This window comes from Arachis stenosperma, chromosome 1 (assembly GCF_014773155.1).
Source record: "Arachis stenosperma cultivar V10309 chromosome 1, arast.V10309.gnm1.PFL2, whole genome shotgun sequence".
NCBI classification, from domain to species: domain Eukaryota; kingdom Viridiplantae; phylum Streptophyta; class Magnoliopsida; order Fabales; family Fabaceae; genus Arachis; species Arachis stenosperma.
In genome coordinates, this window is record NC_080377.1 from 64575353 (window position 1) to 64719531 (window position 144179).

Below are 144179 nucleotides of genomic sequence, written 5' to 3' on the forward strand. Positions count from 1 at the left end.
TTAGGGGAAGGTGTTTCTAATGAACGTACAAGCTCCACTCCCTTGTGCTCTTCTTTGACATCTTCCACCTCTTGGCAATCTTCTTCAATATCAACCTCTTCCTCTTGGTGGATTTCTTCCAATTCAATCTTTTCTTCAGTGTTTACCAAGGGCAAGGGAGGTTGTGCTTCTTCTTCTGTAATCTCCATGTCAAGTCCAATGGGAGAGGATTCAAATGTAGATAAGAATTCATTAATGATTGAATCCATCTCTTGATCGTCTCCTTCAAAGTCTTCAACCATGATATACTTTGGAGGTTGTACACCCTCCTCAACATCAGCTTCAAACGTCTTTGAAGGATGCTATATAACTTGACTTTCCCATGGAGGTTCAGCATCTCCTAAGTCTTCAACCACTGCCTCCTCTTCTTCTTCAATAATTCCGGCTTCCTCCATTTGTTCCAATATCAAATTGTGCTGCTCACTATCCACCGGAGTGCCCAATTTCTCCTTCCTGCTACATTCTTCAGTAGATTTCCCACATGAAACCATTGGGGTTCTTTGAATGTCCGAACGTTGGAAAGGTAATCGATTTCTTTCTTGATCTAAGTATTTAAGTACGCAATCGTATTCGTCCTCAATGATTTTCCTTCCAACTATTTCTTTACCTTTAAGCACAAAATCCTCCTTGTTGTCTTCTTTCACTAGTTCTTCAACCGTGCTGTCAACTTCAAGGGTGTCTACTACCTTCACCTTTAGTGCCTCCTCTAGCTCCTTATGAAGTATAGATTCGCGAAGACGATCCTCTCTCTCTTGTTCCATGTCAATTGTATCAGTGGGATCATGTTGCTCTTGGATTGATGGATGTGGGTGCTCTTCCATGGATGGTGGTGATAGGATGGATAGATCATTCTGTGGTTGAAAAGAAAGTGCACTAGAGCTTGAGGGTTGATTGTTGAAGGGATTTGGTAATCTGATTTGGTCGGCGAGAGCTTGTATAGTAGAGTTTAGATCGGCCAATGCTTTCTCCATGGAGGTTTGGGGTGGATAGGGGGGTTCATTTGTTAGGAAAAAGGGATCATGGTAGGAAGCTGGTTCATCTTGATAATGATAAGGAGATGGTGTATATTGAGGTGGTGGTTCTGTGTATGGTTCATTTGGCTCATAAGGTGGTTAGTATGGTGGATACGGGTTAGGGTCATATGGAGGTGAATGGTGAAAGGAAGCTTGTGAGTGTGGTGGTTCAAAATTATGTCGAGAGGATGGTCTCTGAGCACAGGGTGGGGCTTGTTGGTAGTTACAAGGTTGTTCACCATATCTTTCAGCTGGGTATGTGGTGGACGAAATTGTATCTCTTTATGGAATATGATAATAGAGCTTGGTCCAAGATCAACTTCGTTCAACTAACCAGCAAGTGCACTGGGTCGTCCAAGTAATACCTTACGTGAGTAAGGGTCGATCCCACAGAAATTATTGGCTTGAAGCAATCAATGTTATTTTATTAATCTTAGTCAGGAGGCTAAGGAAGTTATTTGGATTTATTTGTAAAAAGCCAAACTACAAACTACTTAAAGTTGTAAGTTAAAATAATAGAGAATAACAGCGTTACTTGTTGTGCAGTAATGGGAAATATGTTGGAGTTTTGGAGATGCTTTGTCCTTTGACTTCAACTCTTCCTTGAAATCCTCTTCTCACACGCAGATTCCTTCCATGGCAAGCTCTATGTAGGGTGTCACCATTGTCAGTGGCTACTTCCCATCCTCTCAGTGAAAACGTTCCTATGCTCTGTCACAGCACGGCTAATCATCTATCGGTTCTCAATCAGGTTGGAATAGAATCCATTGATTCTTTTGCGTCTGTCACTAACGCCCAGCCCTCAGGAGTTTGAAGCACGTCACAGTCATTCAATCCCAGAATCCTACTCGGAATACCACAGACAAGGTTTAGACTTTCCGGATTCTCATGAATGCCGCCATCAATCCGGCCTATACCACGAAGATTCTGTTGGGGAATCTAAGAGATATTCATTCAGTCTGATGTAGAACGGAGGTGGTTGTCAGGCACACGTTCATAGATTGAGGAAGGTGATGAGTGTCACGGATCATCACCTTCTTCACAATTAAGCGCGAATAAACATCTTAGATAAGAACAAGCGTGTTTGAATGGAAAACAAAGGAATTGTATTAAATCATCGAGACGCTGCAGAGCTCCTCACCCCCAACAATGGAGTTTAGAGACTCATGCCGTCACAGAGTATGTAATTCAGATCTGAAAAATGTCATGAGGTACAAGAAATGTCTGTAAAAGTTGTTTAAATAGTAAACTAGTAACCTAGGTTTACAGAAAATGAATAAACTAAGATAATTGGTGGAGAAATCCACTTCTGGGGCCCACTTGGTGTGTGCTGGGGCTGAGATAAAAGCTATCCACGAGTAGAGGCCTTTATTGGCGTTAAACTCCAGGTTATGACGTGTTTTGGGCGTTCAACTCCGGATCATGACGTTTTTCTGGCGTTTAACTCCAGATAGCAGCATGAACTTGGCGTTCAACGCCAAGTTACGTCGTCTATCCTTGTGCAAAGTATGAACTATTATATATTGCTGGAAAGCCCTGGATGTCTACTTTCCAATGCCGTTGAGAGCGCGCCAATGGGACTCCTGTAGCTCCAGAAAATCCATTTCGAGTGCAGGGAGGTCAGGATCCAACAGCATCAGCAGTCCTTTTTCAGCCTAAGTTAGATTTTTGCTCAGCTCCCTCAATTTCAGCCAGAAAATACCTGAAATTACAGAAAAATACACACACTCATAGTAAAGTCCAGAAATATGATTTTTGCTTAAAAACTAATAAAATTCTATTAAAAACTAATTAAAACATACTAAAATCTACATGAAATTACCCCCAAAAAGCGTATAAAATATCCGCTCATCACAACACCAAACTTAAACTGTTGCTTGTCCTCAAGCAACTAGATAAATAAAATAGGATTTAGCAGAAATTAAGAAGTAATAATATTTTAGAGTTTTAAATGAAGCTCATATTCTTATTAGATGAGCGGGGCTTGTAGCTTTTTGTTTCTGAATAGTTTTGGCATCCCCCTGTATCTTTAAATTTTCAGGATAATTGGCATCCTTAGGAACTCAGAATTCAGATAGTATTATTGACTCTCCTAGTGTAGTATGTTGATTCTTGAACACAGTTATTTTATGAGTCTTGGCTGTGGCCCTAAGCACTTTGTTTTCCAGTATTACCACCAGATACATAAATGCCACAGACACATAACTGGGTGAACCTTTTCAGATTGTGACTTAGCTTCGCTAAAGTCCCCAGTTAGTGGTGTCCAGAGCTCTTAAGCATACTCTTTTGCTTTGGATCACGACTTTAACCACTCAGTCTCAAGCTTATAACTTGGACCTGCATGCCACAAGCATATGGTTAGGGACAGCTTGGTTTAGCCGCTTAGGCCTGGATTTTATTTCCTTGGGCCCTCCTATCCATTGATGCTCAAAGCCTTGGATCCCTTTTTTACTCTTGGCTAGTGCTCATGGCTTGTTTTTTTTTTTTTTTTGAACTGCTTTTTCTTGCTTCAAGAATCAATTTCATGATTTTTCAGATCATCAATAATATTTTTCGTGTTCCTCATCCTTTCAGGGGCCAATATTCATCAAATTCAAAGTACAATTTATGCACTGTTCAAGCATTCATTCAGAGAACAAAAAGTATTGCCACCACATATAATTAATTATAGTCTTTATTACTAAGAACTCATAAATATAGATTACTTCTTTATTCTAAAAAAATTCTACTACTTTATTCATGCCTGATGATGATGAGAAAAATAAATTATAGCTTTAATTGGAAATAAAATCAAAATAGACAAACTAAATATCTCCTAAGGTAAAATCCTATAATAATACTATCACAGAGTTAAAGCTGGAATTAGAACTTAACAACCTGTATTTTGGGAAGTGGATGTTCCTCTAGTCTGTGGGGTGCCTTCAAGAATAAATTTCTGACGCTTCAGCTCCCTTAAGTTCACATCCTTGCTCTTCCTGTTCTCTTAGGTGCCATGATCTTAATGAGTTTTAGCTCAGTGATCATGGTAAATCACACCAAACTTAGAGGTTTGCTTGTCCTCAAGCAAAAGAAAGGAAAGGAGAGGAGTAGAAGGAAAGGCATTTTCACATAAAGATAAGATGAGTTGAAAAAGATATGAGAAGAAATTAAAAATATTTGAAAAAGAATTGGATTGGAAAAAGATTTGTGTTTATGAATTAAGATACATTTGATATTTTTGAAAGAGGGATTTTAGAAATTAGGGTTCTTAGAAAACCAATTTGATTTTGAAGGATGACATTTTGAAACATGTTTATGCAAGAAATCATGAATTGAAACTTAAAAATTTAGAAAATTTGTAAAGAAAAACGAATTTTTACCTCCTCCCACCATCCTGGCGTTGAACGCCCACATGGTGCATGTTTTGGGCGTTCAACGCCCACATGATGCTTCTCCTGGGCGTTCAACGCCCATCTGGTGCTTCTTTCTGGCGTTGAACGCCAGAAAGTCCTTCGTCACTGGGCATTTTTCTGAACGCCCAGGATGCTAGCAGACTGGCGTTAAACGCCCAGAAGGTGCATCTTTCTGGCGTTTAACGCCCAGAAGATGCTCCTTTCTGGCGTTTAACACCCAGATGGCTACCCTTACTGGCGTTAAACGCCCAGTGGGAGCTTCTTTTGGGCGTTTAACGCCCAAAGTATTTCTTACTGGCTTTTTCACGCCAGTGAGCTTCCAAACTTCCCTGTAACTCTGTGACTTCAACCATTTGCTATTTCACCTTGAAGATACCTTGACATATACCTGTAAAAAATTTAATACGAATAAAATTAAATTTTGTGATTGGCTGGGTTGCCTCCCAGCAAGCGCTTCTTTAATGTCATTAGCTGGACTATTACTGAGTTTTAATCAAGTCTCAGTTTTGAGCATTCTTGCTCAAAATTTCCTTCAAGATAATGTTTGACTCTTTGTCCATTAACAATGAACTTTTTGTTAGAGTCATTATCCTGAAGCTCTATGTATCCATATGGTGATACGTTTGTAATGACATATGGACCTCTCCACCGGGATTTTAATTTCCCGGGGAATAATTTGAGCCTAGAATTAAATAGCAGAACTTTCTGCCCCGCCTCGAAGACTCTGGATGACAATTTCTTATCATGCCATCTTTTCGCTTTCTCTTTATAAATCTTTGCATTCTCGAAAGCATTGAGTCTAAATTCCTCTAGCTCATTTAACTGAAGCAATCGTTTTTCTCCAGCTAATTTGGCATCAAGGTTCAGGAATCTGGTTGCCCAGTAGGCCTTATGTTCCAGTTCCACTGGCAAGTGACACGCCTTTCCATACACAAGCTGGTATGGAGAGGTCCCTATAGGGGTCTTGAATGCTGTTCTGTATGCCCACAGAGCATCATCCAAGCTTCTTGCCCAATCCTTTCTACGGTTAATTACAGTCCGTTCCAGGATTCTTTTGAGTTCTCTATTTGAGACTTCAGCTTGCCCGTTAGTCTGTGGATGATATGGAGTAGCCACCCTGTGGCTAACTCCATAACGAACCAGAGCAGCATAAAGCTGTTTATTGCAGAAATGAGTGCCCCCATCACTAATTAACACTCTAGGGACACCAAATCTACTAAAGATGTGTTTCTGGAGGAATTTCAACACTGTTTTAGTATCATTGGTGGGTGTTGCAATAGCCTCCACCCATTTGGATACATAATCCACTGCCACCAGAATATAAGTGTTTGAGTATGATGGTGGGAAGGGTCCCATGAAGTCAATGCCCCATACATCAAACAACTCAATCTCCAAGATCCCTTGCTGAGGCATGGCATAACTGTGAGGTAGGTTGCCTGATCTTTGGCAACTGTCATAATTAAGCACAAATGCTCGGGAGTCTTTATAGAGAGTAGGCCAGTAGAAGCCACTTTGGAGGACTATTGTGGTTGTTCGCTCACTTCCAAAATGTCCTCCATACTGTGATCCATGGCAATGCCAAAGGATCTTCTGTGCTTCCTCTTTAGGTACACATCTACGGATTACTCCGTCTGCACATCTCTTGAAGAGATATGGTTCATCCCAAAGATAATACTTTGCATCTGTGATTAATTTCTTTGATTGCACCCTACTGTACTCTTTGGGTATGAATCTCACTGCCTTGTAGTTTGCAATGTCTGCAAACCATGGCACTTCCTGGATGGCGAACAGTTGCTCATCCGGAAAGGTTTCAGAGATCTCAGTGAGAGGGAGGGACGCCCCTTCTACTGGTTCTATTCGAGACAGGTGATCTGCTACTTGATTTTCTGTCCCTTTTCTGTCTCTTATTTCTATATCAAACTCTTGCAGAAGCAACACCCATCTGATGAGTCTGGGTTTTGAATCCTGCTTTGTGAGTAGATATTTAAGAGCAGCATGATCAGTGTACACGATCACTTTTGATCCTACTAAGTAGGATCTGAATTTATCAATGGCGTAAACCACTGCAAGTAGCTCTTTTTCTGTGGTTGTGTAATTTTTCTGTGCATCATTTAGAACACGGCTAGCATAGTAAATGACGTGCAGAAGCTTGTCATGCCTTTGTCCCAATACTGCACCAATGGCATGGTCACTGGCATCACACATTAATTCAAATGGTAATGTCAGTCTGGTGCAGAGATGATTGGTGCTGAGACCAATTTAGCTTTCAGGGTCTCAAATGCCTGCAAACACTCTTTATCAAAGATAAATGGCGTGTCAGCAGCTAGCAGGTTGCTCAGAGGTTTGGCAATTTTTGAAAAATCCTTTATAAACCTCCTATAGAATCCTGCATGCCCCAGAAAGCTTCTGATTGCCTTAACATTAGCAGGTGGTGGCAATTTTTCAATTACTTCTACCTTAGCTTGGTCCACCTCTATTCCCTTGTTCGAAATTTTGTGCCCAAGGACAATTCCTTCAGTCACCATAAAGTGACATTTTTCCCAGTTTAAAACCAGGTTAGTCTCTTGGCATCTTTTCAGAACAAGTGCTAAATGGTTAAGGCAGGAGCTAAATGAGTCTCCAAATACTGAAAAGTCGTCCATGAAGACTTCCAGGAATTTTTCCACCATATCAGAGAAAATGGAGAGCATGCACCTCTGAAAGGTTGCAGGTGCATTGCACAGGCCAAATGGCATCCTTCTGTATGCAAATACTCCAGATGGGCATGTGAACGCCGTTTTCTCCTGATCCTGGGGATCTACTACAATTTAATTATAACCTGAATATCCATCCAGGAAGCAGTAGTATTCATGACCTGCTAGTCTTTCTAGCATCTGGTCTATGAATGGTAAAGGAAAATGATCCTTTCTGGTGGCTGTATTGAGCCTTCTATAATCAATGCACATACGCCACCCTGTAACTGTTCTTGTAGGAACCAGTTCATTTTTTTTATTATGAACCACTGTCATGCCTCCTTTCTTTGGGACAACTTGGACAGGGCTCACCCAGGGGCTGTCAGAAATAGGATAAATAATCCCAGCCTCTAGTAATTTAGTGACCTCTTTCTGCACCACTTCTTTCATAGCTGGATTCAGCCGCCTTTGTGGTTGAACCACTGGCTTGGCGTCATCCTCCAGCAAGATTTTGTGCATGCATCTGGCTGGGCTAATGCCCTTAAGATCACTAATGGACCACCCAAGAGCTGTCTTGTGCGTCCTTAGCACTTGAATTAGTGCTTCCTCTTCCTGTGGCTCTAAGGTAGAGCTTATAATTACAGGAAAGGTATCACCTTCTCCCAGAAATGCATATTTTAGGGATGGTGGTAATGGTTTGAGTTCGGGTTTTGGAGGTTTCTCCTCTTCTTGAGGGATTTTCAGAGGTTCTATTATCTTCTCTGACTCCTCCAAATCAGGCTGAACATCTTTAAAGATGTCCTCTAGCTCTGATTCTAAATTCTCAGCCATATTGACCTCTCTTACCAGAGAATCAATAATATCAACACTCATGCAGTCATTTGGGGTGTCTGGATGTTGCATTGCTTTGACAACATTTAACTTGAACTCCTCCTCATTGACTCTCAAGGTTACTTCCCCTTTTTGGACATCAATGAGGGTTCGGCCAGTTGCTAGGAAAGGTCTTCCTAGAATGAGAGTTGCACTCTTGTGCTCCTCCATTTCCAGCACCACAAAGTCAGTAGGAAAGGCAAATGGCCCAACCTTGACAATCATGTCTTCAATCACGCCTGATGGGTATTTAATGGAGCCATCAGCAAGTTGAAGACATATCCTGGTTGGTTTAATTTCTTCAGTTAAACCAAGCTTTCTGATAGTAGATGCAGGTATTAGGTTGATACTTGCCCCAAGATCACATAAAGCTTGCTTGGTACAATTACCCTCTAATGTGCATGGTATCATAAAGCTCCCAGGATCTTTAAGCTTCTCAGGTAAGCTTTTTAGAATGACTGCACTGCATTCTTCAGTGAGGTAGACTTTTTCAGTTTCCCTCCAATCCTTCTTATGACTTAAGATTTCTTTCATGAACTTAGCATAAGAGGGTATTTGCTCAAGTGCTTCTGCAAACGGAATCTTTATTTCAAGAGTCCTGAGATAGTCTGCAAAGCGAGCAAATTGCTTATCCTGTTCCGCTTGGCGGAGTTTTTGAGGATAAGGCATTTTGGCTTTGTATTCCTCAACCTTAGTTGCTGCAGGTTTATTACCTACAGAAGTGGGTTGGGAAGCCTTTTTAGAAGGGTTGTTATCAGTACTTGTATGTAACTGATTCCCCACTGGCAATTGAACGCCAGTGGTGGGAGCTGGAGTGGCGTTAGACGCCACTTCCTTGTTTGTTACTGGCGTTTGAACGCCAGAACCATGCTCCCTTTGGCCGTTCAACGCCGGATTCATGCTTGTTTCTGGCGTTGAACGCCAGGAATGAGCATGGTCTGGGCGTTCAGCGCCAGCTCTGTTCCTTTCTGGGCTCTGATTGTCCTCAGAGGGATTTTGAGTATCCTCTTGTTCATTTCTTGGTTTCCTGCTGCTTTGAAGTGAGGTATTTAATGTTTTCCCACTTCTTAATTGAACTGCTTGGCATTCTTCTGTTATTTGTTTTGACAGTTGCTTTTCTGTCTGCTTTAATTGCACTTCCATGTTCCTGTTAGCCATTCTTGTTTCCTGTAATATTTCCTTGAATTCGGCTAGTTGCTGAGTTAGAAAATCTAATTGCTGATTGAATTCATTAGCCTGATCCACTGGACTGAGTTCTGCAGTTACTGTTTTAGCTTCTTCTTTCATAGAGGATTCATTGCTTAGGTACAGATGCTGATTTCTGGCAACTGTATCAATAAGCTCTTGAGCTTCTTCAATTGTTTTTCTCATATGTATAGATCCACCTGCTGAGTGGTCTAGAGAAATCTGAGCTTTTTCTGTAAGCCCATAGTAGAAGATGTCTAATTGCACCCATTCTGAAAACATTTCAGAGGGGCATTTTCTTAGCATCTCTCTGTATCTCTCCCAAGCATCATAAAGGGATTCATTATCTCCTTGTTTGAAGCCTTGGATGTTTAGCCTTAGCTGTGTCATCCGTTTGGGAGGGAAATAGTGATTCAGGAATTTTTCTGACAGCTGTTTCCATGTTTTTATGCTGCTCTTAGGCTGGTTATTTAACCACCTCTTAGCTTGATCTTTTACAGCAAATGGAAACAGTAATAATCTGTAGACATCCTGATCTACTTCCTTATCATGTACTGTATCAGCAATTTGCAGAAATTGTGCCAGGAACTCTGTAGGTTCTTCATGTGGAAGACCGGAATACTGGCAGTTTTGCTGCACCATGATAATGAGCTGAGGATTCAGCTCAAAGCTACTAACTCCAATGGAGGGTATACAAATACTACTCCCATATGAAGCAGTAGTGGGGTTAGCATATGACCCCAGGGTCCTCTTGGACTGTTCATTCCCACTTGCTTCCATATTGAACAATAGAGTTATTTGTTTATAAAGGATTATGGAATATGTTGGTATTATTTATTTTATAAAAATTAAAATTTTTATAAAATAAAAACGAAATAAATAAATGAAAGTGAAAATATTTTGAAATTGAAAATTGAATTTTTAATATAAAATTTTCAAAAAAAAAAAGTAGTTCAAAATTAGTTAGAAAAATAAAATATTTTTTTTTGAATTTTGAATTTTATGATGAAAGAGAAAAACACACAAAAGACACAAGACTTAAAATTTTTAGATCCAATGCTCCTTATTTTCGAAAATTTTTGGAGGGAAAACACCAAGGAACACCAAACTTAAAAATTTTAAGATCAAGACACAAGAAAAACTCAAGAACACCTTGAAGATTCACAAGAACACCAAGAACAAAAGAAAGAACACCAAACTTAAAATTTTTAGAAAATCAAAACAAATTTTCGAAAATTAAAGAAAACTTAACAAGAAAACACCAAACTTAGAGTTTGGTACAAGATTCAATCCAAGAAAAATTATTTTTTTGAAAAAGGTTCCAAAGGGTATAACCAATTATCAAGAACAACTTGAAAATCAAGGAAGAACCAAGAAAACTCAACACGAGAATTTTAGAGAAAATATAAAATATGCAATTAACACCAAACTTAGAACAAGACACTAAACTCACGAAAATTAGCAATTAATTAAAAGAACAATAATAAATTTTGAAAAGAAAAATTTTTGAAAAGAAACTATCCTATCAAGATTTAATGACTCTATAACAATAAAAATAAAAATAAATTATTCCTAATCTAAGAAATAAAATAAGCCTTCAATTGTCCAAACTCAATAATCCCCGGCAACGGCGCCAAAAACTTGGTGGACGAAATTGTATCTCTTTATGGAATATGATAATAGAGCTTGGTCCAAGATCAACTTCGTTCAACTAACCAGCAAGTGCACTGGGTCGTCCAAGTAATACCTTACGTGAGTAAGGGTCGATCCCACAGAGATTATTGGCTTGAAGCAATCAATGTTATTTTATTAATCTTAGTCAGGAGGCTAAGGAAGTTATTTGGATTTATTTGTAAAAAGCCAAACTACAAACTACTTAAAGTTGTAAGTTAAAATAATAGAGAATAACAGCGTTACTTGTTGTGCAGTAATGGGAAATATGTTGGAGTTTTGGAGATGCTTTGTCCTTTGACTTCAACTCTTCCTTGAAATCCTCTTCTCACACGCAGATTCCTTCCATGGCAAGCTCTATGTAGGGTGTCACCGTTGTCAGTGGCTACTTCCCATCCTCTCAGTGAAAACGTTCCTATGCTCTGTCACAGCACGGCTAATCATCTGTCGGTTCTCAATCAGGTTGGAATAGAATCCATTGATTCTTTTGCGTCTGTCACTAACGCCCAGCCCTCAGGAGTTTGAAGCACGTCACAGTCATTCAATCCCAGAATCCTACTCGGAATACCACAGACAAGGTTTAGACTTTCCGGATTCTCATGAATGCCGCCATCAATCCGGCCTATACCACGAAGATTCTGTTGGGGAATCTAAGAGATATTCATTCAGTCTGATGTAGAACGGAGGTGGTTGTCAGGCACACGTTCATAGATTGAGGAAGGTGATGAGTGTCACGGATCATCACCTTCTTCACAATTAAGCGCGAATAAACATCTTAGATAAGAACAAGCGTGTTTGAATGGAAAACAAAGGAATTGTATTAAATCATCGAGACGCTGCAGAGCTCCTCACCCCCAACAATAGAGTTTAGAGACTCATGCCGTCACAGAGTATGTAATTCAGATCTGAAAAATGTCATGAGGTACAAGAAATGTCTGTAAAAGTTGTTTAAATAGTAAACTAGTAACCTAGGTTTACAGAAAATGAATAAACTAAGATAATTGGTGGAGAAATCCACTTCTGGGGCCCACTTGGTGTGTGCTGGGGCTGAGATAAAAGCTATCCACGAGTAGAGGCCTTTATTGGCATTAAACTCCAGGTTATGACGTGTTTTGGGCGTTCAACTCCGGATCATGACGTTTTTCTGGCATTTAACTCCAGACAGCAGCATGAACTTGGCGTTCAACGCCAAGTTACGTCGTCTATCCTTGCGCAAAGTATGGACTATTATATATTGCTGGAAAGCCCTGGATGTCTACTTTCCAATGCCGTTGAGAGCGCGCCAATTGGACCCCTGTAGCTCCAGAAAATCCATTTCGAGTGCAGGGAGGTCAGGATCCAACAGCATCAGCAGTCCTTTTTCAGCCTAAGTTAGATTTTTGCTCAGCTCCCTCAATTTCAGCAAGAAAATACCTGAAATTATAGAAAAATACACACACTCATAGTAAAGTCCAGAAATATGATTTTTGCTTAAAAACTAATAAAATTCTATTAAAAACTAATTAAAACATACTAAAATCTACATGAAATTACCCCCAAAAAGCGTATAAAATATCCGCTCATCAGTATGCATTGTAGAATGGTCGTTGTCCATGATATCTTGGAGGGTGTTGTTGCCTAAAGGGTTGATTAGATCCTCTTGGCTCCATCCATCCTTGATTGGTCTAACCTTGATGCATATTTCTGGTGTGGTTTCAATTTCTTTCAACAAAGTTAGAACCAAACTCAAAGCGAGAGAGGTGAGAATTCATAGTAGATATCAAAAATAAGAGGGAAGAGGGAAAACAAATAAACAAGTAAAAGAAAAAAAATTTGAAAAATATTTACAATAACCAATAATAAGGCACACGTTTGCAATTCCCCGGCAACGGCGCCATTTTGACGTTAGGATTTTTGCTTGTAAAGAATTTTATAAAAATAGTCGCGTTGTAGATATAGTTTCTAAACCAACAAAAATCCCTTCGTGCAAACGTTTTGGTTGTCACAAGTGACAAACCCCTTTAAAATTGATAACCGAGTATTTAAACCTCGGGTCGTCTTCTCAAGGAATTGCAGGGAGGTATGTTCTTATTATTGGCTATGAAAAAGGTAAAATTGGGGTTTTTGGAATTTGGACAATGGGCACAGGTATATTTTCAAAGCAATAAAAATAAATAAATAACTGTAAAATAAACTCTTGGCAAGGTATAAGAACTGGAAGTCCTATCCTTATCAATCGTGATGAGAATTGGATTTTAATCCCACTTAGTTAACCTTTACTAAACAAAGGAAGGTCAAGTGGACTAATTAATTTGATACCTAAAGTCCTAGTCTTTCCTTTGGAAAGGCTAGAGTTATTGGAAATCAAATTAATTAGCAACTCCCAATTTCAACCACTGCTTTATTTGACAGCTCAAGAGTCACCAATTACTCAACCAAAGCCAAAAGGGTAAATATCTAAATTAAATTAAAAGCATTCATGTAAATAAAGCAATCAAACTACGTTTAAACATAAATTCAAATTCAACATAAAAGAGTTCATAAATTAAATTGAGAAAATAAGTAAAGGAAATATTAAACCTGGAATTCAGAAGAAAATTGTAAGTTGGAATAATAATAAATCCTAAATCCTTTAAGAGGAATCCTAATCCTAATCCTAAGAGAGAGGAGAGAACCTCTCTCTCTAAAAACTACATCTAAAATAATAAAAAGTGAATTATGAATAGCATCCCCTGAATCTCTGCAAGTTCCCTGACTTTAATATGTGTTTTTGGGCCGAAAACTGGGTTGAAATGCGGCCCAGAATCTCTGCCAACGACTTTTGTAATTCTGCAGATTGCGCATGTCACGCGATCGCGTCATCCATGCGGACGCGTCATTCGCGTTTTTCCCTGCCACACATTCGCGTCGTCCACGCTTCCGCGTCACTTGTGCTTTTCCAATCCGCGCGGTCGCGTGAGCCATGCGATCGCGTCACTCTGATTTCTTCTATTTCACGCGGTCGCGTGAGCCATGTGACCGCATGACTTTTCGCTGGTCATCTACTCAATTCCTTGTATTCCTTCCATCTTTGCACACTTCTTCTTCATTCTCTAAGCCATTCCTGCCCTATGAAGCCTGAAACACTTAACACACAGATCAAGGCATCGAATAGTAATAAGAGAGGATTAAGATTAGCTAAATTAAGACCAAAGAAGCATGTTTTCAATCATGTAATAATTTTAGGAAGGAAATATAAATGCTTGCTAATTATATGAATAAGTGGGTAAAGATCATGATAAAACCACACAATTAAACACATTATAAACCATAAAATAGTGGTTTATCAACCCTTCCTTAAGACCTCTAAATTCAAATTAAATGCCTTCACCGGCACATATTCCTTTGAGGTTAGGGACAAGACTATCAAGTTCAATTTGGAAGAAGCCATGAAGCATCCTCCCGAGGAGCATTCTGTTCTCCGATGTGATGTAATCGATGAAGTGGTAGCGAAAGTGCGAGAAGAAGACCGCAACAAGTTATGCTACCCTATTGTTGAAGAGACGGATGACCAAGAAGATGAACAAGAGGAAGTTGTTGAAAATAAACTCCGTGGGCTGGATGAAAAGGAACCTCATCTTGAAGCAAATAGTGAATTGAAGCCTCTTCCATCTCATTTGAAGTACGCTTTCTTAGAGGACAACCAAAAGTTTCCGGTCATTATTGCTAGTGAGCTTTCTAGTGAAGAAGAAGAAAAGCTCCTAGATGTTCTCAGAAAGTACAAGAAGGTAATTGGTTGGAGCCTAGCCGATATTGTGGGGATTGACCCTCGTAAGTGCATGCATCATATATTTCTCCAAGAGGGAGCTAGGCCGGTTAGGCAACTGCAAAGGAGGCTCAACCCGACCATTCTTGATGTGGTAAAGAAGGATGTCACTAGGCTACTTGATGCGGGTATCATATACCCAATTTCTGACAGTGAGTCGGTGAGCCTGGTCCAGGTTGTTCCCAAGAAATCGGGCATCACTACGGTTAAAAAGGATGATGGTAAAGTGGTAACCAAGAGAGTACAAAATGCATGGCGAGTGTGCATCAATTATAGAAGGTTGAATACCGCTACAAGGAAGGACCACTACCCTTTGCCCTTTATCGATCAGATGTTGGACCGTTTGGCGGGTAAATCCCATTATTGCTTTCTTGATGGATTCATTGGTTACTTCCAGATTCACATTGCTCCTAAAGATCAAGAAAAGACCACATTTACTTGCCCTTTTGGCACCTTTGCCTACAAAAGGATGCCATTTGGACTATGTAATGCACCTACTACTCTTCAGCGGTGTATGACCAGTGTCTTTTCCGATCTAATGGAGAATTGTCTTGAAGTCTTTATGGATGACTTCAGTGTTTATGGAACTTCATTTGATTATTGCTTAGAGAACTTGGCCAAGGTCTTAGCTAGATGTGTTGACACTAATCTTGTCTTGAATTTTGAGAAATGTCACTTTATGGTAAGACAAGGTATAGTGTTAGGACATGTAGTATCTAGTGATGGTATTTCTGTAGACCCGACCAAGGTCGATGTTATTACCACTTTACCTCACCCTTCATCTGTGAGGGAGGTCCGCTCATTTTTGGGACTTGCAGGATTCTATAGGCGCTTTATTAAAGATTTTAGCAAGATTGCTTTGCCATTGTCGCGCTTACTCCAAAAAGATGTGGATTTTGAGTTTGACAGTGCATGTGTGAAAGCGTTTGAAGAGTTAAGGAGAGTACTTACCATGGCACCGATTGTGCGAGGCCCCAACTAGACGCTGCCATTCGAGATGATGTGCGATGCGTCGAACCATACTGTAGGTGCCGCGCTTGCACAGCGCGATGGTAAACTCCCTTATGTCATTGCTTACTCTTCTAAAACATTGGATGCAGCACAATCCAACTATACCACTACGGAAAAGGAACTCTTAGCTATTGTTCATGCTTTAGATAAATTCAGATCTTATTTGCTACGGTCTAAGATAGTGGTATACACGGATCATGCAGCTTTAAAGTACTTATTGACAAAGAAGGAGTCAAAACCTAGACTCATACGTTAGATCTTGCTTTTGCAAGAATTCAACATTGAGATTAGGGATCGGAGTGGATCTCAAAACTTAGTTGCGGATCATTTAAGCCGCCTTGAGAATTTGAAATTTGACCCATTCCCGATCAATGACTCATTCCCATTGGATAGCTTGCATGCTGTGTCGGATAGCTTTCCTTGGTTTGCTCCAATGGCAAACTACTTGGTTGCGAAAATATTCCCTTCCAACTTTTCTAAAACCCAAAGGGACAAGTTGAGGAGTGACTCCAAATACTACATTTGGGATGACCCTCACTTGTGGAAGAGGGGAGTGGACCAAGTAATTCAAAGATGTGTGCCGGAATCTGAAATTCAACCTATTCTTGAAGCTTGCCATTCGTCTGAATATGGTGGCCACTTTGGCCCACAAAGGACAGCTAAAAAGGTGTTGGATTGTGGATTCTGGTGGTCAACCTTATTCAAGGATGCTAACCGATTCTGTATGTCTTGTCATTAGTGTCAGAAGTCGGGAAACACGTCCCAAAGGGATGAGATGCCTCAGCAACCTATGTTGTTCTGTGGGATATTTGATGTATGGGGCATTGACTTTATGGGACTATTTCCCAACTCAAGTGGATATCTATATATTCTGTTAGCGGTTGACTACGTGTCAAAGTGGGTAGAAGCAATACCTACCCGCCTTGACGACGCCAATACCGTCATTTCTTTTATTAGAAATCACATTGTATGCCGTTATGGGTCGCCACGAGCAATCGTGAGCGACCAAGGATCCCACTTTTGTAACAGGAAAGTAGAGGCACTGCTCAAGCGCTATGGGGTATTGCATAAGGTCGCCACTGCTTATCACCCACAAACCAACGGGCAAGCGGAAGTGTCCAACCGGGAGATTAAGAGAATCTTGGAGAAAGTGGTAAATTCACAAAGGAATGATTGGAGCTTCCGGTTAGGGATGAGTCCCTTCTGGATCGTCTATGGTAAGGCATGTCACCTTCCGGTGGAAATTAAGTATAGAGCCTATTGGGCGGTAAAGCAGTGTAACATGGATTTCACAAAGGCGGGTGTGGCCAGGAAATTACAACTAGAGGAGTGATGAGCGGATAATTTGTATACTTTTTGGCATTGTTTTTAGTATGTTTTTGGTAGTTTTAGTTGAGTTTTTATTATGTTTTTATTAGTTTTTAGTTAAAATTCACTTTTCTGGACTTTACTATGAGTTTGTGTGTTTTTCTGTGATTTCAGGTATTTTCTGGCTGAAATTGAGGGATCTGAGCAAAAATCTGATCCAGAGACTCAAAAGGACTGCAGATGCTGTTGGATTCTGACCTCCCTGCACTCGAAGTGGATTTTCTGAAGCTACAGAAGCCCAATTGGCGTGCTCTCAACGGCGTTGGAAAGTAGACATCCTGGGCTTTCCAGCAATATATAATAGTCCATACTTTGCCCAAGATTTGATGGCCCAAACCGGCGTTCAAAGTCACCTCAAGAAATTCCAGCGTTAAACGCCGGAACTGGCACCTAATTGGGAGTTAAACGCCCAAACTGGCACTAAAGCTGGCGTTTAACTCCAAGGAGAGTCTCTACACGAAAATGCTTCATTGCTCAGCCCAAGCACACACCAAGTGGGCCCGGAAGTGGATTTTTATGTCATTTACTCATCTTTGTACACCTTAGGCTACTAGTTATCTATAAGTAGGACCTTTTACTATTGTATTAAGAGACTTTGGTAGCTATCTTCGTTTTATGCTATCTTAGATCATTGGGAGGCTGGCCATTCGGCCATGCCTAGACCTTATGCTTATGTATTTTCAACGGTGGAGTTTCTACACACCATAGATTAAGGTGTGGAGCTCTGCTGTACCTCGAGTATTAATGCAATTACTATTGTTCTTCTATTCAATTCCGCTTGTTCTTTGTCCAAGATATCACTTGTTCTTCAACTTGATGAAGGTGATGATTGACGCCCATCATCCTTCTCACCCATGAACAAGGTGACTGACAACCATTCTTGTTCTACAAGCATCTGAGGCTTAGTGAATATCTCTTGGATTCCTGATAACACGATGCATGGTTGATCGCCTGACAACCGAGTGCTCGCCTGACAAACGAGCCAGCCATTCCGTGAGATCAGAGTCTTCGTGGTATAGGCAAGAACTAATGGCAGCATTCAAGAGAATCCGGAAGGTCTAACCTTGTCTGTGGTATTCTGAGTAGGATTCAATGATTGAATGACTGTGATGTGCTTCAAACTCTAACTTGCTGGGCGTTAGTGACAGACGCAAAAGAGGGATTCTATTCCAGTAGGAGCGGGAACCGAATCGGTGATTGGCCGTACTGTGACAGAGTGCGTGAGCATTAGCTTTCACTGCGAGGATGGGAGGTAGCCACTGACAACGGTGAAACCCTATACGAGCTTGCCATGGAAAGGAGTAAGAAGGATTGGATGAAGGCAGTAGGAAAGCAGAGAGACGGAAGGGAAGGCATCTTCATGCGCTTATCTGAAGTTCCTACCAATGAATTACATAAGTATCACTATCTTTATCTTTTGTGTTATTTTCGTTCATCACCATCATACATTTGAGTTTGCCTGACTAAGATTTACAAGATGACCATAGCTTGCTTCAATGCTAACAATCTCCGTGGGATCGACCCTTACTCACGTAAGGTATTACTTGGACGACCCAGTGCACTTGCTGGTTAGTTGTGCGAAGTTGTGTAATGCCATGGAATTGAACCACCAAGCCTTTTGGAGTTCATGACCAGGGATTATGAGAGTTGTGAAAAGTATTGTTCACAATTTCGCGCACCAAGGAGCTCGAGTGCTTGAGGATAGAAGCATATGAAAATGCCCGGATATACAAGGAGAAGACTAAAGCCTTTCACGATCACCACATCTAAAGGAAGGATTTTCAAGAAGGTGATGAGATTCTCCTCTACAACTCGAGGCTATGATTTATGCCTAGCAAGCTCCATTCTAGATGGGAAGGACCCTTCAAGGTGAAAGAGATAAAGTCCTATGGAGTGGTAGAATTGTTTGACCCTCAAAGTGACACAACTTTTAAAGTGAATGGACATAGAGTGAAGAAGTACCATGGCTACAAGTCACCAAGAGAAGTGGAAGTGCTCCTACTTGAGGATGCACCAAAAGGAGAGCAAGCTTAAGCGAAGGACTGTCCAACTTAAGGACGTTAAAGAAAAGTGCTTGGTGGGAGGCACCCCACCGTGGTAAGATCTTCCTTGTGTATACCTTCTTGCTTTTAGCTTTAGATTCTTGTGAATTTTGTGACTTCTTGATGTTGTTGATTACTTAGGAATGCTAGTTTTATTGTTTTTGTTGAATAATTAGGATATTTAGGTAGATTTCATCATTTTGGTATGGATAAATTGTTGAAGTAGAGACAAAGCTATGTTTTGAATAGTGCATGAATTTGTGAAGTGTTTTCTTGACTAGTAGCTTAAACATCTGCCAAGAATGTGTTAGAATAGCCCTCTCTATGTTGTATAAAAAAAGGGAGGGGGAAGGAAAAAAGGGCATGCGCACGCGAGCGCACTGTGCGTGCGCACGCCGGTGGTACATTTCTTACTCCTGGGCCAAAAACCCGAGAGTCATGCCCACCTTGTGCCCACTTCGTGTCAGGAACCCACGCGCCAGCGTGCATGCCGCCTGCGTGTCCCTTGCAACTTGGCCATCGACGCACAAGCGCACTGTGCGCGCGCACACCGATGATGCAATATGAACTCTCTGGTACAAAAACCAGAGAGTTGTGCCTTACTTGTGCCTAGTCTGTGCCCGCACTGACGCGTCCGCGCACTGCGCCCGTCCGCGCCGGTAGCCAACCCCATCAGGCACGCGTCCGTGTACTGTACGTGTCCGCGTGCCTGTGCTGTATCCCAGCTCTGGTACAAATGACCCGAGAGTTAGGCTTACTCTGTGCTAACTCTGTGCCAGGAGCCCAACTGATTTCACGCGTGCGCGCCCTTGATGCATACGTGTCCCTCGCTCAACTCTCACCGATGTGCCAGCACACCGTACGCACGCGCGTCGGTTGCGCGAACTAGTTTTAAAGCTGCGCTCCCTGCTTCTATCCTTCTCTCACCCTCTTTCTTATTTCTTTCTTCTTCTTTCTCCATCACTTCTCTTTTCTTCTCTTTTCTTCTTCTTCCATACTTCACCACCGTCTCCGGCCACTCACCGGCGACCACCACCACCTCCGGTGGCATTACATCTCTTCTAACTCTTTCTCATCCTCACAACAAGAAAATTCTACCTTGATTCTTTTACACTTCTCAAGGTTTTACTTCTTCTATATCTCTTCTCTCACTTTCTTTGCATATCCTCCTTTTCTAATTAGATTTTTCTTGTTGATTCACTTATTTTCTCTTTTAGTTGCATGTTTATGCTACTCACTTTTTGTTTGTTTACTTTTTCCTTTTTCTTACTTTTCCATGGATGTTGAAATTGAGTTTTCAATTGCTTTAATAGATCTTCTTGATTGTTTTTCATTATCTTTGTTAGTGGATGATGTTGTGTGATGATTGATATTTCATTTTGGGCTTCTAATTGGTTGAGTATCTTATAATTGTTCATTGCTTGTTAACTGCACACCAAGTGTTTGAGGAAATGCACATATGCCATCTAGGTTTATTCTAGTCATATATCTTCAATTTGGTGCTTCCTCCTCATTCACTTGCTCTCTTCTAAGTGCATTGAACTCATTTCGCTTATTACTTACTAATTAGATACTCATTGAACATGACTTGCTCTTTGTTTTGGATGTTTGAGATTATTCCTCTCATGCCATATTGCATGCTTTACTACCTCTTGAATCCCATGCCAAGTGTTGTGACTCATGCCTCTATAACTACTTTGTTGCACTATTTCTTTTGGGCACTGATGACATGTCACCATGTCATGTTTTTCTATGCTTTTTCACTAGTTTTTTTACTTGGTTTTCATGCATTCTTATGCAATAAGTAAGCCATTTGGGTGGAATTTCATGTTTCCCTGGATTCAATCAACCATGGATAAATTGATGCATTTTCATGAGTTTTTGTACCATAATCACTTGAATTTCAAGAAGAAGAAGAACTCTCATGATTATAGCATAGCTTTGATGTATTTGGTTGATTGATGATAGGTGAAAAGAGCTTTGAAGAAGGTTAGAGAAAGAAGAAAGGGCAAGGAACAAGAGAGAACAAAAAGCTTGAGCAAAAGCTTGCCTCAAACTTTAGCTCAAACTTTTGGAAGAGTTGAATTCACCATGGATGAGGCAAAAGCTTGCGCCAACATTTGCCTCAAGCTTTTTGGCAAACGTTGGCACCACACACCAACACCCAGGAGGCCAAAAAGCTTGCGCCAACGTTTGCCTCAAACTTTAGGTCAAACGTTGGCTTGCAGCCTGAAAGGGTATACTTCCAACAAGAATAACTTGAGCTATAGAGCTCCAAATGAGGTGATTCAAAAAGCAATAGAAAGTAGAAATTGAGAGCTTTCCAAGCATATATGGCACTGCATGGTGGACACTAAAATTGAGGGAGAAAACTGCCCCGAAATGTGCATAAACGAACATGGTGGCAACCTGCAGTGAGGCCAGCTGACCTCTGCACCTTCGACGGAGCATAACTTGAGCTGTGGAGCTCCAAATGATGCGCTTCCAAAGGCATTGGAAAGTAGACATTCAAGGCTTTCCAACAATATATAATAGTATGGGATGGACAATGCGTTTGAGCCTCCAGAACTGGCGTTTTCGACCACGTTTGAGGCAAACTTCACCTCAAACGTTGGGCACCAAAGCCAGCGACCCTGTCCTCTTCAAAGGAGCATAACTTGAGTTGTAGATGTCCAATTGAGGTGATTCCAATTGGGTTAGAAATCTGACATTCAGAGCTTACCAACCATATATAATAGTCTATAGTGGGCATAAAATTGGCAACGTTGACAAGAGGACAAAGTAGCACCCCAAGGCTTGATATGCAACAAGAGGGATCCACGTTTGGCTCAAAGTTTGACCTCAAACTTTGGCTCAAATGTGGATGACAGCAAAGAGAGGCTAGCTGATATGAAAAGCTTGTGCCAAAGTTTGCCTCAAACTTTGACTCAAGCTTTAATGGTTCATGGCCCGGTTCACAAGTGGGTTTCTTTCCAACACTAAGAGCAATCAACAGAGGCCATCTTCAACCCAAATCCAAAGCAAGCAAAGCCCATTATCATCACTCAAAGGCACAAGAGATAGATAAAATAGGAATTTCATTTAATTATAATTTGTCTTTAATTTCACTTGCATTTTCATTTTCATTTGGTAAAAAGCCTATATAAAGGCATCACTCTCATTTCAAAAAAGGAAGCTGAATTAGGGAGGTTAGCTCCAATAGAGAGCATAGAAGGCCGGCTCCACTAGGGAGCATTAGGATTAGAGAGCTTTCCCTCTTCTAGTTTTTCTTTCTCTGAATTTGAATATTGGATTGAGGGGAGAAGGAATTTTGTTTCCCTCTTGGTCTAAGATTTCTCTTGTTCTTCTTCTGCAATTCACTTTTCCATTTTCATTTTGCAATTAAGCACAAGTCATTCTCTGTCTTTAATCCTTCAAGCAATTTTTTTTCACTCTCTATTTCACTTCAATTTCCTTTCCAGCATTCTGCACTTTCACATTTCTGTTCACGCTTGATTTAATTTCCTGCACATTTACATTTTCTGCAATTTAAATTTCCAGTTGCTTGATCTATTGCTTTCTTTAATTTTCAGCACCCACTCCCCTTTACATTTAATACAATTTATATTTCTTGTCATTTAAGATTCTTGCAATTTATATTTCTTTCTCTTTAAGTTACTTGCCAATTTACATTCTGCAACTTTAAATTCATTGTCATTTACTTTCTGTTGGCTACAATTTCACAATTCACTAAATGTTGGCTTGACTAAACTAATCACCCACTAAAGTTGCTTGATCCATCAATCCCTGTGGGATCGACCTCACTCTAAGTGAGTTTTACTACTTGATGCGACCCGGTATACTTGCCGGTTAGATCTATGTGTTTGGAAATTCGTTTTTCCACAAAAACACCATCAAGTTTTTGGCGCCGTTGCCGGGGATTGATTTTGATCAACAATGATTAAGTGGGTGAGAAGTCTAGATTAAGCATTTTTTTATTTTTGTTCTCTGCTTTAAAGTGAAACCAAGGTGTTTGAGTTATTGCCTCACTAAGAAATTCTTTCTCTGTGACATGAATTTCAAATTTCATTGATGTTTACAAAATACAAATGGAGTTCAACTCATCTTATAGTCAAACAAAATTTTATGGGATATCATCCACCATCACCAATATCTAATGATGGCTGGGAATATCACCAAGAGAATACACATTCTGAGCACTCCAACTCATGGAGATTTGCTTCAGAGACACAAGATGAGCAAGAGAATCATATGGGATACTTTCCACCACCACAAAATGATTCAAGTCATTACTCTAATGGTAGCTGGGAGTATCACCAAGGAATGAAAGAGCATCCACCCTCACGTCCCAATTTCTCATTTGAAAGTTCTTCATCACTTGATTATACCTCAACACAAAGTTTCCTCCAAAATCCATACAAGTCATCCCATCAATCACACAACTCATTCCACACCTCTCAACACAACTTTACCACAACACATCCACATCACCAAAATTACTCTCAACCTTCATCTCTTGAACCAGCAGATGAGGATTACCTTCAAGCCATTGAAATACATAGAAAACTCGTGGAAAGATACACACAACCCCAATCCTGGAAAGAAACCATCCTCAAGAAGATGAATGGGACCTTAGAGCAAACAAGGAGGAGCTTAGAACCACTGAGCAAGGAAAATGAAGGCCAATTGATGGATGTGAAGGAGAAAGTGGAAGAGCAAGATAAAGAGGCCCCTATATCAAGCAAACCTTCAATGAAGAATGAGGTGGTGGTGGTATTTGAACCTGAAACTGCACTTGAGATGACAAGAGCACATGACAACTCACAACTCTCACAAACTTTCCTGGACTAAAACGTCTCAACACTTGAATCCATGATTGAAAGGTATGAAGAGGAGATGAAGAAAGCTTGGGAAGATCAACAAACCTCCTCCATGAAAGAGCTATTAAAGCAAATGTTGAGTGTAAAAGAGGAAGTGGAAGAACAAGCTAGTGAGGAGGACAATCAAGAACGTCCAAACTCAAGGGAAACAGAGAGGCACATGAAGGACAAGCCCATTGAACCACCAATTCAAAAGGCTCTGGATGAAGATCAAACTCCAAAAATCACACAGCAACCAATTCATGAATCCAAAGAAGTAAAGGCAACTAACAAGAGCACCAATCATGTCCCTGGTCCAGCAAGCAAGCTCAATCAAGCCAAATTCAAAAGGAAGCTTGCTGAGGAAAGGCCAAGACAAGGGACAGTAGCTGAATCTTCTCCCCCCTTGAGGTCATTCCTCTTAACAAACTGGAAGAAGAGGAAGAAAGTGAATAACAACATGTCAAGCTAATGACACTAAAAGAGCGCTTGTTGGGAGGCAACCCAACCTTGGGTAACATTTTATTTCTTTGTCTAGTTCATTTTCTCTATTTGTTTAGTTTAAATTTCAATAAATTGACATATGGTTGCATTCTAAGTTTGGTGTTGCTATGCAACAAAAATTTGCTTCCAATATTTACTGGACACTTGCATCAATTCCAAGAGAAAGTGTCACACTAAGTTTGGTGTGCCACTTATATTTTTATGCAATGTATCATGCACACCAACTTATATTTGCAATCACAATGTCTCTGTCTCTTGTGCCTTGATTTTTATCTTAAATTTTACTTGCTCAAAACACATGTACTGCTAACATTTCATTGTGTAAGACATTCATGATCCATCTTAGCCCTATAGCCATTGTTCTAATTGATGCTTGAGGATGAGCAAGCATTCTGAGTTTGGCAAGGGAAAGAAGAAGAATAGAGGAAAAAGGACAACAATAATGAAGATGAACTACAAGGTTGTAGAGCTCCTTTTCTCCTCATTTGTTTCCAGCACTTAAATTTCATGATTGTCTTTATCTTCTCTGTTTACATGTGTGTATGAATAAAGCATAGCTTGAATCTTGATTTGTAACATGTTGCTGTGGCATTATAATTACCAACTTGAATTCTGTGAATTCAAAAGCAATAAAGTATCATGATCATAAACAAACAAGGAATTAAAGAAGAATTTAGCATGTGCATAAAAGTATTGGAAAGCTAGTATGTTTGATTGTTGCTTAATTGCATTGGATTTTATTTAATTGAAGTTTTCATCTAGGACATTTTGTGAAATCTTTTGAAATCATGAAAACCTTGAAAAAAAAGTAAATGCAAAAAAAGGGCAAGAAAAGAAAAAGGGAAAGAATGGGAAAGCTGAAGGCTCTGAGTACCAATGGCAATTTATTTTCTAAGTGCTTGTGGTGTTTATGTATCAAGCCAAATGCTTGAAAATATAACACTTAGAAGTCAAGGCTAGGCTCAAGTGCAAAAGCACTCCCTCAAAGCTCAAGGCTCTGAGCATCAATGATTAGAGAGTCAAGAAAAGAAAAGAAAAATGAGCTTAATGAAGTCCTCTAATTAAATGCTTGTGGTGCTTATGTATCAAGTGGTAATACTTGAAAACAAAGAATTTAGAGTCGTAGCTTTGTTATCAACTCATGGGGCAAAGCACCCAAAAGGAGAAGCTAATAAGAAAATTAAAAGTTTGCTTCAAGGAAGAAATATAAGAAAAAGATTTCATAAATTGAGCTAGATGGAAGCATCAATCATTTACATTTCTTCTGTGATTATAGCATGCATTGAAAACTAGCTTACCATGAACATTGAGTTGCTATTCTTCTTACCTTGAATTGTCAATCTTTATTGCATGATTCTTTTCTTGCTTGAGGACAAGCAAGGTTTAAGTTTGGTGTTGTGATGACATGTCACCATGTCATGTTTTCCTATGCTTTTTCACTAGTTTTTTTACTTGGTTTTCATGCATTCTTATGCAATAAGTAAGCCATTTGGGTGGAATTTCATGTTTCCCTGGATTCAATCAACCATGGATAAATTGATGCATTTTCATGAGTTTTTGTACCATAATCACTTGAATTTCAAGAAGAAGAAAAACTCTCATGATTATAGCATAGCTTTGATGTATTTGGTTGATTGATGATAGGTGAAAAGAGCTTTGAAGAAGGTTAGAGAAAGAAGAAAGGGCAAGGAGCAAGAGAGAACAAAAAGCTTGAGCAAAAGCTTGCCTCAAACTTTAGCTCAAACTTTTGGAAGAGTTGAATTCACCATGGATGAGGCAAAAGCTTGCGCCAACGTTTGCCTCAAGCTTTTTGGCAAACGTTGGCACCACACACCAACACCCAGGAGGCCAAAAAGCTTGTGCCAACGTTTGCCTCAAACTTTAGGTCAAACGTTGGCTTGCAGCCTGAAGGGGTATACTTCCAACAAGAATAACTTGAGCTACAGAGCTCCAAATGAGGTGATTCAAAAAGCAATGGAAAGTAGAAATTGAGAGCTTTCCAAGCATATATGGCACTGCATGGTGGACACTAAAATTGAGGGAGAAAACTGCCCCGAAATGTGCATAAACGAACATGGTGGCAACCTGCAGTGAGGCCAACTGACCTCTGCACCTTCGACGGAGTATAACTTGAGCTGTGGAGCTCCAAATGATGCGCTTTTAAAGGCATTGGAAAGTAGACATTCAAGGCTTTCCAACAATATATAATAGTATGGGGTGGACAATGCGTTTGAGCTTCCAGAACTGGCGTTTTCGACCACGTTTGAGGCAAACTTCACCTCAAACGTTGGGCACCAAAGCCAGCGACCCTGTCCTCTTCAAAGGAGCATAACTTGAGTTGTAGATGTCCAATTGACATGATTCTAATTGGGTTAGAAAGCTAACATTCAGAGCTTTCCAACCATATATAATAGTCTATAGTGGGCATTAAATTGGCAACGTTGACAAGAGGACAAAGTAGCACCCCAAGGCTTGATATGCAACAAGAGGGATCCACGTTTGGCTCAAAGTTTGACCTCAAACTTTGGCTCAAACGTGGATGACAGCAAAGAGAGGCTAGCTGATATGAAAAGCTTGAGCCAAAGTTTGCCTCAAACTTTGACTCAAGCTTTAATGGTTCATGGCCCGGTTCACAAGTGGGTTTCTTTCCAACACCAAGAGCAATCAACAGAGGTCATCTTCAACCCAAATCCAAAGCAAGCAAAGCCCATTATCATCACTCAAAGGCACAAGAGATAGATAAAATAGGAATTTCATTTAATTATAATTTGTCTTTAATTTCACTTGCATTTTCATTTTCATTTGGTAAAAAGCCTATATAAAGGCATCACTCTCATTTCAAAAAAGGAAGCTGAATTAGGGAGGTTAGCTCCAATAGAGAGCATAGAAGGCCGGCTCCACTAGGGAGCATTAGGATTAGAGAGCTTTCCCTCTTCTAGTTTTTCTTTCTCTGAATTTGAATCTTGGATTGAGGGGAGAAGGAATTCTGTTTCCCTCTTGGTCTAAGATTTCTCTTGTTCTTCTTCTGCAATTCACTTTTCCATTTTCATTTTGCAATTAAGCACAAGTCATTCTCTGTCTTTAATCCTTCAAGCAATTTTTTTTCACTCTCTGTTTCACTTCAATTTCCTTTCCAGCATTCTGCACTTTCACATTTCTGTTCATGCCTGATTTAATTTCCTGCACATTTACATTTTCTGCAATTTAAATTTCCAGTTGCTTGATCTATTGCTTTCTTTAATTTTCAGCACCCACTCCCCTTTACATTTAATACAATTTATATTTCTTGTCATTTAAGATTCTTGCAATTTACATTTCTTTCTCTTTAAGTTACTTGCCAATTTACATTCTGCAACTTTAAATTCATTGTCATTTACTTTCTGTTGGCTACAATTTCACACAATTCACTAAATGTTGGCTTGACTAAACTAATCACCCACTAAAGTTGCTTGATCCATCAATCCCTGTGGGATCGACCTCACTCTAAGTGAGTTTTACTACTTGATGCGACCCGGTATACTTGCCGGTTAGATCTATGTGTTTGGAAATTCGTTTTTCCACAAAAACACCATCAGGCACTACCTCTCACTTGCATGTTTTGTTGAGTTGATCCTTTGGGTTTAATGCTTTCCTTCTTTCCCTTTCTTTTTCAGGATGGCCACCAAGAAAGGCAAGGAGAAAGCTTCAAGGAAACCAGCCATAAAGAGGGCACCCCCAAAGTCAAACTCTAAGGTGCACTCTTCATTAGGAGCCAAATCCCTATCTAAGAAGGTGAAGGCACCCGCTCCTATTGATGACAATGAGAAGAGCAAATCGGCAAAGGATTCTTCAAGATTCCCCAACTGCTTCTGTGAACTTGTGTTTCCCGCCATGGTTGAGAGGAACTATCATGCTGAGCATCTACTCTCTCTGCTGGACAAAGTTGCTCCTTGTATTCTACCCCACATTGAACAGCGAGGATGGGAGTTTCTTCTGAGAAAACCACAAGAGGTCAACCTCTCATGGGTGGTAGAATTCTACACTAACTACTATCTTCCCTCTCTTCAATCGGTATACATGCGCCGGAAGCAAGTCTCAGTGTCAGAAGAGGCTATTCAGCAAGTGCTTAATGTCTTACCAGTACCAAGTGACATGGATGGCTACCAAGAGGTCTTACATCAGCGAGAAAAGTTTGGATTTAACTGGGACTCGGTCCTCCGAGTCATTGCTGAACCAGAGGCATTTTGGATCCATGGTCGACTCCGGATGAGGCCCAAGTGCATTGACGCACGTTTTCTCACTGTAGAAGCTAGAGCTTGGGCCCATATCCTATCCTACTATGTGCTACCTAGCACCCACAAGTCGTCCTTCACGGCGGATCTCGCTTTGCTTTTTTGGTGTGTTCTCACGGAGAGACCAGTAAACATTCCGCTTCTTGTCAACCAAGCGATGGGTCAAGTCTATGCCCGGGGCGATTTGCCATTTCTAGCATTGGTATCTGATTTAGTTGCTGCTGCAGGTGTTCCTTGGGAAGCCATGGACATGAAGGCTATAATTTCAACTAAGGGCGATGTGGTCCCAAGCGGAAAATACTTACATCTTCCCATGAACAACCCAAGCCTTGACATAGCCCTTCCATCTATTAGGTAGCGTTTGTTTTCGGAGACAGGACACGGAGACATGGATAGCACATTCTTAAAAAGCGTTTGGAAGTAAAGACATGGACACTGAACATATTGTCTCCGGGACAGTTTTTTATACTTTTGTGTCCACTCTTTTACGAAGGACAATGATGGACACGGAATTTGGAAGAGGGACACGGACTGTTTTTATGAATTTTTTTTCTTTTTTGTCCATGGTGCTCTTTTTTATTATTCCACTGTTACCCCTTCTTATTTTTCCTATTTTGCGTTGTTCTCAGAAAGTACTTTTTTTACTCCATGCTCTTTTTCTATCTCTACGTTCTTTTTCTTTCTCTTTTTTTCTCAGGTACTCTCTCCTTTTTATAAAAATTTTTATTGGACTGGATAATTTCTTTTTTCTTATCATTCTTACTTCAACATCATTTTAACCTTATATTATATTATTTGATTTGTAATAAAAATAATAACAAAAATAATTAGTCTTGAGACTTTTAAAAGATAAATATTATAAAGGTAAAATTGATATTTTAAAATGCTAAAAAATAATTTATAAATTGTAATTGATTTTATATAATTTAAAGAAAAATTAATTTTTTGAAAAGAAAAATAAAATTTTAGATAAAAAAAATTAATTTTCTAAATAAAAATAGATTTTTATGTGCAAAAATTAATTTTTTTCCATTTAAAAATGGATTCTTTTTTTAAAACTGATTTTGTATTTAAAATTAATTTGGCTTATTAACCTAAATGAAATTTTTTATTAATCAAACTCATTTTTTTTGTTAATATTAACCATATGTATTCCTACATATTAATAATAAATTTAAAAAAAATAATTATATTTATTAATGTTATTTTAATATAAATACTATTATATAATTTTTTATTAAAATTTTTTACTGCTTCAAATATTTTTTTCAAGTTTCCACTGTCTGTACTCCTACGTACTCTCATTATTTATTAAATTAGTTTATACTAAAAAATTTGGAATCACATGGCTATTTTAGTCATTTTATATAATATTTTAGTCTTGTCCATGTGTATCCAAACATAATACTGGACATTACATTAGTGTCCTATCCATCGTATTCAAACATGATACACAAAACATAATTTTTAATGTCTCTGTCCTATTGTCTTTGTCTCAGTGTCCTGTTCTGTCGTGTCTCTACAAACAAACGCTACCTTATTCCTTCCACCTCATCGTCACCACCACGGCAAAGATCCACCCATCAAAGGATAGAAGATCTTCACCAGAAGATTGTTAGATATGAGCGGCGCAACCAACGCCAATACACTTACATCAAGAAGTTTCTACGTTGTGTTACCCCTAGCATAGAGGAACCCGAAATATTCACATCCACCTCAAACCCAAGTGATGGGAGCTCTGATGAAGGGGATAGTGAAGGTTCCGGTCCCGACCGTCCTTTGCGCATTGTTGGTAGCACGGAGGACCGTGCTAAATTCTATGTGTGGGGAGGTCGTTCGACCGATCTCCATGGGTAATAATCTCTTCCCTTCAACACCCATGGATTTATCTTTTGCTTAGTAGTTAGTACATTGCATGTGTAGTTAGTCTTGCTTGTAAATACCCTTTGCATGATAGTTAGTCTCTATAGAGTTGCTTGGTCAAATAATAACTTCTTCTCCAAGAAATTGTGTTTTGGGGTACCCTACCAATTTTGAAAAATTTTTTGCAGAAAACTTGCTTCAAGAATGTATTTTGGAACATAGTGATTGAGCTAAGAACACAAGCATGTAAGTTTTGATCCTATTGTGTGGTTATGTCTTCGAACCACTATTTCCCATTCTTGTGTGCATTATTCTCTCTCTATTATTGTAATCCTTGCTTTGTCTGATTCTATATGTCCATTACTTTATGTATGAATGCATTTACATGATTGAGGCCATCAATTCAATAGTCACTTTTCCCAAATGGCCTTAACCCTTTTATCTACCATTGCTAACCAATTTTGAGCCCATGATAAACTCTCTTTGTTCTTAATTAGAGTACATCAACAACCCTGAGTGAAAAATAATGAATGTCCCTAGATTTAAATCCTTGATTAGCTTAGGTAAGTGGAGGTGTGTATCATTCAAAAGGAAGGGTATGCTTGGGAACTTGGGTAGATGTAAAGAGGTGTATTGTAATTGTAATTGGAAATTTTGGGAAGTGGGAACATACTCATGTATTGAATGATTAAGCCATATACATTGGAACTTTTATACATTAAACCCCAAGAAAAAATGGGACCAAAAAGAAAGAAAATTTTATGTGTGTATATGAGAATGTAAGAAAAAGAAATAGAAAAAAATAAATATAGAAAAAACAAAAATATAAAAAAAATGCCCCAAGACAAAGTAATAATAACAATGGATATGGGATGTGAATTGAAAAGAATGCATGAGTATGCGAAAAAGTGAAACGCAAGGGCAGCTAGGTATTGTATTATAGTTGTATGGGTTATTCTATGTGTCTAGTGGGATCTTAGGTTAATCAAGAATTCAAATTTTAAGCTCGCTTGACCATATGCATCCCTACCTTCACCCTAGCCCCATTACAACCCATGAATAAGACCTCATGATACTTGTATGCATGCATTAAGTAATTGTTGATTGTTAGATGAAAGACAAATCTTGGAAAGTATGATTAGGAGAGGATTGATTGATGAACCCTATACACTCGAGCGAATAGAGCAGATACACTTCCGGTGAGGGTTCGATGCTCAACTCCTTGTTCCCGGCTTTCACAAGCGTTCATCTAGCAAGTTATATGCACTTTATAGTAATGTTCAATTTGGTAGAATTTATGAATTACATATCACTTTCACCCCGTATGCTCATATGTGTTCTTGGAGGATAGATTTTCCCTTGACCAAGTAGATAGATGATTTTACATTAGTTGCATGCATTCACTTAGAAAATTTGCATTTCATAAACCCTTTCTTACCATGATCTTTGGTCTTTTTATTTTTAGCATGAGGACATAATTCGTTTAAGTATGGAGAGATTTGATAAACTCTAATTTTGTGGTTTATATTATGTAGAATTTGGGGGGTTTTGTCAATATTTTTCACACTTATCCACAAGAATTGCATGATTTTGTGTTCCCTTCCTAATATTGCTCCATGATGGAAAATATGCTTCTTTTGCCTTAAAACTACTATATTTTGATCCTCTTTTATTACCATTCGATGCCGTGACGTGTTTGTTGAGTGATTTCAGAATTTATAGGGCAATAATGGCCTAGAAGAGAGAAAGAAAGCATGCACAAGAGGAAGGAACATGAAGATTTGGATTTTGAGAATTTCAGCATGGGCAAGCACGTGCACCTTGCACTTGCGCGTGGATGTGGACAGCTGGAAGCGGCGCGCAAGGATGGACGCATCCGCGCAGATTAGGAAAATCCACACCGGCGTGCACGCGTACGTGGCGCGCACGCGTGGATCACAAAAGCAATCGGCGCGTACGCGCGACAAGCTGCATGTGATCTCATTAAAGGAAATTGTGCCTGGCGATTTCTGACGCTGAAGAGGCCTAAATTCAAGCTGGTTCTGCATGGAAAAGACGCAAGGATGCTAGGGAAAAAGGAGGGATCAGTCATTTTACGCTTAGACACAATTTTTTAGCTAGTTTTTTGTTCTTGTTCTTCTAGAGAGAGAAATCCTTGTTCTTCTCTAGATCTAGCTTTGATTTGATCTTCTCTTATTGAATTCTGAATTGGATCTTGTTAATTACTAGTTTTGATTACTTCATTTAAATTTCTTAGCATAATTTTGTTTAGATCTTGTGTTAGATTTATGTTTTCTTGTCAATTGTCATCTTATACCCATCTCATGAATCTTGTGAATCTTGAATTGCAAATGTTATATTGATGATTCTCATGGTTAATTGTATTGTTTGAGTGATTGTATGTTGATAATTGTTAGTGGGTACTTGCTAATTTCTATTTAATTGCATTTTGAATAGGTCTTTTAGTAATGCTTACCATGTGTTTGATGAAATGTTTCCTTTGATTATGGAGTAGTTTTCTTTACTCATGGCATAAGCTAAAAGAATTGAGTGACCTTGAGTCATTGAGTCTCATTGAATTGGTGATTTGAGAATCCTAGGTGATCAATTTGATACCCATTGACACCAACCCACTACTAATCTAGTTAGTAGGTAGGTTAGGACTTATGGGTTGATGTGATCAAACCTATTTAACGTACTTCAAGCCTAGCAGTAGGAAATACGTACTTAAGGCTTTTGAGAAGTAGACTTAATGGGTTGGTACCTCATAATGATCAATATTCGATATGTAGACAAAGATGGCAATCTCAATTCCCATGCTTAGCCAAGAGTTGCTTTTATCATTCATATTTGAAAACCCAAAAATCCTAATTGCTTTGTCTTAATTATAGTTATTTTTTTAGTTTTAGAGTAAAATTCTATTGGATGTTATCTTACTAGTTTGGAATTGCTCACTTATTGCTTAGTTATTTGAATTAGTTTCTTGCATTTCAAGATTACTTGCGTATTAAGATTCTGAGTTTAATTTCTTGTTCATGAATTGCAACCCGGAATTCTAACCAATGTGGATGCATATGTTTGCCCATTCCTTGTGAGACGACCCGAGGTTTGAATACTTCGGTTACTTTATTGGGGTTGAATTTGTGACAACCAATTCCTTTTAAATTTTATTCGCGGATTATTTGTCGGTTGAGGACTATACTTGCAACGCGGAAAATCTTGTGAAATTCCTTATCGACGGTATCCGTGCCCATCAAATTCCCAGGTCGTCTTCCAACAAGTTGCTAAGAGAGTGTTATTTATTGGTCAAGAGTTTTTCAAGAAATTTGGAGTTTGAAGAATGGGAAAATAAATGATTATAAATTAAAGAAGTGGAAATTAAAAAGGGATTTTATATAATTAAAATAAAAGCCTTAACCAGGAGAAGATTAATCGGAAGTTCTATCCTTGTTGGATTTTTCCCAAGAGTAATAGTAACAAGTTATTGTTTTTTACTTAGTTAACCCTTACCTAATAAGGGAAAGTCAAGTAATTGAGCCAACTCTTATTCACAAGTCCTAATCCTCTCCCTTTGGAAGAATTAGCGTTAGTGACTAGAGAGCCAGCCAACAATTTCCAATTACCAGTTAACTCTTGAGTATTCCAGCTTAAGGGTCTCCTATTAATCAACTCCAAAGTCAAGTTGAGAACCTACTCTATTGACATGGATGCCATTTTTGCATGCATATAAAGGGAGTAGGAGGAAGACATGATAATTAAACTTAATTAAAAATAATCAACAAATAATGAAATTAAATAGAAAAGTATCCTTGCATTAATTAATTCCAAAATCGAAGGTATCCATATAACTCTAAACAAAGTAAGTGGGAAATAAAAAAAGAGTAAAGGAATAGGAAACAAACTAGAATGATAAAAAATTCACAGAGGTAGTGACTCTTCTCAATATCCAACTCAAAAGCATAAAACTAGAAATCTTTAAATGTGAAGAACCTTGGAGGAAGTAGTAATTTCTCTCCCAGATTCCTCAAAACTAAAACTAAAACTAAAAACTTGAGAATGTGTGTATGTCTGTTGAGTCTCTGCTGTCTCCTGGCTCTAGCCTGCATCTCTAGGCCAAAAACTGGGTCCAAACTCAGCCCAAAATTCCCCCCATCATTTTCTGTGAATTCTGCACGTGGCACATATCACGCGTACGCGTCAAGTACGCGTACGCGTCGATAATCTTCTGCGCGTGGCACGCGTATGCGTGAAGTATGCGTCCACGTCGATATGGAATGCGCCAAATTGTGCGTGCGCATGATGCATGCGTGCGCGTCGATTCTTGCTGGTCAGTTCCTTAGTTTCTTGTGTTCCTTCCATTTTTGTAAGCTTCCCTTCCATCCCTTAAGTCATTCCTGCCCTATAAAACCTGAAAACACTTAACACACGGATCATGGCATCGAATGGTATAAAAGGGGGTTAAAAATACACAATTTGAGGGCTTAGAAAGCAAGTTTTCAACCATAGAACAAAATTGGAAAGGACTTGTAAAACCATGCAAATTGTATGAATAGGTGTGCAAAGAATTGATAAAGACCACTCAACTAAGAACATGATAAACCATAAAATAGTAGTTTATCAAGGATCTAAGGTCATTATTTATACCGACCATGCTACTCTAAACTATCTACTCACTAAGCAGGATTCTAAACCCAGACTTATAACATGGGTATTACTTCTACAAGAGTTTGATATAGAAATTAGAGACGGAAAAGGGACAGAAAACCAGGTGGCTGATTACTTGTCCTGGATTGAGCCAGTAGCAGGGACTTCTTCTCCCTCCACTGACATATTCGAATCCTTTCCATATGAGCAACTATATGCCATCCGGACAGTACCTTGGTTTGCAGACATTGCAAACTACAAGGCTATACGGTTCATTCCCAAGGAGTTTACTAGGCAGGAAGCCCAGAAACTCATGCATGATGCAAAATATTACCTATGGGATGAGCCATATCTCTTTAAGAGATGCTTGGATGGAATAATCCGATGCTGTGTGTCTAAAGAAGAGGCATGGAGAATTCTATTGCATTTCCATGGCTCTAACTATGGAGGATACTTTGGAAGTGAGTGGACAGCCACTAAGGTACTCCAAAGTTGCTTTTACTGGCCTACTCTCTTTAAGGATTCTAGAGAGTTCGTCCGTAACTGTGATAGTTACCAGAGGGCTGGCAATCTTCCTGATGGTCACAGCATGCCTCAGCAAGGAATCTTAGAGATTGAGTTGTTTAATGTATGTGGCATAGATTTCATGGGACCATTCCCGCCTTCATACTCAAATATCTACATCCTTGTGGCAGTAGATTATGTGTCTAAATGGGTTGAAGCAATAGCAACACCCACCAATGACACAAGAGTAGTAATGAAGTTCCTCCAAAAGAATATCTTCAGTAAATTTGGTGTCCCTAGGACACTAATCAGTGATGGAGGAACTCATTTCTACAACAGACAGCTGGATTCTATCTTATTCCGTTATGGAGTTTGCCATAAAGTAGAAACACCGTATCATCCCCAAACAAATGGGCAAGCTGAAGTCTCAAATAAAGAACTAAAGCGAATCCTAGAGAGAACAATAAGTGCCTCTAGAAAGGATTGGGCTAGAAAGCTTGATGATGCTCTGTGGGCATACAGAACAGCTTTCAAAACCCACATTGAAACTTCACCATATCAGTTGGTATATGGGAAGTCCTGTCATTTGCCAGTGGAACTAGAACATAAAGCCTATTGGGCTACTAGATTCCTCAACCTTAATGCTAAAGCAGCAGGGGAGAAGTGGCTGCTCCAACTAAATGAGTTGGACGAATTCTGCCTAAATGCATTTGAAAATGCAAAAATCTATAAAAAAAAAAGGCAAAAAGGTGGCATGACAGGAAGTTATCTTCCAGAGCCTTTGAACCATGACAAAAAGTCCTACTCTTCAACTCAAGACTCAAAGTGTTCCTTGGGAAACTCAAATCCCGTTGGACAGGACCGTTTGTTATTACTAATGTATCACCTTACGGGCACATAGAGCTTCAAGGTAAAGAAAGAAGGTTCACTGTCAATGGACAGAGAATTAAGCATTACCTTGAAGGAAATATAGTTCCAGAAGGCTCAACACTGCTACTAAGTTAAGTACGGTGAAGTCCAGCTAAAGACATTAAAGAAACGCTTGTTGAGAGGCAACCCAATAATCACTCATACTTTATTGATTTTCTAGTTGTTTCTGTTTTAATTAATTTTCTTTTTAATTAGTTTTTTATTATATTTAAGTTAATTTTAATGTTAGTGATCATGTACAGTGCTTAAACAGAGACAGAATGATGCAAAATAGCAAGCAGAATAGGGTGGCAATTGGGCGTTCAAACGCGCTGAAGGGAGCATCATCCTGGCATTAAACGCTAGCCAGGAGGCCCTGGCTAGGCATTTAACGCCCATAAGGGAGTATATGCCTGGCGTTTAATGCCCAAGAAGGAGCTCTACTCTGGTGTTAAATGACAGAATGCTAGCATTCTGGGCGTTTAAACGCTAGCCTGACAGCATGGAGGTAACCTCAATTTTTCAATCTCATCTTGGTTCAACTCATCTTCATCCAATTTAATTTAAAAAATTCTTTGATTTTTAAATCAAATTTTGTTCAAATAATTTAATTTCAATCTAATTTCAAAATTAAAACATTTTTTTCAAAATTGTTTCAAATCCATTTTAAAATTTAATATCTTTTCCAACATGTTTTCAAAATCTTTCAAAATCTTATCTTATCTTTTTCATATCTTTTATTAACCTTTTAAATCCTTTTCATACTCCATATCTTTTCTTTAATGCATTTTCTATCCTCTTTAAATCTTTTCTTATCTTTTAAATTTAACAACTTTTCTTTTTTTTCTTTTTTTCAAAAATCTTTATCTTTTATTCATGATTATTTTCAAAAATCCCTCCCCCCTTTCCCTATTTATATGTGTGTCATGCCTCTCTCCCTCATTCACCACCTCTCATTCAAATTCTCCCCTCTCTTTCCCACTTCTATTCTCTTTTCTACTTCTTTTCTGACTTTTTGCTCGAAGACGAGCAAATTTTTAAGTTTGGTGTGACAGGAGTCCTGTTTTCTCATCAAGAATTCAATCCCATGGCTCTAAGAAGTGACAAGACCGCCCCAAAGAACAAAAAAGAAGACAACTCAACAGTTGTTTTCAAACCTGTTCGATTCTTCACCAAGCAACATGAGGAACATTATCATAAGATAATGAGCATAAAGCCAGTAATCCCTGAAGTGGGATTCAACCTTGGAGAACAAGAATACCCAGAGATCCAAGAGCAGATTCGAAGGAGAGACTGGGAGATTCTAAGTAATTTCGAATTAAATGTTGGATACAACATGATCAGGGAATTCTATGCAAATCTGTGGATGACAGATAAGCAAAAGAAGGATGGAATAGCCATCCATACCTTTTGCACCATGGTCAAAGGGAAGATCATGTACTTTCACCTGGACAGGGTGAGAGAGGTCTTCAAACTACCTCTACAAAGGGATGACCGTGAGTCATACAATAGAAGGGTTGTAGCCAACCAAAAGCTAGATCAAGTCCTAGAGGACATATATCTGCCTGGAACCCAATGGATTGAAAACACCAAAGGGGAGCCATGCCAACTGAAAAGAGCGAACCTTAAGTCTGTTGCTAGAGAATGGCTAGACTTTATTGGGCGTTCTATACTCCCCACAAGTAACCGCTTTGAAGTCAATATTGAAAGAGCAGTAATGATTCACTGCATCATTATGGTAAATGAGGTGGAAGTCCACCAAATAATCCCCTATGAGATTTACAAGCTATCAAATAGAGATTCCACTCCGGCCATGCTAGCTTATCCAAATCTCATCTTTCACATATGCCAAGAGGCTAAGGTTCTGATCCAAGTAAATAACTTTATTCCAGTGGAAAAACCAATCACCAAGCAGGTGATGAAGAGTTCCAAGATAGAAGATGATAACCTAAAGAGGAAGGAACCCGAACATTCCCAAGAGATCCTTCCAATGGAATACTGGGAACAGCTGAAGGCGTCATTAATTCACTTATAGAGCACGTTGGATCAGCTCAGAGAAGAGCAGAAAGATCAGACTAGCATGATTTTCAAACTGATCAAGGAGCAAGAGAAGCAGGGGCGTGAAATTGAGGAGTTGAAGCGCCAGAAGCTCTCCCCTAAAAAGCACAGTGCACCTCAAGTTAAAGAGCCATGCGTCCCACAGCCTGAAGAAAACATCCCCCAAACTGAAGGTTGTTGAGTTTCAACTCTGTGGCTATTCTAATTCCTATTATTCTGTCTCACGTGTTTCCATCCTAGTTTAGAGTTGCATGATCACTAGTAGTAATTAAGTTTTTTATTTTTTATTTTATTATGTCTTTAGTTTTTTTTTCAGGATTACATAAATATTAGTAGTAATTAATTAATTTTTATTTTTCTAATTAGCTATAAATTATTTCTCTTATCATCACTAAACATGAATAAAATAGTAGATTTATTAGAAAAAATAAAAATGCATAAATTTTCGATTTTTCCAATAAAGAATAGTTAAATTATTTTGATGTGGTGGCATTGCTTTAGTTTCTAAATGCATGAATAAATAGTGCATATTTGAAGTTGAATTTTATGATGCTGGCTCTTGAAAGAATGAAGAAAAAGAAAAAATATTATTGATGATCTGAAAAATCCAAAATTTGATTCTTGAAGCAAGAAAAACTAGCAAAAAGAAAAATCTTGCATGAAAAAAAAGTGACGAAAAAATAGAAAGAAAAAGAAAAAGCAAGCAGAAAAAGCCAATTGCTCTTTAAACTAAAAGGCAAGAGCAAAAAGCCAATAACCCTTTAAACCAAAAGGCAAAGGTATAAAAGGTTCTCAAGTCTTTGAGCATCAGTGGATAGAAGGGCCTAAAGGAATAAAATCCTAGCCTAAGCAGCTCAACCAAGCTGTCGCTAACCATGTGCTTGGGCGTGAAGGCGTCAAGTGAAAAGCTTGAGACTGAGCGGTTAAAGTCATGATTCAAAACAAAAAGAGTGTGCTTAAGAACTTTGGACACCTCTATTTGGGGACTCCAGCAAAGCTGAGTCACAATTTGAAAAGGTTCACCCAGTTAAAGTGTCTGTGGCATTATCGTATCCGGTGGTAATACTGGAAAACAAGGTGCTTAAGATAACGGCCAAGACTCTGAAAGATGTGTTCAAGAATAAAAAACAACTTAAATACGAGAGTCAATAATATCATCTGGATTCTAAGTTCCTAAATATGCTAGTCATTCTGATTTTCAACAGATAGTGAGATGCCAAGACTATTCAGAAGCAAAAAGCTACTAAGTCCCGCTCATCTAATTGAAACTGAGCTTTACTGGAAACTCAAAGATTTATTGCATCCTAATCTTCTTTTTATTCTATTTTATTTTTAGTTGCTTGAGGACAAGCAACAGTTTAAGTTTGGTGTTGTGATGAGTGATGCGTGAGCATCTTTCCTATCTTTTCCTAGTGAATTTGCATCTAATTTGTTGAGTTTGATCAAGAATTAATTATATTTTAGCCACTATGGATGCTATTTTGAGTTTTGTGCAATACTATTTATTTTAGGTAGCATTCGGCTAGATTTGATAGAGTTTCTGCAGAACAAGAATCAAAGGAGATGGCAACGAGGAGTGACACGCACGCGTGTCTGACGCGTGCGCGTGATTTGGAGGAATCCATGGCGACACGTACGCGTGACTGACGCGTACGCGTGATTTGGAGCTTTCCACGACAATGCGTGCGCGTGACTGACGCAGACGCGTGATTTGAAGAATTGCTTAGCGACGCGTGCGCATGACTGACGCGTACGCGTGACTGATGCGTATGCATGACATGCGCCACATGTAGAAAATGCAGAAAAATGCTGGAGGCGATTTCTAGGCTATTTTGACCCAGTTTTCAGCCCATAAAACACAGATTAGAAGCTGCAGAATGGACAAAACAAGTGGTCCCCACCCATCAACTGAAGACTTGTTAATTAATTCAAATTTAAATTCAAATCTTATTTTTAGGAAAAGATATTATTATTTTTAATTTTAATTTTTGAAATTAGATTTTAAAATTTTTAGGATTAGATATAAAAGGGAGAACATTTCCTTCCCTAGAGTACATTATTCCATTCCAATTTACAATCCTAGTTTTCTTCTCTGAACCATGAGCAACTAATCCTTCATTGTTAAGGTTAGGAGCTCTATCTATTTGTATAGATTGATTTTATTGCTTTTTCTATTTTAATTTATCTATGGATTTATAATTTAAGAATTGATTTCGCTCTTTATCTTATGAATTTGGGTGAAACGGAAGTATGACACTCTTTCTATTTGAGTTCTTGTAAAACTTGGAAAAGCTCTTTACTTGAACAACAGCTTGAAAACAATTTCTCCTAAATTTTAATTATTTGGATTTAACAGGATACGTGACATATAATCCTCTTATTTTTGGGTAATTTGAATTTTTGTGGCATATAAACTAGAATTTGAACTCACCCTCTAATTGGAATTAATTGACCAAGGCATTGGCAGTCGATGAATTTTAGAGGAGACTAGGAAGGTCTAAGGAATTAAGGTCTAGTCACATATAGTTTGCCATAAATTAAATCCAACAAAATTAAAATAGTTAGTAACAAAGTTATTCCGAAAAAATAGATAACTCTGAAACCTTAACTGCTTTCTCCATATTTCATTTCCAACTCAATTACTTTACTATTTTAATTTCTGCACAATTATTTAATACTCTTTGAATACTCAACATACTATTCTCTTTATCTAACTGAGTAATTTAATCAACCATTGTTGCTTGATCTATCAATCCTTGTGGGATTGACCCTCACTCACCTGAGGTATTACTTGGTACGACCCGGTGCACTTGCCGATTAGTTTGTGGATTGTAAAATACCGCAACAAGTTTTTCGCGCCGATGCCGGAGATTGATTGTGATTGACAACTACTCGTTGTTTGATTTCTTAGATTAGATAATTTTTCTTTTAATTAGTTTTAACATAGTATTATTAATTTTTATTTTCATTTTTTTCCTTTATATTTTTTTTCTCTCCCCGTGCTTTTCGTTTTGTTTCCCCTGTTCTCCTGTCCCCGTTTTCTTTATTTTTTTACTTCCTTTTAAAAAAAAAATTATTTATTTAAATCTTGTCATTTTTTTATTTTATTTTATTTTTCTTTTCATTTTCATTTTTTTCTTTTTTTTCTCTCTCCGTTTTACGTTGTTTCTTTTTTGTTTTTTTTTACTTTTTATATTCTATTAGTTTTATTTTATTTTTGTATTTAAAAAAAATTAAAAAATTTTAATAGCACTAATATTTTTAGTAATTTCTGAAATTAAGTTTGGAGTTTCTTAGTTCAGGTTACCTCACCGAGAATTCTCTGCACTCTGACGTAGAGAGTTCCAATTTTTTCTTGTCTTTTGTTTGTTTATGCGAAGGAACAGAGACAAAAAACATCTCTTAGACTTTGATCCTGAACCAGAAAGGACTTTCAGGCTGCGTTTACAACAAGCTAGACTTTGTAAGGGTGCAGAATCCACTATAGATCCTAATGATGCTAATAATGCGAATGTGGCCAATCCGAATGGGAATGAGCGACAAAGGAGAGTACTTGGCTCTTACTCTGCCCCTACTGCAGATCTTTATGGAAAAAGCATTGTGGTGCCTCCTATAGCTGCGAACAACTTTGAGTTAAAACCACAACTGGTCACCTTGGTGCAACAAAACTGCCAGTATCATGGTCTTCCCCACGAAGACCCAAATCAATTTATTTCTAGTTTCCTGCAAATCTGTGATACTGTTAAGACAAATGGAGTAAACCCAGAGGTGTACAAACTTATGCTCTTCCCGTTTGCTCTGAAGGATGGAGCAAAGCTATGGCTAGAAGCTCTCCCCTAGAGAGCATAGTGTACCTCAAGTTAAATAGCCATGCGTCCCATAGCCTGAAGAAAACATCCCCCAAACTGAAGGTTGTTGAGTTTCAACTCTGTGGCTATTCTAATTCCTATTCTTTTGTCTCACGTGTTTCCATCCTAATTTAGAGTTGCATGATCACTAGTAGTAATTAAGTTTTTTATTTTTTATTTTATTATGTCTTTAGTTTTTTTTTCAGGATTACATAAATATTAGTAGTAATTAATTAATTTTTATTTTTCTAATTAGCTATAAATTATTTCTCTTATCATCACTAAACATGAATAAAATAGTAGATTTATTAGAAAAAATAAAGATGCATAAATTTTCAATTTTTCCAATAAAAAATAGTTAAATTATTTTGATGTGGTGGCATTGCTTTAGTTTCTGAATGCATGAATAAATAGTGCATATTTGAATTTTATGATGCTGGCTCTTGAAAGAATGAAGAAAAAGGAAAAATATTATTGATGATCTGAAAAATCCAAAATTTGATTCTTGAAGCAAGAAAAACTAGCAAAAAGAAAAATCTTGCATGAAAAAAAAAAGTGACGAAAAAAATAGAAAGAAAAAGAAAAAGCAAGCAGAAAAAGCCAATTGCTCTTTAAACCAAAAGGCAAGAGCAAAAAGCCAATAACCCTTTAAACCAAAAGGCAAAGGTATAAAAGGTTCTCAAGTCTTTGAGCATCAGTGGATAGAAGGGCCTAAAGGAATAAAATTCGAGCCTAAGCAGCTCAACCAAGCTGTCGCTAACCATGTGCTTGTGGCATGAAGGTGTCAAGTGAAAAGCTTGAGACTGAGCGGTTAAAGTCATGATCCAAAACAAAAAGAGTGTGCTTAAGAACTTTGGACACCTCTATTTGGGGACTCTAGCAAAGCTGAGTCACAATCTGAAAAGGTTCACCCAGTTAAAGTGTCTGTGGCATTATTGTATCTGGTGGTAATACTGGAAAACAAGGTGCTTAAGATAACGGCCAAGACTCTGAAAGCTGTGTTCAAGAATAAAAAAGAACTTAAATACGAGAGTCAATAATATCATCTGGATTCTAAGTTTCTAAATATGCTAGCCATTCTGATTTTCAATAGATAGTGAGATGCCAAGACTATTCAGAAGCAAAAAGCTACTAAGTCCCGCTCATCTAATTGAAACTGAGCTTTACTGGAAACTCAGAGATTTATTGCATCATAATCTTCTTTTCATTCTATTTTATTTTTAGTTGCTTGAGGACAAGCAACAGTTTAAGTTTGGTGTTGTGATGAGTGATGCGTGAGCATCTTTCCCATCTTTTCCTAGTGAATTTGCATCTAATTTGTTGAGTTTGATCAAGAATTAATTATATTTTAGCCACTATGGATGCTATTTTGAGTTTTGTGCAATACTGTTTATTTTAGGTAGCATTCGGCTGGATTTGATAGAGTTTCTGCAGCACAAGAATCAAAGGATATGGCAACGAGGAGTGATGCGCACGCATGCCTGACGCTTGCGTGTGATTTGGAGGTACCCATGGCGACGCGTACGCATGACTGACGCGTACGCGTGATTTGGAGCTTTCCACGGCGACGCGTGTGCGTGACTGACGCAGACGCGTGATTTGAAGAATTGCTCAGCGACGCGTGCGCATGACTGACGCGTACGCGTGACTTGCGAAAAAGACCATCGACGCGAACGCGTGACTGATGCGTACGCATGACATGCGCCACGTGTAGAAAATGCAGAAAAACGCTGGGGTGATTTCTAGGCTATTTTGACCCAGTTTTCAGCCCAGAAAACACAAATTAGAAGCTGCAGAATGGACAAAACAAGTGGTCCCCACCCATCAACTGAAGACTTGTTAATTAGTTCAAATTTAAATTCAAATCTTATTTTTAGGAAAAGATATTATTATTTTTAATTTTAATTTTTGAAATTAGATTTTAAAATTTTTAGGATTAGATATAAAAGGGAGAAACTTTCCTTCCCTAGAGAACATTATTCCATTCCAATTTACAATCCTAGTTTTCTTCTCTGAACCATGAGCAACTAATCCTTCATTGTTAAGGTTAAGAGCTTTGTCTATTTGTATGGATTGATTTTATTGCTTTTTCTATTTTAATTTATGTATGGATTTATAATTTAATAATTGATTTCGCTCTTTATCTTATGAATTTGGGTGAAACGGAAGTATGACCCTCTTTTTATTTGAGTTCTTGTAAAACTTGGAAAAGCTCTTTACTTGAACAACAGCTTGAAAACAATTTCTCCTAAATTTTAATTATTTGGATTTAACAGGATACGTGACACATAATCCTCTTATTTTTGGGTAATTTGAATTTTTGTGGCATATAAACTGGAATTTGAACTCACCCTCTAATTGGAATTAATTGACCAAGGCATTGGCAGTCGATGAATTTTAGAGGAGACTAGGAAGGTCTAAGGAATTAGGGTCTAGTCACATATAGTTTGCCATAAATTAAATCGTACAAGATTAAAATAGTTAGTATCAAAAGTTAATCCAGAAAAATAGATAACTCTGAAACCTTAACTGCTTTCTCCATATTTCGTTCCCAACTCAATTACTTTACTATTTTAATTTCTGCACAATTATTTAATGCTCTTTGAACACTCAACATACTATTCTCTTTATCTAATTGAGTAATTTAATCAACCATTGTTGCTTGATCCATCAATCCTTATGGGTTCGACCCTCACTCACCTGAGGTATTACTTGGTACGACCCGGTGCACTTGCCGGTTAGTTTGTGGATTGTAAAATACCGCACCAAGTTTTTCGCACCGATGCTGGGGATTGATTGTGATTGACAACTGCTCATTATTTGATTTCTTAGATTAGATAATTTTTCTTTTAATTAGTTTTAACTTAGTATTATTAATTTTTATTTTCATTTTTTTCCTTTATATTATTTTCTCTCCCCGTGCTTTTCGTTTTGTTTCCCGTGTTCTCCTGTCCCCGTTTTCTTTATTTTTTTACTTCCTTTTAAAAAATTTTTTTTATTTATTTAAATCTTGTCATTTTTTATTTTATTTTATTTTTCTTTTCATTTTCATTTTTTTTCTTTTTTTCTCTCTCCGTTTTACTTTGTTCCTTTTTTGTTATTTTTTTTACTTTTTATATTCTATTAGTTTTATTTTATTTTTGTATTTAAAAAAAAGAGAAAAAAATTAAAAATTTTTAATAGCACTAATATTTTTAGTAATTTCTAAAATTAAGTTTGGAGTTTCTTAGTTCAGGTTACCTCACCGAAAATTCTCTGCACTCTGACGTAGAGAGTTCCAATTTTTTCTTGTCTTTTGTTTGTTTATACGCAGGAACAAAGACAAAGAACATCTCTTAGACTTTGATCCTGACCCGGAAAGGACTTTCAGGCGGCGTATACAACAAGCTAGACTTTGTAAGGGTGCAGAATCCACTATGGATTCTAATGATGCTGATAATGCCAATGTGGCCAATCCGAATGGGAATGAGCAACAAAGGAGAGTACTTGGCTCTTACTCTGCCCTTACTGCAGATCTTTATGGAAAAAGCATTGTGGTGCCTCCTATAGCTGCAAACAACTTTGAGTTAAAACCACAACTGGTCATCCTGGTGCAACAAAACTGCCAGTATCATGGTCGTCCCCACGAAGACCCAAATCAATTTATTTCTAGTTTCATACAAATCTGTGATACTGTGATGACAAATAGAGTAAACCCAAAGGTGTACAAATTCATGCTCTTCCCGTTTTCTATGAGGAATGGAGTAAAGCTATGGCTAGTGATGAGCGGATAATTTGTACGCTTTTTGGCATTGTTTTTAGTATGTTTTTGATATGATATAGTTAGTTTTTAGTATATTTTTATTAGTTTTTAGTTAAAATTCACTTTTCTGGACTTTACTATGAGTTTGTGTGTTTTTCTGTGATTTCAGGTATTTTCTGGCTGAAATTGAAGGTTCTGAGCAAAAATCTGATCCAGAGACTGAAAAGGACTGCAGATGCTGTTGGATTCTGACCTCCCTGCACTCGAAGTGGATTTTATGGAGCTACAGAAGCCCAATTGGCGCGCTCTCAACGGCGTTGGAAAGTAGACATCCTGGGCTTTCCAGCAATATATGATAGTCCATACTTTGCCCAAGATTTGATGGCCCAAACCGGCGTTCAAAGTCACCTCAAGAAATCCCAGCGTTAAACGCTGGAACTGGCACCCAAATGGGAGTTAAACGCCCAAACTGGCATAAAAGCTGGCGTTTAACTCCAAGAAGAGTCTCTACACGAAATTACTTCATTGCTCAGCCCAAGCACACACCAAGTGGGCCCGGAAGTGGATTTTTATGTCATTTACTCATTTCTGTAAACCTTAGGCTACTAGTTATCTATAAGTAGGACCTTTTACTATTGTATTAGAAGACTTTGGTAGCTATCTTCGTTTTATGCTATCTTAGATCATTGGGAGGCTGGCCATTCGGCCATGCCTAGACCTTATGCTTATGTATTTTCAACGGTGGAGTTTCTACACACCATAGATTAAGGTGTGGAGCTCTGCTGTACCTCGAGTATTAATGCAATTACTATTGTTCTTCCATTCAATTCCGCTTGTTCTTTGTCCAAGATATCACTTGTTCTTCAACTTGATGAATGTGATGATTGTCACGGATCATCACCATTCTCACTCATGAACAAAGTGACTGACAACCACTCTTGTTCTACAAGCATTTGAGGCTTAGTGAATATCTCTTGGATTCCTGATAACATGATGCATGGTTGATTGCCTGACAACCAAGTGCTCGCCTGACAAACGAGCCAGCCATTCCGTGAGATCAGAGTCTTCGTGGTATAGGCGAGAACTGATGGCGGCATTCAAGAGAATCCGGAAGGTCTAACCTTGTCTGTGGTATTCTGAGTAGGATTCAATGATTGAATGACTGTGACGTGCTTCAAACTCCTGAGGGCGGGGCGTTAGTGACAGACGCAAAAGAATCACTGGATTCTATTCCGGCCTGATTGAGAACCGACAGATGGATAGCCGTGCCGTGACAGGGTGCGTTGAACATTTCCAATGAGAGGATTGGAGGTAGCCACTGACAATGGTGAAACCCTTGCATAAGCTTGCCATGGAAAGGAGTAAGAAGGATTGGATGAAGACTGTAGGAAAGCAGAGAGACGGAAGGGAAGGCATCTTCATACGCTTATCTGAAGCTCTCACCAATGATATACATAAGTATCTCTATCTTTATCTTTATGTTATTTTCGTTTATCACTATACCCATTTGAGTCTGCCTGACTAAGATTTGCAAGATGACCATAGCTTGCTTCATACTAACAATCTCCGTGGGATCGACCCTTACTCACGTAAGGTATTACTTGGACGACCCAGTGCACTTGCTGGTTAGTTGTGCGAAGTTGTGTAATGCCATGGGATTGAACTACCAAGTTTTTGGAGTTCATGACTGGGGATTATGAGAGTTGTGAAAAGTATTGTTCACAATTTCGCGCACCAGCTAGATTCTCAACCCAAGGAGAGTTTGGATACTTGGAACAAGGTGGTTACTGAGTTTCTCACTAAATTTTTCCCACCAAAGAAGCTGACTAAGCTTAGGGTGGAGGTTCAGACCTTCAGACAGAAGGAGGGTGAAACTCTGTATGAAGCTTGGAAGAGATACAAGCTACTGACTAGGCAATACCCTCTGGACATGTTCTCTAAATGGACTCAACTAGATATCTTTTATGAAGGCTTGGGTGAAATGTCCAAGATGTGCTTAGACAATTCTGCAGGAGGTTCATTGCACAAGAAGAAGATATCGGAGGAGACTATTGAGCTTATTGAATTGGTTGCTAGCAACCAATATTTATACTCATCTAACAGGAATCCTGTGAACTCTGAGGCTCCTCAGAAGAAGGGTGTCATGGAAGTAGACGCTCTTAATGCTATTCTTGCTCAGAACAAGCTTATGTCTCAGCAAATAAGTCTACTTACTCAACACATGGGTGACATGCAAGTCTCAGCTATAAACACCCAAAATCCACCTCAAGAGGTCTCTTATGACATGACAGGTAACTTTGTGCAAAATGATAATTATGATTATGCTCAACCTTCTTCTGAACAGGTCAGTTACATGGGGAGTGCTCCTAGAAATCCCAATAATGATCCCTATTCTCAGACCTACAATCAAGGGTGGAGAAATCACCCAAACTTCGGGTGGAGAGACCAACCCCAGAGACCTCAGAATTTCAACAATAATTCTCAGGGCGGTTTCCAACAGAATAATGACAATAACCGCCAATTTCAATCTCATCAACAACAACCACCTCCACAGGCAAATTCTAAATCCCAAGAAGATTCTAATTGGGAAATGATGAGGAGTTTTGCGCAGGAAACCAGAGCATCAATCAAGAATTTGGAGATTCAGATGGGTCAAATAGCCACCAGAGTTAATAAAATTGATCAGAGGATCACTAATAGCCTTCCTTGTAACACAATTCCAAATCTAAGAGAGGATTGCAAGGCTATCACCTTGATAAGTGGACAAGTGGCAAGTATGGAAGCACAAGTTGATGAGGAGCCAGTTGAAAAAGATTGTAAGATTATTCAACTAAGAAGTGGTAAAGTAGCTGGCTCTGAGACCAAGGTCAATGAAGAATTAGTTGAAAAAGAAGCTCCAAAGGAGAAGAAGGGAGAAGTGGAGCACGCCCCTCCAAAGCGTGCGGACAACCCATTCCCAGATTCTCTTGACACTTATCCTACTTTGCCAAAGGCTCCTGAGTACAAGCCTAAAATGCCATTGGTGCACAAAATTGTGATCTCTAATAATGGCATTCAACTTGGTATGCACGTTTATAACTCAACACTTTCTTCACAACTTCGCACAATTAACCATCAAGTGCACTGGGTCGTCCAAGTAATAAACCTTACGTGAGTAAGGGTCGATCCCACGGAGATTGTTGGTATAAAGTAAGCTATGGTCATCCTGTAAATCTCAGTTAGGCAGATAATAAATGGTTATGGAGTTTTCGAATAATAATAATAAATAAACAGAAAATAAAGATAGAAATACTTATGTAAATCATTGGTGAGAATTTCAGATAAGTGTATGGAGATACTTTGTCCCTGTTGGATCTCTGCTTTCCTATTGCCTTCCTTCAATCCTTCTTACTCCTTTCCATGGAAAGCTGTATGTAGGGCATCACTGTTGTCAATGGCTACATCCCATCCTCTCATTGAAAATGGTCCAAATGCTCTGTCACAGCACGGCTAATCATCTATCGGTTCTCGATCATGTCGGAATAGAATCCATTGATTCTTTTGCGCTTGTCATCACGCCCAACAATTGCGAGTTTGAAGCTCATCACAGTCATTCAATCCTTGAATCCTACTCGAAATACCACAGACAAGGTTTAGACTTTCCGAATTCTCATGAATGCTACCATCAATTCTAGCCTATACCACGAAGATTCTGATTAAGGAATCTAAGAGATATGCATTCGGTCTAAGGTAGAACGGACGTGGTTGTCAGTCACGCGTTCATAGGTGAGAATGATGATGAGTGTCACAGATCATCACATTCATCATGGTGAAGTGCAACGAATATCTTAGAACAGGAATAAACTGAATTGAATAGAAAATAGTAGTAATTGCATTAAAACTCGAGGTACAGCAGAGCTCCACACCCTTAATCTATGGTGTGTAGAAACTCCACAGTTGAAAATACATAAGTGATGGTGGTCCAGGCATGGCCGAATGGCCATCCCCCATGAATGGCATATGAAATTGAAAATAAGGGAAAAAGGACCCCTAGTACAATAGTAAAAAGTTACTAGGGTTTACAAAAGTAAGTAATTGATGCAGAAATCTACTTCCGGGGCCCACTTGGTATGTGTTTGGGCTGAGCTTGAGCTTTACACGTGCAGAGGCTTCTTTTGGAGTTGAACTCCAAGTTGTAACGTGTTTTTGGTGTTCAACTCTGGTTCGTGACGTGTTTCTGGCGTTTGACTTCAGAATGTAGCATGGAACTGGCGTTGAGCGCCAGTTTGCGTCATATAATCTCAAATAAAGTATAAACTATTATATATTGCTGGAAAGCTCTAGATGTCTACTTTCCAACGCCGTTGAGAGCGCGGAATTTGGAGTTCTATAGCTCCAGAAAATCTATTTTGAGTGCAGAGAGTTCAAAATCCAACAGCATCAGCAGTCCTTTGTCAGCCTTTTATCAGAGTTTTGCTTAGGTCCCTCAATTTCAGCCAGAAAATTCCTGAAATTACAGAAAAACACACAAACTCATAGTAAAGTCTAGAAATGTGAATTTTACATAAAAACTAATGAAAACATCCCTAAAAGTAGCTAGATCCTACTAAAAACTACCTAAAAACAATGCCAAAAAGCGTATAAATTATCCGCTCATCACAACACCAAACTTAAATTGTTGCTTGTCCCCAAGCAACTGAAAATCAAATAGGATAAAAAGACGACAATATACTATAAATCTCAAAATATCAATGAATATTAGTTCTAATTAGATGAGCGGGACTTGTAGCTTTTTGTTTCTGAACAGTTTTGGCATCTCACTTTTTCCTTTGAAGTTTAGAATGATTGGCATCTCTAGGAACTTAGAATTTCAGATAGTGTTATTGATTCTCCTAGTTAAGTATGTTGATTCTTGAACACAGCTACTTTTATGAGTTTTGGCCGTGGCCCTAAGCACTTTGTTTTCCAGTATTACCACCGGATACATAAATGCCACAGACACATGACTGGGTGAACCTTTTCAGATTGTGAGTCAGCTTTGCTAAAGTTCCCAGTTAGAGGTGTTCAGAGCTCTTAAGCACACTCTTTTTGCTTTGGATCACGACTTTAACCACTCAGTCTCAAGCTTTTCACTTGGACCTGCATGCCACAAGCACATGGTTAGGGACAGCTTGATTTAGCCGCTTAGGCCTGGACTTATTTCCTTGGGCCCTCATATCCATTGATGCTCAAAGCCTTGGATCCTTTTTACCCTTGCCTTTTGGTTTTAAGGGCTATTGGCTTTTTCTGCTTACTTTTTCTTTTTCTTTCTATTTTTTTTTTGCCATTTTTTTCTTTTTTTTCGCAAGCTTTTGCGTTTTCACTGCTTTTTCTTGCTTCAAGAATCAATTTCATGATTTTTCAGATTATCAATAACATTTCTCTTTTTTCATCATTCTTTCAAGAGCAACAATTTTAACATTCATAAACAACAAGATCAAAAATATGCATTGTTCAAGCATTCATTCAGAAAACAAAAAGCATTGTCACCACATCAATGTAATTAAACTAATTTCAAGGATGAATTCGAAATTCATGTACTTCTTGTTCTTTTGAATTAGAAACATTTTTCATTTAAGAGAGGTGAATGATTCATGGAATTATTCATAGCTGATGAGCGGATAATTTGTACGCTTTTTGGCATTGTTTTTAGTATATTTTTAGTATATTTGGTTTAGTTTTTAGTATATTTTTATTATTTTTAGTTAAAATTCACTTTTCTGGACTTTACTATGAGTTTGTGTGTTTTTCTGTGATTTCAGGTATTTTCTGGCTGAAATTGAGGGACCTGAGCAAAAATCTGATTCAGAGACTGAAAAGGACTGCAGATGCTGTTGGATTCTGACCTCTCTGCACTCGAAGTGGATTTTCTGGAGCTACAGAAGCCCAATTGGCGCGCTCTCAACGGCGTTGGAAAGTAGACATCCTGGGCTTTCCAGCAATATATGATAGTCCATACTTTGCCCAAGATTTGATGGCCCAAACCGGCGTTCAAAGTCACCTTCAGGATTTCCAGCGTTAAACGCCGGAACTGGCACCAAAATGGGAGTTAAACGCCCAAACTGGCACAAAAGCTGGCGTTTAACTCCAAGAAGAGTCTCTACACGAAAATGCTTCATTGCTCAGCCCAAATACACACCAAGTGGGCCCGGAAGTGGATTTTTATGTCATTTACTCATCTTTGTAAACCTTAGGCTACTAGTTTTCTATAAGTAGGACCTTTTACTATTGTATTTTCATCTTGGGACATCTAGTTCTTAGATCAGATCTTGGTTTTTCTGGTTCCCTCTCTGGGACCGAAGCCAATGATCACTTTTGTTCTTATGTATTTTCAACGGTGGAGTTTCTACACACCATAGATTAAGGTGTGGAACTCTGCTGTACCTTGAAGTATTAATGCAATTACTATTGTTCTTCTATTCAATTCCGCTTGTTCTTGTTCCAAGATATCACTTGTTCTTCAACTTGATGAATGTGATGATCCGTGACACTCATCATCATTCTCACCTATGAACGTGTGACTGACAACCACCTCCGTTCTACCTTAGATTGGGTGAATATCTCTTGGATTCCTGATACACGATGCATGGTTGATCGCCTGACAACCGAGCCAGCCATTCCGTGAGATCAGAGTCTTCGTGGTATAGGCAAGAACTGATGGCGGCATTCAAGAGAGTCCGGAAGGTCTAACCTTGTCTGTGGTATTTTGAGTAGGATTCAATGATTGAATGACTGTGACGTGCTTCAAACTCCTGAGGGCGGGGCGTTAGTGACAGACGAAAAAGAATCAATGGATTCTATTCCGGCCTGATCGAGAACCGACAGATGGATAGCCGTGCCGTGACAGGGTGCGTTGAACATTTCCACTGAGAGGATGGGAGGTAGCCACTGACAACGGTGAAACCCTTGCATAAGCTTGCCATGGAAAGGAGTAAGAAGGATTGGATGAAGACAGTAGGAAAGCAGAGAGACGGAAGGGACACAGCATCTTCATGCGCTTATCTGAAATTCCCACCAATGAATTGCATAAGTATCTCTATCTTTATCTTTATGTTTTATTCATATATCATTCATAACCATTTGAGTCTGCCTGACTGAGATTTACAAGGTGACCATAGCTTGCTTCATACCAACAATCTCCGTGGGATCGACCTTTACTCGTGTAAGGTTTATTACTTGGACGACCCAGTGCACTTTCTGGTTAGTTGTGCGGAGTTGTGATAAAGAGTTGAGATTGCAATGAGCGTACCATGTTGATGGCGCCATTGATGATCATAATTTCGTGCACCAAGTTTTTGGCGCCGTTGCCGGGGATTGTTTCGTGTATGGACAACTGACGGTTCATCTTGTTGCTTAGATTAGGTATTTTTCAGAGTTCTTAAGAATGAATTCTAGTGTTTCAAGGTGATGTTCTTATCATCACCAAAGCTGATTGATTATCATCAATTTAGCTTTTGAATGCACTGTTCTGCTGAAGCTTGGCTAGCCATGTCTAATTTCTTTAGACTAAAGTTTTAGACTAACATTGCACGATTCCTAGAATTCTCATTAAGAATTTTGATACCTTTATTCTCTTTTCCACTTGATTTTCGAAAAATCCAAAAAAAAAATTTTGTTTGAGTCTAGAGTCTCATTTTAAGTTTGGTGTCAATTGCATGATTTTGTTCTTCTTGCATTCATTCATGTGTCTTAAGTGATCTTCAAGATGTTCTTGATGATTTCATTGCTCTGATCTTTGAATTCTATTGACTTGAGTGTTTTGTGTTTCTCATATGCATTCTCATCTTGTTAGTGTCAGTAGTATACAAACTGCTAAGTTTGGTGTCTTGCATGCATTGTTATTTGATTTTAGTTGCATTTTGATTATTCCTTATTATTAAAAGTCCAAAAATATTTTTAATTTGTGTCTTTTCAAGTCAATAATACAGAGGATTGAAGATTCAGAACATACAGCAGAGGAACCACACAGAAAAAGCTGGGCGTTCAAAACGCCCAGTGAAGAAGGACAGACTGGCGTTTAAACGCCAGCCAGGGTGCCTGGTTGGGCGTTTAACGCCCAAAAAGGTAGTGCATTGGGCGTTAAACGCCAGAATGTGCACCATTCTGGGCGTTTAACGCCAGGATGGCACAGGAGGGAAGATTTTGTTTTTAATGCAAATTTTTTTTAAGTTTTCAAAGTTTTTCAAAATCAAATCTTTTTCAAATCATATCTTCTCAATCATATGTTTTCAAAATCAATTTCTTTCCCTTTTCAAAGATATTTGCTAACAATTAATGATTTGATTCAACATTTCAAGTATGTTGCCTTTTCTGTTGAGAAAGGTTTAATGTTTGAATCATATCTTTTCTTGTTAGCCAAGTTATTAATTTTTAAAATCAAAACTTTTTAAAATTGTTTTCAAATCATATCTTTTCAATCATATCTTTTTTCACATCTTTTTCAAAGAAGTTTTCAATCATACCTTTTTGAAATTTCAAAATCTTTTTCAAAAATTACTTGATCCCTTTCTCACTCTTGATTTTCGAAAATCAAAGTTTTTCAAAATGCTTTTAAAATCTTTTTAATTAATTTTCGAAAAAGCTCTTCCCCTCTTCTCACATCCTTCTATTATGGAGTACCACTCCTCCTCAATGCACAGTTCGAACTCTATCTGACTAAGTTCAAATTCTTCTCCTTCTTCCTTCTATTTTACTTTTCCTCTGACACCTCAAGGAATCTCTATACTGTGACATAGAGGATTCCACATTTTCTTGTTCTCTTCTCTTTCATATGAGCAGGAACAAAGACAAAGGCATTCTTGTTGAAGTTGACCCTGAACCTGAAAGGACCTTGAAGCGAAAGCTAAGAGAAGCTAAGGCACAACTCTCTGTAGAGGACCTAACAGAAATCTTCAAAGAAGAAGACATGGCAGCCAAAAACAACAACAATGCAAACAATGCAAGGAAGGTGCTGGGTGACTTTACTGCACCTACTCCCGACTTCTATGGGAGAAGCATCTCTATCCCTGCCATTGGAGAAAACAACTTTGAGCTTAAGCCTCAATTAGTTTCTCTAATGCAACAGAATTGCAAGTTCCATGGACTTCCATTGGAAGATCCTCATCATTTTTTTGGCTGAGTTCTTGCAAATCTGTGACATTCTTCTGACATGCTTTCTGAATGGAGCATCATAGGTATTTTCTATGATGGTCTCTCTGAACTATCCAAGATGTCTTTGGATAGCTCTGCTGGAGGATCTCTTCATCTGAAGAAGACGCCTACAGAAGCTCAAGAACTAATTGAAATGGTTGCAAATAACCAATTCATGTACACTTCTGAAAGGAATCCTGTGAACAATGGAACAAATCAGAAGAAAGGAGTTCTTGAGATTGATACTCTGAATGCCATTCTGGCTCAGAACAAGATATTGACTCAACAAGTCAATTTGATTTCTCAAAGTCTGTCTGGAATGCAAAATGCACCAAGCAGTACTAAGGATGCTTCATCTGAAGAAGAAGCCTATGATCCTGAGAACCCTTCAATGGAAGAGGTGAATTACCTAGGAGAATCCTATGGAAACACCTATAATTCTTCATGGAGAAATCATCCAAATTTCTCATGGAAGGATCAACAGAGACCTCAACAAGGTTTCAACAACAATAATGGTGGAAGAAACAGGTTTAGCAATGGCAAGCCTTTTCCATCATCTTCTCAGCAACAGATAGAGAATTCTAAGCAGAACAACTCTGACTTAGCAACCATGGTCTCTGATCTAATCAAAACTACTCAAAGTTTCATGACTGAAACAAGGTCCTCCATTAGGAATTTGGAGGCACAAGTGGGACAGCTGAGCAAGAAAATTACTGAACTCCCTCCTAGTACTCTTCCAAGCAATACAGAAGAAAATCCAAAAGGAGAGTGCAAGGCCATCAACATGACCGAATTTGGAGAGGAAGGAGAGGAAGTGAACGCCACTGAGGAAGACCTCAATGGGCGTGCACTAGCCTCCAATGAGTTCCCTAATGAGGAACCATGGGAATCTGAGGCTCAAAATGAGACCATAGAGATTCCATTGGACTTACTTCTGCCATTCATGAGCTCTGATGAGTATTCCTCCTCTGAAGAGGATGAGTATGTCACTGAAGAGCAAGTTGCTAAATACCTTGGAGCAATCATGAAGTTAAATGACAAGTTATTTGGAAATGAGACCTGGGAGAACGAACCTCCTTTGCTCACCAAAGAATTGGATGACTTGTCTAGGCAGAAATTACCTCAAAAAGAGGCAGGACCCTGGGAAGTTCTCCATACCTTGTACCATAGGCACATTGACCTTCAAGAAGGCTCTGTGTGACTTAGGGTCAAGTGTAAACCTCATGCCTCTCTCTGTAATGGAGAAGCTAGGAATCTTTGAGGTACAAGCTGCAAGAATCTCACTAGAGATGGCAGACAATTCAAGAAAACAAGCTTATGGACTTGTAGAGGATGTTCTGGTAAAGATTGAAGACCATTACATCCCTGCTGATTTCATAGTCCTAGAGACTGGGAAGTGCATGGATGAATCCATCATCCTTGGCAGACCCTTCCTTGCCACAGCAAAGGCTGTGATTAATGTTGATAGAGGTGAACTGATCATTCAAGTGAATGAAGAATCCTTTGTGTTTAAGGCTCAAGGATATCCCTCTGTCACCATGGAGAGGAAGCATGAAGAGCTTCTCTCAAATCAGAGTCAAACAGAGCCCCCACAGTCAAACTCTAAGTTTGGTGTTGGGAGGCCACAACCAAACTCTAAGTTTGGTGTTGAACCCCCACATTCAAACTCTAAGTTTGGTGTTGGGAGGTTCCAACATTGCTCTGAGAAAATGTGAGGCTCCATGAGAGCCCTCTGTCAAGCTACTGACATTAAAGAAGCGCTTGTTGGGAGGCAACCCAATATTATATTTTATATATTTTCCTTTGTTATTTTATTTTATTTTGTAGGTTGATGATCATGAGAAGTCACAAAATCAATTGAAAAAGCAAAAACAAAATGAAAAACAGGAAGAAAAACAGCACACCCTGGAGGAAGAACCTACTGGCGTTTAAACGCCAGTAAGGCTAGCTGTTGGGCGTTTAACGCCCAGTCTGGCACCATTCTGGGCGTTTAACGCCAGAAAGGGGCACCAGACTGGCGTTAAACGCCAGGAAAGGGCAAGAACCTGGCGTTAAACGCCAGAAATGGGCACCAGCCCGGCGTTTAACGCCAGAATTGGCTCAAAACGCATTTTTGCATGCCATTTGGTGCAGGGAAGACTTTTCCTTGACACCTCAGGATCTGTGGACCCCACAAGATCCCCACCAACCCCACCACCCTCTTTCTTCTTCACCCATTCTCCAATCACCTCAATACCTCTTCCCCAAAAACCCTTCACTTATCAAATCTCATCTTTCTCTTCACCACTCACATCCATCCCTCATTTTCACACACCCTAAACACTACTTCTTCCCCCTTTGGCCGAACCACATAGCCTCCTCCATCTCCTCCATTTTCTTCTTCTTCTTCTACTCTTTCTTCTTTTGCTCGAGGACGAGCAAACCTTTTATGTTTGGTGTGGTAAAAGCATTGCTTTTTGTTTTTCCATAACCATTTATGGCATCCAAGGCCGGAGAAACCTCTAGAAAGAGGAAAGGGAAGGCAAAAGCTTCCACCTCCGAGTCATGGGAGATGGAGAAATTCATCTCAAGGGTGCATCAAGACCACTTCTATGAAGTTGTGGCCATGAAGAAGGGTCAACTTTGATCAAAGGTTGGACCAAGTCCTCATAGACATTTGTGAAGAGGGCGCCCAATGGAAGAGAGATTCAAGAGGGAAGCCGGTTCAACTAAGAAGGCATGACCTCAAGCCCGTGGCTAGAGGATGGTTGGAGTTTATCCAATGCTCAATCATTCCCACTAGCAACCGGTCCGAAGTTACTCTAAACCGGGCCATCATGATTCATAGCATCATGATTGGAGAAGAAGTGGAAGTTCATGAGGTCATAGCCCAAGAACTCTATAAGGTGGCGGACAAGTCCTCCACCTTGGCAAGGTTAGCCTTTCCTCACCTCATTTGTCACCTCTGTTATTCAGTTGGAGTTGACATAGAAGGAGACACCCCCATTGATGAGAATAAGCCCATCACTAAGAAAAGGATGGAGCAAACAAGAGACCCCTCTCATCATGAGATCCCTGAGATGCCTCAAGGGATGCACTTTCCTCCACAAGACTATTGGGAGCAACTGAACACCTCCCTAGGAGAATTGAGTTCCAACATGGGACAACTAAGGGTGGAGCACCAAGAACATTCCATCCTCCTCCATGAAATTAGAGAAGATCAAAGAATCATGAGAGAGGAGCAACAAAGACAAGGAAGAGACATTGAGGAGCTCAAGCACTCCATAAGACCTTCAAGAGGAAGAACAAGCCGCCATCACTGAGGTGGACCCGTTCTTTAATCTCCTTGTTCTTTATTTTCTTGTTTTTTTCGAATTTTTATGCTTATGTTTGTCCATGTCTGTGTCTTATGATCATTAGTGTCTATGCCTTAAAGTTATGAATGTCCTATGAATCCATCACCTTTCTTAAATGAAAAATGTTTTAATCACAAAAGAACAAGAAGTACAGGATTTCGAATTCATCTTTAAAACTAGCTTAATTAGTTTGATGTGGTGGCAATACTTTTTGTTTTCTGAATGTATGCTTGAACAGTGCATGTGTCTTTTGAATTTGTGGTTCATGAATGATGGCTCTTGAAAGAATGATGAAAAAGGAGACATGTTACTGAGGATCTGAAAAATCATAAAAATGATTCTTGAAGCAAGAAAAAGCAGTGAATACAAAAAAAAGGGAGAAAAACGAAAAAGAAAAGAAAAAGAAAGAAATAAAGTTGTGATCCAAGGCAAAAAGAGTGTGCTTAAGAACCCTGGACACCTCTAATTGGGGACTTTAGCAAAGCTGAGTCACAATCTGAAAAGGTTCACCCAATTATGTGTCTGTGGCATGTATGTATCCGGTGGTAATACTGGAAGACAGAGTGCTTTGGGCCACGGCCAAGACTCAATAAGTAGTTGTGTTCAAAAATCATCATACTTAACTAGGGGAATCAATAACACTATCTGGATTCTGAGTTCCTAAAGAAGCCAATCATTCTGAATTTCAAAGGATAAAGTGAGATGCCAAAACTGTTCGGAGGCAAAAAGCTACTAGTCCCGCTCATCTAATTTGGAGCTGAGTTTCATTGATAATTTGGAGTCTATAGTATATTCTCTTCTTTTTATCTTGTTTGATTTTCAGTTGCTTGAGGACAAGCAACAATTTAAGTTTGGTGTTGTGATGAGCGGATAATTTGTACGCTTTTTGGCATTGTTTTTAGTATATTTGGTTTAGTTTTTAGTATATTTTTATTAGTTTTTAGTTAAAATTCACTTTTCTGGACTTTACTATGAGTTTGTGTGTTTTTCTGTGATTTCAGGTATTTTCTGGCTGAAATTGAGGGACCTGAGCAAAAATCTGATTCAGAGACTGAAAAGGACTGCAGATGCTGTTGGATTCTGACCTCTCTGCACTCGAAGTGGATTTTCTGGAGCTACAGAAGCCCAATTGGCGCGCTCTCAACGGCGTTGAAAAGTAGACATCCTGGACTTTCCAGAAATATATGATAGTCCATACTTTGCCCAAGATTTGATGGCCCAAACCGGCGTTCAAAGTCACCTTCAGGATTTCCAGCGTTAAACGCCGGAACTGGCACCAAAATGGGAGTTAAACGCCCAAACTGGCACAAAAGCTGGCGTTTAACTCCAAGAAGAGTCTCTACACGAAAATGCTTCATTGCTCAGCCCAAACACACACCAAGTGGGCCCGGAAGTGGATTTTTATGTCATTTACTCATCTTTGTAAACCTTAGGCTACTAGTTTTCTATAAGTAGGACCTTTTACTATTGTATTTTCATCTTGGGACATCTAGTTCTTAGATCAGATCTTGGTTTTTCTGGTTCCCTCTCTGGGACCGAAGCCAATGATCACTTTTGTTCTTATGTATTTTCAACGGTGGAGTTTCTACACACCATAGATTAAGGTGTGGAGCTCTGCTGTACCTCGAAGTATTAATGCAATTACTATTGTTCTTCTATTCAATTCCGCTTGTTCTTGTTCCAAGATATCACTTGTTCTTCAACTTGATGAATGTGATGATCCGTGACACTCATCATCATTCTCACCTATGAACGTGTGACTGACAACCACCTCCGTTCTACCTTAGATTGGGTGAATATCTCTTGGATTCCTGATACACGATGCATGGTTGATCGCCTGACAACCGAGCCAGCCATTCCGTGAGATCAGAGTCTTCGTGGTATAGGCAAGAACTGATGGCGGCATTCAAGAGAATCCGGAAGGTCTAACCTTGTCTGTGGTATTCTGAGTAGGATTCAATGATTGAATGACTGTGACGTGCTTCAAACTCCTGAGGGCGGGGCGTTAGTGACAGACGCAAAAGAATCAATGGATTCTATTCCGGCCTGATCGAGAACCGACAGATGGATAGCCGTGCCGTGACAGGGTGCGTTGAACATTTCCACTGAGAGGATGGGAGGTAACCACTGACAACGGTGAAACCCTTGCATAAGCTTGCCATGGAAAGGAGTAAGAAGGATTGGATGAAGACAGTAGGAAAGCAGAGAGACGGAAGGGACACAGCATCTTCATGCGCTTATCTGAAATTCCCACCAATGAATTGCATAAGTATCTCTATCTTTATCTTTATGTTTTATTCATATATCATTCATAACCATTTGAGTCTGCCTGACTGAGATTTACAAGGTGACCATAGCTTGCTTCATACCAACAATCTCCGTGGGATCGACCCTTACTCGTGTAAGGTTTATTACTTGGACGACCCAGTGCACTTGCTGGTTAGTTGTGCGGAGTTGTGATAAAGAGTTGAGATTGCAATGAGCGTACCATGTTGATGGCGCCATTGATGATCACAATTTCGTGCACCAATAGCCTTAAGACATAGTTACTAAATACTAATGATCATGTAATAAAGACACAAACATAGATAAACATATAGCATAAAAAAATAAAAAACAGAGAAATAAGAACACGGAATGAGTCCACCTTAGTGAGGGTGGCACCTTCTTGAAGGACCAATGGTGCTTTTTGAGCTCCTCTATGTCTCTTCCTTGCCTCTGTTGCTTGATCCCTAGTGATTTTGGTGCTCCTATCCTTAGTTGCTCCCAATATTTGTGTGGAGGAAAATGTATCCCTTGAGGTATCTCAGAGATTTCTTGATGAGGGAATTCCTCATGCTCTGTTGATGTACAGTCAAATGCTCTACTACTGAGCTATGGACCCTTGAGATGAATCTCTCCATCTCCCATGACTCAGAGGTGGAAGCTTTTGTCTTCCCTTTTCTCTCTCTCTCTTTTTGTTTTTGAGGTTTCTCTGGCCTTAGGTGCCATCAATGGTTATGGAAAAACAAAAAGGCTATGCTTTTACCACACTAAACTTAGAATGTTGCTCGCCCTCGAGCAAAAGAAGAAAGAATAGAAGAAGAATGAGAAGATATGGAGGAAAGAGAGAGAGATGTGTGTATCGGTCAAGGGGAGAAGAGAGGGTGGGTTTGGGTGGGAGAGAGATATTTGAATTTGAAGGTAGGTGGAGTGTATGGGAAAGAGAGATTGAGGTGATTGGTGAAAAAGAGAGAAGGTGAGTTGAGGTAGGTGGAGATCCTGTGGGGTCCACAGATCCTGAGGTGTTAAGGATTTAACATCCCTGCACCAATTAGGCGTGTAAAATGCCCTCTGCATGCAATCCTGGCGTTTGACGCCAGATTGATGCTTGTTTCTGGCGTTAAACGCCAGTTTTATGCTTGTTTTGGGCGTTCAACGCCAGTCTGCAGCATGTTTCTGGCGTTGAATGCCAGCTTTCCTCAGTGTGCAATCCTGGCGTTTAAACGCCAGATTGCTGCATTTTCTGGCATTCAACGCCAGATCCATGCTCTGTTCTGGTGTTGAACACCATCCAGATGCTCCTTACTGGCGTTTAAACTCCAGTGAGCCCTTCCTCCAGGGTGTGCTGTTTCTTCTGCTGTTTTTTATTCTGTTTTTAATTTTAGTATTTATTTTGTGACTCCACATGATCATGAACCTAATAAAACATAAAAGAACAATAAAATAAAAATAGAAATAGATAAATAAAAATTGGGTTGCCTCCCAATAAGTGCTCCTTTAAGGTCACTAGCTTAACAGTAGGCTCTCATGGAGCCTCACAGGTGATCAGGTCAATGTTGTAGACTCCCAACACCAAATTTATAGTTTGGATGTGGGGATTCAACACCAAACTTAAAGTTTGGTTGTAGCCTCCCAACACCAAACTTTGAGTTTGATTGTGGGGGCTTTGTTTGACTCTGTCTTGAGAGAAGCTTTTCATGCTTCCTCTCCATGTATACAGAAGAACACCCTTGGGTCTTAAACACAAGGTAGTCCCCATTCAATTAAAGGACTAATTTTCCTCTGTTAACATCTATCACAGCTCCTGATGTGGCTAGGAAAGGTCTTCCAAGGATGATGCATTCATCCTCCTCCTTCCTAGTGTCTAAGATTATGAAATCAGCAGGGATGTAAAGGCCTTCAACATTCACTAACACGTCCTCTACCAATCCATAAGCTTGTCTTACTGACTTGTCTGCCATTTGTAATGAGAATATGGCAGGCTGTACCTCAATGATCCCCCAGCTTCTCCATTACAGAGAGTGGCATAAGATTTATGCCTGACCCTAGGTCACACAGAGCCTTCTCAAAGGTCATGGTGCCTATGGTACAGGGTATTAAGAATTTGCCAGGATCTTGTCTCTTTTGAGGTAAAGTTTGCTGAACCCATGTATCTAGTTCACTAATGAGCAAGGGAGGTTCACCTTCCCAAGTCTCATTACCAAACAACTTGGCATTCAGCTTCATGATAGCTCCTAGATATTGAGCAACTTGCTCTCCAGTTACATCTTCATCATCTTCAGAGGAAGAATAGTTTTTAGAGCTCATGAATGGCAGAAGGAGGTTTAATGGGATCTCTATGGTCTCTATATGACCTTCAGATCCCTTTGGGTCCTCAATAGGAAGCTCCTTCTTGCTTGAGAGATGTCCCATGAGGTCTTCCTCATTGGGATTCACGTCCTCTCCTTCCTCCCTAGGTTCGGCCATGTTGATTATGTCTATGGCCTTGCACTCTCTTTTTGGATTCTCTTCAGTATTGCTTGGGAGAGTACTAGGAGGAGTTTCATTGACTTTCTTACTTAGCTGGCCCACTTGTGCCTCCAAATTTCTGATAGAGGACCTTGTTTTACTTATGAAACTTAAAGTGGCCTTAGACAGATCAGAGACTAAATTTGTTAAATTAGAAGTGCTTTACTCAGAATTCTCTGTCTGTTGCTGAGAAGATGATGGATAAGCTTGCTGTTGCTGAGCCTATTTCTTTGACCATTATTAAAGCCTTGTTGAGGCTTTTGTTGGTCTTTCCATGAGAAATTGGGATGATTTCTCCATGATGAATTATAGGTGTTTCCATAAGGTTCACTCATGTAATTTACCTCAGCTATTGCAGGGTTCTCAGGATCATAAGCTTCTTCTTCAGAAGATACCTCTTTAGTACTGTTGGATGCATTTTGCCATCCATTCAAACTTTGAGAAATCATGTTAACATGCTGAGTCAACATTTTGTTCTGAGCCAATATGGCATTCAGAGCATCAATTTCAATAACTCCGTTCCTCTGAGGCGTCCCATTATTCACAGAATTCCTCTCAGAAGTGTACATGAATTGATTATTTGCAACCATGTCAATAAGTTCTTGAGCTTCTGCAAGTATTTTCTTTAGGTGAATGAATTCACCTGCAGAATGGTCCAGTGACATCTTAGAGAACTCAGATACACCATAATAGAATATATCCAGAATGGTCCACTTTGAAAGCATGTCAGAAGGACACCTTTTGGTCATCTGCTTGTATCTTTCCCAAGCTTCATAGAGGGATTCACCATCTTTTTGTTTGAAGGTCTGAACATCCACTCTAAGCTTGCTCAGCTTTTGAGGAGGAAAGAACTTAGCCAAGAAGGCCATGACCAGCTTATTCCAAGAGTCCAGGCTATCTTTAGGTTGTGAATCCAACCATGTTCTAGCTCTGTCTCTTACAGCAAAAGGGAAAAGCATGAGCCTGTAGACTTTAGGATCTACTCCATTAGTCTTAACAGTCTCACAGATCTGCAAGAACACAGTTAAAAACTGGTAGGGATCTTCTGATGGAAGTCCATGGAACTTGTAGTTCTGTTGCAGTAGAGCAACTAGTTGAGGTTTCAGCTCAAAATTGTTTGCTCCAATGGCAAGGATTGAGATGCTTCTTCCATCAAATTTGGAAGTAGGTTGATAAACCCATAATTCATGGTTTATCTTGTGCTCAATTGAGTGGTTTTTATCAACTCTTTACCCACTTATTCATACTATTTGCATGGTTTTACATTTGCCTTCCTAATTATGTGCTTTGATTGAAAACATGCTTCTTTGGCCTTAAGTTCCCTATGTTTAATCCTCTCTTATTACCATTAGATGCCTTGATATGTGTGTTAAATGATTTCAGAGATTACAAGGCAGGAATGACTCAGAGGATGGAAAGGAAGCATGCAAAAGTGGAAGGAATACAAGAAGTTGGAGAAACTGCTAAGTTGTCTAGCCTGACCTCTTCGCACTCAAATGGCTATAACTTTAGCTACAAAGGTCCAAATGACGCGGTTCCTGTTGCGTTGGAATGCTAACGTCCGGGGCTTCGATTTGATATATAATATGCCATAGTGGCCCTGATGCTAGGCGACACGACCGCGTGCTCCATGCGTCCGCATCGCAGTGACGAAAAACCAGCGTGGCAGATTTCTTCTCCAGCGATTTATGGGCTGTTTTCGACCCAGTTTTCGGCCTAGAAAACTCAGATTAGAGGCTATAAAGTAGAGGGATTGCATCCATTCAGATTAGGCACTCATAATTCACTTTTTACAGTTTTAGATGTAGTTTTTAGTGAGAGAGGTTCTCTCCTCTCTCTTAGGATTAGGATTAGGATTAGAAATTAGGATTTTTAGAAACTATGATTTAGGACTTCTCTTGGTTTTTAAGAGTGACTCTCGATTCAGGTTCAATGTTCCTTTTTATTTATTTTTCCAATTAAATTTATGAACTGTTCCATGTTTAGATTGATCTCCTTAATTAATGTTATTTGAGATATTTCAGATTGATGATTGCTGTCTTTTATTTATATAAATAATTTAGATTTTCCTGTTTTCCTCTTGGCTTTGGTTAAATAATTGGTGACTCTAGAGTTATCAAACTCATTGTTGATTGAAAATTGGATTTCTTCATTTCATTAATTCAAGTTCTAATAACTCTAGTCTTTCCCAAGGAAAGACTAGGACCTGAGGAATCAAAATTAATTCATCCACTTAACTTACTTTCATAGTTAGAGGTTAACAAAGTGGGAGAAAAATCCAATTCTCATTACAATTGATAAGGATATCCAGGATAGGACCTCCAGTTCCCATATCTTGCCAAGAGTTTATTTTATAGTTATTTATTTATTTTTCTTATTATTTTTTGTGCAACATACTGCCCCCTTACTTCCAAAACCCCAATTTTACCTTTTTTATAACCAAAAATAAGAACATACCTCCCTGCAATTCCTTGAGAAGACGACCCGAGGTTTAAATACTTCGGTTATCAATTTATTTAGGAGTTTGTTACTTGTGACAACCAAAACGTTTGTACGAAGGGATTTCTGTTAGTTTAGAAACTATATCTACAACGCGACTGTTTTTGTGAAATTCTTTATTGGCAAAAATCCTAACGTCAAAATGGCGCCGTTGCCGGGGAATTGCAAACGTGTGCCTTATTATTGGTTATTGTAAATATTTTTCAAAAAAAAATTAAAAAAAAAATTGTCTTCCTATCTTTTTCAAAAATTATATCTTTTTCAAAATATTTTCTTTTTATTAATTTTTGTTTTTATTTTCTCTTACTACCATGAACTCTCACCCCTTTGGCTATGAGTCTGGTTACAATTATGTTGCAGGAAGAGGAGATTATAATGACAACATGCACCATGGTTGGAACAATCAAAGATGGGAGGAGCCACAAGGATTTGATCAACCCTCATGGCAACAACCACCTCCAATGGACTATCAACAACCATTCTGTGATGCATATCAAGATGATGGCTATGGTGAGTGCTCTTTTGATTATCAACAACCACCACCATATGCCTATGAACCCCCTCCTCAACATGACTTTAGACCACCATACTCACAAGCCCCTTTTCGCCATTCACCCCCATATGACCCTAACCCTCATCCACCATACCAACCACCTTATGAGCCAAATGAACCATACACAGAACCACCACCTTTCCAACACAACTACTCTCATGAGCCACTACCTCAATATTCACCATCTCCATATAATTATCAAGATGAACCACCTTCCTATTATGAACCCTCTCTCCCAACCAATGAATCCTCATATCCACCCCAACCTCCAATAGATGACAGACTTCATGTTTTCCTTCAAAGTTCTTCAAAAAGGCAAGAAAGGATAAATAAGAGTGTGCAAACTTTTGCGGCCACCTTAGGCGAGTTAGTAAATATAATAGCTTCCCAATATTTGAGCTCTCAAAGAACTCCCATGGCTACATGTGAAGAATCAAAAGAAGAGCAAAGCATGAAGGAGACACTAGAAACTTCGGTGGACAATGAGGAACATGGCTTTGTATTGGAACAAGTGGAGGAAGCCATAATAGTTGCAGAGGAAGAAGTGGTTGAAGACTTAGGAGATGCTGAACCTCCATGGGAAAGTCAGGTTATAGAGCATCCTTCAAAGACGTTTGAAGCTGATGTTGAGGAGGGTATACGGGCATATCATAGTTGAAGACTTTGAAGGAGACGATCAAGAGATGGATTCAATCATTAATGAATTCTTATCTACATTTGAATCCTCTCCCATTGGACTTGACATGGAGATTACAGAAGAAGAAGCACAACCTCCCTTGCCCTTGGTGAACACTGAAGAGGAGATTGAATTGGAAGAAATCCACCAAGAGGAAGAGGTTGATATTGAAGAAGATTGCCAAGAGGTGGAAGATGTCGAAGAAGAGCACAAGGGAATGGAGCTTGCACGTTCATTAGAAACACCTCCCCCTAAGTTGCCATCATCCTTCACAACATTCAAGTGGGTAAAATTCGTATCCCTTAGCTTTCTAATTCCACTTGAATATGGGCTACTGGAGACGGATGGTCAACTTAGAGCTCTCTGTGACATTAAGTGTAAGCGGAAGATGGTCAGTAGTAAGAATTGTCAAGCAAAGTTCAACATGGTTGTGTGCTCAAAGTTTAAACGTAAAGGTTGGTATAAAGCTCAACTGACTGGGTCTAGGAAGTTGTTTGGCAGCTCTAGTGAGAATTCAGATTGCTTGCTACCCAGATGGAATCATGATGATCTACACAAAGATGGGTGCAAAGGCAAGGTCTGGGACCCCGGAATCCATTCTATCAATCACCACTCTTGGGGCCTTGTCATTTGCTTTAACTTACTTGAAGGCTTTCTGCGCCTAGTTTGGGACCCCGGAGGTTACTGGAGATACAAACATTGGTGGGGATTCCTGGATCAGTACAAGCACAAACCACCATAACAGGGAGCTCACCAAATGTCCAACTTAAGGACTTTAACTAAAAGTGCTAGATGGGAGACAACCCACCATGGTATGATCATTCCTTTTTCTTTTTTATTCAGTTTTATTTGTTTTCAAGTTTTATTTTATTTTATTGTATTAAACCTGGAGATTTGCATAACATTCATATTAGCATTGCATACTACATACTTGCATATATATATATATATATAAAAGGGGGCCACGCGACGCGACTGCATCAGCGACGCGTCCGCGTCGCGAGGAGAGGGGAGAAAATAAAAAACGAACAGAGAGTCACACGAGAGCGTGGCTAGAGGCGTGCCAATGGCACAAATCGTCCCACGCGACTGCGTCATATGGGAAAAATGGCCTCCCACGCGACCGCGTGCCCTGGATTTCGACGTAATAATGGTGCACAGCCGAAAGTTGTGCTGGACTGGCGCTGGACTGGCGCTAGATGCGCAGTCCATCTCATGCGACCGCGTGGATCATGCGACCGCGTCACATTCTTCTAAAGCCCACTCGTGCGATCGCGTCACCCACGCAATTGCGTCACCCAAAATTTGGCAAAATAAGATTTTGAACTGAGAGTTGTGCGAGCGCGAGGCTGCCCTCGCGCCAGTAGCATAAATTGAGTCACGCGACCGCGTCGATTAACTTACAGCGCAAGTCGCACGACCGCGTGCCCCACGCGTCCGCGTCGCTTGCGCCGCATAGCTTATCCTAATTTACCAAATATCTTATCTTTTCTTCCCCAATCCTAATTTCTTCTATCTTTTTTCTTCTTTCTTCTTTCTTACTTATCTCTTCTTCCTTTCTTTCACTTCTCATTCTTCTTATCTCTTATTTTATTTAATTTATTTGTATACTTTCATTCATTGCATTATTTTCATTGGTGTTAGAAATTTATTTGGGTCATTATTTTCTATATTTTTGTCAATTGTTTGACAATTATATATTACTTTTTAAAGGGTTGCTTGCATGTTCAATTTATTATTTTCAAATAGCTCATTTACCATGCATGCTATGTGTTTGTGAAAACGCCCGTACGGCATTGTGCACTATTTTTAAGATTTCTTTTAATCTATTACTATAAATGCTTGCTTTTCACAAAATCCTTTTTATATTTTATTAATAAAATATAATTGTTATTACAAACATGATTGTTAGTTTGAAAGACTTGATAATCTAACTTGGACATTGAATGCTTGATCTAGGCTACTCATGCCTTTGCCAGCATGCCAATAAACATCTTGCATATTAACTATCCTCACATGAACTTACTATATTTCCATTGATGACTTTTCACATGTAGTCATGACCATGTGCTAACGTCATTTTTCTTTTTATGCATTGATTACCACCTTTCCCGCTCTCTTCCTTGCTCTAACCCTTAGCTCCAAAAGTTACTTTCTTTTTTCTTTTCAGGCTGGCCACTAGAACGGGTAAAGAGAAAGCTTCTACAACGAGCAACAGCTGAGGAACCACAACACCCGCCCACCTGTACTTCTCAGCCTGCACCAAGGACGATGCAATATTTAAGCGTGGGGAGGTCAATACCGATCTCCACGGGTTAGTGATGAGCGGATAATTTATACGCTTTTTGGCATTGTTTTCAGGTAGTTTTTAGTAAGTTCAAGCTACTTTTAGGGATGTTTTCATTAGTTTTATGTTAAATTCACATTTCTGGACTTTACTATGAGTTTGTGTGTTTTTCTGTGATTTCAGGTAATTTCTGGATGAAATTGAGGGACTTGAGCAAAACTTTAAAAAAGCTGACAAAAGGACTGCTGATGCTGTTAGAATCTGACCTCCCTGCACTCGAAATGGATTTTCTGGAGCTACAAAACTCCAAATGGCGCGCTCTCAACGGCGTTGGAAAGTAGACATCCAGAGCTTTCCAGCAATATATAATAGTCCATACTTTATTCGGAAATTGATGACGTAACTTGGCGTTGAACGCCAAGTACATGCTGCTGTCTGGAGTTAAACGCCAGAAAAACGTCATGATCCGGAGTTGAACGCCCAAAACACGTTATAACTTGGAGTTCAACTCCAAGAGAAGCCTCAGCTCGTGGATAGATCAAGCTCAGCCCAAACATGCACCAAGTGGGCCCCGGAAGTAGATTTATGCATCAATTACTTACTTATGTAAACCTAGTAGCTAGTCTAGTATAAATAGGAGAAGTTACTATTGTATTAGACATCTTTGGTCTCAGTTTTGTTTTATTCCTCATCTTAAGAGGCTATTGATCACATTCAGGGAATGAAAAGCAATGAATTTTGCAAAATAGAATAACACATGAACAACAATTTCGTCCACCAAGTTTTTGGCGTCATTACCAGGGAAAGAAAAAGCAATGAATTTTACAAAATACAATAACAAAGGAATCACAATTTCGTCCACCAAGTTTTTGGCGCCGTTGCCGGGGATTGTTCGAGTTTGGACAACTGACGGTTCATCTTGTTGCTCAGATTAGGTAATTTTCTTTTCAAAAATCTTTTTCAAAATTTTTCTTTTCTTTTTCATTTTTCCAAAAATATTTTCGAAAAAAATTAATAAAAATCCAAAAAAAATTAGAAAATCATAAAAATAAAAAATATTTTGTGTTTCTTGTTTGAGTCTTGAGTCAATTTTTAAGTTTGGTGTCAATTGCATGCTTTAAAAATTTTTCTTGCATTTTTCGAAAATTCCATGCATTCATAGTGTTCTTCATGATCTTCAAGTTGTTCTTGATAAGTCTTCTTGTTTGATCTTGATATTTTCTTGTCTTATGTCTTTTCTTGTTTTTCATGTGCATCTTTGCATTCATATTTTTCATGCATTAAAGATTTCTAAGTTTGGTGTCTTGCATGTTTTCTTTGCATTAAAAATTTTTCAAAAATATGTTCTTGATGTTCATCATGATCTTCAAAGTGTTCTTGGTGTTCATCTTGACATTCATAGCATTCTTGCATGCATTCATTGTTTGATCTAAAAATTTCATGCATTGAGTATTTTTGTTGTTTTTCTCTCTCATAATTAAAAATTCAAAAATAAAAAAATATCTTTTCCTTATTTCCCTCCAAATTTTTGAAATTTTGGGTTGACTTGATCAAAAATTTTCAAAATTAGTTGTTTCTTACAAGTCAAATCAAAATTTCAATTTTAAAAATCATATCTTTTCAAAATCTTTTTCAAAAATCATATCTTTTTCAATTTTTTTTTATTATTATTTTCAAAAATTTCAAAAATATTTTTCAAATTATTTTCAAAATCTTTTTCTTATCTTTATATCAAATTTTTGAAAATTAGCTAACAATTAATGTGATTGGTTCAAAAATTTGAAGTTTGTTACTTTCTTGTTAAGAAAGGTTCAATCTTTAAGTTCTAGAATCTTATCTTGTAGTTTCTTGTTAGTTAAGTCATTTTAAAAATTAGATCTTTTTATCTTTTATCTTATCTTTTTCAAAAAATTTATCTTTTTCAAAATTTGATTTCAAAATATCTTATCTAACTTCTTATCTTCTTATCTTTTTAAAAATTTGATTTCAAATCTTTTTCAATCAACTAACTAACTTTTTGTTTGTTTCTTATCTTTTTCAAAACCACCTAACTACTTTTCCCTCTTTAATTTTCGAAAATATCTCACCCCTTTTTCAAAAATTCTTTTTAATTAACTAATTGTTTCATGTTTTAATTTTAATCTTATTTAATCTCTAATTTTCGAAAATTACTAATCTCTTTTTCAAAATTATTTTCGAAATTTTCCTTCTCTTTTCTTATTCTATTTAATTATTTATTTACTAACACTTCTCTTCACCTCTCTTCATCTAAAAATCCGAACCATTCTTCTTCACTCTTCTCCCCTTTCTTTTTCTACTAACATAAAGGAATCTCTATACTGTGACATAGAGGATTCCTCTTCTTTTCTTGTTTTCTTCTCTTTCATATGAGCAGGAACAAGGAAAAAGGCACTCTTGTTGAAATTGATCCAGAACCTGAAAGGACTCTGAAAAGGAAATTGAGAGAAGCTAAATTACATTATTCTAAAGGTAACCTTTCAGAAATATTGGAACAAGAGAAGGAGATGGCAGCTGAAAATAATAATAATGCAAGGAGAATGCTTGGTGACTTCACAAAGCCAACGTCCAAATTTGATGGAAGAAGCATCTCCATTCCTGCCATTGGAGCCAATAACTTTGAGCTTAAGCCTCAACTAGTTGCCTTAATGCAACAAAACTGCAAGTTTTATGGACTTCCATCTGAAGATCCTTATCAGTTTTTAACTGAGTTCTTGCAGATCTGTGAGACTGTAAAGACGAATGGAGTTGATCCTGAAGTCTACAGACTCATGCTTTTCCCTTTTGCTGTAAGAGACAGAGCTAGAATATGGTTGGATTCACAACCTAAGGATAGCCTGGATTCCTGGGATAAGCTGGTCACTGCCTTCTTGGATAAATTCTTTCCTCCTCAAAAGCTGAGCAAGCTGAGAGTGGATGTTCAAACCTTCACACAAAAAGATGGTGAATCCCTCTATGAAGCTTGGGAAAGATACAAGCAGCTGACCAAAAGATGTCCATCTGACATGTTTTCAGAATGGACCATATTAGATATATTCTATTATGGTCTCTCTGAATTTTCGAAAATGTCATTGGACCATTCTGCAGGTGGATCTATTCACCTAAAGAAAACGCCTGAAGAGGCTCAAGAACTCATTGATATGGTTGAAAACAACCAATTCATGTACACTTCTGAGAGGAATTCCGTGAATAATGGGATACCTCAAAAGAAAGGAGTTCTTAAAATTGATGCTCTGAATGCCATATTGGCTCAGAACAAAGTGTTGACTCAACAGGTCAACATGATCTCTCAAAATCTGAATGGATGGCAACATGCATCCAACAGTACTAGAGAGGCAGCTTCTGAAGAAGCTTATGATCCTGAGAACCCTGCCATGGCAGAGGTTAATTACATGGGTGAACCTTATGGAAACACCTATAACTCATCATGGAGAAATCATCCAAATTTCTCATGGAAGGATCAACAAAAGCCTCAACAAGGCTTTAACAATGGTGGACGCAATATGCTGGGCAATAACAAGCCTTTTCCATCATCTTCTCAGCAACAGACAGAGAATTCTGAACAAAACACTTCTAATTTAGCCAATATAGTCTCTGATCTGTCAAAGGCCACTTTCAGTTTCATGAGTGAAACAAGATCCTCCATTAGAAATTTGGAGGCACAAGTGGGCCAGCTGAGTAAGAAAGTTATTGAAACTCCTCCCAGTATTCTCCTAAGCAATACAGAAGAGAATCCAAAAGGAGAGTGCAAGGCCATTGATATAGTCAATATGGCCGAATGCACAAGGGAGGAGGAGGACGAAAATCCTAGTGAGGAAGACCTCCTGGGACGTCCCTCAAGCAAGAAGGAGTTTCCTATTAAGGATCCGCAGGAATCTGAGGCTCATATAGAGACCATAGAGATTCCATTAAATCTCCTTCTGCCATTCATGAGCTCTGAAGACTATTCTTCCTCTGAAGAGGATGAAGATGTAACTGGAGAGCAAGTTGCTCAATATTTAGGAGCTATCATGAAGCTGAATGCCAAGTTGTTTGGCAATGAGACTTGGGAAAGTGAACCTCCCTTGCTCATTAATGAACTAGACACCTGGATTCAGAAAATTTTACCTCAAAAGAGACAAGATCCTGGCAAGTTCTTAATACCTTGTACCATAGGCACCATGACCTTTGCAAAAGCTCTGTGTGATCTAGGGTTAGGGATAAATCTTATGCCACTCTCTGTAATGGAGAAGCTGGGGATCATTGAGGTACAACCTGCCTTGTTCTCATTACAATTGGCAGATAAGTCATTGAGACAAGCTTATGGAATAGTAGAGGACGTGTTAGTAAAGGTTGAAGGCCTTTACATCCCTGCTGATTTCATAATCTTAGACACTAGGAAGGAAGAGGATGATTGCATCATCCTTGGAAGACCTTTCCTAGCTACAGCAGGAGCTGTGATAGATGTCAACAGAGGTGAATTAGTCCTTCAATTGAATGGGGACTACCTTGTGTTTAAGGCACAGGGCCGTCCCTCTGTGACAAAAGAGAGTAAGCATGAAGAGATTCTCTCAGTTCAGAGTCAAGAAGAGCCCCCACAGTCAAACTCTAAGTTTGGTGTTAGGAGGCCACAACCAAACTCTAAGTCTGGTGTTAAGACCCCATATCCAAACTCTAAGTTTGGTGTTGGCACTATACAACATTGACCTGATCACCTTTGTGGCTCCATAAGAGCCACTGTCAAGCTATTGACATTAAAAAAGCGCTTGTTGGGAGGCAACCCAATTTTATTTATCTAATTTTTATTTTATTTTATTTTATTGTTATTTTGTGTTTTATTAGGTACATGATCATGTGGAGTCACGAAAAAAATATAAAAATTAAGAACAGAATAAAAAAACAGCAGAAGAAAAAAATCACACCCTGGAAGAAGCACAGGCTGGCGTTCAATGCCAGTAAGATGCATCTGGCCGGCGTTCAACGCCAGAACAGAGCATCATTTTGGCGCTGAACGCCAGAAACAAGCAACATTCTGGCGCTGAACGCCAGGAATGTGCCTAGAGAAGAAAAGCTGGCGCTAAACGCCAATAACAAGCATGAAACTGGCGTTCAACGCCAGAAACATGCTTTACATGGGCGTTGAACGCCCAGAATGTGCACCACACGGCGTTTAAATGCCAGAATAGTGTGCAAAGGCAATTTACATGCCTATTTGGTGCAGGGATGGAATTCCTTGACACCTCAGGATCTGTGGACCCCACAGGATCACCTCAGGATCTGTGGACCCCACAGGATCCCCACCTACTATATTCCCACCTTACCTCCTAATCCTAGTTTTACTCTTCCCCATGTCACACTTCCCAACACCCTTCACCAATCACCTCAATCTCTCTTCCCAATCACCCCCTTCACCACTCACATCCATCCACTCTTCCCCATAAACCCCACCTACCTTCAAAATTCAAAAACATTTTCCCACCCAATCCCACCCTATATGGCCGAAACTTCACCCCCCCTCTCCCTATATATACCCTTCCATTCTACTTCATTTTCACACACCACAAAACCCCCTCTTCCATACCTTGACCGAACCTACACTTCCCCTTCTCCTCCATATTCTCTTCTTCTTCTTCTTCTCTTCTTTCTTCTCTTGCTCGAGGGCGAGCAATATTTTAAGTTTGGTGTGGTAAAAGCATAAGCTTTTTGTTTTTCCATTACCATCAATGGCACCTAAGGCCGGAGAATCCTCTAGAAAAGGAAAAGGGAAGACAAAAGCTTCCACCTCCGAGTCATGGGAGATGGAAAGATTCATCTCCAAGAGCCATCAAGACCACTTCTATGATGTTGTGGCAAAGAAGAAGGTGATCCCCGAGGTCCCTTTCAAGCTCAAAAAGAATGAGTATCCGGAGATCCGACATGAGATCTGAAGAAAAGGTTGGGAAGTCTTAACCAACCCCATGCAACAAGTCGGAATCTTAATGGTTCAAGAGTTCTATGCCAATGCATGGATCACTAGGAACCATGATCAAAGTATGAACCCGAGTCCAAAGAATTATCTCACAATGGTTCGGGGGAAATACTTAGATTTTAGTCCGGAAAATGTGAGGTTGGCATTCCACTTGCCCATGATGCAAGGAGATGAACGCCCCTACACTAGAAGGGTCAACTTTAATCAAAGGTTGGACCAAGTCCTAATGGACATATGTGTGGAAGGAGCTCAATGGAAGAGAGACTCCAAAGGCAAGCCAGTCCAACTAAGAAGACTGGACCTCAAACCTGTAGCTAGAGGATGGTTGGAGTTCATTCAACGCTCCATCATTCCCACTAGCAATCGATCTGAAGTTACTGTGGATCGGGCCATCATGATTCATAGCATCATGATTGGAGAGGAAGTAGAAGTTCATGAGGTCATCTCCAATGAAATCTACAAAATAGCCGACAAGCCCTCCACCATGGCACGGCTAGCTTTTCCTCACCTAATTTGCCATCTATGTTACTCAACTGGAGTTATCATAGAAGGAGACATCCTCATTGAAGAGGATAAGCCCATCACCAAGAAGAGGATGGAGCAAGCAAGAGAGACCCCTCACGGTTCTCAAGAGATGCATGAGGAAGCTCATCATCAAGAAATCTCTGAGATGCCTCAAGGGATACACTTTCCTCCCAACAACTATTGGGAGTAACTCAACACTTCCTTAGAAGATTTGAGCCACAATGTGGAACAATTAAGGGTGGAACATCATGAGCACTCCATCATTCTCCATGAAATAAGAGAAGATCAAAGAGCAATGAGGGAGGAGCAACAAAGGCAAGGAAGGGACATAGAAGAGCTTAAGAACATCATTGGTCCTTCAAGAAGAAGACGCCACTAAAGGTGGATTCATTCCTTGTTCTTTATTTCTTTCTGCTTTATGGTTTTTATGTTGTATGCTTATCTATGTTTTGTGTCTCTACTTCATGATCATTAGTATGTAGTAACCATGTCTTAAAGCTATGAATAAATTCCATTAATCCTTCACCTCTCTTAAATGAAAAATGTTTTAATTCAAAAGAACAAGAAGTACATGAATTTCGAATTTATCCTTGAATTTAGTTTAATTATATTGATGTGGTGACAATACTTTTTGTTTTCTGAATGAATGCTTGAACAGTGCATAAATTTTGATCTTGTTGTTTATGAATGTTAAAACTGTTGGCTCTTGAAAGAATGATGAACAAAGAAAAATGTTATTGATGATCTGAAAAATCATGAAATTGATTCTTGAAGCAAGAAAAAGCAGTGAAAAACAAAAGCTTGCGAAAAAAAAAGTGGCGAAAAAAATTATAGAAAGAAAAAGAAAAAGCAAGCAGAAAAAGCCTATAGCCCTTAAAACCAAAAGGCAAGGGTAAAAAGGATCCAAGGCTTTGAGCATCAATGGATAGGAGGGCCCAAGGAAATAAAATCCAGGCCTAAGCGGCTAAATCAAGCTGTCCCTAACCATGTGCTTGTGTCATGAAGGCCCAAGTGAAAAAGCTTGAGACTGAGTGGTTAAAGTCGTGATCCAAAGCAAAAAGAGTGTGCTTAAGAGCTCTGGATACCTCTAACTGGGGACTCTAGCAAAGCTGAGTCACAATCTGAAAAGGTTCACCCAGTTATGTGTCTGTGGCATTTATGTATCCGGTGGTAATACTGGAAAACAAAGTGCTTAGGGCCACAGCCAAGACTCATAAGTAGCTGTGTTCAAGAATCAACATACTTAACTAGGAAAGTCAATAACACTATCCAAAATTCTAAGTTCCTAAAGAAGCCAATCATTCAGAACTTCAAAGGAAAAAGTGAGATGCCAAAACTGTTCAGAAGCAAAAAGCTACAAGTCCCGCTCATCTAATTATAATTAATATTCATTGATATTCTGGAATTTATAGTATATTCTCTTCTTTTTATCCTATTTGATTTTCAGTTTCTTGGGGACAAGCAACAATTTAAGTTTGGTGTTGTGATGAGCGGATAATTTATACGCTTTTTGGCATTATTTTTAGGTAGTTTTTAGTAAGTTCAAGCTACTTTTAGGGATGTTTTCATTAGTTTTTATGTTAAATTCACATTTCTGGACTTTACTATGAGTTTGTGTGTTTTTCTGTGATTTCAGGTAATTTCTGGCTGAAATTGAGGGACTTGAGCAAAACTCTGAAAAAGGCTGACAAAAGGACTGCTGATGCTGTTGGAATCTGACCTCCCTGCACTCGAAATAGATTTTCAGGAGCTATAGGACTCCAAATGGCGCGCTCTTAACGGAGTTAGAAAGTAGACATCCAGAGCTTTCCAGAAATATATAATAGTCGATACTTTATTCGGAAATTGACAATGTAACTTGGCGTTGAACGCCAAGTACATGCTGCTGTCTGGAGTTAAACGCCAGAAAAACGTCATGATCCGGAGTTGAACGCCCAAAACACGTTATAACTTGGAGTTTAACTCCAAGAGAAGCCTCAGCTCGTGGATAGATCAAGCTCAGCCCAAACATGCACCAAGTGGGCCCCGGAAGTGGATTTATGTATCAATTACTTACTTATATAAACCCTAGTAGCTAGTCTAGTATAAATAGGAGAAGTTACTATTGTATTAGACATCTTTGGTCTCAGTTTTGTTTTATTCCTCATCTTAAGAGGCTATTGATCACATTCAGGGAATGAAAAGCAATGAATTTTGCAAAATGGAATAACACATGAACAACAATTTCGTCCACCAAGTTTTTGGCGCCGTTGCCGGGGAAAGAAAAAGCAATGAATTTTACAAAATATAATAACAAAGGAATCACAATTTCGTCCACCAGTTAGTTAGCCCCTTCTCAACACCAATTTTTGTTTTTTTTCATTGTTTCATTTGCATGTTTATTTGATTTTTGCATATTTTACCACTTGGTTGAAGTAATATTTTCTTTTTAAGAAACTTTTTATAGTATTTCAATAATTTAAATTAAAAACTTTTTGAATAACTTGTATGAAGAAATTTTATTTTGGAACATTGTTTAAAGCTTGAACACACAAAACCAGTGAGATTTTGAGCCTATTTGATTGGTTGCATTTTATCAACCAATATTTTAATTTTGGTGTGTGTTTTTCTCTCTAAAATTGTGATCTTTGTCTTGCTTGATTCTATATTTCCATTGTATGCATACACTTATATGATTGAGGCCTTGTTTCACTGAGCTTACATACCCATATGGCCTTAACCTTTTCATTATCTATTGCAAACCAATTTTGAGCCTATTTTACCCCTTTGTTCTTTATTTTAGCACATCATTAACTCTAAGCAAAAAACAATAATGTCCTTAATTTGAATCCTTGGTTAGCTTAGACTAGTGAGAATGCTTATGAATTAAGTGTGGGAAAAAGTGGGTTTGGAAACATCTGGTTTGAGAATTGAGTATGTTAGAATTTTCTGAAAATGTGAAAGAAATGTTTAGGACATGTTCATGCATTCAATAAACTAATCATATACATTGAGAAAAACAAAAGAAAAAAAATAATATAAAAAAAGAGCAAAATAAGTAAAAGGGGACAAAATGCCCCAAAGTAAATGGTGAAAGCAATGCATATGAGTTGTACTTGAAATTAGAATGCATGAATATGTGGAAAACATAGTTAATGGGAAGTCAGATTTTATATTATGATTACATGGATTGTCCTAAGTTAGGTGGAATAGTTTATATTAATTAAGGATTCAAATTTTAGTCTACTTGGCCAAATACAATCCTACCTTGACCCTAACCCCATTACAACCCTTAAAAGACCTCTCGATTTGTGTATTGGTGCATTAAATTTTTGTTGATTGTTAGATGAAGAGCAAGCAATAGAAAGCAAGATTAGAGAGAATTGAGAGAATTGACCCTAGACACTTGAGAGTTAGAATGATATACACTACCAGTAAGGGTTCAGTGCTCAATTCTATGTTCCCTGCTTTCATGAGCTATCTTCTTATTGCAAGTTATTTGTATTGTATTTTGTGATTTGAATTAGTGAAATCCAGTTCATATTTGTCTTGAAGAACTTATTTATTTTTAACCAAGTAGGTAGAAACATTTTGCATTTAGTTGCATTCATAGGTTGCATCTTATACATTCTATCATTCCTCTTCATTCCTTTATAGCTTCTCTTGAGCTTAGCATGAGGACATGCTAATGTTTAAGTGTGGGGAGGTTGATAAACCCATAATTCATGGTTTATCTTGTGCTCAATGGAGTGGTTTTTATCAACTCTTTACCCACTTATTCATACTATTTGCATGGTTTTACATTTGCCTTCCTAATTATGTGCTTTGATTGAAAACATGCTTCTTTGGCCTTAAGTTCCCTATGTTTAATCCTCTCTTATTACCATTAGATGCCTTGATATGTGTGTTAAGTGATTTCAGAGATTACAAGGCAGGAATGACTCAGAGGATGGAAAGGAAGCATGCAAAAGTGGAAGGAATACAAGAAGTTGGAGAAACTGCTAAGCTGTCTAGCCTGACCTCTTCACACTCAAACAGCTATAACTTTAGCTACAGAGGTCCAAATGATGCGGTTCCAGTTTCGTTGGAAAGCTAACATCCGGAGCTTCGATTTGATATATAATATGCCATAGTGGCTCTGAGCCTCTGACGCTAGGCGACGCGACCGCGTGCTCCATGCGGCCGCATCGCAGTGACGAAAAACCAACGTGGCAGATTTCTTCTCCAGCGATTTCTGGGATGTTTTTGACCTAGAAAACTCATATTAGAGGCTATAAAGTAGAGGGATTGCATCCATTCAGATTAGGCACTCATAATTCACTTTTTACAATTTTAGATGTAGTTTTTAGTGAGAGGGGTTCTCTCCTCTCTCTTAGGATTAGGATTAGGATTAGAAATTAGGATTTTTAGAAACTATGATTTAGGACTTCTCTTGGTTTTTAAGAGTGACTCTCGATTCAGGTTCAATGTTCCTTTTTATTTATTTTTCCAATTAAATTTATGAACTGTTCCATGTTTAGATTGATCTCCTTAATTAATGTTATTTGAGATATTTCAGATTGATGATTGATGTCTTTTATTTATATAAATAATTTGGATTTTTCTGTTTCCCTCTTGGCTTTGGTTAAATAATTGGTGACTCTAGAGTTATCAAACTCATTGTTGATTGAAAATTGGATTTCTTCATTTCATTAATTCAAGTTCCAATAACTCTAGTCTTTTCCAAGGAAAGACTAGGACCTGAGGAATCAAAATTAATTCATCCACTTAACTTACCTTCATAGTTAGAGGTTAACAAAGTGGGAGAAAAATCCAATTCTCATTACAATTGATAAGGATAACCAGGATAGGACCCCCAGTTCCCATATCTTGCCAAGAGTTTATTTTATAGTTATTTATTTATTTTTCTTATTATTTTTTGTGCAACATACTGCCCCCTTACTTCCAAAACCCCAATTTTACCTTTTTCATAACCAATAATAAGAACATACCTCCCTGCAATTCCTTGAGAAGATGACCCGAGGTTTAAATACTTCGGTTATCAATTTATTTAGGGATTTGTTACTTGTGACAACCAAAACGTTTGTACGAAGGGATTTCTGTTAGTTTAGAAACTATATCTACCACGCGACTATTTTTATGAAATTCTTTACTGGCAAAAATTCTAACGTCATAGGTGTAGTATAGTCACCAAGCATCCTCCTTGCATTATTATTTTTGGCTGCCATCTCCTCTTCCTTTTCAAAAATTTCTGTAAGGTTGTCTCTGGATTGTTATAATTTAGCTTTTCTTAGTTTCCTCTTCAGAGTCCTTTCAGGTTCAGGATCTGCCTCAACAAGAATATTCTTGTCCTTACTCCTGCTCATATGAAAAAGAAGGGAACAGAAAATAATAATATGGATCCTCTTTACCACAGTAGAGAGATTCCTTTATGTTAGTAGAAGAAGAAAGGAATAGAAAAAGGAAAAAGTAAGAATCCAAACACAAGGGTGAAGATAGGTTCAGATTCTTGAGATAAAGAGAAGTGTTAGTAAATAAATAAATAAATAGAAAGAGATGAGAGAGAGGGGTTTTCGAAAATTAACTTAAAATAAAAGAAAAATGTTTTTGTTTTTATTTTAAATTAAAGTTAAAATTTGGAAATTAAGAAAAAGAATTAGATAAAAATTAAAATTTGAAACAATTAGTTAGAAAAAGAATTTTGAAAAAGAGTGAGAGATTTTCGAAAATTAGAGAAGGAAAAGTAGTTAGGTGGTTTTGAAAAAGATAAGAAACAAACAAAAATTTAATTAGTTATTTGAAAAAGATTTGAAAATCAATTTTGAAAAGATAAGAAGTTAGAAAAGATTTTGAAATTGATTTTGAAAAAGATATGATTTGAAAAAGATATTTTTGAAAAGATATGATTAAAAAAGATATTTTGGAAAAGATTTGACTTTTTTTAAATAAAATTGATTACTTGACTAACAAGAAACTAAAAAATATAATTCTAGAATTTAAAGATTGAACCTTTCTTAACAAGAAAGTAACAAACTTCAAATTTTTTAATCAATCACATTAATTATTAGTAAAGTTTTCAATTTTGAAATAAAGATAAGAAAAAGATTTTGAAAATAAATTTTAAAAATTTTTAAAAATTAAAAAAATGAAAAAGATTTGATTTTTGAAAAAGATTTTGAAAAGATAGGATTTTTAAAATTGAAAATTTGACTTGACTTATAAGAAATAGCTAAGTTTTAAAAATTTTTGACTAAGTCAACTCAAATTTTCAAAATTTATGAGAAAATTAAGGAAAAGATATTTTTTATTTTTTTGAATTTTTAATGATGAGAGAGAAAAATACAAATATGACCCAAAACATGAAAATTTTAGATCAAAATATTTAATGCATGCAAGAACATTATGAATGTCAAGATGAACACCAAGAACACTTTGAATGTCAAGATGAACATCAAGATTTATTTTTGAAAAATTTTTAAGAAAAGAAAAACATGCAAGACACAAAACTTAGAAATTTTCAATGCTTAGACACTATGAATGCAAGAATGCATATGAAAAATAATAAAAAACACAAAACAAGAAAATATCAAGATCAAACAAGAAGACTTACCAAGAACAACTTGAAGATCATGAAGAACACATGCATGAATTTTCGAAAAATGCATAGATTTTAAAAACATGCAATTGACACCAAACTTAAAAATTGACACTAGACTTAAACAAGAAATACAAAATTATTTTTTATTTTTATGATTTTATGATTTTTTTTTGTATATTTTTTTTGAAAATTAACTTTTAGAAAAACGAAAACAAGAAAAAATTTTTGAAAAATTTTTGAAAACTTTTTGAAAAGAAAATTACCTAATCTGAGCAACAAGATGAACCGTCAGTTGTCCAAACTTGAACAATCCCCGGCAACGGCGCCAAAAACTTGGTGCACGAAATTGTAATCTCTAATAATGGCATTCAACTTGGTATGCGCGTTTATAACTTAGCACTTTCTTCACAACTTCGCACAACTAACCAGCAAGTGCACTGGGTCGTACAAGTAATAAACCTTACGTGAGTAAGGGTCGATCCCACGGAGATTGTTGGTATGAAGCAAGCTATGGTCATCTTGTAAATCTCAGTTAGGCGGATAATAAATGGTTATGGAGTTTTCAAATAATAATAATAAATAAACAGAAAATAAAGATAGAAATACTTATGTAAATCATTGGTGAGAATTTCAGATAAGTATATGGAGATACTTTGTCCCTGTTGGATCTCTGCTTTCCTACTGCCTTCCTTCAATCCTTCTTACTCCTTTCCATGGAAAGCTGTATGTAGGACATCCCGTTGTCAATGGCTACATCCCATCCTCTCAGTGAAAATGGTCCAAATGCTCTGTCACAGCACGGCTAATCATCTATCGGTTATCGATCATGTCGGAATAGAATCCATTGATTCTTTTGCGCTTGTCATCACGCCCAACAATCGCGAGTTTGAAGCTCGTCACAGTCATTCAATCCATTAATCCTACTCGAAATACCACAGACAAGGTTTAGACTTTCCGGATTCTTATGAATGCCGCTATCAATTCTAGCTTATACCACGAAGATTCTGATTAAGGAATCTAAGAGATATGCGTTCGGTCTAAGGTAGAACGGAAGTGGTTGTCAGTCACGCGTTCATAGGTGAGAATGATGATGAGTGTCACGGATCATCACATTCATCATGGTGAAGTGCAACGAATATCTTAGAATAGGAATAAACTGAATTGAATAGAAAATAGTAGTAATTACATTAAAACTCGAGGTACAGCAGAGCTCCACACCCTTAATCTATGGTGTGTAGAAACTCCACCTTTGAAAATACATAAGTGATGGTGGTCCAGGCATGGCCGAATGACAAGCCCCCATGAATGGCATATGAAATCGAAAATAAGGGAAAAGGACCCCCTAGTACAATAGTAAAAAGTTCTATTTATACTAGACTAGCTACTAGGGTTTACAAAAGTAAGTAATTGATGCAGAAATCCACTTCCGAGGCCCACTTGGTGTGTGCTTGGGCTGAGCTTGAGCTTTACATATGCAGAGGCTTCTTTTGGAGTTGAACGCCAAGTTGTAACGTGTTTTTGGCGTTCAACTCTGGTTCGTGACGTGTTTCTGGCATTTGACTCCGGAATGCAGCTTGGAACTAGCGTTGAGCGCCAGTTTGCATCGTCTAATCTCAAATAAAGTATGAACTATTATATATTGTTAGAAATTTCTGGATGTCTACTTTCCAACGCCGTTGAGAGCGCGCCATTTGGAGTTTTGTAGCTCCAGAAAATGTATTTCAAGTGCAGGGAGGTCAGAATCCAACAGCATCAGCAGTCCTTTGTTAGCCTTTTATCAGAGTTTTGCTCAGGTCCCTCAATTTCAGCCAGAAAATACCTGAAATTATAGAAAAACACACAAACTCATAGTAAAGTCTAGAAATGTGAATTTTACATAAAAACTAATGAAAACATCCCTAAAAGTAGCTAGATCCTACTAAAAACTACCTAAAAATAATGCCAAAAAGCGTATAAATTATCCGCTCATCAGCCATATCCTCAGAGACTTCAAAAGGAAACCAAGGACAAACAGTTTTCAAAGTTCTTGAAAGTGTTCAAAAAGTTGCAAATCAATATTCCTTTGCTGAGGTTTTGGAACAAATGCCTCTCTATGCCAAGTTCATGAAGTAACTGTTGTCAAAGAATAAGCCTTTAAAGGGAGATGAGACAGTGGTCCTGACTAAAGAATGCAGTGCCATCATTCAGACTAACTTACCAAAGAAGATGCCAGATCCATAGAGCTTTCAAATTCTATGCACCATTGGAAGCACAACCTTTGAGAAAGCGTTATGTGATCTGGGAGCAAGCATCAGTTTAATGCCCTTGTCTGTGATGAAGAAGCTGCAAATTCAAGAGGCATAACCCACAAAGATAGCATTACAGATGGCAGACAAATCTATGAAGCCTGCATACGGATTAGTGGAGAATATTTTGGTCAAAGTGGGTAAGTTCTTCCTCCCAGCAGATTTTGTGATTCTTGACACAGGGGAAGATGAGAATGCCTCTATAATTCTAGGAAGACCATTCCTAGCCACGGAAAGAGCTCTGATTGATGTAGAAGTGGGTAAATTAGTGCTTAGAGTGCATAATGAGCAACTGGTCTTTTATGTCTTCAAAGATATATATTCAACAGGTGAAGAAGAGAGGTGCATGCAGACTGAGCTTATTGATCCAACCCTTCAAAAATCCCCTGATGATACACAGTAGAATCTGCAGCTCAAACCTCCCTTGGCAACAATCAATAAAATTTCTCCTAACATCAAACCTAAGTTTGGTGTTGGGAATGCATCATCTACCAAGAAGGAGGTTCCCAAAAAGAAGAAAGTACCCAGAGGATGGAGAAACAAAAAGATCCCCACTGAAGGTTTCTCCCCAGGAATAAAGGTGGTGTTGACCAGCAATCCAGCATGAGTTTATACAGTAATCAGAATCCTTTCTCTGGAGCATATTGAGCTACGTTATGGAGACACAGGAAAGAAGTTCAAAGTAAGGGGTGAAGAGCTGAGCCCCTATGATCCTCCTCCTTAGAGGAGCTGATCGTCAAGCTAGTGACGTTAAAGAAGCGCTTCTCGGGAGGCAACCCGATAAATTCGTATCCTTAGCTATTTTTCAAAGTAGTAGTTTTCCTTTTTTATTTTGATTTTTATTGAGTTTTTATTGTTTCACTAATCATGCAGCTATGTTATTCCAGGAACCGAACACCTCAAGCTAAAAAACAAAAGCACATGACGCACAAGCGTCGCTGACACGAACGCGTCACTCATGTGTATGTGAAAAACAAAATTTGACAGAGAGTTGCGTGGGAGTGGCGCTGGACCCATGCTTGGTGCACAAACATGACCGCGCGTACGCATGTGCGTCGTTTGCAATTATCACCATCCACATGTGCGCGTCATTGACGCGTACGCGTGACCTACAAAATTAACGTAAATGAGTGTTTGGGCCGAGAGTTGTGCTGCCTTGGGGCTGGAAGCGTGCAAGAGCCATAAATTTACTCACGCGTACACGTCAGAGACGCGTGCGCGTCATTTGCAAAAATGGTCCTCCATGCGTGCGCATGCATGACGCGCACGCGTCGTATGAAATTATTGGTTCCCAAGCCACGCGAACAGAGAGTTACGCGTGCGAGCGGCTAGATTTGCGCGAATCGCACAAAACCAAGGGCACGCGGACGCGTGCCTGACGCCCATGCGTCATTAAGGAAAATTCGCGACCCACGCGTACACGTGCTGCACGCGTACGCGTCGCCTTCGCCGCACAACTACACTTGTTCACCGCACAGTTTTCACTTTTCTTTCTCTCTCTCCCAACCCTAATTCTCTCTTGTTCTTTTATCTTTGTATTCTTCTTTCCTCTCACTATTTGTTTTTATTTTCAATTCTTCTTTGCTTGAGGACAAGCAAACCTTTAAGTTTGGTGTTGACGCTTCGCTTATGGGTTTTCTGGCACAAAAGGGAGGCGAATCATCTTCACGGAGGAGCACAACCTGAAGAATAAAGCGACCACTAGGATAACTAAGGTGGTTGAGTTCCTTTCATTCTATATTCCTTCCCGCTTTTACTATGATATGTTCTGGTTTTCTGCTATTTTTCCTGGTTGTTGCATGACCCTTTATTAGTTAGATTCCTAGGTTCTAGTTTAGTTTTCTCTTAATTGCTTTAATTCTGAAAAGATGTCTCCTCACTGAGCTTGAATTCAAATAAAAAAAAGAAGTGATGTATTGCATGAGAAATTGAGTTTATAATTAGGAGTAGTCTTATTTACTTAAATGTGGTGGTATTTTTTGTGACTCTGAATGCATGACATGAACAGTGCATATTTAAATTTGAATAAAAAATATTGATGTACAAGGAATAGGAATTTAGAAAATTATTATGATTTCTCTGAATATAATGAAAGTTTAATCCTTGAAGCAAAAGAAACAGCAAAAGAAAGAAAAAAATAAATAAAAGCAAGGTCAAGGCTCTGAGCATCAATGACTAGGGAGGTCAGACATGATTAAAAGCTCAAAGAGTTGTTTCTCTAGTCACATGCTTGTGGTGTTCTTGTGTCAAGTAATCCTTGAGACAAAACATTTAGAGTCGAGATCAATTGCAAAGTACGCCAAAGGCTTTGAGCACCAATGTCTAGGAGTGACTATATATATATATATATATATATATATATATATATATATATATAAAAATAAAAAAAGAGAGTTCCCCAGTTAAGTGCTTGTGGTGTTTCTGTGTCAAGTAAAGCTTGAGACAAAACATTTAAAATCACGGCTAGGCTCAAGGTGAAAAGCACCAAAGAAAAAAATTGTTGTGTTCAAGGATTAAATTGAGTTACAAAAGATCAGAGAATTCATAATATTATCCGGATTCTAATTCCGAATGACAATGACATCCTTCTGATTCAAAGGAGAGTGAGATGCCAAAACTATTCAGGATGCAGTTGTAAACCCCACTATAAGAAGAGACATGAGCTTAATCAAACTCTCATTCTCATGCAAATTCACATCCTAAGCCTATATTAGTTTTGGTTGCTTGAGGACAAGCAACAATTCAAGTTTGGTGTTGTAATGCATGAGCATCTTTCCTATCTTTTCCTAGTGAATTTGCATCTAATTTGTTGAGTTTAATCAAGAATTAATTATATTTTAGCCACTATGGATGCTATTTTGAGTTTTGTGCAATACTGTTTATTTTAGGTATCATTCGGCTAGATTTGATGGAGTTTTTGCAGCACAAGAATCAGAGGAGATGGCAGCGAGGAGTGATGCGCACGCGTGCCTAACGCGTGCGCCTGATTTGGAGGTATCTATGCCAACGGGCACGCGTGACTGACGCGTACGCGTGATTTGGAGCTTTCCACGGCGACGCGTGTGCGTGACAGACACTGACGCATACACGTGACTCGCGAAAAAGACCATCAACGCGTACGCGTGACTGATGCGTACGCATGACATGCGCCACGTGTAGAAAACGTATAAAAACGCTGGGGATGATTTTTGGGCTGTTTTGACCCAGTTTCCAGCCTAGAAAACATAGATTAGAAGCTGCAGAATGAACAAAACAAGTGGTCCCCACCCATCAACTAAAGACTTGTTAATTAATTCAAATTTAAATTCAAATCTTATTTTTAGGAAAGATATTGTTATTTTTAATTTTAATTTTTGAAATTAGATTTTAAAATTTTTAGGATTAGATATAAAAGGGAGAAACTTTCCTTCCCTAGAGAACATTATTCCATTCCAATTTACAATCCTAGTTTTCTTCTCTGAACCATGAGCAACTAATCCTTCATTGTTAAGGTTAGGAACTCTGTCTATTTGTATGGATTAATTTCATTGCTTTTTCTATTTTAATTTATGTATGGATTTATAATTTAAGAATTTTTTTCGCTCTTTATCTTATGAATTTGGGTGGAACGGAAGTATGACCCTCTTTCTATTTGAGTTCTTGTAAAACTTGGAAAAGCTCTTTACTTGAACAACAGTTTGAAAACAATTTCTCCTAAATTTTAATCATTTGGATTTAACAGGATACGTGACATATAATCCTCTTATTTTTGGGTAATCTGAATTTTCGTGGTATATAAACTGGAATTTGAACTTCACCCTCTAATTGGAATTAATTGACCAAGGCATTGGCAGTCGATGAATTTTAGAGGAGACTAGGAAGGTCTAAGGAGTTAGGGTGTCACATATAGTTTGCCATAAATTAAATCCTATAGGATTAAAATAGTTAGTAATAAAAGTTAATCCAGAAAAATAGATAACTCTGAAACCTTAACTGCTTTCTCCATATTTCATTCCCAACTCAATTACTTTACTATTTTATTTTCTGCACAATTATTTAATGCTCTTTGAACACTCAACATACTATTCTCTTTATCTAACTGAGTAATTTAATCAACCCTTGTTGCTTGATCCATCAATCCTCGTGGGATCGACCATCACTCACCTGAGGTATTACTTGGTACGACCCGGTGCACTTGCTGGTTAGTTTGTGGGTTGTAAAATACCGCACCAATGAGCAGATATTTTATACGCTTTTTGGCATAGTTTTCATGTAGTTTTTAATAGGTTTTATTTAGTTTTTATTAAGTTTTTACGGGTTTTAGTGTTAATTTCACATTTTTGGATTCTACTTTGAGTTTGTGTATTTTTGTACCATTTCAAGCATTTTCTGGCTGAATTTGAGGAGCAGGAGCAGAAGTATGATTTAGAGACAAAGAAAGCACTGCAGATGCTGTCCAAATCTGACCTCCTTGCACTCGAAAGAGATTTTCTAGAGCTACAGAACTGCAAATGGAGCGTTCTTAATGGCTATTGAAATATGACTTCCAGAGCTTTCCAGTAATGTATAATAGTTCCTACGTTGTTTCGGATTAGAAGGTCTAAAACCTCTTTCTGGCGTCCAGCACCCAAAGAGCAAAGCCCAATATCTAAATGCCAAGAGAGGACTCCCCAGCTAGCGTTCCACACCCAAAACACTCACCAATTGGGTCTCAGTAGTGGTTTTTATCACTAAAAAGACTGTTTTACCCTTACTAGTCATTAGTTTAGTATTTAAAGGATTTAATTCATGTTATTCGAACACTTTTACTTCACTTTTACCATCATACACATTTATCATTATATTTTACCTCAGTATGAGTTTCTAAACCTCATAATTTAAGGGGAGGAGCCCTGTTGAGTCCTATGAATTAATAAAAGTATTACAATTTCTTCTCCAATCCGTGTTTGATCTATTTCTAAGATGTATATCCGATCTTCGTCGTGGTGAATAGGATGATCTGACAAATTAGCTCTGTTCATCACATTAAGACGAACGTGCCTGACAAACACCCGCGTCTACTTAGGTTCGTGTGAATACGTGACTGGAAAGCACGAGCCAACGACTATGTTTATATATCTCTCAGACGGTTAATCCACGACTTCGTTGGGGACTTCTCAAGACACCAGTTCAGCCAATTTCTGGGGAGATTATGGTTTTCGTGGTATAGGCTAGAATCCAAAGAAGCAGCGTTCTCTGATCCGGAAGATTCGACCTTGTCTGTGGCATTTTGAGTAAGATCGCCAGGAGAATGACTTGCTAGCGCTTCACCCTTCATCAGATTGCATGACTACGGCCAATGGCGTTCAATCTATAGCAGAGGAGATCAATGACCACGGCCTATGGCGTTGATCACGTACAGCCTGCCATAGAAGAGATCACTCACAAGTAGAGAAGATAGTACTACCAGAATTAATTCAGAAAGACTAAGCAACTCCAACCCTTACCTATTCTCTTTTCATAGTTTACACGACTTCTGAGTTCTAATTATCTTGTTTATTTATTCCCTTTTCTCTTATGCAATTAAAAATATCATACCAACATCTCCTACTATTTCATCTGCCTGACTAAGACCTGCAGGATAAGCATAGCTTGCTTCAAACCACAATCCTCGTGGGATCGACCCTAACTCGCTCAGGTATTACTTGGACGACCCAGTGCACTTGCTAGTACGAAGGTGTGGGATTCGTGCTACCAGCCTCCCGGGGTAAACGACCAATCCGAAGTCATCGCATCGAGATTCAACCTCGTGAAATGATCCGGCTAGTCATATGGTTGAGAAATGACAGGCTATGTCAAAGCGATCTGTGTGTCACCATAGTAGTTCATCTCTTCTTCCTTGTCACCATCATCAGGAGTTTCAGGTGGTTCTTCATCAGCATCGTCTCCGTCATTGGGGTTAACTTCATACTCATCCATCATCGGATCTCTGATAGCAGAACCATCATGACTTTCAACACCGTCGTTCATTAAGTCAACATTATGAACTTCAACATTAGACCCCTCCTTACTACCCTCAGGTGGCATATGTAGATCCACCATAGTCCTTCTGATAGTTCGTCTAACAGCACCACTCAATAGACTATCATCGATAGTATCTACAGATGATCCTCGGCCACCCACCTCAACGAGATACACGAATAATTGCAACAGATGAACATTTGTCCGTTGGTTGTGCGACGACCTTATAAGCCGTACATCCTCATCATCGCACAAACGGTACCTAATTTAAGACAACAAAAATATTTCTCACAACCATGGTCTGATAAATATAATATTGACAGAGACAATACAATTGTAATATACCTTTTATAAAACAAACTGTCATCTACTTCGGTCAGATATCTGTAGTAAATTTTTTCATCCTTTTGCCTCTTGCTACCCGACGGAATACACTATCAAATTCTTCAAAGCTGTTAAACTGTCGACTTCCGGGGTCATATAGGTAATTATCGGTTGCTCCGATCTAAAAATGATAAAACCTTCTTTGTCATACACTATTTCACCATCGTAATGAATGGATAAAAATGGATTCTTTGACATCGTAGAGAAAATGTCTACAGTAAGAGAAAGAAAATAAACAAGGATATTGTGCTTTTCTGATCTACTCTCCAACCGGCATACTTTTATCTTAGAAACCTATCATATAGTTCGCTGGAATACGATGAACTTATCTTTATTACAAAAAAATCATATTCTAAAAAATAAAGTTAAAATATCTTGTTTGAAAAAATAAATAATTTTTTTATTTTATTTAAAAAAAATCCAATGTTATGGGTTTAGGGGAAAATCAATTAAAAAGAACAATAGTCAATAATATATGTATTGACAAATAAGATCTACTTAGATATATTGAATAAAAGTAGAAAAATTGAAAACATCAATTTTCAACAAAACATGTGTTGAAAATATGAATAAAATAAAAAATATAAAAAATTCAAAAAAAAAAAGAAAAGTTACCAAATCAGAAGTCAAAGACTGAATTTTAAAATATAACTATTGATTGATTACATCATTCATTTTCTCTAAAAAAAGTTCTTTTATTTTTAGAAATCCAATAAATATTGAGTTCTCGTTAGTTAGAGAAATTTTTTTTTTCATGTTCGAATATTTTTATCAACACTTATATTTTTCAAAAACATTTTTATGGTTTCAGAAAATAAATTAAACTTCTGCAATGAAGGTCATTAATAAATTATTCTTATTATCGTCGTGGTCGTCGTCGATCATTTGGTCCTATTCATCCACGGAATCATTTTAAAAAACATGCATGATCCTATCTGTTGTTTTTGGTTATATGCATTCATTAAGTGCTCTTAAGACCCTTGAGTTAAAAAAAAAATGTGAAGGCTTAGGGGTGTAGTAGCTCTAGTGCTACTGTTGTGGGCCTAGTAGGCCTTGGGTGATGTTCATCCCACAATATTCGCACTATTCCGAAAATGCCCTTCCATTAGGACCCTGGACTACAATTTCTTTCACGTCTCTGTTCTACAATCCTTCGTGGTCACCATCTGAAAGACTGAAACTATTATATAACCATTTTAACAACTCCAAAATTGTAAAATTCCTGCCTCGTATTAATATTTTCTTGATCCTAACAGAAAGTGGTGATTGGCTAATTTGGCGTCTGGATTTTTCCCAGCAATGGCAAAAACTTGCAAGTCGCAAGAAGAAATCGCGAACGATGCGATCAAGAACGCTTTGAAGGCTCTACGGAAGCGGCATTTGCTCGAAGAAGCCGCTCATCGCCCCGCTTTTGAAGCTCTCTCAAGACCCATCGCTTCCCAGGTCCCTCTTCCCCTTTCTCAAATTACTCACTTTAAACAATTTTATTATTAATGCTTATATTAGGGATTCTTGAATTGGTCATAGAGTGAATTGCAATTTCGAATTTTCTATCCCTAGTTATATTTTACATATTGTTCAGTAACAGCTCTGAAAAGTTGTTGACTTTTGATAATTCACAATTATAAGCACAGCATTTGTCTGTTAATTTTGTTGCTTGGATTGTGTCCTGTGTGCGTTTGATTGTTTGAGTGATTTTGTGAAGTTGAATTTGGTTATGTATTTGTTTGTGTGCCTTTTGAAGGGTTCTGAGTGGAAAGAGAAAGCAGAGAGTCTTCAGTTAGAACTTCAGCAATGCTACAAAGCTCAGTCTCGGCTGTCCGAGCAGCTTGTTGTCGAAGTAGCCGAGTCTAGAGCTTTGAAAGCTTCGGTCCAGGTGAAAGAAACTGCAATTGCCGAAATGCAAAAGGAGTTGACCGAAGTGAGGTTGCGCGATATTTCTTCCTTGTTTTAACAGCCATTGATACCTTATTTTCTTCTTATAAGTTGTGCTGTTGTAGAAATTGATCACTGCTTAACTTTGCAGGGAAGAGCGCTCTCAATTAAAGTCGGACTTGGAACAAAAGATTAAGGCTCTTGAATTGGTTATGAGTGAGAATTCGGAACTCAAAGCACAACTAGAGCAGATGACTACCAAAGCCAACAAAGCCGAAGCTGAAAATAAGATGTTGATTGATCGTTGGATGTTAGAAAAGATGAAGGATGCTGAACGCCTCAATGAGGTACAATACAATATCTTCCTATTCGTCATATGTACTTTATGGCATTAGATATTCAGTATTGCTGTACACACTCTATGAGGATGAATATGACTTTGGCATGACCTGATACTCAAGATTATACTATGTCATGATGTCACTTTGTCAAATTTGTGCTAAATGTCATGTATACATTGCATGTACTTTTTAACTTACTTTCCAATTGCTTGAAATTTGAACCTCTTCCAGTAGTTTATTTTCTTTTAAAGGAGTTAAAATGCATAGAAATCAAATTAATTCTGGTTGCTCTATGATTCTAAGTCCTTGCTTTTTGTCAATTCAGCTAATAATATATTACTGTAACTGTAGGCTAATGCGCTGTATGAAGACATGGTTCAGCGGCTAAAAGCCAGTGGTTTAGAACAACTTGCTAGGCAGCAGGTGGATGGCATAGTTCGTCGAAGCGAAGAAGGTGCTGAATTCTTTTTAGAGTCGAATATCCCTTCCACATGTAAATACAGGCTCAATGCACATGAAGGTGGTTGTGCTGCCATATTGTTTGAGTATAATTCTAGTAGATTGATCACTGGGGGACAGGATAGGTCTGTTAAAGTGTGGGATACAAATACAGGAACTGTAAGTTCTAATCTTCATGGCTGCCTTGGTTCTGTGTTAGATCTCACTATCACCCATGATAATCGATCTGTCATTGCTGCAAGCAGCTCAAACAACTTGTATGTTTGGGATCTCAATTCAGGCCGAGTCCGTCATACCCTTACTGGCCACACCGAAAAAGTTTGTGCTGTTGATGTTAGCAAGGTTTCAAGTCGTCATGTTGTCAGTGCGGCTTATGATCGTACTATAAAAGTTTGGGACTTGATGAAAGGCTACTGCACTAACACAATCATTTTCCACAGCAACTGCAATGCTCTTTCCTTCAGCATGGATGGGCAGACCATATTTTCTGGACATGTTGATGGTAATCTACGGCTATGGGACATTCAGACCGGCAAGCTACTTAGTGAGGTTGCTGCACATTCACTTGCTGTCACATCAATATCCCTTTCTAGAAATGGAAATGTTGTATTGACCAGTGGAAGGGATAACTTGCATAATTTGTTTGATGTGCGATCATTGGAAGTTTGCGGCACTCTGAGAGCCTCAGGTAACAGAGTGGCTTCTAATTGGAGTCGCTCCTGTATTAGCCCAGATGACAATCATGTTGCTGCTGGATCTGCTGATGGTTCTGTCTATATTTGGTCGATATCTAAAGGCGATATTGTCAGTACTCTGAAGGAACACAGTTCTTCTGTTCTGTGTTGTAGGTGGAGTGGAATGGGGAAACCCCTAGCTTCAGCTGACAAGAATGGAACTGTTTGCGTCTGGACATGATGGCCTTTCATTCACTCCTTGGAATACACTAGCAGAATATGATCCCAGCCACAAACAAGGAGTAAAAGAAATGAAGCTTGCATATACATGTAAGGGATAGTGATAAAGCTCAACAAGTTTTGATATTTTCTGGTTCAATTCTTTATTAAACATTTATATGTGCACACGGGTTATACCATCAAAATTGGCAATGATGCATATAGTAATGTTTAACAGAAAACAATTACAACTAATCTCTCGATATGCTAATTGGAGCTTGAAATTTGATTATATCACTGTTGTAATTTGAGATTGATGCAATTTATCTGATATTACACAGCTTTCTTCCTAACTGTTAATAGAAGTTTATTTCTTTTTATCAATGTTAATGTTTTTAGCACAATTAACAGGAAGGAATTATATATGATCACTTAATGAGTTAATACTCAAAATGGCCCATCAAATTGGACCCCTGACTCAATTAGGCCTTCCAATTTCCAATTGACTCATTGTATCCCCGAAACTTGAAGGTGTAACTCAAAGTTGGCTCTTTAGTATCTCCGTCACCGGAGAAATGATATGGCACATTTAGTTGACACTTGGTACTTTCAACGGTTATATGATGTGGCCAAAATCTTAGAGGCAACAATTTAGCTCCTTACGATTTGAACATAAAAACCTAGCAAGGGTCCCACATCTCCCAAATTGAAGTCATTTCTGGTGTTTTGGGGAGGATGTTGGGGAGAAGTAGGCAAGCTTCTGGGAGCTCTAGTAGATCTCGTTCGCATGGTAGTTGGGTGAGGAATGCACATCTTGTTAGAGATAGGAAGGTTTCACATTGGTGTGGTTGTGGGTTGCGACCCGTTCTTTGTTGGTCTAGGATGGATACGAATCCAAAGAGATCATTTTATAGATGCCTTAATTATAATGTGAATTGGTTGAATGCTTGCTACTTGATTCTGTGTCTTATTTCCTCAATGCTTCTTAGTTTGGTAATTGTTCTTTTCCTCAATGTCTTATTTTGCTACTTTCACGGTGTGTTTCTGTGTAGCGTGTAAAGTAGCCAATTATGCTGATCCAAAATGACGGTTTCGATTCCATTTTTGGCCAGTTCTGGAACGGTTGCTGGTCCATCATCTGTAAAAAGAATCACTTTATCAGTAACTTCATTGACAGCAAGCAGAATTTTGTTTGAAGAACTAGAATCCTTATGTATTACAATCCGAAGCGGCTGATTTGCTCCAGGTTCTTGAGATGCAGCAGGTATGGATATGTTCCCACTGAATACAACAACAACAAAGCCTTGTCCCACTAAGTGGGGTCGGCTACATGAATCAAACGACGCCATTGTGCTCTGTCATGTATCATGTCTACAGAGAGACCGTTTACATGTAGATCTCGTTTGACCACCTCACGGATGGTCTTCTTAGGTCTTCCTCTGCCTTTCGCTCTTTGTCCATCTTCCATCTCATCCACCCTCCTGACTGGATGTTCTATCGGTCTTCTTCCCACATGTCCAAACCACCTGAGACGCGATTCAACCATCTTTTCCACAATGGGTGCTACTCCAACTCTCTCCCTTATATCTTCATTCCTTATTTTATCCAATCGCGTATGACCACTCATCCATCTCAACATCTTCATCTCTGCCACACTCAGCTTATGTTCGTGCTCCCCTTTAGCCGCCCAACACTCCGTACCATACAGCATAGCCGGTCTTGTAGCGGTGCGATAGAATTTATCTTTAAGTTTTAAAGGCACTTTTTTGTCGCATATAAAACCAGATGCACTCCGCCATTTTGACCAACCTGCTTAGATCCTATGATTTACATCTTGTTCAATCTCTCCATTATCCTGTATGATGCACCCAAGATACTTAAAACTTTTAACTTTTCGTAGGATGTTTTCTCCAATCTTCACCTCTATATTGGAGTTTTTCCTTCTCAGACTGAATTTACATTCCATATATTCCGTCTTGTTACGGCTTATGCGCAGACCATACACTTCTAGAGCTTCTCTCCATAACTCCAACTTCTTATTTAGGTCTTCCCTTGACTCTCCCATAAGGATGATTTCATCGGCAAAAAGCATGCACCATGGCACAGGCTCTTGGATGTGCTCTATGAGTACTTCCAAGACTAATGTGAAAAGGTATGGACTTAAGGATGATCCCTGGTGTAATCCTATACCAATAGGGAATTCTTCTGTCACACCACCTTGAGTCTTCACACTAGTTGTGCCCCCATCATACATGTCTTTGATTGCCCGAATATATGCGATCCTTACTCTCCTCTTTTCTAAAACCTTCCATAAGACCTCCCTTAGTGCCCTATCATACGCTTTTTCCAAATCAATAAACACCATGTGCAAATCTCTTTTATTACTACGATACCTCTCCATCATCCTTCTTAATAGGTATATCGCTTTAGTGGTAGATCTGCCTGGCATAAATCCAAATTGGTTCTCTGTTACTTGTGTCTCTTTTCTCAACCTCTGTTCTATCACCCTTTCTCATAACTTCATAGTATGACTCATAAGCTTAATCCCTCTATAGTTTCCGCAACTTTGTATATCCCCCTTATTCTTGTAGATAGGTACCAAGGTGCTCTTTCTCCACTCATCAGGCATCTTCTTTGACCTTAAAATCTCATTAAAAAGTTTGGTTAACCAGTTGATGCCTTTTCCTCCAAGACCCTTCCAAACCTCAATCGGGATATTATCAGGTCCTACTGTCCTGCCATTTTTCATCTGCTTTAGAGCCTCTTTTACCTCGAAGTCTCGAATCCTTCGATAGTAGTCAAAGTTTTGATCTTCTTCCCTTGTGCATAATCGACCAAGGCTCGGAAGAGTCTTCTGTCCTTCATTAAATAACTCGTAGAAGTAGCTCTTCCACCTTTCATTAATCTTCTCCTCTTGAGCCAACACCTCTCCATCATTATCCTTTATGCACTTAACCTGATCCAAATCTCTCGTTCTTCTTTTCCGACTCTTTGCGATTCTATATATACATTTTTCTCCTTCTTTCGTGCCCAAAGACTGGTAGAGACCCTCATATGCTCTTGTCCTTGCTTCACTTACAGCCACTTTTGTCTCTTTCTTAGCCGCCTTATATTTTTCCCAGTTATCTGCATTGCGGCATAAAGACCACTCTTTAAAGCATTCCCTTTTTATCTTTATCTTTTCTTGTATACTCGCATTCCACCACCAGGACTCCTTGTCTCTTGGTCCTATTCCTTTAGATTCACCAAAACTTTCTTTTGCTGTTCTTCTAATAACTTCTGCCATCTCCCTCCACATCTCTTCCGCGCTTCCATTCCCATCCCACTTTGCCTCTTCTCCTACCCGTCTTAGGAAGCTTCTTTGTTCCTCACCTTTCATCCGCCACCACCTCGTCCTTGGGTTCTTCGTATGATGTCTTTTCCTCAACTTTTGCTCAACGCGAAAATCCATGACGAGCACCCTATGTTGTGTTGTCAAACTCTCTCCTGGGATAATTTTACAGTTAATGCAAAATTTTCGGTCGACTCTCCTCAACAAGAAGAAGTCGATTTGAGAGCTTGTCATGCCACTCTTATAGGTTATAAGATGTTCGTCTCTCTTTTTAAAACATGTATTTGCGATGAGAAGATCAAAAGTTGAGGAAAAGTCCAAAATAGTTTTACCCTCGGCATTGATCACCCCGAAACCATGACCTCCGTGAATACTCCCATATCCAGTCACTTCTCTCCCAACATGGCCATTTAAATCTCCTCCTAAGAAAATCTTATCTCCCAAAGGTATGCCTTGAACCAAACTTTCTAGATCCTCCCAAAACCTTATCTTGTGTTGTTCGTCTGAACCCACTTGCGGTGCATAGGCGCTAATCACATGGAAAGCACATCCCTCCACCACAAGTTTGATAGAGATGATCCGATCTCCCACCCTCTTGACATCCACTACGTCCTTCTTCCACTGCTTATCCACAATTATTCCAACCCCATTCCTATTCTTCACCTTTCCTGTATACCAAAGTTTGAAACCAGAAATATCCAACTCCCTAGCCTTTGCACCAACCCATTTCGTTTCTTGTAGGCACATAATGTTAATCTTCCTCCTTGTCATGGTGTCCACCACCTCCATTGACTTTCCTGTTAGAGTGCCTATGTTCCATGTCCCAAATCTCAACCTTCTGTCGCTTCGACCTTTATCTTTTCCTTTGTGAACTAGCTTATTTACCCTCGTTCGTTCACGAAAACGCGAAAACCCTTGCTCATTTAACACTACATCCAGGCACCGATGCAGCGGCTCTTGTAATAAACGTGAATAATATCCACCACGTTCTGTAACTCCATCCCCAAGTAAGTTCAAAAAATTCCCTTTGACAGAAAGAGAATATCTGCAAAGCAGAAAAGGCAATGCTATGAAATGCATATCATTATATGCTAAAAACCAAAATTTCAATGTGCACCAACAGAACAAACGTGCCTGAATGAGTGTGTTCGGAAACATGTTTGGACGGGTTAGAAACAATTCTAGAATTGATTTTTGAAGGTATCAATTTTTTTAGAATAGCTTTCAGAGAAACTACCAAATATAAATCACTTTTATATCATAATCTGTTTTGCAGAATTAATTCTACCTAGATTCAACTCTAGAAAAGTAGAACCAAAACCATTGATGATAAGCAAGAAGATGATTAAATTACCTCAATGTAAGGAGAGGTTTTCCGGTTAACATGGGATGAACAATGTCCTCGTTAAGGCTCTTGCATAACTCTTCCTTTACACTGACAACAACTTCAATACCTGCATCTCTCAATCTAGCCAACCCTTTAGATTCCACAAGGGGATTTGGATCTACCATCCCAACCACCACTTTTTTCACTTTGGCTTTGATTAAAACTTCAGTGCAAGGTGGAGTCCTTCCGAAAATGATTACAGGGTTCTAAGTTCACATAGGCCGTGGCATTCTCCGCCAAATCACCAGAATCTCTCAAGGCAAACACCTGAAAATTCCCATCTACTTTCTCAGCATAATCATCACCAAAGGCATTCACTTTCTAAACTTTGAGCTAGCCATTGTACCCGACTTTTCTCGACTTTTTTGGCCACTAATGGTGTGTGGAGAGTTTTTCGGATCAAGCTTCTATTGTTGCCCCTGGCTTGTTGCTGGCCAACTTGAAGAGGGCGTCAACTCAGAAATTGCACTCCTGAGCTATATGTCGGACCTTTGTCTTCAGAAATTGAACTAATTGTTCTAGTGTTTCTTCTAAATACCTCTTCATGTTAGAATTTTTAGCCTAATAGGTTCATTGACTTGAGAGGTTAACACTTGAGAATCACTAAACATAATCAACTTTATTGCCCCGATCTCTTTAGCTAGTTTCAAGCCACAAAGTAATGCTTTGTACTATGCTTGATTGGAGGCTAAAAACTTGAATTTTAATGAAAGCTCTATCCCAGTTCCTTCTTTACTCTCCAGAACAACTTCTACTCCATTTCTAATTTTATTGGATGATTCATCCACATATAAATTCCAAATTGTAAGACTTCTTTAGGTTTCGGTGTACTCGGCTACGAAGTTGATGAGGTATTGGGATTTTATTGCTGTTCGAGTCTCATACCTTAAGTCGAATTCGGGCAATTCTATCTCCTATTATAACATTCGACCTACAGTGTTTGTCTTTTGGAGGATATACTTCATGGGTTGATTAGTTCGGACTTTTGTGGTATGATTTTTGAAATAAGGTCAAAACCTTCTAGAAGTAAGCACGAGGGCATTTGCGAACTTTCCTATTTTCTGATAGTTTAGTTTTGTCCCTTGTAAAGCCTTGCTAATAAAATAAATCAGTTGTTGCCCGTTCTTATCTTCTCATACTAAAGCTAAGGCTATGACTCTACTTGCAACTACTAAGTACAACACGAGTTCTTCCCTTGGAATAGGTCGGGTGAGTATTGGTGGCTGACTAAAGATGTTTTTGAAGTCTTGAAAAGCTTCCTCGCATTCCTTCGTCCATTCAAATTTGCATCATTTCTTAAGTATTGAGAACAAGAGTAGAGACTTCAGCGCTAATCATGCTAAGAATATGGATAGGGCGCTAGCCTTTCATTTAATTGTTGAACTTCCTTGAGATATGTCGTGGCTTTTCATCTTGAGAATTGCTTTGCATTTGTTTGGATTGGCTTCGATGGCCCTTTGAGTGAGCATGAAGTTTAGGAACTTTCCGACTTTTACTACAAAGGTACATTTTGGGAAATGTAGTCTCATCCCATGTTCTATAGTTGTGTTGAATACTTTAGACAAGTCAAACAAGAGGGTGGCATCTTCCTTTATTTTGACAAACATGTCGTCAACTTAGATTTCTATCAACTTACCAAGGCAGGATGAAAACACCTTATTCATTAGCCGTTGATAGGTGGCTCCAGCATTTTTTAATCTAAAAGGCATTATTACATAACAATAGTTGGCCTTTGGGGTGATGAATGAGGTCTTTTCTTGGTCCGACTTATACATCGGAATTTGATTGTACCCCGAGTATGCATCCATAGAAGACAAGTATCGATATCCTAAAACTAAATCTACCAAGGTATCAAATGTTGGGAAGTGGGTACGGGTCTTTAGGACAGGCTTTATTGATGTCGGTATAATCGACACACATTCTTCACTTTCCGTTCGATTTTTTCACGAGTATCATATTAGCCAACCACAAAGGGTATTTCACCTCTCTTATGAATCCAGTTTCTAATAAAGCTAGTACTTTCTCTTCTGCGACTTGTGCTCTTTTAGGACCGAGCTTTTATCGTCTTTGTTGAACAGGTCATGAGGTTGGGGTGTATCCCAAGCATGTCGGAGGTTTTCCAAACAAAGAGGTTAGATTTTTCTTTTAAGAGTTTAACGATATCTGTTTTTAATTCTTTATTTATCCAGGTTAACTCCTATGCTTGTTGTTTTCTCTACCAGATATCTTATTTGAACCTCTTTGGTGTTTTCACCAGGTTGAGGTCGTAGTTCTTCTCGAGCTTGGACACCACCCAATTCAATGGTGTTAACTTCATTTCCTTTAATACTTCTCTGTGAATTCAAGCTCTCGTTATAGCATTTTCATGCCAGCCTCTAATCTCCTCATATGGTAGCAATTTCTTCTAAAGTCGGGAATTTCATGTTGAGATAAGGAATGAAAACAACCGTAGCTAGTCGGTTCAAAATTTTTTGACCTATTAATGCATTGTATGCTGATGTCATGTTGACCACAATGTAGTCTAAATTCAAAGTTCTGGATATAAACCCTTTACCAAAAGTGTTATGCAAGGAGATGAAGTCGAGAAGTCGGATGGATGTGTCTCCTAACCTGAAAAGATTATCAGGATAGGTTATTAATTTTCTCTCTTCTATCCCCAGCTTGTCAAAAGTAGGTTTGAATAAAATGTCGGCCGAGCACCCCTGATCTACCAGAGTTCTGCGGAGATTTGCATTGGTAAGTATCATTATGTTCACAGCCAAATCATCATGCCCTGGGGTTTCTCCTTTAATGTTTTCTTTGGTGAATGAGATTGTGGGTAAATCGAAACCTTCGCATTCTTCACCGACTTGATAAACTTCTTTTTGATGCCTTTTATAGGAAAACTTGGTTATCCATTTTCCAGCAAATCCTCCAACTATCACGTGGATATGCCTATCAAGGGTTTGTGGTGGCCAATCTCGTCAACCCCTGTATTCATCACCACTCTTCCTTTTTTCTGGATCGTCCAATCTCTCTACAAGATATCTTTCTAACCGACTTTTTCTGGTCAATTTTTCTATTACATTTTTCAAGTCATAGCAATCATTCATGGAATGCTCATATAGTTTGTGATACTCACAGTATTATGTCCGACTTCCAGCTTTCTTGTTCTTGATAGGAAGAGAGGGTAGGAGATTTTCAGTGTGGCAAATCTCCTTGTAAATATCGATAAGAGAAACTCAGAGCATGGTGTAATTATGATAGGCTTGTCCGAGTTGTATTCATCCTTTTTTCTTGTTCTTTATCTTTATCTTGAGCTTGATAAGGAAGGGTTTGCTTTGGACTCTCTGAGTCGAGAATTTTTCTCCATATTGATGTACTTTTTTGCCCGTTCTTGTATTTCGTATAGAGAGGTCGGATGTTGCTTAGATATAGATTGAGAAAATGGCCCTTCCCTGTGGCCGTTAACCAAACCCATTATCACTACTTCTGTTGGTAAATTTTGAATCTCCAAACAAGCTTTGTTGAACATTTTCATATAAGCTCGGAGAGTTTCCCCGATTTCTTGTTTAATGCCTAAGAGACTTGGGGCATGCTTGACTTTGTCCTTTTGAATTGAAAATCTGGTAAGGAACTTCTGTACTAGATCGTCAAAACAAGTTACTGACCTAGGTGGTAAGCTATCAAACCACTTCATCACCGCTTTGGTTAATGTCGTTGGGAAAGCCTTGCAATGGGTCACATCAAACGCGTTGGCTAGGTACATCAGACTTTTAAAGTTACTCAGGTAGTGTCTTTGGTCGGTCATTCCGTTATAAAGGTCCATGTCGGGGCTTTTAAAATTTCTGGTGAAACTAGCCCGCATGATCTCTTCTATGAATGGATCTTCTCCCCCAAAAGGGCTTTTCTCCCAATCCGCACGGTTTCTCCGACTTCGAAGATCGGCCTCTAGTTTCAAGAGCTTTTCTTCTAGCTCTCTTCTTCAGTATACCTCCTTTCGCAAATATCTTTCAACTTCTCTTTATCGCTTGATCTCCTATTCAAGTTGTTCTAATTGGCCATGGTGCCCCGTGTATGAGTCCCATCCCATGATCTCGGTTGGATGCGGGAGCTCTTCATTCTCTGGTGGATGTATTTTTGAATTGATTCTCCTAGGTGGAGGATTTTTCAATGTTCCCTCCCCATTAGGACCACTCGATATATCATGTCATTGAGGTATCATGAGTGCTTGGTCATCATTATAAGGTTCTGGTTCTGATTCAGATGCCGTATGACTGTCTTCAAACTAATTTTCTGCCATGATTAGGTGTAGACCTCCAGGTGTCTCTAGCAACGGCGCCAATATTTTGAGGGTTATCTGAAACTGGGTTGCTTTTCGGCCTAAACGTAAGGTCCAGACTCCTTTTGGCAGCGTCTAACTTCTATTGGTGTCGAGGTGCCGCCTTCCAGTTTCTCGTGAGGAGGTAGGGGCTGGTACCTGCAAAGGACTCCGATGCTTAAGTTAGCAAGGATTTTATGCAAATTTTTAATAAATTGGGTGGGTGTCAGTATATTTATAGTAGAATAGATAACCACCTTTTAGAGTAGTTCCACCTTTGATGATGAATAATCATTCTCTTTTTCTAGGGGAGTTGTTGAGATCTCTCTTCTAGACAAGTAAGAGATATCTTAGGAGTTGATTACTTATTTAGATAAGTATAATTGTACTGCTGTCGCCATGTCTGACCTCTATGAGGTCGGGTAAGAGTGAATGAGGTCAGTCCTCTTAAGTGGGCCGTTATTCATTTTAGCCCTGGAAATGTTTATAGGTTAAAGTATAAACACAAATTTAGTGGTTATAGCTAATAAGTAGTGTTATTTTTTTTATTTTACGGTATCCCCCAATCTAGTACCGGATAGATCATATGTTATTGTTTTTACCAAATAAAGCCATCCATTTTAACCCCCTTTTTTTTGCCTAAATCTTATATTTGAAATCCATAATTTTGAGACAGATTCATGCGTTTATGCAATGGATGCAGAATGGCTGATCTAGTAGTGTCCAGTTACCCCCTTTAGCTCGCTTTGTGACAAGCAATGGCAAGGATGGTAGTGGCAATCCACCACTAGTACCCTCCAATTACGAGTGGATAGTACACACGGGATATAAAGCTTTTCTTTATTCTCGCTTTGTTTTATTCAAAGCTTTTGATTTTTGTAACAGTGGCATTTGGTAACTGTTCTATTTTTTTTAAATCCCTAGTTTTGAGTATTGTTCGCGCAATTTTATCATTTGAATTTTGATTTAACATTGATGTCGTTGTTGATCATATATTTTAATTTCCTTTCTATAGTTCACATAACTCTTGTTTTGGTTTACTTTATTTTGTAGCTTCATTGTATACGCACTCTTGCACATTAAAGTAAAATTTGTTAGGGTAAAATTGAATTGAATTGAATCGATCATATATTGTTCTAAGGCATATTCTATTTCTAACAAGATATATATAACAACATTCAAGGGATGTGGCCAATTTTCATTATGCTGCTGCCAAAGGAGCTTTGTCCAGCAATTTTGCTGTATGTTTTAACCAATCTTTTTACATTTGGCTTTCAATTAGTCACATTATCCACCTTGAAGTTATATAAATATATATGGTCTATATTTAAATTATAAATTATAGTCTATTAAAATAGAATTATACTTGAGTCACGTCTTAAAGTTTCATAATACAATTTGGGACAATTAAAAATTGAGGAGCCAAATTGAGTTAGGGATCTATTTTCAGAGGACATTTTGAGTATTAATTCTCACTTAATCATGTTTTTTCTTAAATTACCCCAAAAAATAGGATTATCTATGTTTAATATATTTATTTTCGATAGATATTGCTTCATATCAGTTGAGGAAGAAAGCTAGGAAGCTTTGTTAAGTATGGGTATTTAACGCTAATAAGAAAATTGAATAAAATTAAACGTTAAAAATATTTTTGAATAAAATTATTAATATTAGAGACCAAAAATATACTAGTAGTGGAGAAACATTAAGAGATAATAATTTCAATTTACAACTATGCATTCAACATATTTTGATAACATACTAAAGTTTATAAGTTTAGATAGCATGCCTAATTAAAAACAAAATACAAAGTGTAAAAGTACAAATTAACATAGAGAAAATTTTTTCTTCCTCTTGAGTCTTGTTCTAAATCCTGAAAATATCAAAAGTTGACATTATTAGCAAAATGATTTATTTTTATAATGGAACATTTTTTCATAATTTTGGTAAGGAAATTTTTATAGTAGAATATAAAACTGCTGAAATAAGTTATTTAATTCGTAAACAATTAGTATGATAAAAACAATTTAGTTAGTTGTACCAATAGCAATGGAGTAGGTTGACATCGAGAATTGCAGATGAAATCAAATATTTCTAAATATTTCATGATAAATTATATTGTTTGTTTTAGTGCAGTTGGTTGAGTTATCATGACATATAAGAATTTTGAGCCTATTCTTGCTAGTAATGGCATAAGAGAGCATTAAAGAAAATTGCTTGCGTTGGAATTTGAATAACAATCTACTGTCTGATGGAGTCAATCTCATCCTAGGAATGTAAATCTTTTGACCAGTGTTGTTCTCTAATGAGATCTTTGCTTCAATGACCTTGTTTTTAGGTCTTGTAATGATTAATCTAGTTTCGTTACATAATTTGGCAGAATGATCAATATTTCTGATAAACATAATAGGATAATCTTTCTTGAATTACAACTCATGATTTGGAAGTCTAGAATATTTAATTGTTGCTAAAAATTTTGGAGTATGCATGCTAATATAAATGTTATTATTTCCTTCTTCAAAGCAGGGGAATCAAAACTCAAGTATGTTTTGGCATCATTTTTTATTCAAGGAAAGCATGTAATTATTCACTTCTTCAACAACATTAATAGTTGGAACTAAAATTGCTCAACCTTCTAAATGGCACAAATTTGTAGAGTTATGTAGATAGTCACTATAAATAGTGTGAGCAACTGCTTCAATCGGATCAATGTAATTAGTGATTAAAGGTTCTTGAAGTATAGCAACTAAACTGAACCCATCATTAGTTTCACCCAGTTTTCCATCACCTAAATTCTTTCATCTACCTCTCTCCATTTTTATATTTCTCTCTACTATTTTTACTCTATATATAATTATATTTTATATTAATAATTTGACAAATCAAAATATGTCATTCGATATTTTTTTACAATTAAAATATTTTAAATATAAAATTATACACATTAAATTATTTTAAATTTTAGATAACGAATGTTAAAATTAATTACTAATAAAAAATTAGACTTTTAATATAAAAATAATAACTAAAAATCTTATTATTTAATTTTTTATCTGCAGATATCTTGGTCTTCTTAGTCAAAAACTTTTGTCAACTTACGACTTTTTTGTAAAAGTAGTTTGATTTTATAAATCTTTTGTGTCATGCATAATTTATACTGTTAGAACAAAGTGAACTATAATTTAAAAAAAAATATATTCTCGTAATGTTATTATGCATAAAAATACTAGTTCTAATATAATACACAAATGCACTAATGCTAACTTAATACATGAATGATGCACAAATGAACTAATGCTAACTTGATGCATAAATGAACTGATGCTAACTAATGTCACTGGTATGATGAAAACTGAACTAATGCAATTTAACAAATTCTAATATAATACACAAATGCACTAAAACTAAACTAATGCAATTTAAGAAAAAAGAGTAGAAACATAACAAGCCCAATTTCTACAATTTTAATACATATAATTTAAATTGTAGAATAAAACAAGTTAACTAGATTTCAAAATACAAGCATAATTTTATCAGAAATTATTTTTAATATGGAAAGAAAATTGGTGTTTTGGTTGAATATTGACATTTGAAGTGTATTACAGTATTGTGGAAATTATTCAACACGCCTCTACGTGTTGGCTAAGATGCTGCCACGTGTTCAACACGCCCCCCACGTGTTGGCCAGAATGATGCCACGTGTTTACCACGCCCCCCACGTGTTGCACCACGCCCCCCACGTGTTGACTTCCCACAAAAAAATCCACCCATCTATAATTACACTACATTCTTCCATTTTCAACAAAAACACCAATATTTTTTCCATACAAAAAAAAATAGCCTAATTTTATAAACTAAATTCTCATAATAGAAGCATAATAGAAGTATAATGAAAAAAAAATTTTCAAGGACCTATTTGTCCTTCGAACTTTATTTGTAAAATGACGTCAAGGACTTATTTGTCCTTCGAACTTTTTTCTCCTTCCAACGTGGCACCGTAACGGATACCTGTACATCGTTTTAGCCACGTCAGCCAGTTCCGTTAGGTGTATGAGAGGCAAATAGACGGAAGGACTAAATTGTCTTCCGTTTGTTAAAGTCAGGGACTTTTTTGTATTTAAATTTTGTCAGGGATGTATTTGTCAAAAAATTGAAAAGTCAGGGACCTATCTGTCTTTTTCCCTTCGCCTTTTGATCTAATAGCAGCTAATAGAGTCTTCCATATAAATTTTTTTTCTATACCACCGTATCCATATTTGCTGAGCTAATAGCTATAAGGATTTCATCTTAAACATCCCTTTGTTCAGTTGTTAGCTATGACAGTATTGGTTGTCGATTTTTAGCAAATCGATAGTGGTTCAATTTTAATAGTCTGAGAGCGAAATCTATTCCTCTTTTACAGGTACCAGTTTTCTATAAGTGCATCAAAGTGTATCGAATTAGATGAGTATTGAAATAAAAGGTAAATTAAAATTTATAAAAGAATAAAAGAAGTGAAAAATAAAGCATTCGAAAAGTAAATTGAATAAAATCAAAAAAGGTTGCGTTAAAACTTAAAGAAAGCAATAAAGGTATCTTCGACTGAGTCAAAGAACTTTGGGCATGAAAATTAAAGGTACTGGAATATAAATTGCATTCGAAAATTAATCATTTGCTTGAAACATAAATTTGCTTGAAAAATAAACTTGCTTGAAAGATAAAGTTTACAGGACTTTTAAATGGAAAATAAAGACTGGGGAAGGAACCCTACAGAAAATTGATTGAAACAAACTCAGAAAGTCTCTGGAATGTGAGTGTGCGTGGGTAATTTCTGAAGCAAAGTTTCAACCCTTATTTCCTAAAACTTTCTAATATTTATAGGCTACTTCTATAATCGGTCATTAATAACATGGTGCTGTCTTGTATGCGCACTCCCAGATAACTATTTCCACTCTTTTACTAATAAATGTTACCGATAAATTCTTTATATGGTGAAAGCCTTCAACTTTTCTCGTCAACGTAACCATCCGATTTTTCTTTCCAACTCCGACTTAATTTCTCATTCAAATACTTGCTCGACCATGCTTGCTCGATTTAATAAGGTGTTTAATATCAAATTTGTGTTAAATAACTTCTAATTAATACCTGTAAGTACACCCTTTCAACATCTGCTTCTATCCTAATGATTTCTTTAATATTTCGAATTAAGTCGAAAATATTTTTCGCCTCCCAATAATGTTGTGCAAATTTTGTTGTACTTTCCTGTGGTGGTAATCCTATTAAATAGTAATTTTGACCATGTAGTATAAAAGTTGAAAGTCCTTGGCTATTGGTGATCGATTTATCTATTTTAGTGCAAGTGGGTTTGGTAGAGTATGTCCAGTCATAGTTCAGAGCAGCACAATATAACATTGTATGGGAAGAAATAAATATATGCTAAAAAGTGTAGACTCAAAACTTTTGTTGTATGAAAAAAAAAATATTTTGTTGTTTCAATGATGTTGTCGAGATCTTTATTAAGTATTATAAGGAACAATATTTTTTTCCATTGAAAAAATAGTTTTTTCAATGATAAAATTGTTAAAGAAGATAATGTACTGATTTAAAACATATTTTAAATTAAAAAATTGAATTCAATTTCATTAAAAAAATCATTCTAAATTATGAAATTAAAATTTATATAAAAATAAATTCTTTTTTTATTATGGAGTAAAAATTTTTTGTCATATTTAAAAATTTTTTAAAAACACTCTATTTTTTAACTTATTCCTAAGAACTTTAAAACTTTTTAAAAAGTAATAATTTAATTTTTAAAATTATATAAAATATTAATATTTTAATTTTTTATAAGTTAAAAATACAAAAATCAAAGTCATTTATTGACCAATGTAATTTAATACTGTTATTTTTATACTTTTGTGAAAACCTATATCAAAAGTTTAATATTGTAAATTAATGGTTAATAATATTTGTATATGAGAATATTGAAAATATATACGTTTGACATGTGACCCTGATATATTTATAAACTTAAAAAAATATATTTAGCATAATCTATATTTATTTGTTAATTATATCCATGCATATTTTCTTCTGAATCTATTTCTTTCTTTTTCTTTTTCTTTTGAAATCTCTTTGTTATGCAATTCCGACGCGGAAATTGTAGATTTTAAATTTTTATCATATATGTTTTAAAGATATGACCAATTTGTTACAATACTTTCGATATTAATATATCTAATCACTTAAAATTTTGGTATTCTCTATTTCAAAATAAATATTACAAAAAATTTGCCAAGTTTTTATTCTAAGTTAATCAAACAATAAACGATATAAGTATAAAATATACGTGTTAATAATTATAAACATAGATTTAAAATTTCAATATAATAAAATACAATTTGTTTTGATAAATTTGTCAGTTAAAATATCTATGAAATACAAATATTTACTGAATAAAAGAAGCTAAGTCATTTTACATTGATTTCTACTGAACATTAAATTCTTTTATTGACTGAATATTTAGTGGATAGAATAACATTTTATATGTTGATGAAAAAACTTAGATAAATTTAGTTTTATTTTTTTTATTATTATTATATTTGTTACGTTGGGTAATCGGAGATTAATGGGTTGGACAAGTTTGCCTGGCCCAATCGTCTGAACGATGAAACGTCCAAGTGAGTTTGCGATCCAAAGCCCCCGTCCGACTTGTGTAAGGAAGAATGGGGAGTGGTACCTGCAAGGACACTCCGATGCCTAAGTCAGCAAGGGTGCAAACAGGTTTAGAGAGTATTGGGACTTAGAGATACCTGAGGGATGTCAGTGTATTTATAGTGGTGAACTAATAACCACCGCTGAAGTAGTTCCACCTTTTAAGGTGGATAACCGTTCCTTTATCGGGAGGTTGAGATATGGCTTCTGAAAGTGGGTAGAAAGATTTTAGGGGCAATTACTCATTTGAATGAGTGATTATCTGCCAGCTAATCTTCGTCCCTGACTTCTTTAGGGTTAGTCGTGATAGGAACTGACTTCGAAGGGAGAAGGTCTGTACAAGGCGAAGCTTAACCTTTTTGGGTTGGGCCTTTTGTTAGGACCTGAACCTTATCGTTGGGTCAGGGTATGAACAATATTAATGGTTGTTGATAATATATGTCAAGTGATTAGATTATTTTTGTATTTGTCAATACATCACGAAAAGTATAATTAATTCAATTTTTAAGTAAATATTTAAACGATGAAGATAATAATATAATATATTCATTAATATCAATAAGAGACCATTTCAATCAGTAGAACTTAGTTAATCCCTAATACATCATTAGAGTATATAAAAACTTAAAAGACACCGATACTATACGCAACGTTTGATTGATGGCTTTTTTAAAATAAAGACACAAATACAAATACAAATGCAAATATATATATATATATATATATATATATATATATATATATATATTTTGTTTGATAAAATATTAAATAAGACATAATAAAATTTAAAAAAATTATATTTTATAAAAATTAATAAAAAATAAAAATATAAAAAAATAAAAAATAAAAGTATAAAAAATTAATAAAAAATAAAATATAAAAATTAATTATATAAAAATTAATAAAAAATAAAAATATAAAAAATTATGTCTAATTAATTGTGTTTTTGTGTTTTAACATTTTAGAGAAATACTAAATACATATATTATATGTGCATTTATATATTAACGTGTCTATTCAAAATTTATGTTCCAAAAAAACAATAAATATATATTAATATATTCATATTTTTGTGTTTGTGTCTTTAAAACTAAATGTCATATAATCATTATTCACGACTTATAATAAACTACAGTTTTAAAATAGTACACTTTAATCCATTTCTCTTCTCAGCTTATATTTAAAAGTTATTTTTTTATAATTATATAAAAATCAATATTTAATGAATAATTATATTAATTATCAATTATTTCAATTATCAATTATTATAATTAATAATAATTATAATATAATTGTCAATTATATATAATTAATATTTATATGATATTTGCATAATTTTATTATCCACATCATATGTATTAATAACAGATAAATTGATATTGATATTAATTTTAATAATAAATTTTATATGAGTAAAGGTTGTATACATTGCCACATATATATACCGTACATGAGTAAGTATAAAGGCAAAATATTTTATTTAATTTTTTAATTTGTTATTTTTTTTTACTTTTTTTATAATAAAATGTATTATATATTTTTTATTGAAAGTATCTTTTTAAAATATGAGTTATAATTTTTTTATGATATTTTATTAATATATCCATTCTATTATTCTTTTGATATATAATTTGATTATTATTCTTATTCAAGCTTATTTTTTTCATCTAATCTTACAGCGCAATTCTCTTTTACCATAACCGTTTATAATGCACCGCATCTATTAAATACCACCTCGAGTTGTATTTATCATTGATTCGGATTCTAATTATATGGATGTAAGAGTTTAATGAATGGACAATGAACTCTACTTTACTGAAAGATAGTTGGATCTACTCATGTAAAACTCATCTATATTATGACTAATGTAAAACTCCGAATTTTAAAAAGTTATTAATAAATTATTTATGAACTATTGTATTTATTTTAAGATTATATTTTTAGAGATTTTTATAAATAAGTTGAGTAAATTCTTATTTATTATATAGAGTTCTTATAATTGAAAAATAGTGCATATTTTATATGCCTTAATTTCAATATTTAAATTTTTGACCTTATTTTATAAATAAAGAAGAATTAATTTACTTATCTCTAATTTTTATTAAATTAGTATTTGAATAGAAATAATTTACAAATTGTATTTGGAAGGTATTTTAAAGTTAGAAATTTTATACTTAATTTGATTTTTTATTATTATTTTATCACTACAAGATTTTTACTAATTGGTGGAGGTTTTATAGTGGAAGTTTTTAAAAACCTCCTCAATATCATTTATTTACAGCAATTTATAAAACCCCCTAAATAACTTTGAACATCTTAAAATAGCTACAGACCCAAAGGCCCACCCAACGCTCAAAGCCCATACCAAAGAAGAGGAAGTGAACGAGACCTGCTAATTGAAACCTTGAATCGTAGTCGCCAACATTGCCGTCACCGTCGCTGCCACCGCCACTACCACTGGCCACCATAGCCATTCATCTCTTTGCCGCTAGCACCAATGCCACCACGTGCTTTGACAATCTCTTTTCCCGTTGTCTCTTCCGTCGACGCGTCTCCTGAGGTCGCGACAGTAATTTTTGAAATCTCCTTCTGCATTCTTTTATGCATTCTTATGGAAGCTTTTTTCTTTTTGTTAATTTTGTGATTTCCTCCACATTAATTTAGTTTGATTGATTACTCCTCTAATTTGGGATTTGACTTGTTACTTTTGCGATTATTCAGTAACTTGATCACAATACAATTAGTATTGATATTTTTGCTTACTAATTTTGCGACGAAATTTTTGTTATAATGCAAGGAAGGAATTTGGTTCAGACACTATTGAAATTTTGAGAATTCAAAGCTAATGTGTGATAACATGCTTAAGTGGAGGAAGGAATTCGGTTCAAACACTATTATAGAGATATTTCTTTGAATTCGTTAGATATGTCATATTATCATGCTTAATTGTTAGTTTGAGTTAGGGTGTATTGTTGTACAGGACTTTGATTTCAAGGAAATCAATAAAGTGATAAGCCTGTCTTTCTATTTTGTGAATACTCGCTGTTTTGTTTCCTTATCTATGCTAAATTTCAAACATAGGTGAACCGTGGACACTTTCTACACCATGCTAATACTCATGATTAGGGGTGGCAAACGGGTCTAAACCCACCGGGTCGGCCCGCGTAACCCGCCAAAAAAGGCGGGTTGGGCTGAAAAATCGGGACCGCCAAATAGCAAAAGCCCGCCTAACCCGCACCGCTTAAATCGCGGGTTTTGACGGGCTTTGGCGGGGCGGGGCGGGCTTCCCCGCCGGGCTAAGGTCTTTATTAGTGAGGGGGTATTTTTGTAATTTTTTTGCCAAAACCTAACTTCCCCCAACCTAACTTACAAGAGTATGAAGATAAAAATTGAGTGTTTTGAATTATGTTTATGTTATTTTGGAGACAATATTTATAATTATGTTTTGGATTATATTTATTTTGCTTTGGAGAGAATATTTATACTTATATTTTGAATGAAAATTTGGTTTATAATTATATTTATTAGATATTTATAATTACAAAGACTTTAATATTTGTGAATATAAAAAATATAATTTTTTATGCCATTATAAATTATAAATTTATTAATATGGTTGTGAAATTATATATATTATTTAGTAGTTAATAGTAAAAAAAAAAAAAAAGAGGAGCTTTGGCGGGCTTAGCCCGCCAGCCCGCAGTTAGGCGGGGCGGGCTAGGATTCTAGAACCGCCTCACTAGGCGGGGCGGGCTTCCCCGCTTGCCACCCCTACTCATGATGCTTAGTTAAGTTTATGTAAGTTTTAACATAATTAGCTAATTTCAAGATTACTAGATTGTCACTACTTTTACTTATGCTGATGCATGATTGCTTATCTATTGCCGCTAATTGCATGGGAATTCGTTTTACCTATGTTGATGCATGATTGCTTTAATCCTTTTTTAAGGACTTGATTGTTGATTTGTTGTCCTCGTTGTTTTCTTTTTTCCCCCTTATATATGAATATGAAGCTTGCATCTCTTGCCCTTCCAAAAAAGATGATTATCTATAGTTCTATTTGAAATCTAAATTGCATGATGACAGAGTTCTCTTTTTGTTTTGCTGACTTTTCAATTTTAGCTGCATATTTATATGAGGTTGGTTTTATTTCAATTAATACTTTTGTCTCAATTTACTTTCTATTAATGAATTAAGTATGTCCATTTTAGAATCACGTTAATTTAGAAAGAATTGCTTAAAAATTTGTAACATATATAATGCATATGTCTTAGCAAAAGATGAACAAATTATTAAATGGCTTTCTAATGTTAATTATGAGACAATCTGATAGTTAATTTTCATGTGTAATATTGTTATGAAGGGTCTTGATTGATAATATCTTTTATAAAATTTTTGACATACTGAATAATACAAGTGGTTGAGCCATAGGCGAACATCACTTGTGAAGTTAATGATTTTTTTAAATCGGTATTATTAGTGGATATTTTTCTACTTTAAATCTTTGCTTTATAAGGAAAGCTTAAATCAACAGTATATTAACAGGGCAAAAGCTACGCCTTACCGAATTAATTAGAATTTGTAGCACTATTAACTTGTGTTTATATCTTACTAGATTATATACAGAGTGGTCTTGACCATGGTCCCTAGGATTACTAAAGGAATTATATTCTTTTTCTTTTTGAATCATTTCCATGCTATTAGTATTGATTCCAAATTAGTCAAGGAATTGAATTTAGTTTCTCAAATAATTTAATTCTATGATGATATATTAAATTGATTGTTAGTTCTATATTATCTTCATGATTGGGATTTTTAGCTCCTCCTCCTTCCAATATTAATCCTGTAGTTTTACCAATTGAAAAATGCATAATGAATTAATTATATGTATTGCTTAAGAGAAATGGTATTTTTTGTTCTGAATCTATAATTGTAATTCCTGTCAAATGTTGGTGTTGGTATTTTTCTTCCAAGCAACTTACGACATGCTTTTGATGGATGTAATGTCACTTTCATCAGGTCCATACTAACTTTGGAAGTGTTGGGAGAGAATTCTTTAATGTCAATCCTAAGATAGAATTGGACAAATGACATGAAAAAGACAATATGTTCTTCAAATGGACAAATAATTCTGGTTTGTAATTCCTCCTGAAAAGTGCTATTTTGTTAGAATTTGTTGCAGGAACCTGTTAGATTGGTCTGTTTAGTAAAGTGAATTTGGTATTACTTAACCGATATCCATTCACTCAGTTTTTTGTACAATAAATCATGTAGGAACTGCACTTATTTAGAAGATCTTAGAACATGCATTGTATGAATAAGTCTTGTATTTTTACAATTGAACAAATTCTAGTTGCCCTTTGCGTTTGTAATCAGACTAATAGTTATCTTGTTTTCAACTTTTTATATAGGTCAATGGGAATGAAATTGCTTCAATATCACTGTTGACATGGCAAAATGAGTTCTGGTATCTTTCTTTTGTCATGTAAATTTGCTGAATGTGATTAGCCTCTATAAAATTTATAAAGAAAGTCATATTTACAGACTCAATAATGTGTAAACTCAATTTTAAAACATAAACTTTTAGGATTCCGGAGTCTTTTCTTTGTCTTCATGATAAAGTTCTCCAAGTTGTTGCTGATGTTACTGTGAGCCAATCTCCAAGCCAGAATGAAAGACAGGTCCAAATTTTTCAGGCTTTCTGTGCTTTTGGTTCTTTTATTACAGTTTTCAGGATTTTTAATTCAACTTTCCTTGCTACAGGGAACAACTTTTGTCTTTGCTAATTTTGTTAAGAACTTCACCACGAGAAAAGCGGATCCAAATGCAAATCAACCAGCTCATCATATTATTTTGGATAATCTAGAATAATTATTCTCAAATCCTCCCTTCTTAAAGCCTTCATCAAGCACATTTGATCCACTTGATGATTTCGACCTTGACTTAGGTCTGTCCGTAATTTCTTCTTCTGCTACTATCTATATTTTATTTATGAAACTTTTTACTTTCTCTTGCAGATGATATTATATTGATGAACCCATAGTCCTTTCACCTATACAGAATTTTAATTTTACCAAAGGTAACATTTTAAACTTTTTATTTTTTATGTGCTTGACATTTTACCAATTTTAAACAGTGTTAAGTATTGGCCTAGAGTCTTTTGATAGTTGTAGACATTAGAAGCTCAAGTTATATAATATTTCTTTAGTTACAATTTTTTTATCAAGCAATAAGAACGGTAGCTATCTAGGTGAAGGATTCTTCCAATGTGGTAGTTTGGATTTGGTTAAATTTAATTACCTGCTATTGTTAAAGCAGTCTTCATATTACATTTAAAGTCAAATTACAGTATTTTGATGTCTCAAGCGTAAGATCTTTGGATTATCTTTTCTAATTAGTGCAATTTACTATTGATAATTTATTTAATAGGGCTACATAATTCATAGTGCATAGTATTTTGATTGGCTCATTAATGCTTAAAATGCAAGCAAAGCAAAAATTTTGTTTAGAAATTCTAACTGATCTATTTGCAGATAGTATTCTTGGCAAATACATAATTCATTTAAACTGACCACGTATCCCATTTTAAAAATTTGTTTATTTTTTAGATATACTTCAGTAATCATGAGAATCTAGAATGTTATTGCTTTCAGTTTTAGTTCAATCTTCTCAGTTTTTAGTGAACTTTAATGTATCTTGTTCTGAGTTATAGATATTATATATTATTCTCACACTAATTTTTAACAATAATGTATCTTGCAGATTAAATTGCTTGATTTGTCCCTGCTATTAGCTGCAGAGATTGATTGGCTTAACAACTACCACTCACAAGTCTGAGAAAAGGTATAATATTTGTGGTTGACCTTTTTGAGACAGTCTGAATTAATAGCGAATGATAAAGCTTATTTAACAAGTGAATAGTCTGAATTTGCATGAATTCTAAATGTTTAAAGTATGACATTATTTTATTTGATTGTCGTTTTTAGAATGATTATAATCTATTTGTGTCTAAGATCTAGAATAATTAATATATTATTTAAATAGTTTAGTTCTAGTATTAGCATTTGATTATATTAGTTTTAAAAAATTTTAAATTGTTACCTTAATTTATATATTACGGCGGTTATTATTTTTTATATGTATTTTTAAATTTTTTAATATAATTTTTTTTGTTTATAAATTTATTTTTATTGGCTCCCAATATAACTGAAAAAAAAATTCAATAGTTAAGTTAGAAAATATTGCTAATAGTGAATTGTACTTTTATATTATTAATCTAGTTAACAAAAACTAAATCCTAAAAAACACTATTAGTTGTACTAAAAAAATTTATTGATGTTGTAATAAAATATCTATATAAAATAGTTTAAGATATGACCAATATTTTAATCAATTTGAATTATTGTGAACAAATACTAAATAGTGACTTCATTTGTGTAATTTTAAACTATTAATACACAAAAATAATTCTGTAGAATAATAAATTTTACAGTAAAATTTTTATTACCGTATAAGAAAATACTCATCAAATTAAAATTTAGTTGTCCACAAATATATATTTATATATAAAATAAAATAATTATAGGTATAAAATATATTAAATTAATAGCTATAATTAATTACTATAATAAATATATAATTATATTAATTATAAATTATTTTAATTGTTAATTTAGTACTAATTAAAATTTATTTTTTTATTTTAAAGCAGATCAAACATATCATTATTATTATTAAATAAATTCATAATTATAATTAACAATACTTTATGTAATCATAGTACCGTCCACAATAAGTATTATTCTTATTATATTATTATTTGTATGAATGCATCATTATTTAAAAGAAAATTATTCACAAATCATGCATAATCAAATTTATTTATTTTATTATACATTTTTAAGTGACAATTAATTAGTCTAATTTTTTTATTAGACACAATCAATTACCATACAAGTTCATACGTTTAATAATGATTTATAAAAATTATCGTGATTCAATCATAATTTTTCTTACAAAGTAAAAGATTTTTTTAATATTAATAAAAAAAGAATATATATATATATATATATATATATATATATATATATATATATATTGTGCTTATTAATTGGTATCATTTTATTGTTAATTGTGTTTTTTTGTATTTTTTTTTTGTAGTTAGATAAAAATTTTAATATAAATAATGTATAAATTTTTATTTGATACAAGATCAAAAGTATAGTCTATAGATGTACAATGATCAATGTTGTAGACAGGGACGGATCCAGAAATGATATTATGGGGGGCCAATAACACATATAATATTAAAAATTATGTAAAAAAATTATATAATATAAGATGTATTACAAAAATATATTGACAGAGAATATATTTTAAAATAAAAAGAAATATGTGTATACTTTTTACTAACGAAATGGTCGATTCTTCATATCATAAAATTCACCGATAATGGAATTTGTGTAAAATTTTTCAGTAATTTTCTTTTCAATATAATTAAAAGAAAATTATCAAGAAATTCATCTTTTATTTTGTTTCTAAGATATTTTTCACAATATTCATAGTTGAAAAAGATCTCTTAATTGTAGCAGTTGAAACAGAGAGAATTAATACCAAATAAATAAAAAAAGACGGCTACAAGAAGAAAAAAAATTCACTTTATGATATTTGAAATTTTTTATTTAATTAAAAATATTAGTAATAATATTTTTTTAGATTTCTTTAATATTATTACTTACTTTTTAGATATTAAAAATTATTAATATTTAAATTAGACTGAATTTTTATTTATAATAAACTTTATACTAAATATTTTTTTTAAAAAAAATTAAATTATATATAATAACTTATTACTCTTAAAAAAAGTTGGGGGCCGAGGCCACCATGCCCCCCTTATGTGCGTCCCTGGTTGTAGATATATATAAAGTAAAGTTTTGGATATATACAAAAAAAAAAAAACGTACGCATATTTTCTCATAAAAATTAAGACATTAATTTATTATATACTACACATTTTTTTAATTAATCCAATTATTTTACAATTTTTTTGTTTTATACTTTTATTTAGTATATGCGTAAATAAAAAAATATAAACTTAAATATATTGAATAGTATTTTTTACTAAATAAACCTTAGATATAAATAAAAAATTAATATTTTTTATACATCGCACGGATACATACACTAAATAACTATTATTTAGAATAAGAGAAATTAAATTACTAATAAATTGGAATTTAATTACATACAATTTACCGTAAAAATATATATGCATGAGTGAATAAGATATGAAACATGAATGTGTCGTCCTACTAAAAATTAAACATATCTAAAATTCTAATATCTTCCTTCATTATATATTTATTTCATTATTCATAAGCTTTAATTTGCATAATAATTTGTTATTATTTTAAGTCCAATTCCTGCACTTACAAAATTTCATAAATTTAGTTAAGATTTCAATTAAATAATAGCCGTTCACCCTTTTAATTCTCATAAAAATAATATTCACTCACCATAATATTATTTGAATTGATTTGTTGCACTTGCCAAAGTAACTATCAGGATTATATATTATTCTCTGATAAAAGAGAAGTTCAAGGAATTGACCCCACGGGCAACATGTACTTCAATGAAAAGGCAATAAAATGCTTCATTGGGAATTTAAAGGATTTTTCTATATTTTTCAATAGCGCTAATGATTGCTGTGTCAAAGAATTTGCGGAATTGATTTGTAATTTGGTGGTGCCCAACTTATTACGCTAATGTAACTCTTCACTACAAGCAACAAGCAATAACTAGCGCATCACCCTCTAAACATAGTCAAATGATACTATACAATTATTCTTTTCCTTGCTTTCTTGTGCCCGATGGAACATATTTTAATAATACACACATACAGAATTTAGAGAAACCCAGGCCCTTCGGCAAATTTTCTTGCCAACACTACTCATCAGATGGTAGCGCTCAACTATGAAATAATTGCCAGTATTAATGCTGTACTATTATACTATTCATACACAATTTGTATTCTACGAAAATAAGAGAAAAATGTATTCGTTAAGTTTAATTTTGATAGATGGATATCATATTATTGTAATTTTGGCAACATATATTACTCTTCAATTCCTCTATTTTTTTATTAAAAAAACAGGCAGATATATAAATTAAGGTGGCTAGTCCAATGAAAATTTAATGATTGTCATCATATGAATATATTATTTTGACTATTGGATAATAGATTGTAGAATTTGATTTTATTTGAAGTAAAAGTATTATCTTTATTTAAAGTGTTATAAAATAAATAAGTTATACTTTTTAAACAAAGATCATTAAAAAGATGTTTTTGACATTTTCATAGGAGTAACTGTCATAAAATATATAATAGATAGAATTAGATTACAAGAAACGTATCTCTTGTCTCAGATCATCACACATCAAAAGCGTAAGGGATATTCAACTCGTGAAGAGTTGTAGAGTAGGTGGCATGGCATATATTTTTTTTAAGGTGTTGTCCGTGGAGTAGGTTTTTCAATACATGGCTATGGTGGCTATTTTTAAGGGAATTGTGGCAGAATATGACGCGTGGAGTTTTCTCTGCATGTTTGACCTTTTAAGTTTGAAGGGGAACGGTTATGTGAGTGGTTTTATGGTAATTACAAACCTTTCTTGTAATTAAACCAAGAGTGTTTTTGTCATTTTACATAAAATTTTATTTTTAACTTTTAAGTAAGTAAAATTACTGTGTTTTTTACATGGTTCTGAAAACCGGACCGGACCGGCCGGTTCAACCGGAAAAACCGGGAACCGGTCAGTTAACCGGTCCGGGTAAGCACAAAAACCGGCCAGTAAAAAACCGATAAAAAATCGGTCGAACCGGCCGGTTTTTTAACGGTTTTTTATTAAATTAATATATTTAAAATTATTTTTAGGTTTTTTAATAATTTTACTTAATATTTAATTAAACCGGTTGAACCCTGGTTGAACTCCGGTCGAACCATTGAACCATTGAACCAGTAACCTCACCGGTTCATTGACCGGTCCGGTTCTCGCAACCTTGGTTTTTTATGATGCTTCAGGAAAGTTGTTATTCAAAAAAACTTGTGGAAGACAATAGTGGCTATTTTTCTGTGCCGCCGAAGAAGTCCCGCCGCACACATCTGCGATCTATGCGCCTTTTATTTAGGGAATTTTACGTAGGTTAACTAATGACTAGTCTAACAGATTTCTTACACAAATATTCTACCTGGACAGTGAGCATCTATTGCCTTCATATTAATTGTATCCGGACAACCAAAACTGGATCCTCTTATATGCAACAAATACATTCCCCCTCCCCCCTTTTCGTTCATAGTTGTATAAGAATATCAAGAATATCAAAAGAGAAGTAAAGAAAAAAAATTGTTATTCCATAAAAAAATCACGTTGAGTAATGTGAATGACCTTCAAAGTCCGTCACATGTCAAAACAAGAGGTCGGTCTAAAAACAGATTCGGATGAAACCTAAAAAAAAAAATTTTAAACGCTATGAAGAAAAAGAAAAAACTATTTTCAAGCGAGGTAATATTGAGATTAAGGTTACGCAAACATTCATTTATGCATTTTGCTAATATAGAATTTATTTTCTCTTTTTGCAGTTGAATCTTTTAAACGGCGGATCAACGATTCAGTCAAGTTCCAACTTTTATAATGCACCGGATAAGAATTATTCCGAAGAGGATTATAGGAATTTAAATTTTTATTAACATAAATTTCCTTTTATCTATGAGCAAATTTCAGTTCACTGAAATTATAGAAGGGTTAATTTTTTACTATTGTTAGTCTTTATTGAATAGTCAATTTTTTTGTTTTTGATAATTATTTTGGTGAAATTCTTTATTCAATAGTCACTTTTTTGTTTATTAAATAGTCACTTTATTCTCTAATGTCAAAGATTTCAGGTGTTTTCTAGAACTGGATACTGATAGAATCTGATATATGCACTTTTTCGGTTCACACAGGGTACTAGTTTTGATTTATTGTCTTTTTGGGTATTTTAATATTTTTGATAATACCCTAATTTCATTGGAACAAAACAGCAGCCAGACAGTTCCAACAAGTATATAGCTTAATATCTCAGACCGACAGAACAAGGACTAATCCATCTTGAATCAGATATTAATATTAACATTAGATATATACATTAACATTTACATTAATATTCACAAATATACATTCAAAGAAGCAGTGTTTACTTTTTTAAACAAGTTAAACAAAATATTGTTAATTACAACCAGTCAAACAAAGTATATCATATTTACTATCTAAATCTCCATATGTGAATTTACAAATAGGGCTGGAGAGGCAGTAGATAGTTTCGGGAGTCTTATGGCTTCAGATTCCCGAATTACTTAGTCTTTGATTTTGTTCATTTTGTGCAACAGAATGTTTGAACCGTATTCGCGCCTGAAACTATCAATTTCTTCCTACAATTCAATTGAAAACAATTAGTTACATAAGAAATGAAGTCAAATGAAATAAGAAATAAAAGAATTTCATTAATTTAGAAACTACTTAATTGTGTCTAAGCTTTATATTGATACCTCTTCCCTTTTTTTATCTTTCGATGATCAATTGTCTCAAACCATTTCATGATGTATATTGCACAATCATATTTAAGCAAGAATTAAGTAAAATATGATTAATAGTATACAAAATAAAACACATTAAAAATAGCACTATAGAAGATTAAGATTTTTACCTTGTACGTTGACCATTCAACATGATATACTTTGCCTCTTCTCCCTTTCCGTCCTCCATTAAGGGTTTCGCCCAGCGTAAACCCTCATCCAGGAGACTATTAATCCTTGAAAGGGATACAAAACATGAATAAAAATGAGCAACTACAATGAACCAAACTCTGTTCATGTTTTGAATAAAAATGAGGTGAATCAAAACCATCAACTCCATTGAACCGACCAGCAATCATGAATTGAATAAAACAAGGTAAACATTTAATCAACAAGGAAAATAACTTATAACAAAATATGTATGATTTAAATAAATTACAACAATTTGTTCAGTTTAATTCTCAAGTCAGGTATTTTCTTTTTCTTCTTGTTCATAGGGTCAAGAACATAGAATACCTTTTTCTGGACATCGACAATCCACAACCACCAGTGTCCTCCATTGCAAATCGGCACAAACAGCAAAATTTTGAGAAAATCATAGAATATTTTAGTAGAAACGATAGCAAACGAGAGAATTATCAAAGAAATTTTAGAAATCACAACTTATAAATAGATGCAGTGTGGATTTTCTTTTGTCAAGAAAACGGTGGTGGTGGGCATATTGATCGATATCGAACCGGTAGGCCTTGTTGGTCTTTGGATCAGTGTATTTCTCGCCATGGTTTTCCAACATAAACATCTGCAAAACGAACCTCATTTAAATCACAAATAAACCAAATTATTTATCACAAATGAACCAAGCAAGTGAATCTAAATGGCCAACACCATTGAATTAAACACAATTCATGTGCTAAATAAAACGTGATAAACATTCAATCATCAACAAAAAAAACTTTTCTGCATGGAAAAGGACACAACTGAACACACTAACAATAAAGTGAATGAAAATGGCCAACTCCACTAAATCGAACACCATTCATGTGCTGAATAAAACGTAATAGACATTCAATCATCAAGAAAAATATTTATGCATGCAAAAGGACTTAACTAAACACTTGACAATCAAATGAATCAACATGAACAAGTCCACTGAGCAGAACTACATTCATGTTTTGAATAAAACGCGATAAACATCAATCAGCAGGAAATAAAAAATTTGGATTACCACAATATCCAGCGGTACACAATATATTTGTTCTTGAAATCGGCGACCTTTATTTGGTTGATAATCATGCTATGTGCAGTGACCATCTACAGGAAGAAAATTTATGAGATATACGGTATGAAATTCTTTAGAAAAATCATTAATGTTAACGCAATAGGCAAAGAATTTACCGTACTTTCCACACGTTGTTCGGGCATTAGAGACATGAAACGATGTCTAAGCCCCTCAAAATTTGCTTCATGCTTCAAGATGAATATGGTATCATATCCATTGGTACTATCTTTGGTTTGTTTTAGATGTGTCATCCAATGATAACACTTCTCCATCAACTCCTCTGTGATTTCTTTCTCTTTCTTCAAAGTTTTTCACCTTTCAGCGCCTGTGCAGTTCGGCTTGGCACTTGTTGCGTCAGCAAATTTCAATGCGGCTACCACCCCACCATCTACCACCGTGTCCGCCAATATTTTGAGTTCACTCACTATCGGTTGAGAGGGGGCAGTTGGTTGAGATGCTGGAACACTTATCCCAAAGCTGAATGAAGGTGCATCATCTTCCCATTGCCTAGGATAAGCAGCACTGCAAGACGACAGAGAAAAGTTTCAAGCAATTAGGAAAAAGCAGTATATCATATAACACGAAAGCTAATAAAAAAAGATATTAATTAAAACTTACACATTCAACGGAGGTTCTGGCTCTGCCTTCCTCGGAGAAGATTCCTTGCCGGCCTACTTTTTTGATTCCGGTGAACAGTTGTAACAAATAGAAGAGAGTAATTGATTTTTGGATTAAACAATGTAGTGAACCAAAATTAAACAATGTAATGAAACGAAATTATCCAGATTTGAACAAGCAAAAAACTTGCTTCTTATTCCAATTGTCGTGCCATCAGAACTTCTTGGCATGGTTGCTGTTGTTCTTCTGGAGGACTACTGCATTAAATAGAAAAGAGTTCAATAACGACTCAGAATTATTATCCTCTACCATTAAAACTAAAAAAAATTATAATTATAAGAAATGATATTAATTAAAATTTACACATTCAACGGAGGTTCTGGCTCCGTCTTCCTCGGGGAAGATTCCTTGGCGGCTTACTTTTCGGGTTCCGGAGGACAGCTGTAAGAAACAGAAGAGAGTCGAAAAATAAGAACACATTGATTTCATTTTTGGATTCAACTGAACCACAATTAAACCATGTAGTGAACCAAAATTATCTAGATTTGTACAAGCAGTAAAACTTACACATCAACAGGTGCTTCTTATTTCAATTGTCGTGCCGGTGCTTCTTTGCTGGGCTGCTGTTGTGGTTCTAGAGGGCTACTGCATTAAACAGAAAATAGTTCAATAATGACCCCAAATTATTATTCTATACCATTAAAATTAATAAAAAGAATTTTATGTGCAACTTACTCATTATCCGAAGGGACATAGATAAAGTCATCTTAAATTAACTCTTCCTTAAAAGAACTCAGAAGAGACACTGCAATAGGAGCTCTAAGGAATGTAAACAAAGAAGAAGTTAATGTTGAATAATTAGAATAGGTTCTTAGAAACCGAAATATTCACATTGAAAAACTCACATTTCGAAAGGTTGAGAACGAGTTTCTTCTTGAACCTCAATGATTTGTAGGTCAGAATCAGGTGTAGTGCTACTGACATTTAAACACGATTTTTGTGTGATTAATTAAACAAAAATTATTACCTAAATCTAAAAGAGCAACATAAATATTTTCAACTAACATTGGTGGAGTTTTTAAACTCTGTTTTTGATGGATTTTCTTTCTTCTAAAAACTTTTACCAAAATTTCCGAGGTATTTTTCCAAATAAAAAAGATACCAAATTAAAATCAGCAACCAAGATTAAAAATAAAGGTCTAGAAACACATGAAATTCATTTTTGGAACCCACTGAACCAAAAGTAAAGCCTGCAATTAACGAATTTACCTAGTATTGTCTGGGGCATTTACAGACGGTGTGGAGTTCGTCTGAGTCTATAAGAGAGGTTCGCTACCAAGATTTATAGTCGGCAGTCTAAGCAAGATAAATAAATATTACACAGTGAATTCAGAGGAATTAGAAGAGGTTCTAGCAAAAGTTAGCAAACAAAGAAAAAGAACTCGATATAAGAAACCGAATCTTACGTCTCCGAGAAATCATTTTGTACCTCTGTCGGGTCAAACCAATTCGGAGCAACGTTTGTTGTCTGAGCTCGATCATTTCTTCTCTTTGATCTCTTTTCTCTTAACATCCACAACAGCTGCCTTCTTCTTTCCGCAGTGCTGTCCTTTACTTGTTCAGTTCTGGAAATTCATAAAATAAGTATCAATGAACCTAAAACAAAAGCATCAATAACCAAAAATATGATTCCAGAAACTTACTCCTTCTTAGATTCAATTTTGCTCTCTGAATCTGTCAAAATAAGCTTTCCTGATTTGGTTTATTTTTTGGCCACCCTCTCCGGTTGTTTTCTTTTCACTATGGGTGCTTTTTTTTATTTCTTTTTCTCTGCAATACAGAAAAGCACATCGAATTTATATCGGAGACAAATATCAACAAGAAAAATATTTCTAATACAAAAGGACCCAACTGAAGACACTAACAATCAAGTGAATGGAAATGACCAATTCCACTGAACCGAACGCAATTCATGTGCTGAATAAAATGTGATATACATTCAATCATCAAGAAAAACATTTATGCATGCAAAAGGACTTAACTGAACACTTGATAATAAAATGAATCAACTTGACTAACTCCACCGAACAATATCACATTTATAATTTACTTAACAAGCATACATAAACAATTTTCAGCAAAGAAAAGCAAAACTAAACAAGATGAACATCATACAATTACATAAATGAACATCATCCAATATTTACTGGCTTTCAGATTGGCTTGTGCTCTTTGAATCCGTTGGCACATGCTTCCTTTTTTGCTTTCTTTTTTAACCACCTTCTGTGATTGTTTTCTTTTCTTTGTCGCTGTTTTTTCAATTTTTTCCTCTTCTCAGCAATACATAAGAACAAGTGCAAAAAAACAATTTTAACCAAATACAAGTAAAACGAAACTAATATGAACATCAAACTTACTGGTTTTTGGATTCACTTCTGCTTTCTGAATCCGTGGGACTCCTTTCAATTTCTCTTATTGTTTCTGAATCCGTTGCAACAATGTTTTGTTTTTTAACTAGCCTCTGTTGTCTTGTTCTCTTGGCTGGTGGTGTTTTGTCAGATTCAAATTCAAATTCAAATTCAGAAAAAGTGTCTTCTTCTGAAGAAGAATCCAGATCAATAATTTTCTTTTCTTCTTTCTTCCTTTTTCCTTTCTCTTTCACCTTCAAAAGAGTTGGTTTCTTCTCCACCTTCTTTCTTTTTGTTTTTTTCCTCCTTCATTTGCTTTCTATACAGAAGTCCCTAAAACACAAACTTATTTAGTTAGCAGAGTATTTTAAAAGCATCTGAAAGGAGCAAATACACTAACAATCAGATGAATCAAAATGAGCAGAAACACTAAACCAAATACCATTTATGTGCTGAATAATACGTGATAAACATTCAATCATCAAGAAAAATATTTTTGCATGCACAATGACTCAACTGAACACACTAACAATCAGGTGAATCAAAATTACAAACTCTATTGAACCGAACAATATTCATGTGCTGAATAAAATGTGAATAATATTTAATCATTAAGAAAAATATTTTTGCATGCACAAGGATTCAAATGAACACACTAAAAATCAAGTGAATCAAAATTAAAAACTCCACTAGACAGAAAGAAAATAAGAACACATTTCATTCTAAGCCCTAGTTACACAAAAAAATGGGATCAGAATAAGTCGATCTACTAAATGAAGTAACTCAATCCAATAAACTTAAAATACAACTAGGAGAAATAAATTAATTATAACCTAAAACACAAGCTTATTTAGTTAGCAGAGTATTTTAGAAGCATCTGAAATAAACTTTCAGGGGAAAATTTTTGTTTAATTTACCATTGTGGCCGTTGCTTCTTGAGAAATCCGATCAAGCATAATCTTCTCACTACAACAAATAAGGGTTTTCGCAACGGTCAAAAACCGTTGCCGTAGATTGAAAAACCGTTCCTAAAACTTTAAGCAACGCTTTGGCAACGGTTTTTGACCTGTGGTATATGCAGCCGTTGCCAATGATCAAAGGCAACGGTTTTTTACCTAAGGCAACAGTAACAAAAAAACCGTTGCCAAAGTTACTGGCATAGACAACGGTTTTGAAATAAAATTTTAAACAACGGTTTTGAACTGTTACTCGATAAGCAACGGTTTTAAATTGTTCTCTTTCATGATTCAACGGTTTAAAACCATAACTGAATAGGCAACGGTTTTAAACTGTTGTAGTTTTATTATTCACAAAGCCAACGGTTTTAAAGCGTTACTGTTGGTGTCATTTTTGGCAACAGTTTTAATACCATTGCCATTTTATAGTCTTCTAAGACAACGTTATTAAAGCGTTACTATTGGTGTCGTTTTTGACAACGATTTTAATTTCATTTTTTTAATTATTTAATGTCAATAAATAATCTAAACTATTTGAATAAAGTCACTAAAGAATAATAATTGAACATCTCCATCAAATTTGACTTATAAAAATTGTTGTAAGATCCACAATCACATATTACTTGCTAATAAGAATAAAATGTGTACATTTCGTTAAGTTTCTAAAAGAAACAAGACTAATATTCTCACTTGAACATATTCCCAAATAGCTTCTTTATCTTTAATCCCCTTGCAGTTTGTGAAAATTAATGGACAAACATCTGAATTCCTTGCCACTATGCCCAATTTGCTCAAGTTGTTTATAGCTTCATCAGTAGGACCAATTCCCTCTCCTTCAATATTTAGAGTAATTTCTTCTCTATCTTCCAACTATCTTGCATGAATCTTCAACCATTGTGAAGGTCCTCATGTTTTCTTCACGGTTGTCTCTATACAAAGGGAATAATTAAAAATTACCATAATATATTCAAAGAGACTAAAACATTAATATTTTTAGCATTATATACCACCCCTCTTATCGATTTATATATATTTAATTGAAAATAAAAAACAGCTTCATCCATTTAGCCACATGAATAAAATTCCATAATTTCACTATTGCTAATGATTTATTCCAGCTGCGTAGACAGAGAGAGTTATTTATAGAAAAATCACAGCAATTACAACTCAATGACATAGAGAGAGTTATTTATAGCCTAGTGCACCAAGTAAAAGTCACAGACTCTCACAACTGCTATAAGAAAACTAACTATTTAATACTTGAGTCTTGATTTTCTTGTTCGGGTTTTGCTATTTAACTTGAGTCTTGATTTTATTGAAAGCCTAGCTCAAATTAATCAATTCAAGTAAATTAATCGTGCTAATTAATGAAAATAACAAAAAGCCATGTCCTCACATACAACCATTTTCATCATCATGCTCACCGAACACTCTTTTTCAAACCCCGCCCTGCCGCCCCCACCAATTAATAGATCCAATAAATTATTTATTAAAATATATCCCTATTATACAAAGAAGTCATCATATATAAATCTTTTACAGCAGTAAATTTAAAGAGAAATGATGTCATAAAATGTTTTTAAAGAGACCAAAAATTTACCTTTCACAGTATTGTCTATGACCTCAGCCTCAGTTGGATTAATATAATTCTCTTCTATATTATTTCCTTTATTCTCATGCAATTGTTCATTACCTGTAGTGTAACTCAATTGTAGAAGATTTAAATTTTGGATTCATTGTGATTCAATATGATTAAAAAAAAGTTCAAATAGTAAAGACTATGATAGAGAATATAAAAATAAATAAATAAATACGTTAAAACTCATAATATAAATGCTAGAAGAAGCTATGAAAGTACTAGTTTTTGAAGAAGATAAAAAGTATATACCAAGTCAATTTATGACTATTAAAGCCAAGACTTATTACGTACTCATCTTTTCATATATTCCTGAGTGTGGTATCTATATCCTTCTCGCAGTAAATAATCCAAAAGAAAAAAGATACCGTTTGATTTCTCTGCGACACTCATCAAGCACTAAGAGTTAGTTATAGCATTTCCCAAGGCATCTCTTGCACACTGCTACCTCTGATATCAAGGTAACGTAAGCTTATCAAATCACATATGAATCTGGTAGTGTCTGCAATGGAGTGTTAGAAAGGTCAAGAAAACACAGATGAATCAGTTTTCCAATACTCTTATCCTATTCTGACCAAAATCAGAATAGCACTATACCAAATCAATATTAAAATCAAAATAAAATCAAAATAGCATTTCCAGAGAACCAATTTCCAAATCAAAATCAAACAGCATTATACTAAATATAACATTAATATTAAAATCAAAACAAAACCAGAACAACATTTTCAGAGACTTAATTACCAAATCAAAATCATAACAGTATTATAACATATTAATATTAAAATTAAAACAAAATCAAAGCAGCATTGACAAAGAACCAGTTACATACTAAATCAATATTAAAATCAAAATAAAATCACAACAGCATTTCCAAATAATAATTTAGTGAACAAAAGCAACAGCAAACGATTAGCAAATCCCACATTCCCATACTTTATTCCGTTCCCTAATCGCAACACCATAATCAGTTAATCACGTCTCATCTCATAATCCAAACTCTAATCACTATTCAAAGGACTGAAACAAACACAAAAGCAGAAACTCACACACCGTTTTCCTTTCTTCTTCTTAACTCCAACAAAAATGGCCAACAGCCAAACACGCCCTAACTAAACAAAAGAAAATCAGAAAAAGACCACTTACCACAGATGACAACCCACAATCAGCCAAGGCAGTGAAGCAGGAAGCAGCGAGGTAGAAGTAGTGAAGCATAATTAAATATAATACTAAGTTCTCCCTCACCTTCATAATGATTTTCCAGTGAACAAAAAAGTTAGCAAATTAAATATAATACTAAGCCTAATGCTAATAATGTTTACTAATAGAGAGAGGGGATGAGGAAAACAAAAGATAACTATTAGGATAAAATTTGTGGAAAGAAGACCAAATAAAACATCTAAACAATTCGGCTACCTGGTGTTTCTCAGAGCAGTACCGCACTTGTCTGCAACTACTGCAGAGTTTATCTCCTTTCCATGTTCCACACCAATTGCAAAAAGTAGAAAAAGATTCCCATCTTTTAATAAAATGTGCCTAATCAATAGAAGTACTAATACACCAATCTTAATGTGAAAACAGGTCATATATTAGTCATATACAAAGCAAAAATAATAGTAAAAATAATGCACAGTATAGCAACAATAAAAATACAATGTAAGAGCAGCTTGTTCAGGGTATCAAATTAAGTCTGACATTGAAATATAGCAAAAGCATAGTGCTACAAAATCAAAAAGATGGATTGCATGTACTCATGAACTCTATAACTCATGCATAACTCTAGAATGCTACTCCTCATAAGGAAATAGTCACCAGTTATAATCCATCTCCATGTTTATTTACAGTATCATTAGGGTGGTGAAGTGTGATAATCCATCTCTATGTTTACAGGGAGTGTCATAGATCTTAATTTACATAAAAGTTGCATCACTCAATCACCTAGAATATTATCACTGAGAGAACCCATCATTTAAACTCAGAGAAGCAGTGACCAAAACAGGCAGCATTATACCAAATTAAAATTCAAATCAAAACAGAAACCAAATCAATTAAACTCCAACAACAGTGACCATGGTTGCAGCAAAATGGAGAACTCAAACTCAATAGAATCAAAAACAGAAATGAATTCAATGGAATTCAAAACAGAGATGGCTTACAATAAAAGAACGAGGCAGCAGCAACAGTAGAGGCAGCACCCTTCTCTCCAGTCCGTGATTCCGGCGACCAGAGGCACGGCGGTACGGTGTGTTCTCCAGTGACAATCGACGGCGGCAGCGGCTCCTCTTTTGGTGGCGACAAGCATGAACGGCGGCTCCTCTCCACGGCCTCGACGACGGACCTTCGACGGCGACAGTGGAGATCAGACGCGACGGAGCTGGCAGCACAGGCGGCGTCTTTTTTCTCCCCTACGAGCTTCCTTCCTCACGCATCTCTTCTCCCTCCCGACAGCAATGACATCACGGCAGCGGCGGTGTGACGGGTTCGACGGAGGCACAGCCACGGTGACGCGACGGTGCGGCTTCGACGGCGTTCGGCTCCTCGGCGGCTTCAGATCTGACGGTGACGTGACCTCCTTCGGCGGCGTGAAGGCATGGCGGCGCGGAATAGAGCCTCCCTCCTTCCCTAGTTCTCGCGTTCTCTTCTCCCTCACGTCAGACTCTCTCTCTCTCTCTCGGTCACTCCTCCACCTCCACTCTACGGCGACGGCGACGACGGTTAAACCCTTGCTGGCGCCGTCCCTTCCATCTCTTCCCTCTCTTCTTCTCTATTTCTTCGCCCTTCTGGTTTCCCCCCTTCGAGCTCCCTTTTCTCTTGTTTCTTTTCTTTTCTTTAAGTTTATGTATGGTTAATTTGGAAATTAGGTTATAGAGTTAGGGTTAAGAAAAAAAAAATTAAAGATAATAGGAAGATTTTAATAAAATTATAAAGTAAAATATTTATTCAATGGATATATAATATTTATTCTAAAATTATTTTAATTTTATTTCTTTTTATTAATATTTGTTATATATTTATAATAAAAATATATAATATTTATTATAAATTTATTTAACTTTATGTTTTTAAAATATAATATTTTTTATATATTTATAATAATAATAATAATATATAATATTTATTATAAATTTATTTTAATTTTATTTTTTAAAAATAATATTTATTATTTATTTATAACAATAGTTTTTGAGTATTTATAAATGTAGTATTTATAGAAAAAATAGTTTATATTTATATGATTATCTGAAATTATTTTTATTGGTATTGTTTAATTTGTATAATTATTTAAATAATATTAAAAAATAGTTGTTTCATAAACAATTGTTGTAATGGTTGTAAAACCGTTCTTTAAAATAGTCAAAGAGAATGATTTTATTTTGTTACTATAGCGTAATGAAAAATGAACTTCTATAGCAACACTGTAAAAACCGTTGTTTAAGACCATCTAATAGAACGGTTTTAAAGTGTAGCATTTCGGCAACGGTTTTAATGCGTTTCTTTTGTACAATTCTTTAAACAACAATAAAAAACCGTTGCTTAAACGTAAATCATGGTAACGGTTATAAAACCGTTCTTTAAAATAGTCAAAGAGAACGGTTTTAATTTGTTGCTATAAATTAATGAAAAATTGAATTCAACAGTAACACTTTAAAAAACCGTTGTCTAAACCTATCTAAGAGAACGGTTTTAAGGCGTTGCAAAATTTGGCGTTGCTAAAGGCCATATTTGTTGTAGTGTCTTTGTCCAATGGGCCACCCACGGTGGCGGGGGAGCATCAAGTCCATCCAAGCGAGGGAACTTGGTTTCATGGAAATAAATTAGCATCAAAACAAAAACATAGCCATCAACGGACAGTTTCTTTCCCGTTCTCTTGTTTTAGATTTCCTTCTTCAAGAAGCTGAGCACATGATTTGTCCAATCCCACTGTCGGATGTTGTCCACACCAAGGGGAGGCAGCTTATGGATCGGGAAAGCCATGCTTACTGTCGTCGGCAGCAAGAAGCACTTCTGTATGAAGACAACGAAAGTCCCCCAGAATTTCTGCCAGTTCTCCTCCCTTTCAACACTCATATCCAGGACAGACTTTGTCAAAGATGCCAACGTAATACATTGGAGGCTGTCAATTATTGCCTTGTCTGCCTCATTTAGGATGCCATATGGTGCACAAATCCCCACACTTCGTACAACTTTACCAGCAAGTGCACTGGGTTGTCCAAGTAATACCTGAGCGAGTCAGAGTCGATCCCACGAGAATTATGGTTTGAATCAAGCTATGGTTATCTTGTAGATCATAGTCAGGCAGATAGAAAAGTTATTGGGTTTGGTTAAAAGCATAAAAGGAATGAAAAATGGAATTACTAGGTTTGATTATAATCAGTGATAAGAAGATGGTTAATGCTTGGAGATGCTTTGTCCTTCTGGAATAACTCTAGTCTTACTGTCTTCTTCAATTGTGAATGATTTCTTCTATGGCAGGCTGTATGTGATTGACGCTGGTTTGAGCAGCCGCCAATACTCCTCCAAATCTGAACCCCAGGGTTAGTGCGGATCCATTCTGATTGAGGGTGAAGCTCCTGCAGTTCATTCTCCTTGGTGATCCTACTCAAAATGTCACAGACAAGGTCGAATCTTTCGGATCAGAGAATTTTGTGCTTTTGGTTTGAGCCTCTACCACAGAGACCCTAATCTCCCCATACTTCGGCTGAACTATTGTCTCGAAAAGTCCCCAACGAAGTCGTAGATTAGCTATCTAAGAGATTTATAATCAAGCTCATGGTTCATCATTGTCCGATGAAAGACTCATTCTGAACCCATGTAGAATGTGATAACCTTATGCCAGTTCAACGCATTCAGTTCAACGCATTCATATTGATGAAGAATGAAGATACATCTTAGAATAGAGAATCAAACACGAATTGAGAAAGAACAGTAGTACTTTCATTAATCTATAAAACACAGCATGGCTCCTCCCCTCAACCTAGAAGGTTTAAAAACTCATACGGATAGAAAGTACAATCATAAAAATGAAATATGGATGATCTCTATGATTATGTAAAATATCCCTTAAATGCTAAACTAATTACTAGGGATTACATAAGAAGGGTAAAATAGTCTTTTTAGTGCTAAAATCCACTTCTGGGGCCCACTTGGTGAGTGTTTGGGCTGAGATTTGATGAGATCCATGTGCTATGAGGCCTCTAGGGCATTGAACGCTGGCTAGGGAGTCCTTTTTGGGTGTTTAGACGCTGGTCTCCTCCTTTGGGTGCTGGACACCTGGAGTGGAGCAGGAGGCTGGCGTTGGATGCCAGTTTTGGGCCTTCTATTCTGAAGCAAAGTATAAACTATTATACATTTCTGGAAAACGCTGGAAGTCAGCTTTCCATAGTCGTTAAGAACACTCCATTTGGACTTTTGTAGCTCTAGAAAAGCTCTTTCGAGTGCCAGGAGGTCAGATCCGGACAACATCTGTAGTGCTTTCTCTATCTCTGAGTCAGACTTTTGCTACTGCTCCTCAATTTCAGCCAAAAAATACCTCGAATTGTACAAAAATACACAAAATCATAGTAGAATCCAAAAATGTGAATTTTACACTTAAAACCTATGAAAACTTAATAAAAATTAAGCAAAACATGATAAAAAAAACTATATGAAAATGATACCAAAAAGCATATAAAATATCTGCTCATCTCCATACTTAACCTTTTTAGGAAAATGATTCTCTACAATATTTTAATAGCAACAAATCAGCCAAAAATGCTCAGTTTAATTTTTTGTAACCCAATGAACCAAAATTAAAGGAAGCAATGAACCGAAAATAAGCAGAAAGTGGAAAGTGTATTACCGTTGTGGTTTATGCCCAGCGCAGCTGCTATCTTGCCAGGTGTTATGTATATTTTTCCATGGAGAGTTTTTAGGCATCCATGATAGTCATCATAGTAATCAATCAATTCTCTCAAGAGGCTATGAGAGACTTTCATTTCTGAGACATGTCCCAGTGCACCGAATTCTATTTTTTCAACAATATTTTTCTTTTCCTGACTCATATCCTTGAACACCTTTGCTATTGCCTTTGTTTGGCATCTGCAATCATGAGTTTTCTGCAAGGTTTTGAAACAAAATGTCACGATATATTTACAATACAAAATAGATTTTATTCGAATGAAAGTGGATAAATATATTTAATGTGCTTACGTTATAGCGGGGCTTCTCCTTCTTTGTCACTATTATCTTCTTCATTTTTGTTGTAATGACAAAAAAAATTTGTCAATACTTCACTCAATACACCGACAAGCACAAGCATGCATATCTTAATCAAGTGAATGAAAATGTCCCAGCCTACTGAACCGAACTCCCTTGATGCACTGAATAAAACATGATAAATAATAAAACAGATAGAAAATCATTTCTGCATGCAAAAGAAGCTAGCTGAACACACTAACAATCAAGTGAATGAAAATCACCAACCCACTGAACTGAACACAATTCATGTTTTGAATAAAAAGTGATAAACATTCAATTAGCAAGAAAATCATTTTTGCATGGAAAAGGACACAACTGAACACACTAACAATCAAGTGAATGAAAATGGCCAACTCCACTAAATCGAACGCCATTCATGTGCTGAATAAAACGTAATAGACATTCAATCATCAAGAAAAATATTTATGCATGCAAAAGGACTTAACTAAACACACTAACAATCAAGTGAATGAAAATCACCAAGCCCACTGAACAAAATGAAAATGTCCTAGCCCACTGAACCAAACTTCCTTGATGCACTGAATAAAATATGATAAATAATGAAACAGCTAAAAAAGTATTTCTGCATACAAAAGAAGCAAGCTGAACACACTAACAATCAAGTGAATGAAAATCACCAAGCCGACTGAATTAAACACAATTCATGTTTTGAATAAAATGTGATAAATATTTAATCAACAAGAAAATCATTTTTGCATGTAAAAGAACCCAACTGAACACACTAACAATCAAATGAATCAAAATAACCAACTCCACTAAACTAAATAAAATTCATGTTTTTAATAAAATGTGATAAATATTCAATCAGCAAGAAAATCATTTTTGCATGCAAAAGGACCCAACTGAACACACTAACAATCAAGTGAATGAAAATGGCCAACTCCACTGAACAAAACGCCATTTATGTGCCGAATAAAACGTAATAGACATTTAATGATCAAGAAAATAATTTATGCATACAAAAGGACTAAACTGAACACACTAACAATTAAGTGAATGAAAATCACCAATCCCACTTAATAGAACACCATTCATGTTGTGAATAAAACATGATAAACATTCAATCAGAAAGAAAAGTATTTCTAAATGCAAAAGGACTCAACTGAATACACTAACAATCAAGTGAATAAAAATAACCAACTCCACTGACTGAACGCCATTCATGTGCTGAATAAAATGTGATAGACATTCAATCATCAAGAAAAATATTTCTGCATGCGAAAGAACTCAACTTAACACACTAACAATCAAGTGAATGAAAATGAGTAACTCTACTGAACTGAGCAACATTCATGTGCTGAACAAAACGTTATAAACATTCAATGCAAAAGAAGTCAACATTCCACTAAATTGAATGAAAATAAGAACACATTTCATTCTAAGCCCTAGTTACGCTGTAAAAATGGAATTAGACTACGTCGATCTACTAAACAAAGCAACTCAATCCGGTAAACCTAAAATGCAACTAGGAGAAATGATAGATTGCAAGATTTTAAAAGAACAGTAGTTTTTCTTATACCTTTGTCAATCTCTGTTGCTGTTTTCATTCGTTTTTGCTTCTTCCTTTCGAAATCTTCTCGCGATTCTTCTCCAGTAGAGGTTTTCGCAGAGAACGAGTGAAGTTTGAGTGATTTTGAGAGAGATTCGAAGAGAAGGAGCGGTTTCATTATTGAAGAAGAAGGAACGTTTTTTCATAATGAAGCGTGAATGAAGTGGCAGTTTCGTGTATGTTGAGCGCGTAGAAGTCACGTTTCATTTAATGAGATTGGATTTTTTTAGTGTTGGGTCAGTTTGGATGGACTTGGATGAAAAATTATATCGATGTGTAGCATGATTGATACAGATTATTCACTACTCAAAAGTAAAGATAATTTTGACACTTACAAATAATTCGTAGTTCAAAATCTAACGACGTAGGAGCGAACTTTACTCTTTTTTATCAATATCAATTTTGTGTCCATCAAAATCTTAACTTTGTCAAAAATTAAAAAAATAATCATAAAATTAATCAATGAAATAAAATATAACCTGACTTTATTTAAATAAACTTAGAATACATAATGCTTTTTAGAATTTTTAAGTGCTACAAACATGAAGTGAAATGAATTTGTACAAAATTTCGTAGATTTCAAACAAAAAATAAAAAGTTTGATAAAATACAAAAGAGACTTACAATGCAAAACACTTTTTAAATTTTCAAGTGCTATAGACATGAAGTGAAAAGAATCTTAAAAAAATTTTAAAAGTTTCAAACAAAATAAAAAAGAAAAAATTTGATAAAATATAAAAGAGACGAAATTAATATTGTAATAAAAGTAAATTGCATAAAGGTAAAGTATAAAATTTGTAAAAAATAGTGGAAAAAAATAGAAAAAAATCTAAAAAAAATAACTAAAGACAAAGTCTTAGAAAATCATTGGAATATGAAAGTTTGTGAGAATGTGTTTTTGGAGAGAATTTCTAATCTCCATTCCTTTGCAGCCTGTCAATTTAAAAACTAATAAGCCCAATTATTTTTGTGACACATTACTTGTATATAGCAGCTTATCAAATAACTGCCAACGCACCTAATTCCTTAAATTTAAAATTTGTTCTTCAAATTGTCATTTGACAATTTCTCTCTCGATCTCCTTCAGCATACAATCGATTTTGGTTTATTGATCTCAAAAATTACATTGGTTGAGTAACATGCACTAATAAAACCTGATTAGTTTATAGCCACCAGTAGTTATATTATTTGTAGTCACTAAAATTTTTTATTTTTTTAATCATATTATTGTTAGAGTTTAATTTTAATGCATTTGTATTATATAGATTTTTTACATAATCACCCATTAATACATTAATATAATTTAAGTAAAAATTTAAAAATTTATTATCTTCGCTAATGTGAAAATGCACGACAGAATGACTGGGTAAAAATGCTTATACATAAAAATTTAACTATTGTTATATAATTACAGTATAATAATCAAGATGAATTAATAACGGGTTAATAATATTGTCTGTAGCAGTTTGTCATGAACATGTTACAGTAGAGCCAACTAATTAAATGTACAATAAATGTGGTAAGTTAATTCGTTATCACTTCTCATGATTTTCACTTACCCATGTATATAGGGTCCAAGCACCAGTAGCTCGAGAAGAAGACTTATAGGCCGTATAAAATTATGGACAAATTAATGAAATATGAATAGATACAGGGTGATGCCATATTGCCCATATATGTATAAGTGTTATTATAGTTAAGTTTAATTAAGTTTTGTACAAATCCAATAAAAAAACACGCAGATATGTGTTATTATTTTTTTTTTTTACGTTTTTTTAGGATAAAATTTTTTGTTAAAAAACATAAAAATTTATTAATATAGCATTTAAATTTTTATATATAGTATAAAAATTTTTGTACATAGCAAAAAATTTATTGATATAACATAAAAATATTTACACATAATACAAAAATTTTTATTTATAACACAGAAATTTTTATATAGTACATAAATTTTTATTACGAATATATTTTGTTAGTTAAGTGAGTCAAATTTGGTCTTTCAAAAATTTATATATTGTGTATTAAAAATTTGTCCTATAAAAAAAATTTTGTATTGTGTGATATATATATTGTATTAATTAAGTGTTAATATTTTTAGCATATATATAGTCTTTTAAAAATGTAAAAGAAATAAAAATACTGATTAGAGACAACTTATTTTTATATTTTTTATTATTCTTATTAATTTTTTATAACTATGTTATTTATTATTTAACAAAATATAAAAATATTAATTAATGTTTATGTCTTATTCACAATATTTTATTTTATCATATTCTTAAAACTAAATACAGTGTTAGAGATAAACCATTTAAAAAAACACTTAAAGTTTTTTTTTCAAACACTTAAAGTTTGAATAAAATTCTTATTTATTTTTAAAATAAACAAAAAAACTGAAACTTGATAACTAGTTTCATAAGTAGAAATTATTTAAGTACAAGTTTCTAATATTATATGTCTTTTTAATTAGCCAAATATAAATGTATGCTGAGACAAAGTGTTATAGCCTTACACAAACTTTTTTGGCTTACAATTTTCAAAACTTTTTTGCATGTATATCAATAATTCAGTACAATCTCTACAAAGACTAGGTTTGAGAGAGAAAGAATGCTTTTCTTTTGAAAATTCAAACTAAACATATCATAAACGATTAAATCTGTTACTGCAATGTGTCATCATCATTGGGAAGTGACGGCTAGCAATTTGAGCAATCCCAGCTTCATGAGAGCGAATTAATGCTATTGAATCACAACTAGAAAATAGATTAATACAGACAGATTTACAGACAGATTTAGTCTTTATTACAGACGGATTTTTGGTTACCGACGAAATTATCGACGGATTTTGTCCCCCTGTAAAAGCCTCGTCGGAAATTATTTACCGACGGATTTTTTTCCGTCGGAAAATTACAGACGGATTTTTACCAGTTACCGACGGATTTTCCCTCTATAAATTTTCTATCCATTTCCCAAAAGCGACGAACTTTCCGACGGATTTTTCGTCTGTAATTACAGACGGATTTTTCGACGGATTTTCTGTCTGTAATTACAGACGGATTTTCAGACAGATTTTCTATCTGTAATTACAGACGGATTTTCCGACAGATTTTCCGACAAATTTTCCGTCTGTAATTACAGACGGATTTTTCGACGGATTTTTCGTCGGTAATTTGAACTTGAAAAATCATTTCACACTCTGATTACAGACAGAAAATCCGTCTGTAAATCCGTCAATAAGGTAAAATAATTTTTTTTATTTTTTCAATTACAAAATAAACTTGTTTTCATACAAAATAAATATAAATTTAATACAAATTTTTATCTAATTTGTATTCAAATATTTATAATATTTCAAAAAATAAACAAATTTATCGTATTATCAAACTAAAAGAAAAGTACTATAAACAAACAAGTCAATATATTTCAAAATATAAACAAAGTGTTGATACATCAATTATAATAACAAGTAACAATCATACATCAACAAAGTGTATTGATACATCAACTATTGTCCTCTAATTAAGTCAAAATATACAATAATGAAACAGTGTGGTCATGAATTGATCCTCTGCCTCAGGCTTCTCTGCCTCCTTATATTTTTCCATTTTTCATCTGTTTTTCAAGTATCAAATTCTGACAAAAATAAAAAAATAGTGACAACATAATCTATGTACAGTGTATTCTTCATCTCAAGTAACAAATTCACAAGTGAAGCTCACCTCAACATCTGGTCTAGTTCCAATAACTTTCGATTTGGGGCTGCAAATTTAATAAGAGAAAAAGAGAAAGAACCTGGTGGTGCTTCAATCTTTGCAGAATCTTGAACTAGAAGAGGAGTCTCCTTAATAACTGGTGGTGCTTCTTAATAACTAGAAAGTATACTCATGTACTCGATGATTGTGAATAAAGAAGTTAATTTAAAGTATAAGCCCCTGTAGGAAACAAAATAAAAATAAAGGTGTATTCTTTTCTTTTAAAAAAGGTCAGAGAGAAATGAGAGATCAGCAGAGAAGTAAATACACGGATGATGGATGCATGTAGAAATCAAGTAAGAAAAAAAGATACGAGACGAAAAGAAAGTTGTAGTAGAAGCAATATATAGTCGTATATATGCTCCAAAATAGGTTGAGTGCCAGTGCAAGAAGCCTTAGCAAGAAGCCTAAATGTTCACAGTATATAGACTATTAATACCCTTAGCTAAGGAAGTAGCCAATGCAAGAAGCCTAAATGTTCACCACGAGAAACAAGATATCATAAATCAGATGAAAAAACCTATAACTCAAATAGGTTGAGTAATATCCACTAGCTACCAAAACCCTCTGTCAGCTATAGAGATTACTTAAGAAGAGAAGAGTATCACAATCTTAACCAACAGAACATCGTTTACTTATTTATAGATAAAATCAACAGATGATGTGAGTAGAACTTGAGAACTTACCTGAGACTTTGATTGTTCATGTTTGTTTCATTTCTTCCCCTTTGCTACGGAAGCAAGCCTCACCACAGTTTGAAACAATAATATGAGATGAACAGATAGCCAAACAATTTTCAATTAAAAATCTCCTGGCGACTTGTTCAATTCTTCTAAGATCCAAACTGCGTAAGCCAAACAATTTTCAATTAAAAATCATAATCCATTTGCAGGAGATCAGATAAACAAATTATAAAAAGAGAAACAGGTTCAAATTTTGAAAGTCAAATAATTTCCAAGACAATTGCAGTTCACAATAATTCAACCTATGTAAAAATAGAACCATCTTCTGGAAATGGTTTTCAGCTCACATGAACATTTATTCATTGAGTAGAACAATGCTTGATCTGCATCATACTATATATACTGCCAAAATTGTCCTAGATAGACATGTGATATTGTGATTGGAACAAAGATTAAGTTAGAAGCATTGACTACAGACACAATTAGTTTTTCATAGTTCTACACGTTAATGAAATTTTGAAAAAGAGGCACTTTCCAAGGCACAATTCTTAAGAACTAAATTCTTACCTCTGCAGCCCTTGAGGTGGAGGGCATAGCAGCGGAGTCAACGGCACCAAGCTCATCTATAGACATGCTTGTCGATGCCTCAGTACTTTTTGAATCACTATAAATTGCTTTCGAGTAGGTTGTCGACTGCCATTACCGGCTGCTAATACATGTCCTTTGAGATTTCTCCAATCTGTGCCCAACAAGCCTTCCTGAGGAAAATGAAAGAAAAAATGCATAGCCATGTTATTTTAAGCTATGAAAACTTTAATTCATAACAATGGCCAGATTTTATCATAATAAATAAAAAATACAAAATAAAAGATTGGCCTTCAAGTGAGAAAATGGCGGCCCTCGAACTATGAGGTTAATGGTGGGCGGAATAAGTTTTCATGAACAAAAATTACCTCGGTCCTTTGTTTCCTTTCATGATTATAAAAGGCAAGAGTTGAATCAAAATCTTGCTGAAGAAATCTCCTGCATAAATCAGATCAAGTTACATAGGGTATTCGACTAGAGATCCTAGTTTTGAAACAAAAAGCAGGTCCTTATAAATTAAAGAAACGCGATTTAGAACTTGGTTTCAGCATTGCTTGGGCATACTTACTGCTGAGGATGGTTTTGGGCATGTTGGTATCGATCACCCACATCTGTAAGTGAACCATAGTGATGCCGTCGCTGCTGGTTAAGTTGATGGTGAAGTTCTGCAACTTTCTGCTTCAACCTGGCAACATCAGCTTCAGCAAGTGAAATCTCCTCCAGCTCGGCCTTTGTCTTCGCATAAGTCGATTTTGTAAGATTGTGTATATAGAGAAAGAAATCAGAATGGAAAAAGAATATCAAGTTTTGCTAGAAATGAAAGAACCTTGGAATCCATGCCGCGTGAATTGGAAAACTATCCTGAAGACATACTCAATCCAACTTCCAATGCCGCTCTAAGATCCCTCTCAGCTTGCAATCTTGAAACCTTAATAATAAATATCACGCGGACTTTATTAATGTCAAAAAATAAGAAAGCATATGTAGAATGAAAATTATCAAATGAAAATTATGCCCAATATTTTGAAAATACTCACTTGGTGTTGAGAACGCTCATTTTGTATAAAAATTGTAATCCCAGTTGGAATGTGAGTTATTCTAACAGCACTGTTTGTTGTATTTGCATGCTGACCACCCGAACCACTAGATCTATAGGTATCAATTTTTAGGTCTTCATTCTTCAATTGAGCATCAACCTGCATATACTTAAACATATCATTGTCTCATACTAGACTGAACATAAAATACTATTTCATAATGATAGCTATTAGTTATTTAATTACCTCATCGGCCTGAGGAGGATTGCAAAAGAAACAGCACTGGAATGAACTCGTC

General features: G+C 36.3%; 2 protein-coding genes, 1 non-coding gene and 2 pseudogenes across 3 annotated transcripts; 3 read left to right on the top strand and 2 right to left on the bottom strand.

Moving 5' to 3' along the window:
* Positions 1-48470: 48470 nt before the first annotated feature.
* LOC130980452 (uncharacterized) lies at positions 48471-85271 on the top strand. The gene is made up of 2 exons (XM_057904135.1): positions 48471-49065; positions 85198-85271. The coding sequence occupies exons 1-2, from the start codon at positions 48471-48473 to the stop codon at positions 85269-85271; spliced, it is 669 nt and encodes a 222-aa protein (XP_057760118.1).
* Positions 64221-64328, top strand: LOC130948921 (small nucleolar RNA R71). Its single transcript, XR_009073295.1, has one exon. It is a non-coding gene; the product is annotated as a small nucleolar RNA R71 (small nucleolar RNA).
* A 6993-nt stretch (positions 85272-92264) lies between the features above and the next one.
* On the top strand, positions 92265-95152 carry LOC130947090 (autophagy-related protein 16). Its single transcript, XM_057875914.1, has 4 exons — positions 92265-92674; positions 92976-93157; positions 93258-93453; positions 93799-95152. Exons 1-4 carry the CDS (start codon positions 92531-92533, stop codon positions 94819-94821), a joined length of 1545 nt encoding a protein of 514 aa, XP_057731897.1. The 5' UTR covers positions 92265-92530; the 3' UTR covers positions 94822-95152.
* A 678-nt stretch (positions 95153-95830) lies between these two features.
* Positions 95831-101124, bottom strand: LOC130980460 (riboflavin biosynthesis protein PYRD, chloroplastic-like; annotated as a pseudogene).
* A 41758-nt stretch (positions 101125-142882) lies between these two features.
* LOC130980467 (peptide chain release factor 1, mitochondrial-like) overlaps positions 142883-144179 on the bottom strand; it is a 3296-nt pseudogene continuing 1999 nt past the window's right edge.

Excerpts from the sequence above, each read along its gene's own strand:
- LOC130980452 (XM_057904135.1), top strand. The coding sequence starts at position 48,471 with ATGGGTGACATGCAAGTCTCAGCTATAAACACCCAAAATCCACCTCAA. Across the intron at positions 49,066-85,197 it reads GGAGCCAGTTGAAAAAGATT|GTGAAGAAGAGAGGTGCATG; the intron begins GTAAGATTATTC and ends TATATTCAACAG.
- LOC130947090 (XM_057875914.1), top strand. The coding sequence starts at position 92,531 with ATGGCAAAAACTTGCAAGTCGCAAGAAGAAATCGCGAACGATGCGATC. Across the intron at positions 93,158-93,257 it reads AAGGAGTTGACCGAAGTGAG|GGAAGAGCGCTCTCAATTAA; the intron begins GTTGCGCGATAT and ends TTAACTTTGCAG. Across the intron at positions 93,454-93,798 it reads ATGCTGAACGCCTCAATGAG|GCTAATGCGCTGTATGAAGA; the intron begins GTACAATACAAT and ends CTGTAACTGTAG.